The 131440-nt window shown below is 42.1% G+C and overlaps 2 protein-coding genes across 4 annotated transcripts; both read left to right on the forward strand.

Moving 5' to 3' along the window:
• Nucleotides 1-722: 722 nt before the first annotated feature.
• On the forward strand, nucleotides 723-3350 carry LOC143346290 (uncharacterized). The gene is made up of 6 exons (XM_076774256.1): nucleotides 723-946; nucleotides 1084-1393; nucleotides 1461-2140; nucleotides 2437-2657; nucleotides 2782-2936; nucleotides 3007-3350. The coding sequence occupies exons 1-6, from the start codon at nucleotides 906-908 to the stop codon at nucleotides 3193-3195; spliced, it is 1596 nt and encodes a 531-aa protein (XP_076630371.1). The 5' UTR covers nucleotides 723-905; the 3' UTR covers nucleotides 3196-3350.
• Nucleotides 3351-3648: 298 nt separating this feature from the next.
• LOC143346289 (uncharacterized) lies at nucleotides 3649-77642 on the forward strand. 3 transcript variants are annotated; one of them, XM_076774252.1, is made up of 17 exons: nucleotides 3649-3814; nucleotides 4885-5041; nucleotides 6454-6909; nucleotides 22926-23017; nucleotides 40335-40378; nucleotides 60473-60681; nucleotides 64447-64950; nucleotides 65018-65924; nucleotides 66471-67409; nucleotides 68011-68241; nucleotides 70854-71038; nucleotides 71863-72111; nucleotides 72703-72864; nucleotides 73572-73857; nucleotides 74253-74490; nucleotides 74562-74712; nucleotides 76191-77642. In XM_076774252.1, exons 6-17 carry the CDS (start codon nucleotides 60520-60522, stop codon nucleotides 76449-76451), a joined length of 4275 nt encoding a protein of 1424 aa, XP_076630367.1. In that variant the 5' UTR covers nucleotides 3649-3814; nucleotides 4885-5041; nucleotides 6454-6909; nucleotides 22926-23017; nucleotides 40335-40378; nucleotides 60473-60519; the 3' UTR covers nucleotides 76452-77642. The 3 variants fall into 3 exon arrangements, with proteins under 3 accessions (XP_076630367.1, XP_076630370.1, XP_076630369.1); XM_076774255.1 differs by having other exon boundaries at nucleotides 70872-71038; XM_076774254.1 differs by having other exon boundaries at nucleotides 4888-5041.
• The last annotated feature ends 53798 nt before the right edge of the window (nucleotides 77643-131440 follow it).

A 131440-nucleotide genomic window follows, 5' to 3' on the forward strand; every position in this document is an offset into this window, starting at 1 on the left:
ATTCCATCTATCTCCCTTTGGGTCTCCACTCGCAGCAACCTCCACGTGGTGAGACCTGGGTAATATTATTTAGCATTTAATTAATAATCCTTATTACTCTTAGCCGGGTAATGCAATTATTAATTAAAAACTAAATAATATTAGCAAATTGGCTGCGATCCGCCTTGCATAAGTCATCATAAATATAGAGTTTCTTTACTAGATTAGTTTTGATTCTCATTGATTCATCAAAGATTCTAGAGTATTGTCACAGACGAGGTATACCAGTAGATCTTTCACCCAATGTATTTTTTCGACCCATTTTTATGGAGTCTCGAACCTCCATTATCATTTTCGTGCTATTTGTAATATTACCAACAGATTTAGAAATGAATTTCAATCCCTGCATAGTCAACTCACATGTATTTATGCACACACTACAGCTGTCAGCCTATCAATACTAATTCAGTGAATAGTTTGTCAACTGACCACCATCCATGAGAAGAGGACGCTAAAATCACCTCCGAATTTTGCAAGTCGGTATGACAATCAGATTGGACCACGAAAGTCCATAATGTATAAAGTATACCTGGTGTGTGATGCAGGGAAATTACTGCAATGTTTAATAATCTATTTCATACCTCATTCATGAAAGTTTGATTGAATTTTCGATTTGTTCAGCACCTCGAAATGGTTGATATTCTCTTGTGTAGATGGCAGATCATAACGTTTCCTACAGTTGCAAATACAGTTTTGTTTACGTGATCTAGAATGCGACGTAGATTTTGCGTACTTGACGATAGTGAAGGGCATGCATAGCAATTAAGAATAGTATTCCTGTACAAATGGCAATGCTATGACGACATAACGATCGATAATCACCAACGAAGGAAATCAAGACAATTGAACTCTTTAAGTGTAATACAATGCAAAAATCACAGACTGCTAACCAGACGTGGTCATTTCAGTAAGTAATTTGTGTAATCTATGATATACGTCTCCTAAATCCTTGGCAGAAATATTATCCCCAAAGTATGAAATTGACAACTAACAAGAACATACTTTCTAATATGTTCTTATTTTCATTTTAAAATGCTTTTCCAGCACAAGTGACAGTGGTAATTCTAATAATTTATGGCCAGAGCTTTGTCAAATGAATCAGGTCAAATGTTCTGTACGCAAAAAAGAACCAACAGATACAGAAGAAAAAATAATGAACTTGGATGATTCTGAATATCCTGAACTAAGCAGTTCAATCATCGGTAATAAGAATTGTCTAACACTGAAAAAACAATATTTGTCAAAGTCTACTATTGAAATTTTTACACCAATACAATTAAACATGGAACCAAAGAGGCCAAAAAGGTTTAAGAGAACAGATAAAATCTGCATTAACCTTCAAGAAGCTTTGCAGGTAAATTTTAACGTACAAAATTATTTAAGAACTTATTGAATTGCTATACAATAAAATTTCTGTACAGGACACCAGATGCACAAATAAAATTAATAACAGAGCATTACCAAAATTCAGAATCAATATTTATAAGGGGATTCCTGGTATAACATCATCAAACATTGTCGACAAAAACAAAATTTGCAATTTGAAGAAAGTTAGGATATGTATTTCCAAGGATAAGAAACCCTCAAAGTTGAAAAGAATTATTTTATTAAATCGTGATATCAGAGCACATATAAATATGCAAAAAAGAGAGGCTTTTGAACGTGAGAAAATGCAGGCTATTTGCCAAGATGTTGATAGTATTAATTTCAACGCTTTAAAAATTACTGCTGATCCTGAAATAGACCTAAATTATGTTAAACGTATGTGTACAATGACACTGTATGGTAAAGATTATGGATCTAGAAACGTGGAACATATTCCTGAAAGTTCTGTGTATCACAGGCCAGATGTTATCAAGAAGCTAAATAATCTTTGCATTCAAGGAAAATGTATGTCAAATAAAGTTGTTGAAAATAGTAATGCTCAAACTACTTATCAAATATGTGACGATATAGTTGAAAATGTCATAAAACGTACATTTTCCCTTGATATAAAAGAAGATATTAAACAAGATATTAAACAAGAAATTAAAGATGAACCTATGAGTAACACTGAATCAGACATTACAAATTTTGTAATACATTCTCGAAATTTTAGAGAGTAAGTATTTTAGTTTGTATGCACACGAATAGCAGGATATTCTGTATCATGTGCATACAGTACTTAAATATCTTTACATACTGACGTACGATATTATAACATTAATTTGTATGCTTGACTCCTTAATTTTTATTTATGCAATAAATATTATATTTTGTGTTATTAAAACGTTTATCAAAGTTGTATTTTGTAATCTTTCCTATTCCCTTTCCGCAATTATAACCTCGTAAAATTAAGACTCACATATCTGATAACGACGCTGCGGTATTTATTTTGCGAGTTGGTACATCTTGCAGATACTGTACGAACATGTTAACACCAAGCTTGACCAATAGCCTAGAGATACTTCTCCGAGAAATTAAAAGACTTCAAAAAAGGCTACACGAGAAAAATCCGAACAAATCCAGATATAAACGGCGTTACTATGCCGGTTTGAAGGAAGTCCGGAAACACGTTGAATTAAAAAAAGTTAAATTTGTGATTATCGCACCTGACCTTGAGAAAGTTGAACTCGAAGGTAAATGCAAACTGTGTATTTTGAAGTTAAATATTCGACTGCAGGACTTTCGCATGTTATACTGAACGTCCAAATTTGCGTATGATATTTAAACAATTTATAACATTACATTACCTGATTGCAGGTGGATTGGACGACCAAGTTGACAAATTGCTCGAAGCGTGCAGGATGCAGAACGTGATTTACTGTTTCGCTCTGGGTAGACGGAAATTAGGATATTATTCTCACGGAAAAGGACTCGTGGGCTGCATCGGTGTCGCAAATTACAGTGGTGCTGAAGTAGGGATCCTCACTTTTGAAATAACACGCACAAAATGAATATTGAGTACACTCACGCCTATTTTTGCAGGAACTTTTCAAAAACGTTTTAAGAGAACTGTTGCACGCCCGGAACGCATTCAAACAACTAAGTGGCGCTAGGAACGCCATCATCGACCTATCGAAATTAATTTCGGACGATTACCTGCTCTCGGAAAATATTACTACTCTTATAAACGTTTTATCGCCTAATTATATACACTGCAACGTACATTCCTAAAGAAAATGTATTTAGAAGTGTATTTAAAAATGTATTTATTAATATTCATTTCGCGCCATTTGTCGGAGTGGTGAACGACCAATCATGAGTCGATATATAATCGAATCGACAATAGGTTCCCTGTAAGTGTGACTGCGAATACGATATCCAGTTGTGATACAAATTTTGTACGTTTTATACGTTTTGGTTAGGTTTAAATAAAACATGAAACGTTCTCCTCGTATTCTTTTGACTGTATTATCCCGATTGGGACCGCAAAGGTAATAAATTACTAACTTTTAGTTGAGATAATGACGAAATAACTGCCGATCATTGTTGAAGCACAATGGAACACAACCTCCGATAATCGTATCGACCTCACCAGCGAACCAGAACTCACCAGGTAAAGCAGATTGATCGGATACACGTATTTAACCGTGGGCAGTGAACATGTGGGCCGCGTTCCAATTCTACTGAAGTATGGAGAAGAGGATGTTCGATTTGCCGAGTCTGTGCGTCGACGCCGAACGAGAAATTTCAAGCTACTCGTTCGTTAACGATCCACACGTGCATGCTGCCATTTATCCTAATCAAATGTAAACACGAGATAGGTCCATGATGTTGCCAGTGAACGAAACTGGTGAGTGGTTAGTGTCATGGCTATGCACCAGGTGTACCCAGTCTTTTACTCGTCGATAAAATATTGAACCGAAAACATCGGATCGCGAGTAAGGCTGGGGCTTCCTCTCTATTTTATTCGAATTAATATAACATCTTTAATATACGAGTATTTTGTGAACCGATAAACTTTACAGATACCTGTAGTACAATTAAAAATTTAAATAGGGTAAAAGTGGGTTATAAATCAAATCCTCCGAGTTTATAGGATTTGTTTAAGATTTAGCTTCATTCGTGATATATTATTAACGATATTGCATATAATATTTATATTTGGTAGATAAAAAGTAGTATTACCTACAGGACAATGATGTCACTCGTAATTAACCTCAAATGATCACATGTGACTTACCATACACTAATGTAAGTTGTAAAGTAGGTCTGTTTGTATATGTTTATATGCAGACTGTACATCTCTTCAGATTACTTTCTTAGAATTTGTGATTCGAAACAATCCGCGATAAGATATAATATTTAAATATACTACCAGAATTTGATAATGATATCCGAATACTCGAATAATTAAAGTTTATTCGTTGTATTGGAGTTTTTGTAAAATATTTGAGCAATAAATTATTCGAATAGTCTCGGCATTAGTCACGAGCGGCGCGCATTGCTTGGCTGCCCCCAAAATCAAAACCAACGCACCGATGTATCTCGGTCAGACGCAGATACTTGGCTTAATTAGCGCATCGGTGCGCGTGGAGCATACACGCGCGATCGTAGGAGGATTAGTATCGATTATCCATTAATTTTAATGAAAGATGTTAATCGATTTGAAGTGTAAACGCTTTATCGCCCGGTTGCAGCGACCTCAGGACTCGTTAGCATTTAGATTCTTGCACTTCTTTTCCTTCTATCGGGTGACATGTTTGACGTACTTAATCTTTTAGCTAACAATAAACTGTAAATTCCTAAATCTAGGTGCAGAGATAAGTAAAAAATGCGGAGTAGAATTTTTCTTCTCGCGTTTTCGACTTATTTTTTGCAGGTTAAATCGCCTTTTACTCAGTCGTGCCATTCTTTTGTTAGCAGGACATCCTGTACCGTACGGACTCCAATTTAAACCAAACACGGAGACCTATATTACCGAAACTGCTTCAAGAATGCGTTGCTCAGGGTTCCCCGTCGAATTCCACCGGGCAAGATACCGAAGGCTGATGCAAGATGGACACATTCGATTGATTTTGTAAGTGAAATAATATTGAAAACTTGTATAGTAACTTTAATCAGCCACTTTGGCGTTATAATACTCATCCTCCGTAGCAGTAGAAGATTCATTCCTTAATATCTTCCTATTGTTTAGTTACTATAGTCTTTTTTGTAATATTTTTCATTGGAATCTTCACAATGGAAGTACGTTTCTCGTCGATATATCGAACATCGACGTAATTGGGACCAATAATTATGCCTATATTGTTCCGATTTATGTCCCATTAAATAAAATCTTAGGAGCAATCTTCCCAATAATACCGCGATAATTATCGTTATTATTTTGGCAATATCCGTTTAAGCAGTACTTCAAATAATAATTCTTACTTAAATCTGGGGATAATAAATCAATGATTGAGCAATGACTATGTGTATCGCTTCGAACGTTATAACTTTGGAATTTTTGGAAACACAATCATAATAATACACATGCTCGTGGAATTAAACAAATGTATTTTATTATCCGAGCACTTGTGTTCGCAGAGTTTCATCCAGTAATACTAGGATAAGTATGGTTAGTTAATTCACTTATAACTCCTGAAGAGGACCAACATATGGCTGAAACGTAGTGTTAATAAATACTTTCCTGGAAATGAGTACTCCATTACGCCAATAAAACTCGCAGATATTCCAGAATTCTCTTTATAATATCCAATTAGAGAAGCTACTTCCTATTGCGATGAAAATCTTCTTTTCCTGTCAACTGCAGCATGTGTCCCGCGGCATGTTAATATTAACCATACGCGCTTAGAATTATGGAGAAATATTATCTGTTTAAATGCGAACATCGGCGCAGGACCAACCGAGCTCGTTAGTTTTATAAACTATTTTTGAAATTATATCTATTACATGATACGTTTAAAAAATCAATTATGTATATAGCATCAAAGAATCCTAGGTATTATTTAAATAAAACATTTGAAAGATGTCGATTAAAAGAAATCGATAAGTCCTTCACCGATTTACAACCCGAGATCCCGTTTTCGAGATACAAGCAATTCAATTTCACTAATACAATTCACCGCGCATGCGTTAATATCCCAATCAGCTGACTGCGTGGCGCCACATGCGCGATCTCATGTATAAAAACTTCAAATGCTCGTATCTCGAAAACTAGGCCTCGCATTGGAAAACTCTAAAGGATATTTCAATTTCTCTTTAATGTTTTGTACGCAATTCTGTATTTATTCTTTTATATAAATGCAAAATATTTCGTACCAAACGTAAGTCATATTCTGCAGCTTTTTGGTTCGTAGTAACGATAACGCGATGTCTCAGAAATGCATTCGCGTAAGAAAGTTCGGTAATCCGAGGGTTAATAATATTGTTGAGAATTTTTAAAGATGGTGGTGGTGGTGTTTTTACTAAAATTTTGTCCATTGGGTGTAGGCTGGGGAAGAGTCGAGCAGCCCATGGAGGGCCCCGGTGGAGAAAGATGCACGGAGAGGCCGCGGCTGGGAACGGAGCCGGGCAGCGAGAGGCTGCGGGGGAAGTGGATGCCAGGCCGCGTGTGTTGATGCAAGTGCGGTGACTGTACGGTGCTGACTGGCGGAGTCAGTCAGTCAGTCAGTCAGTCGGCTCGGCACCGGCCGCGACGTACGATCGCGTGGATTTTTCTTGGCTCCGTGGCACGTTACACGCCTCGACGTTCGTCGGTTCCGTCGTTCGTTCGCGCGCGACCCTCGTCTACCTGTTGTTCGTCGGCCCAGTTTTTCCAGCGTGCCCGATTTTTTCTCGCCACGAACGCCGACTTGCGCGACCCGCGTCTCTCGGTGTGCCTCGTCCGGATTACCGGGTTCCCCGAAATTTCCTGTGCTGGATTCAACATCTCCGACCGTTCGCCAGGTAAGAAATACCTTCGTTCCGGTTTCGACCAGAGATGGGGACCATTCTTGTCCAAATAAACTGCCCAATAACGAACTAAGGACACAACGTTCGTTCGTTACTCGAATCAAAATTGGAGTCTGAACTATAGAAATCATATAGATATGTTTATTCGTGTCCTTACAGATTACAATCTTTGGTATATTATATTAATTTGACTTACTTCTTAGCTCACTTATTATAAAATGTATGCTGCTAAAATGAATGTCTTCGGATGTTTAATGTTTGAGTAAAGCTTTGCCCATCTCTGGCCTTGAAACACTCGTTTGGAGCAGGGACGTTCGATTTTGAATCGACCTTCTTTGCTCCGATTTTTGCACGTTCGATTCTGGTACTAATTCTCACGAAATTCTATTATTATTCCACATGGATATCTTTATTTCTATTTGATATTTCCAACGAATTATTGAAAGGATACATGTGATTATTATGCCTTAAGCTTTGTTGTCAAACAGTACCTGTCAATATTGTGGGAATATTTTTTCTAGCAGAACGGTTATTATACGAAACAAGCAGTATTATGATTGATAATTACTTCCGATTATTATCCACTTAGATTATTTCCATCGTGGAATGCCTGATAAAGTGATTTGTTTATTACTTAGTTTTCAGTTAGGATCGTAAGTTATCTTGTTTTAACTCACCAATTAGATAAAATTCTCATGAAGATACGTATAATCATTTTATATTATATTAGTGACGAAAGATTGCTACGAATAGAAAAATGATCCCTCGAATCGACTCTAATCACTTCGATTCATACCAATTAACGATTCCAGAGCAGATTTCTTACACAACGTTATGTGTTCGATATTGGTAGCCTTCGCTAGAAGAATCGATCATCCAGTCTTCCGTGAAGTATGAATCAGACTATTCTTTCAGACATCCTTTATTATGATTATACCGCAATTAGACAGTGGCAGATGTAATCTAATTAGAATTTTGCCCAACCCTACTCTCTTCGTATACCACAAAAATCATCGGAAGATGTAAATTTCGATCCAAAAAGAAAAAAGAGTTTGGGAGTCACTGGACCAAAGATTTCGAGATTTGCATATGCGAGATGGAGTCCATTTTTTTACCAGACAGGAGCGCCCTCTAGTACGAGGGATTCTCTGGCATTCCGCGCGAGAAACTGAGCGCCAGAGGTCACGTGACAACGGGACGCGAGAACGAAAGGAGAAGAACCGTTCCTGCGAAAGAGAATCGACGCAGCGTTGCTTTGGAGCTCGTGGCCGACGGGCTGAATTATTTCGATGTCCCGTTAGGCGTCAACGATCGACGGAGATCGATGCTCGTAAAATTCGCGGAGGTCGAGCAGGACAAATCCTCTCTGCAAATCCGTCGACAGCCTCCCGATGACATCACAGCGAAACGGGAAAGTTTACTTTTTTCTCCCCCCTCGTTGGACGAGATTCACGATAATTCGCGTAACCGCAAGCTGGTCGGATAAAAACCAACGAATTTCCACCGGCAACGATTGCGTCGTTTCGTTCGAATTGACTGATTTGTTTATTTTGTTCGCGTAATCGCCTCAGGAATTCACTTCGACGGTTCCGGCCTTCATTTCGGGTCCCTTCGACTTTCAGGCGTCGTTGGTTCAAGAGTACTGATACAATTCTCGATAACGCGTTCGATTTGTCAATCTTAGTGACTCAAAGTACATAGGGGATATATTGGTGCTTCGCAGAGTTTGTACAATGGTTTCCAAATATTTGGGAAGCGCTTCTCCTAGATATGACGAAGGTTCACGATGGAAGCAGTGAACTATGATTGCTACGGATGATCGTTGTATTGCGTCACCAAGTAATTCTTGTTTGGAGCGAAGGTGACCGTAATGTGGAAATAGGGTGTGTCACTTTCAGATCTTCAGTAATGCGTACGATCTTCTTAATGATTCAAAGTACGCGTGAGATAATATATTAATGTGTACTTCCCACGTCTGGAGCAACGATTTCCAAATATTAGGAAAGTACTAGCTGCAGATGATGACTTCACAGTTCAAGTCTACTTCTTGTTGCTTTGTATGCAGATAACTGAGATATGGAAATGGGACACCGGTCTTTCGAATTGCAACAATATTAATGATGCGTTCAGGAAAATGTTGAAAACAAAGTTACCAAGGTCTTTGTATATATTACACGCAGACGGATCTAAAACTGTAGATGGTGTCTCGACCGTCCGTGCCCAGCAATTGAAGCAAGAAACATGAGCATAAATAATCGTGCATCAGTATTTACAGCTGAAAGCGTTGCCATTGGCAAGGCCCTTGATACAGCTATTAGTTCCCCGATTAACACTCTCCTGACCTGCACAGACTCGCCATTGCTATTCAGGCTCTCCACATGCGAACAGAAGTGAAAGAGAATCTTGTAATCTTAACAAGTACAAATTCAAACCAATCAAAAGAAAATTCATCGACAGGAAGAAAATATTTCTGTACATTCCATGAGGACAGATCTAAAGCAACATTTCAGAATCTTATTTGGAACATGATACTCCATGTTTTTATGTATACTTCGCATTGGAATCGACAGGCTCGAACGAGAGAAACCTATTAAGTTCGGTAAGACTACTTGGGACAGTCTCTCGAATGGCGTGTGCCCTGTAGCAGGGATTCTCGAATAATGCGCAATGCAAGAATCCTCAGGAGCCGTAAAAGTTAGGGAGTTTGGGAATTCCAACAGTTTCCAGTTGAGCCCTACACAAACAGAGTGTAAAAGTTCACTACAAACATCCCATTGAAATTGCCAACAAACTGATTACAAAATTAGATGTAGCAGGTGGCTTTAACTCTCCAGAGGCATCACAGTTTGCCCCAACTTCTTCTTAACCCCACAGTGATAAATTCGCTATACCGGAGACCTGGAGAGAATGTCCCTGGATGAAGCTTAAATTTATCTGCTATTTTTTTGGGAAACTTCATTGCTATCATCTTCATACCCGATCTTAGTCCCTCGATGTGGACTTGGTAACCTGGACGGATTCAGATACAATCTAAGAATCCAGAGCTAAGACGACGAAGAAACATTTTCTAAATTCAAATTTGACATAGTTGGGCTCCGAAGAGGAACAGGTTTCAGAGATTACCGGTAAAAGCGCGGGTGTGGCCGAAACGCAAAAGTTACCACGCTAACGCCTCCGCGATGAAAGCGTTAATTGGAGATGCAACCGAGGGTCTAGCGTTCCAAAGGCAATTTTTATCGATCGATGACCCTATTCACAAATGACGAAATTCTCGAGGATTCGCGACGCTGATCGCGGCACTTTGTCCTAAAGTGGGCGTCCGCGAACACTCCTTTGTGTACGTTCAGATACGATCGGTTTCTCCGGTCGTTTCAACGGAATCGATGCAATTAACGGTACAAACGGAACACCGTACGGGACAGGATCCGTCGCGTTATCGGTCGGGAAGCCCGACGACGTTTCGACCATTCGTTTTTCTGATCGTGCCGCTGGCATCTGTCTGGCCTAGAGATGCATAATCAGCGCGATAAATACCGAATACGGAGGCGTGTCGCTAGAACGCGCGGCGACAACCGTGATCATCGATGACTCGATGGAATAAAGTTATTTTTATCCGAACGTCCGACGTCGTGTCGCCATCGTCGAGATGATTGAGCTCGAATCGCTCGCGGGGCCCTAAAATCCACAGCAAAATGATAGCTGAGACTTTTGTGCTCTCTGGGCTGCTCAGGGAACTCCCTTCATTCTTCGAACCACGACGTCCTGCCCTTAACAACCGTTTCTTATTATAGGAATTAGTAGCATTGTTAGAGAATAGAGTTGTGGGACGAACTCGTCAAACGATTCGGAGAAAAGCGATAGGAGTCGTTGGATTTCTAGCATAATGTCGTTGCAGTCGAAGGTTGACGAGGATGAAGAGTAGTTGGTCCTTGGCTGGTAATTTTACAATCAATCGTTCATATTTCTCAGTGCAACGAATGTTGTTACCGCCTGTCATCCTGGAATCTGCTAGTTGGACTCATCCACAATTAATAATGAATCAATAATGACGACGCTGTTCTCTGTTTCTTGTGTCGGGGTTGCAAACGTAGGCTTTAGCAACACTGATGACCCAGAAAATAACTTATCGTGACTCGAGTTCGGCTCTGTTAGAGATATTATTACGTATTAATAAGCCGTTAAGCAATCCAGGATTGTTTAATGAACGATTAATGGCGTTATATCTGAGACTCTATTAGGTAAGCGGTTTAACGTGTAAATCTAGGATGAGACTCGGTAATATTGCTATTTGTACCGTTGAAATCCGGGTAGGAGGAAAGTAGACCGAATTATAACGTAACAAGATAGCGTATTTCGGTAACTGTTTCTTTGCAAGACGTGGAATTACAACAAAGATAAATGCTGACAGTAATAGACGCTAAATACTGAGTAGTGACTTGTGGCAACTCAACGGCTAGGAAGTTCGAGACTGGAAGGCTCTGTTCGCATAGTTTTCCCAGAGTTATTATATAATCATCTGATATGCATATTAGAGTATTTAGTGGAGGGATAACTACGTTAGTCTTTGCTTCTGTGGAAAAGTAAAACAGACTTTGTGCGAATGTATATTTTGGAATAGAAAGTAGGAACAGTAATGCGTAATGATTCTGGGACACAACTGCTCGAACTAACTTATCGGTTGAGCAAATATAGTGATTAAGGCTGGAGCAAGGCTTTGGACGTCCAACGGTATGGAAAGTATTAATTATTATGCAAAACAGAATTTTTATAGAGTAACAAGAGACTATCATAGTATTTAATAGTAATTTTCTATGTTAGTTTTGGGCCTAACTAACCATATATCGGTTTTTCATGAAAAAACAACTTTCTGTTTAGGTAGATAAATATTTACTACCCTCTTCTTCAAGAAGAATTTAGTATTCCTGTAATCCAGGGCAACTGGAACTGTTATCGTACCGAAACAAGCTTTTCTTAAGGGTGTTAAAATGCTAAAGTTGGAAGTATATACAAAATAAAAGCGATTTAAGTAAAGTGTGAAAAAGCGAGTACTCGAGATACGCCATTTTGGCTTGACAAGTATCCTGCTCGATAGGAATAATTTCTGGGAAATGTTTCCCACGTGTCGGGCACCTAAACTTTCGTCTCGGTTGGCCGATTTCACCAGCGTGACGCTTTTGACACGAGGACGAGGGATTTGAACGATTGGTGGGTTTTAAACTAGTTTCGCTGGAATTTCGTGGACGGTGGTTATCAAATTTACGGTACAAAAATTTGGAAAGAAAAATAGAATTCGGCAGAGCGCGTACAGGGATTTATAAATAGAATTTTAATCCTTTGAGGCCTTTGAAACGCTTATAAAGTGATCAGTCGGCGTGGCCCGTGCAACGAACGCCCACAGGCGTTCGAAAGATACGTCGAACGAATGTAACTATTGGATTTCCGCGCGTATTCGATATTCATAACCTTTTTAAGTCTCATTTAATCCTATTATCACCGCGTATCAATTATACTTGTAGCTAATATTTTATGTATATGGTTCTTATCCCGTCGTAAAATACAGTATTTTCGATCGCTGCAACCTCCATTTTGGCACACTCGGAACAGATTGTTTAAACAGATAATATGTTAACGGTAGGTTCGATAGCAGTCGATGATGGCGAAGATTAAAGAAACGCAAAAACATTTGCTAATGAAAAATGCAGTAGTAGTTTAATCTAATCTCGATGATCGCACGCAAACTTCGTTCCACTGTGTTGACAAGTGGAAGGGATGGTTACTAAACCTCGAGTGAAGTTGAAGATGAAAGGAATAAATAATTAATGGCCATTCATAGCAACAAGATTACACACTGCGTGCGTGAGACTTCGTATTGAATAGGTTTCCTCGATAATTGCACGTTCTGTTCCGTTTTTCTGGCGAAAATCGAGGTTCTACTGTCATTGGTTTCAATTTTACAAGACCAGTTAACTCGACAATTACATAAATCGTGGCACTTGCACTAAAAGTCCCACTTTTCTTTCAATCATCGACGTTTTCGAAGAGAATAGATTTTCTAATTCTCGGACAACAAGGTGCATCGTCGCAGAATTTCAACGGTTATTTCTGATGTCACCGCTAAGTATGTGTTCCACGCGCACAAAGCAACTTAGTCACTTTCCTCTTATTCATCAAAACAGCGATTTCAACCAGTCTTTATCGTAGTGCACGTAACGTGCTGGCAACGTTTCACCAGAAGGCGTTTAACGCGGGCGAACACGCGAGCCGCGATTTAAAGGAGAAAAAGCTGACACGTGAAAGTACGCTTGCGAAATCGAGGGAGAGGATATAATCTAATTCTAACGGTAACGGAATACCGTTTCGTTCGTTCAGTGGCAGGCTGCCAAAACAAACCGAACGCGCGTTAATTGCTACTAATTATTTGACGATTTCATTAACATCGATCTGGCCACGCGACGCAGAATGCATGTCGTGACGTCGTCCATCAAACCCTATCCGTTCGTTGAGTTATGATGAATAATATCGGGTCTACGCCTGTTAAACATTCGACGGTCTTCTATTTTTACACCGAATTATCGATAAACCGCGCACGATCGTTCATTATCTTCTAAAATTAAGTTATAAACTTTATTCGACACGCAACAGCGAATATGAGAACGTCCTTTTTTCAAACATTCTTGATCTCCGAAAGATACTCGTAGGAGTTTGCATATCTCGGTGTAATATGAGTCTGAAGAGGTCTCGTTATATGTATATACAGTCGTATCTTACATCTCGACGTTAAGAAGAAAGTCTCTGAGAAACTTTATGGTTCTAGAAGCTTACCATTTCTACTTAAAGTGGTCTGAGATATCTCGAATGATAGAATAGGATTCTGTATATAAAAATGAATCAAAAACGTGGAATAGAGTTTTCGTGTAGGTAGATTCGTTTTTGAGAAAATCCCCGTCGAAGATTCTTGGGGCACGCGTACGAGCGCGACGCTCAGCGTCTTTGGAATCGAATTTCTCAAAGACAACGCCTCGTACTAATAAATCCGACTTCACATTTCCTCTTTATTTTTTCACAGAAAATAGCCCTGTGCTATGTAACTGAGGGACTCTTATAAACTAAACATTTTCTTATTTCCTCAATAACTTCTTTAGTACCCTTCTTTACCCACATGTATTTTTTTAAATAATCCTAAATGTATCTCTCCTCGAGTAGTTTCTTCCAAATAAATTCTTGACGCTGGCAAACGTGTCTACCCTTTCAGGCTGCAAGAGATTGGATAGGAACGATATTGAAATAATTTTCACGTGGCTCGTGGACCATGGTTTACCGTTTTTATCCCGGACGAAAGGACCGTGAAAAGAGCCTAACGTCGAAGCCAATTGCCGGGGCTCAATTGGAACGTAACAGGCACACACGGTTTAATCTCTGTTTTACACGCCTACTAACATACGCATGTTGGTTCTCTCGCGGCAGTCATGAGGCCGTGAAAAAACCGGTGCTTCGGTTTATTCTTTCGCGATGCGATCCGTGGAGTCGGTTTCGTTCCAGTTTCCGGCTCGATATCCTCTGTTACGCTACCAATTAGGCCCTCCCCCTCCCTCCACCCCGTTAGTAATGAGGATTTCGATTCAACGCGCAAGCGCGCAGGATCGATCGCGTGTGAAATTCTTTCTCGTAGAGCGAATCGTTCACGCTGTTCTTATTTTTCGGCCCGGTTCATTAGCCCCGTAGAGTTTTTCCAGCGTCGTTAATCGGACGTTAACGAGGAATGGGAGAGATAATCGCGATCGCGTCGACGTGGTTACGCACGAAACAATTAGGGGACTTCGAGGAGTCCGTGTCCTTTTTTACTGTTCCTCGAGAAGCATTATTTCCGGCTATCGTCGAAAAGAAACAGTTTTCTTTGTTCGATTTTTCGTGCTGCGCAAAGTAAAAGTAAAAATGGGAGACGCGTCATCTTAGAGTAACTCACATATAGGGTCGTGAGAGAACAGAAAGGACACGTGTGCTTGGGCGCCATGTTACGAGGTCGTTGACCGGCGCCCCTGAAAGTAAACAAAGTTAAATCAACTCCTGTTACACGATTTATCCATTATTTGTGAAATGAAAATTTTTACGAATAATAGTCTCTTCTTGAGAATTGATATTAAATCACTTTCCATATTTAAATACTTCAATTTTAAATTCTATAATTATCTACATCTATTTAATTATTAAGTTCTAAATGTGTGTTTGTGATTTCTCTATAACTCTTATTATTTCAGTCCGATTCACCTGAAATTTTGTGTAATTGTTCTTCGTGTTCTTCTAGAAAGTATAAATTACTTAATCTTCAGAAAAATTAGTCATTCTTATTACTGTATTAAATACAAAACCAAAGAAATCAAAAATAGGTATCGCGAGTGGTTTCTAAGGAACGAGTTCGTATGTGTACAGTTTATATGTAGATTGTCCTGCGTGTAAATATTTTTCTTCGAAGGAATTTCATGAGCAAGTATTTTTGCTTTTATTTTTCGATCACGAACCGGGGTATATTGTGTCGCAGAACGCGAACGCGAACAAGCCGACGAAAGCAGGATGCGGAATCTCCTGTTACGCGGCTTCAAAGAAAATCTTGAATTTCTGTGCACGAAATCCGATACCACGACCGACGTCGAGCCTCACCTTTGTATCACGGTGATTCTCGATGCTGTGATTAATAAGATTCACCTTGAACGACAACGCCTGAAACGTCACATGCGAAACTCGCGATGAAACGGCACCGTTTCGTAAACGTCGAACGTGAATACGTGCTTTCTACGCGCAAATTCTATCAAAATTAAATAGTTTCTTATTATTTTAATTTATTTCATTTTTATTTGACGTCATTATTACGTGTACATAACAATATTCGATTCAGTATACGAATACTATACAAATTGATTTGCTTCGATATAGTATCTAGTTTAATACCTACTCGAGGTTACTCGTTCAGTGAAATTTGCTTCTCACAGGTTTAAGCACTGATTCATCTAACAGTATTATATATAAGACTTGGAATTTTATAGCCACAATATAAAATTCATTCGTATAAAATTTTAACCACCAAAATCGTAAAACATACTTCCATGAAAGGACTTATAAGCTCTTCTTAAAAGATGATGCACCGGTTCTAAAAGTCGCCATTAACATTTTCCATTAACTTCTTGTTTCGTGAGGCAGTATTTTTCGCATTGACATAAATCAGACTATAAAGATAATCAGATTACCGCGAGTATAGTAGTTTACATCAGAAAAGTGAATTTTGATGCTCGGTTGCTCCTTTTTGTATCTCCGTACGGGTCTAAATCACGGTACTCGATAATCTGACACTTTTTACATTCAAATACTTCTTATTAGCATTTCCATAAAACACTATACAATATTTTAATTTTCTTCATTGGGGGAATAAAATTAGGAAGTGTATGTTCCAATTATTAGAAAGACTATATCGATATTCGTCCAGAAATTATTACGTTTTCTAAACTGTGTTATTATAACATGCTACTATGCACCTAGCTTATTACACAGGTTATGTCATATGAGTCTAGCTTATCATACTATTTATGTAACGCTTCAACTCTCATTCGAACATGACATACATTAATAAAATAATTCCTCTTGTTGACCATAATTGTTTTCATCACATTCATTCACAAAATTGCAGCTCCTAAAGAACGAGAAAGAATTTAAAATTATCAAAAAGTATCAAACAGAAAACATAAGATAAAATATCTGAAACGATACGCTTTTTGCGACTCATTTCTATTTACATGATAGTTCGTTTGGAACACCTAATTTTTGTACCGTGTAAACATACTTTTCGCAGCAAGCATTTTACGCAGAATCATAAAGATTACCTCTCTGAGCCAGAGATGAGCAAACTCATACTCCATTAATAAGTTGCGGATAAAAACATCGTGTAAAGATTTTTTATTTGTTCAGTCGAATAATTATGAGTGTTTTGCCTTTGGAGTTTGGTTAACAACTTTCAGTTTGCCCTGCAGTAATTATAAAATCGTAAACGAAAAAGGTGCGTGTACTCTCCGGAGAAGTAACTCTAATCCAGGACCAATTTCTCCAGCTTTCAACTATACATGGCGCGTAGAACGATACATATTAACGCCCGATTTTCACCTAAAAAAAATAAATGGCACCGTCATCGGTGGTTGGGGACAATATTTGCGCAGCCAGTGAACTCGACTGCAACGTTGTCAACGTTATTGACAACACCATTGACGAGTAACGTTGTAGAATCACCGACGCGCGATGTTATTGAACAATCAACGAGCAATATTTGCATAGCTGTGAATTGGGCGTAAACGATAACTAAACAAACTTGGATCGACGATAGTTAGCATGTCAACGATGATCTCGACATGACATTAACATCGCGAACGACAACAACGGGGATATGTCCAAGGATGGGCAAACGTATTTCAAAATGTACACCGACGACGAATATCTAACTATTGTAGAATTATACGAACCTCCGTTATTCGAATGTTGACCCAATTATTTTATTATCCAAACAGAATATGATAGAGTATCTCTTACCGTAATACTTTTCCATAATAATTAATTCAAAATTCGAAATCGAGAAGCGCTAACGCATGATAATAATTATTGAAAATTTTGCATGGTCGTGCTACACGGACCACCCTGTATCTTATAATTACCGCCTGATGTTTGCACAGCCGTGAACGTGGCATAATAGCACCGTCAACGGAACGACTTCGGTGGACAATGCTCGCGAGCCGAGAACATAGCTAATAGTCGGTCTTAACCCTTTCATTCTCATAAAGAATAAGCATTTACAGCAACAATACCTATTCATAAAAACTGATTTCGTTTATTTGCTCGTGAATAGGTATCAACCCAAACAAAGCGAAGTTGCAATAGTTTTTAATATTTATCTGTTATTTAATACGAATAAATACACGGACACTTTCTCCTGTGATTTTTTTAATAAGTTGAAAATGCGAGGGTTAACGAATAATAGCATAACGTGAAAGCAGCATCGGTCGTTTGATGTGTTTGTTCGCGAGGAACAGTCATGCTAGAAGAGAGGTCTATTGTTCCGAGTCCGTGCAGTTTCCCTGTATCATGGTTAATAAAAATCGGAGGGACACGTTCTTGGAGTCGAACGATAACGCGAAGTCACGATCCTCGGCCATAGGCGGCTGCCCCGTAAAAGGAAACGCTCGTAACGCGGTCGTGGACTAAAGCATATTATTTACGTACTTATACACTGTTCGGAGAGCAACGATCCAGCAAACGTTCTATGCATAGTTAATGCAACGGTCGGGGGACGGTAACTTTCCCCAGCGTTCGATTATCAAAGGTTAGAAGTCTTCTCCGATATCGTCATGGGAAGACGAGACGTGATTAAACGAGTCTTCTGATTTAATTTACCATCCCGATTTTTGAATCGTCTTCAGTGAAGCTGATATACCAAAGAATAGAAATTGTTGGATATATTTTCTGGTTCAATATCTATAATTTATTGGAATAAAGTTAGGGCTGTATTTGAAACGGAATATTTATAATTGTAAAGGCAACTACTTTCGAAGTATTGAAAGAATTTTTCTCATATGCTTAAATATCGTTAAAGATTAGAATATATGATAAAGAGTGTCATTAATTTTGCTCGATTCGATCGTCTGCAATGCTTTTCCTCCGTGGCTTCCGTCTGTTGTCTTATAAGGGAGCTTGTCAGGTTGCAGTTCCGCATTTGCTTCGCGGAAAACGTACTGCGCGCCATTTCGAATTCCTTCGTGAGCGCATGCGCCCCACAAGTCACCTTGCATCGCGACTTCTGAGCGCGTGGCTCGAGTGACGAGTTGTAAATTCAATACTTTAACGAAATTGTCAAACTGAAACGTAGCCTGTAATATTTGAATTATTTTCTAAAATAAGGAAATGGTAGAATTTCCGAAGAAAACATTTCTTCTCGCTGAAAAATCTCAACTATGTAAGGTCGAGATTATCTGAAATTTGTATCCTATTGGCGCGTTTCTATCCGGACGGCGAGGCGTTCGCGAAAGTTGCTGGAAAGTAATAAATTGAATGGCGACGAAGTTCGGTGAATCCGTTGTTAATGGAGGGAACATCACTCGCGATGAAAGCCATCACAATGACGTCTTTATCTAGACGCGTACGTATTTACGTTATGTTCTCGGAGGATATCTTTCCGATTTATCTGGTTACCAACAGGAAGAGGAATTTCTAAACCGACTGCACGAGATCCTGCGACCGCTGCTTTTCCGCGCGCGCGCGTTTCTTTATACTACGATGCATAATCGCCGGAAGTGACCTATATCTGTAACCGCGGAAAGGGACGACAGGAATCTTATGTCGGTACCAGCTTATACAGGGCGAGGCTCTTAAGAGATTTTCCACGAAATCTTGGTTTCATCAGGAAATGTCATCAAATTATAAACGCTTCGATTTTATCAGTTATTTCTCGATTTAATCAGTTATTGATTTCAAATTTTCTACAAACTATTTAAAACGTTTAAATATGAGCGTATTCAGAGCGTGTTCAAATTCCTTAGAAAGCTCATCGGGATTAAATAAATAAATTTCGAAAACACAAATCACCATTTTCGAGGTTGAAACAGTGACTTAGTAGTATTTCATCAATTTCACTTGTCAGTTTTTCGTCTTGTCATCTTTTGTGAAAGTGTCAACTGTTTTGATACGCTTTTATATACTGCAGATAATATGAATAGAAATTGTAGCAAATGATAGTGCTGGGACGGTCTTCATACGATTTGAGACCAGAACTATTCATCAATAGTGTATTTTGTGACGTTGAAATGCCTCAAATTAAGGGTTAAAAATATCATGTAGTTCAATTTTAGATCACGATGCGTCTTCGTGACCAACATGATTGTTCTACAGTACAACGAATCGTTACACAGAACAATTCCCTTTCTATCTAAAATTAAGGATTCCATTATTCGAAAGTTTCCTTAACCAAACGTCCATGTTTTCCTACCAGTTCGAAGAAGGTTCCACCGTAATCGAACGATCGAATGTTCGAAATAATTCAACCGTCCGTATCTCGATAGGACAGGAACGCTCGATACGATACTCTTCGTTCGACGCGTAACGAGTGACTCGTTCCTTCATTTTATCGGTAGATAGAGAACGCATTTGGAGAAAGTATCGACGTCCAGCAGCCATCGAATGTCGATTTCAACCGATGCTGGATCGTGTTACGAGGACGTTACCTACTCTTAAAACCGCGAGGTTACACGTCAGCCTAGTCGTTTCACGACGTTACCTACTTAACCAGATAATGGCGGGAACGGTAATGCCAGTTTACGATCGCGCATTAGTATATCACGAACTCGATCGTTCCTTGGTAGCGTTTCGAATGTCTGATAAAAGCTTCTCAGTGTCTTATTCTCGTCGCTTATCCTTGATCCGCGTATTGACGGAGTCGTTCGTCATAATTGCATGCTGGCGTCATTAACAGTGAGAAACCAAACTCGTTAAAATGACGGATACAGAGAAGTCCGAGAAAGTGGATTAATTTTCTTGGAATTTATGCTGACTTTTCTGAGAATAAAAACATGGTTATACAGAGTAGTATATTCTACTGTGTGACGTTCTTGCGACCACATGGTGCCCTAGCTTCTGTTTTGTTGGAAGAATGACCTAATTTTTAAGAACTTCACATTTCCCTGTTTTCTTTTGAGGTATCAACTTTTGGATAATTTGAAATAATACCGTTTGGTCACGAATATTTTTCAACTAGTATTTATTATTTACGAGTTTATCGACCTTAACATACGCATTTCTTCGCTCCTCGAACGCGTTGGCAACGTCCGTGGACCACAGCCCAACGGACGTTGCTCGCCACGTGCAGACGGCCTCTTTTTTGTACTTAAATTGAACGCGAAACGGTCGTGTATCGTCGAAGGAATCGAGGCCGTTGGGTTGGTGCTCTCCTCGGCGATAAATACATCGCGTCCGAGAAGATTTACGCTCGCAGATAAGAACAATCGGTCGAAGAAATTCGCGCCACGAGAGCGGAAGATCCCGTGTCACTCGGCAGGAACGTTCCAACGATCTCTCGTTCGCTTTTTCCTGGCCGACGTGAATGAATCGCCGGCTCTCTAATTCTTGCGCGCGGCCAGCCTGACGGAATATTATTTAATCCGCGAGATCTGGCAATTAAGAAGTGAAAAGCTCGTGAACGGGAAGAGAGGCGTGATTCAGCGTTGGAGTCTCCGCCGGAAGTCCCGTTTTCCGTCTCAACGTGAGTTTCTTGCGATCCAACGACGCGCAAGTTCGCTCTAAAAATTTAATTGTTGGATCGTACGACCGATAAGAATAAATTGAAAGCGGGATTGGGACAGATAATTGCGAGTGTAAATGCGTAAGGTTTCGTATCCGTGACCAACGAATGAAGATTTTAGATCCGTTCGTAAATGAAGATCCATCGTATATTATAAATAAAATTTGCTCGATCGTTCCTTCGTTTTCATTATAAAAAAGAATTAAATTAAAATTGTCTGGTAGCTTTGACCGTTCTTGCAAAGTTTACCATGCGACTCGTGGTGTCGCGCGGAGTACAGAGAATTAAAATGGCGACTGTTTTTATTCCAAGACCAGTTACGCGAGCAATTTGCTGCCGCTTAATTATTTTGATTAGATCCGCAGACGACTCGGGGTGACGAGACAAAACGAGATTTAGAAAGTAATTTTCTCTGCTGGTCACCCGTTAACTCGTGGATGGAAACAGTAAAAAAAGGTCGGTGAGCGGTTTTCAGCCCTTTGTTTCCCCGACGTGGGTCGCGAAAAATAAAAATTTCGCCAACGATAAAACTCGATCAAAAGGTGCGTAAAACTTGGTCGGCGGCGAGTGGCCGCGGCTTTCCCATGGATAAATTTCACATTCCGCAACGAACGGGGATACTTTTATTTTGTCAACGTATTATTAAGCCGTTACCGCCCTACGCGAACCGTAAAACTCCCTCGTTCTGCGAGAACACTCGAAACGCCACGTGTACCAACTCCACAGCGGAAGTGGAACGGTACCGGTCTTCAAATTTTTCCGGGCGTTTTATTTCTTTCACTCCATTTTGTAGCTCCACGACTCGAGAAGCTCCGGCGTGATCCAAAAAATATGTATGGCCAAGAGAATTTCAAACCCTTTGCGTTTAAAATTTCTTTTTAACAAAGTATTCTTTGTCCTTCTTGGAAATGTTTACTATTTAAATTATCGTTTGTTTTCTTAATTTGTATCGTGGTACCTTGAATGAAACTTGAACAGCATATTAAATATAGTGTTTAGCTACAGGTGGGTAATCTTTTAGGGCAGCGTTTCTCACACTGGGGCCCGTGGACCCAGAACCGTGACAAGGCTGAGGCAATATTTTTAATAGAATACAAATTTTGCAAACATTTTTAAACCATACGTTGTTTTCAAGAATCTGATTCAAAATAATATTTAAAAAGTCTACCAAAAATTTTCCTTCAACGAAGAAGTCCGAACGTACGGCTGTCGAGCAGTGAGAATTAGATATCAAAAGTACAACGAAGATTGCACGGAAATGAGTCAGATTGTCAGTGTTATAACATGCGAGAATCAGAATGAAAACGATTGTGTAACGTGAAATTAGAGTCAGCATGTTAAGTAAGTGCTACAGTAATTTAGCATGAGTCGCGTGCTGAAGTTTCAAGGGCAATGTATCGCTTGTAACTCATTGCTTCTTTATCATACACAAAACGATATTGCTCGAAACGTATTGTCCCATTTAGAAGCGTCATCGGTAACATTGTGGGAGACAATTTTCCGGCTATGAGAGCTTGTAACGCGAGACTCGTTAGGTGTCACTCTGTCTCGGTGCATCCACCCCGCTTTCAAGTGAATCTGGTGGTTTTCTTTATTTGTACTCTAACGATAGAGTTACTAAAGTAGAGACATTATAACAACGATATAATATATTTCTAGGTTCTCGCTAAAAAATATGTTTAAATTTCAGGTCTGAAAGGATTAACGCGACGTAAGCCAGGCGTTCTAAACTCTAATAACAGTGGCAGAGCGGGGAACGGCCCATAAGCTCCGGGATTTTAGGTAAGTCTCTACCCATAACTATATTTTGTTTCAAATTATAAATTAAAAAATTGACTTTAGCCTGAAAACGATCATTTTCTTTTAAAAGTTTGCGGTTCCTCGTCAACTCTGTACACTATAAAATCTTGTGCATCCCCAAACGCGTCGAGTTTCGTACGTATGCGCGACGCGTCACGGCGTCGTTGGCGCGTGCATGCACGCCCGCGGGGCATCGAGAGGAGGAGGGGGAGGGGGAATGGTTCCCCCGTACAATACGAATGAATGGGCACGGCACGACATCCGGTCGGAAGAATGGATCGCGGGGAAGGAAGCGACCGTCTGGCGTGCGCGTGCTCGTTCGCCGGGCGCGTTGGCGCGCAGGCGCGAGCGCGGGCTATTTAAAGAGCGCTCCGCGTGCACACGGTATGCGAAAAGTGCAGCGGCGCAACGATCACGGGGCCTCGTAAAACATTACGAGCCTCTTAAGGCGGAATCGTTTGACCGCGAGGAACGCCGTCGGGACGCTCTGTTGCGTCCCGTTCGTGGCGCGAGCCTCGGACGCCAGCAATGCGCGCGATAACGGCACGCAGAACGGTGTTTCGCGCGGCGCCATTAGCGTGGTCGTATCGACGCACTTCGTTTACGACATTTAACCCACCACGCGTTGGGCCAACCAAAAAGTAATTGCATTCCTTATCGCTGGGCGGCAATAAAATAATGCACGGTTAACTTTCACACAACGTTGGGACTCGACCAGGGTTGACTATTTTTCGAAATTGGATACAATATCGTTGAGATATCAATATATGACAAATTTAAGCTTACATTGCAACGAAATTTCAGTTTGTTTGACTATCGTAACGATTACAAAAGTAAAATGGAGAAAAAGAAAATGAGACGGGGGAGAATGGAAAATCGCTGGAGTGTCCTTGGCGCGCGGCAAAATCGTTTCTATTTTTTCTTTCCCTTTCTCACCCGGTCGTTCTTACGTTCCACTGACGGGATAACGGCATTCCGGTTTTGCGGGCGCAATTAGGCGGAACGGAGCATAAACACTCGGAACGTCGATCGGTATCCTGGTGCACCGAACAGATTTATCGGAATGATATTATGAAAGCTCCGCAGGCGAGGTGCGAGTTACCTCGAAGCTGGGCCGATTCTCGACTCAATTAACTTTTTAAATGAATCTATCGTTAAGTGGAAAGCGCTGGTCGGCTTTCACGGTTTCTTGGATTAATTGTGAAAGCCGCGTTTAATTGGCACCACTTTGACGCACAGCCTTCGATTCGGAGTCGACGATTATATCCTAACGATGCACCTTTCCAGCGACTGGGAATCCCGCGAAGCCGACAGGAAATGTTAATATCGTCGTTTAGAATCTATTAACGCGCTTATGGCGGTTTTACAGCGCGAAGGAAGCGAACGTGTCAAAGTGGATAAATATCATTCTCATTTTCTCAGTTATTATTAAACGTAACAGGGAGGAAGCATTGCTAAATTTTAAAATTCTTGCATTGTTCAATATTTTCGAGTATCCTGAAATAAACAATACAAAATTACTCTAAAAAAAGTTTATCAGAAGGTGTCTAGATACTTCCACTTTAGAATGGACCAACATATATTAACGTACTTAAGCCTAATATTAGGTACTTACTTCCTTTCCAAGCCTAAGATGTTATAACACAGAGTTAGACTTCGTTTTCCCAGAAGAGTTCCCCTTCTTAAGCAGAATCGGTTACATTCAAAATAAATCCAACATCCCACTGATCCATCACGTAAAGGGGGAAAAAATTCTGAAACCCTCTTACATATTCCAGCTGGCGTGCTAACATCAATAGAAAATGTACTCGGTACAGATCTTCTACTTATAGACAGAAATGCTAAGAAAAATATAGAACCATCTTCCGGAGATTACTAATTATAAGCTTTGTTAATTCCCGAAGGAGATCCAACATTTACAATCTGTGACGTAATTAATGTAAATTGGAGTCTATTCTTCGAACGACTGTAAAATAGAGGAATTAAAAATTTTTTTTCAGTAAAATTGGGTTATTTCGAAAAGTATCGAATTTCGCGTGCAGTGAGCCAATCAGTGGCGCGTTCGCGATCGCCGCGCCCGTGGATTGGCTCATCCGTAACAGCGATCCCGTAGATCGCGTCGGTTTCTCGAGTGACGAAATCGCGGGGCGTTTGAGCGTCGTTCGCGATGCATCGAAGCGTAGAGCATATCCGATCTTTCGCAACGGAGCAACGCATCTGTTCTCGCGGCGAACGGGAATATGATTTATGGACGGCGCGCGAGATAGCGTGCAGCTTTAATTCGTTCCCGTGTCTCGTCGCGCTTCGGGAAGGCAGGAAGTCGCTGCTTTATCGAGTCGTCCCGTGAGTAATAGTCGTCTCTTTTTGCGTCTTAGGTGCATGCGTGAACGACTTCCCGCTTACTGTTTCGAGAAATTATACGAAACGATTCCAGAAACTGGGACGAACGCTCAGCAAATGAATCTGACCGAGGAAAAAGTTGCGTTGATCCATTCAATGTTAATTAACAGGATTCTTTAAAATTGATATCTATCGAACACGGAAATCGCTCGTACGATATTTGAGAAAGGAAGAGAAAATTTTGTTGTGTAATTTCCAATTGCCCAAAAAAATAAAAGTTTGGCCTCGCGGAAAATTTCACAAGCCCCGTCTGTCAGCAACGCGTGATTATGTAAGTTTTGCAACATTGAAGATTTCGGAACGCTTTCCAGTTACGAACCATTGCATTTGATTCATGTTCGAACCTGGCTGGGGTGTTCGACCCGCATTCGTCAAAGCTTTGTATCGCAACGAAGACTCGGTAAGCATTCCAAGCCAAAACTTTTTACAAATTCTGCCAGTTTTGTTGCAAAGCAGTTCGTTATAGGATTCGATATCTCGATGACTTGGAACAGGAGTATCGCCAGCGTCGCGTTCATTATCCTCAGAATTTAATAGTTGAGGAAACATCGAGGACGTAACATGTCGGTGCACCCGAGAAAATTGTTTTCGTTGCAATTAAGACTGGGGTATTGTTAAATGTCGAAATTAGAATCAACTTCAACCTTCAACGAACATTGCTCTAAAATTCTCGGTCCGTTGAAATAAATAATTGGTAAAACCAATATGTCGAACTTTGCTACATTTTTAATATTGATTCTACACTCAAGAAATACCATATTGTTCTCGTATAGATCAAATTACAGTGAATCATCGATAACTGTTGCACATTCGACACTTATAGATTATTAACCCCTATCGAGTAACTCTAAAAGCTGTATTCGCTTCTATACTTCGCTAAATTATTTCCAAGTACTCGAGTTAACATCGTGTACGTTTAATTTGGGCTTCACGGCGATGACGGGCGCCAGAAAATTTCCACGTAAACGAAAATTCGCGTCAGGTTTAAATTTATCGGGTGCGTGCCGATGGCGTCCTTCGACGGTTGGACTGGCGATGCGTCTCCATTAACATCCCCCTGTACGTTCGCGGGGCTCTGGGTTGTTTTGTTTATGCCCGGCGCGGGGCACTTTAAACGGGACCATTCCCGAGACGCGGAGCGCCGTGCACCAGACGTCGAGGTTAAATTTAGAGGCGGCGCGTCTACTTTCGGACCACTCGAACGCCCTTCTAGAGAGGCTTAGCGCGCGCAGACTAAGCCTCGATGCACTTCCGCTCGAAATAACCCCCGGACGTGAATCCACAACGAACGAGATTAACGACCAATGGTGGCTGGCTGCAATAGCTTTGCATCGGTTCTGCCCCGGAACGCGAGATCGAGGGGCGCGTGCCTACTTCGGAGAACTTGGCGTACAGGAGACGGGATTGGATTAATCGTGGGACACAGGGTTCTGCTTTCTACGGAAAAGGGACCACCCAAGATGTCTCTCTTGGAATTTTATCGTTCTGAACGTCGTTGACCTTGAAATTTCGAAAAATATGAGCTTGAGGAAATTCTTTTGTTTGCTAGAGTATTTGTCCCTTAAAAACAAGCAGTCTTTTCTTTTAACGTTTTTTCCTAGCGTTGAAAATAAACGAGATTTTGGGGTGCTTAAGTTGGGTGGGGCATCCTGTTCAAGTCTCACGCTTTGGCAATTAATTGCTCGAACACGAAGCCTCGAACGCAATTTTGTTACTCTTGAGTTTCGTCTTATTTTGATGTGTAGAATCAACTCTTAAAATTTTTGAAGCCTGTATGAATCGATCAATAAATTGAAAGGATTGAAATGGTTGATTGAGTTTTCCTGTATGAGTGGTAACCCGTAGTTGGGTTGAGTCAACTGTGATCTACACGTGCCCTAACCACGCGTAGAATGTACCGCCAAGTAGTTCAGAGAACTAGAGGTGAAAAAACAGTGGAATATAAAGAGGCGAACAATGGAGAACAGAGCACCATCGCGTTCTCGCGGGTTGTTCTAAGACTTTTCTCAGGGTCACAGTTTGACGTGGCTGATTCACAGTGTACCCACTGTTCCGACACTGAAAAGCTGCTTCGAATCAATTATCCAGACCGTGTAGTTAGTCTTGAAGCGTTAATTAGTGCTGATTAGCGTGGATAAAGTAACGAATTACAGGCATGAACGCGGGTCGATGGAACTCGTTGAGAGAGATTGAAAAATCTGACTGAAATTCTCAAATATTAATGTCGGAAATTTCTTCGACGACTTTATTTCACACTGTGTCGCAAGTTGTCGCATTTCTTGGATGGCTCCCTCTCTTATGCGACGTAATTTATCATTGGCCCCGCGAGAGAAACAAATGCGCTGCTCTTATGACCGAAATCAAAGTCCACGTTGATCCCACAGCTTCTAAAAAGATTGGAAACCATACTGTTTCCTTTCGGGTAACCTCGACTTCAATGAAACGTTTCTCCGTGGCAGAAGCTCTCGGTAGAAAGGTCAATCAATCCGCAAGCTCGTCGACATACGCTCCGATTCGATTTCACCGATCGTACGTCACGAGCCGTCGGTTGCAGTTGCTCGACGATTCCCTCTTCTTCTTAGGGTTAAAATGTCAGCGGCTCAAAGGTCACGTCGATCGACCGACATTCACCGGCGGCCATTGTCTCGCGCTGCTAATCAGAATCTCAACGCGACGGAAGCGTGGCTGTGGCCATTGCGATGCAAATTTTCTCCCATCGTTTGTAAAATACACGCTCCTATTGTTCGATAAATTCTAAATAATCACTTATTAGAACCCGTTAATTAAGTCGTATAAATGAATAAATTACTGATCCTAGCCACCTGTATTCTAAATATAATATATACGTAATAGTGAAGAAAGTAGTATTCTAAATTCTTCTTTAAATATTGATCTAATCATTATTTATTCTTATTTGATACTTAAATGTCCAAAGAAAAGATCTTCATTTTCGAAAATGAATTCTTTCATTGGGTATGATAGTGAATGCAATATTACTTTTTATTATTACACGTCTATGTGAAGAGAGATGAGAAAATTTATTTAGACCCATTTTCTTCCCTTTCACTACATTAATGACTTCACTCATATGATATTCAACCCGCAGTTTTTTGCATTCTTCGTTGGAGGTGAAATTATGCTCCGAGGCATATCTACATACGTCTAACTGACAAAGAAACTGTTTCAAATCACGAAAAGAATTAATGATTGCCTCCTTATATAGATTTCTATACTATCGTTTCATATTATTTAACATAATTATAGCTAATATTTACACAAACTAAATAGTGTATATTGTCTGTCAGAGCACAAAGAACAATCAAATAAAATTTCATCTAAATAAGACAAAAATAATAGAAGCTACAGAGAAATCACAAACACACAGATTTTGAATTTCATATTAACGATGACACCTAGGGAAGTAAAACCCTCCACCTTTTCGAGTTCAATCAGCTCCGGAAATAAAATCTTGTTTAGACCTCTCTACAAGAAATCCAACGATCCCCGTTTTATTGCAAGAAGAGTGCCAATGCCACTATCCAATACCGGGAAAGTTCAGCAATAACGATTGCCAGCTTTTCCTTATCGTCCATTAATCGGGTATGGAATCGTTCCACGTTTCGAACAGTCGTCGACGTTGATCGACCACTCTGTATGCACGCGATACAATTTTTCCAGCACGATGCAAATCGCCGTGGATCGTCGTGCCTCGGAGCTCGCCCGCGATTTGGAACACCGGTCGCTGGAATTTCTAGTCTTGGCTCGGGTTGCCGGACGGTCTGCAAGCCGGGGAACGAGTACTGACGTAGACTTTAACCTTGAGCAAATCGACGCGGTTAGAAAGTGTCCACGGAGGAGGCGGTCGGTACGCACGATGACGAACGGGACGCGTGAAAGGACCACTGGAATCCGCAAAATTCTCCGCGTCGTAGAGGTTCTCGTCGCACTTTCCATGCACGATGATGCCACGAAAGTGGGTGTGCATCGCCGCGAATTAGCATGAGCGTGGGGTGCGAAGTGCCAGCGACGTTCTCGTCGAGGAAAGCGGGGAAAAGCTATGTGGAGCAGAGGGCGGAAACTCCAACGGGTGGGGACGGACGCAAAAGGAAATACAGTATCGCGCGAAAGTCGTCGATCATGAAGACACCGACGAGACGTTGCCCTGAATCGGACAACTTATTTTCAAAACGTCTTCGATCCGACCAATAATCGTCGTTTGGACAAGCGTTATTCACCCCATCGATCAGTATGAATTAATTACACCATTCTCTTCGAGCATTTCTTTATCAAACAAATTTTTTCATAAACAATTCCTGAGATACGATCTGACATTTTAAACATCTTACAATTTTTCAATAGGTATAGGATAAGAAAGTATTAAATGATTGAAAATTTTCTATGTACTGTGCACAGATGGAAAGATGATTTTCTCGAAAGTACGTAGGATTTCGGGGGTATGTGTATTCACCAAAAATGATTGTAATTGACCCCCACAACCGAAAATAATTTTTCCAGAATGATTTGAAATTTTTTAATTAACAAATTGATATTCCTAATTTTCGTCTTATTTTGGCCTGTAGAATCTCCTATTAAAATTTTTCCCAGGCGTGGCCGATCACTTTGTATAAAAAAATAAAATAATTGGAGATAGTTTCCAAGAAAATGGACTCGTCCCATTGTCAGTGGTTTATGACTTTTGTATGGAACACGATGGGAGAGCCGGTGAAAGCAGTTTTTTTCCCAGCAGCCTCCGATAAGCCTTTTCATAAGCGATTTCAGGATAGATAAGGGACGGCACGCGAGCAAATAATCCGTTTCGCGGGACCGTGGTCTGATTGGCCGACCGCCACTGCCAATGCCAGCGCTCACGTTAAAGCGGGACCTTGCCTCTATCACAAAAGAAGCCACGGGACTTTCACTTGTTACGAGCGAATTCACGCGACCGTGCATTTTTCCCAGTAATTAAGCCGTACGCGCCTCGGCTCGAATTACTGCCGGTGATTAGCATCGGTTCTCTATCGCGGAGCAGCTCTTTGAAAGGAAGATGACGACGGTATCGACGCTGGGACCTAGATTCGGTTCGCGTGGATGGAAAATAGGCGAGCAGACACGACACTTTTAGTCCGCTCGGTGAACCAAGATTGATCCGTTTCAAACCGTTTTCCCACCTTAATGATACGATCGAAGTAATTATCGCTTGTCGGTTTTTTAACGTCCATTGAGACGTTACACCTAAATGATAGGATTGAAAAAGTCATCTGACGGTTGTGGGTCGGGCTTTAAGCCATTATTCCACTTTAAAAATGGATCCTTAAGACCTTATTCCACTTGAAAGACGAGATTGTGAAAGTTGTAACAGATTCTTCGCGTCGAACCTTTAAGACAATCTTCCGCCTATAATATTGAACCTTTAAGCACCTACTCTACTCGAACGATGCAATCGTAAAAATTGTTGATCGACTGAAAGTATCGTCACCTGTGCGTCACTGGGGGGAATCGAAGTCCCATGCAACGTCCAATTTAGATTCGTAAAGATTTATTTGGACTCGACTTTCCTAGGGTCGGTAATTGAACGCAACTGGCATCGAGAACGAGGGCTCTAATCGACCTCCGATCGAGGGGTTTCACCGGGTAAGGAAGAGAGAAAGAGAAAGAAGGATACGGAGGAACAATCAGGAACGTCGGTTTCCGAGGAAAGTTCGTAACGACGAAACGGAAGTTAGGAGAGCGTGGAGTCTTCGACACAGATTCCTGAACGGCGGACAACGAACGGTACTCCCCTTCGTATTCGTTAACTTCTATTGGCGAATCTAGCGGCGAACAGTCGCGGCATTAATATTTATTTCGATGCCCGTGCGAGTCCGACAGATCGATTTAATTTCCAGCATTGTGTTCCTTTCGATGGAACGATTCCAGCATAGCCTAAACAAGCATCGTACAATTTATTTAACTTTTTTTGCTCTATTCGATACCATTTTTTCTATAAGATCGACACGTTAGTTTCCCATTATAGAAACTAAAGATTTATCAAAAATTTTGTGCAGGATGTAGAGTCAATTTTCTGATTAAAAATTATTGTAGTGCAAAAGTGGGCTGTAACGTAAAATATGGGGCATGTTTATACTTTTTTCATCGTTTTTGCGAGCCAGACCCACCGCCAAAGTGGATCCCACACGTTAAGATACACTTTGTGGAATCGCAAAGCGAACCGGATTTATTAATGAGTAGCAACCTGTTACGTTTCCCCTTTTCTGGCTCATTTACTCTCCTCTGCCGGTGCGCGAACCGATGTCGGTCTCTTTCTTTTTGTTATTACACTGTTTCACACCTCGTTTCGCTCGTGCCGGAATAATGAAACGATATTTTAAAGCGAGGCGAGAAAAAAAATTGCGACGTTCTATAAGTGGCGTTCTATAAATCGCGTGCATACCTTCGCAGGCGAATTTAGTATGCAAATGAAACAAAAATAGATTACACAAGTATTCTACCCTATCTCATTTGGATTCCAATTTACAACTGTTTTTCGTGTTTAGTATGACTCAGCATTAGTTTAAAAAAATCGCGTTAAAAGAATTTTACCATTAAATAGCGCTAATTGAATCTCAAAGAGACTTATGCAGGTCCGCCAATTTTTCACGCGAATATTTTTTATAATCTCTATTCGTCGGATTTGCCTTTAGAATTATGCTTGTATTTTATGGAATGCCTCGTACGAGTGTTGTGGTATCTTGTTCAGTGGACCGTGAGGCGATGAAACTTACGAAAGGCTACAAATAGACCCATTATATAAATTACACAATCCTCGCTTACGTGTACTGCTTTTAAAAATATTACGTACTATTTTTTTTGTTCCGCATGCATTATAGTTTTTTCTTCCTTTGTTCGTTCAAACACAATAATCTCTACAATTTTGTACAATTCATAACCTAGTCTATAAGGTTGTCTGGTTAGTTTTCGAATTGCTATTAAACCCCCTAGCGTTTCCAATAAGAGATAAATAACTGTTTATCGTCGCGAATGAATTGCAATGTGTTAATTATATTGGTTATTTATTATCGAAATAAAATTTTACTCGTCGGATCGTAAGTCCCAAGTAAGCAGGGTGGCGTAACGAATATCTGGGCTTGTGCTCGCTGTAAAGTCCCTGCTATAGCGATCTGAAAAGTGTTCGTTTGCTCCTAGAATGGGCACTAGCGAGCTCTCAGCCGGGAGGAACGTTTTATCGAAACGAATGGAGCGTTTCGCATGGTTTATGTACGTTCCTTTCAGAGTTATGCGTTTCTTCGGCAACCGATGGCAAACGTGCTGGCACGTAGCGGAACTTTGCCCCGTACGTGGTCCCCGACAATCGGAATCCCTGCCCCGAGTCTTTAGACACTGACCCGCGCGCCATCTGACGTGCACGCGCAAGTGTCGCGCTCTACCTGGCGCTCGTTTCGAAATGGCGGCGAAATTAAACGTTTTATAAAAAACAGAAACTAAAAGAATTCTATTAAAACTGTCAGATATCAATATAAAACGCTATCGGTATGTATCAATCATTGTATGTAGTCACACATAAATGTTTTCAATTTCTCTGATAAGAATATCATAGAACGTTTCCAAAATATTAATACGAATAGCAGGTACCTTGCACCTTTACTAAATACAGTAAATGCGTACGTCACAATGAAATAGAGCAGAACCTCGATGCTTGTACGCGAGCCTCGTCCACTGCATTGAATCGCCAAGTGGAGGAAGTCATTAAGCAACAAGTGAAATTGAAAATGGAAGTCTTCCTTCGAAACGAAAGGATACATTGTCCGCACATGATTTCTATGTACTGGGTTAGATGCCTCGATAATTGCTCGAGTTTCGATGATTGCAATAATGCTTAGAACCCTTTCTCTTGATAACTTTTAACAGACGCTTTGAGTCACTTCCAACTCGATGGAATAGAAAAAATTTAAAATAAATTGAAAATTGATCTGTCTGGTAATAAAATTTGTGCAATCACGGAGTTACGATTTTCGTTGTATGAATGAATGCAATTCGAAACGATCACCCAGTAGACCGCGACCGTATGCATGCATACAAAAGATCGCGCAAAATGGCGCGCGTGTGAGGGGTACCGTGGATCTGTGTAGGTGACTTTACGGTATATTGGTTCGCTCGAACGTCACACGTAGGAATGAGAATGGGTGAATGTGCCTCGACTACGATCGGAATATAAATCCGACAAGTTGTTGCGCGCGATTCTTGCCAGTCGTGGAATTTGTCTTGTTCAATCCAGCGGGTGAATCGACAGTGGGAAACAATGGCGCGCGACAGAGTGCGGAAACGTCACGATACATAGAGGAAACGTTGGATTCGCGATCCGACGGCGCGTGTACACGAACGAACGAGAAACGACAGAGGCATTGACCTCTTTGGCGACTCGCGCGAGTGACACTGCACGCGTGCGAATACGCAGCTCGCGCGAGCGCATTCCTCGAATCCTCCGCAACTCTAGGTCAGTGATTTCCAAACTCCATCGAAACGGCTTAAAGTTTCATCGTTCCGACGCTGCAACGACTAGGAACTATACTTCCGCTATAAATAAATTATTCGTAGAAACATTATTTCGTCGTTCTCAATTTTCGTCTTATTTCTATCGGTAAAATAATCCCTCAAAATTTTCCTGTACACCCTATATAAAACTTATCCCCGCGTCGTCATTTTATTATTCACATAGATCTACGCGGATTTGTTCAACCGTTACAAGAAGTAGTAACTGATATAAGTGTAGAAGGTTCGGTTACATAATTATTCATGTTATGTTCACAGATCCTCTAATTATTATTCGATATTCATTAAACATGACTTCCTTGCTTTTTGCTTCAATTTTCCAAGGAGCGCGCATTCAATGCGTTTAGCGTTCTTTTTTTTTGTTTGGTAACTACACGAAATTGAATTCAATAAATAATAGCGTAACTGGTCCTTTTTACCAGTGATGCAGAACCTATGTTTAATTAATATTGGCGAGTAGCCACTTTTAAATTTGAAGAGTATTTACTGAAAGTCAAAATCTACAGTTCACGCAGCGATGGCGGAATTACCGCCATTGAGGACGAGTGCAGTCTTTGCTCGGTAAATTTCACGCGTGGAACTTGGAGCTGGTACCTCAGCCGCAAATATACTTTGCGTAATCATCGATAATTGCAAAGATAACGTGTTCTCGAAGCGAGGGAAGCCGAAGTTGTGAATTCTAGGGCACACGCTAATGATAGATGTAACGTTCTCGCGATCCGTTCGAAAATCGTGAAAGGAACTCCTCGATGATAAAAAACAATCGTCAGTGGCCATTATAGTGGTGGACAAAATGTAAACAAAAGATTGGATTTAAGAAGGAGGATTTGAAAGTTCCAAATACGGAAGAAATTATGTCGTTGGAGACGCGATGGTTCCCTTTAGAGTGAAAATTCTGGAGGCACAATCCGTTAGACGGAGTAAAATGTTTGGTAAAAGGCATTTCTTTTGATTGTTGAGTAATTTATTTTACATAGATTGCTTTAGCAAACGCTCTCTGGCAGTTTCAGCATCACGAGTGATCGGGCCTTTGTGCAATGCACGGCTGAGTCGCCTTGAAAGTTCGAGCGGGAAAGGTTACGCGGACGTTTCATGCGCGGAAAGAATCGGGACGCCGTTAGTGTTGGTCAGGGATAACCTTTCGAATTCGCTGCTCGTTTCTTTCACCGTCGCTCTGAGACCGTTCACTATAAATTACGATTTATAATAACCATCGTCCAATTTTTCCTGAGTCGAAGTTTGGGATCTCGTGATTCGAAACAGTCTCTAGAAGTCATTGAGTACCAGGGTTAGGACCAATCGTATATTTTATAGGCATTTGTTTCCTATTAATTAACTTTAGATATTTCGATATTGGAGTATTCGAGTATTCGAATATTTGAATATTTAAATCTACGAATATAACACGTTCATTAAGAAGCGATGTGTCTGCGTAAAAATAGAGTAAACCAGTGGAATAACGTGAAAATTTAGCGAGACCGTGTCCAGCCACAGCGGCTTGGCCCGTTCGAGTCGGCCATTTTTTTAAATCCCGGCGATGTATCACTTCCAGTCACGTCGGTCCGCGGACAAAATTTGCTCCAATCGTAAATCAAACGTAATACTCGTAAACTAACGACATTAATATTCGCAAATAGATGTAAATTGTCGGCATTAATATTCCTGGATATCCGTGAATTGACGGTCGGTACAACTTGTCACAAAACTCGAAACGTAAACGTGTGTCGAACGAAAATTCGAACGAAAAAATTCTGATTGTGAATCCAACGCTGCACTCTCAAACTACAAATTTATTCCAAATAATTAACATTAACATCTCTTAAATAATGTACGAAAACGTCCTCAAATGAACGACAGAACAAAAGTCAAACGTTAAGTCATGAATCGTCCCATAAATATCCAAAAAAATTTGATTCTATCGACTCGATTAGGTTAGCTTATGACCACTGTCCTAGACTTTCTCCCGTTCAGAGTCACCTTCCCACGTTCCTCGGTCGGCGATATCTTGATAAATCTGACTAATGTTCGCGCGGATGTAACCGGAAGAGATTCTTCGCGTCAGGTTTTTACTCTCTCCCCGTCGTCTAGCGTTCTCGAACGAAAGTTTCTATAAACCGAGTATCGATCGACCCGGACGATCCTCCGTCGACCATCCGGAAAGACAAAAGAGCCGGGTGTCCGAAGTTCCGGCGCTAATTACCGCCGTGGCGCGATCCCTAGGAGCTGGGCGCAAAATCAAGAGCGTGGAGGGGGTGGATGCGCTATTTCGCGGATATTGGAATTAGTTGGCCGCTCGCGCAACGTAGAATCGAGAACGACCTCATTAGGGGGCCGTTTCTTCTAGCAGGTAATTAAACGCGCGAAGGAAAGGAAAAACCTCTGGTCTGGGTGCATCGGTCGCGAAGTAGGGCTTCGCATTAATTGTATCGCGCCTCGTTAGGTCGTCCCAGAACGGGTCGAGGTGTTTCAGGGCAGGTAACAACGACTATAATCCGCCGGAGGGAGCGGTGGGGACAGAAAAAAAAGGAGGAAACCGGGTCCGGAGACCTTGTGCTCATTGCCGCGGACGCGATGGATCGACTCCGGAACACAAGCATCACGTGCCGCCGCGGACCCGCCAAGAGAGAGTTTCGATGATCCTAGAAACGCAGACGCGCGTCGCTCGGGCCTAGTTTTTCGAACGAAACCGGGCTTTCGTTGCTCCCGTCTCGCCTGAAGAGGAATCTGGTAAAGTGGATCGAGCCTCGAACTAGGAATCGCTTTATATAGACGGACGAGAGTGTCCAGCGCGAAGGAGCGCGTCGACGATTATTGTTTCGCGGAAGTTTTCGATTCTTCCGTGAAAAATGAATCGAAAATGTGGGACAAGGTTTTCTCGTAGGAAGCTTCGTTTGAGAGAAAAAGTAGTATGAAGATTGCGGAGCGCGTGACGTTTTGGGGCACGCGCCCCGCCAAGATTCGAAGCTGATATTCTCGAAGAAGAAGTCTCGTAGAAGATAATCTTATTCTACGGTTTCGATTTGATTTTACACGGAGAATACGGAACGCTGTGTAAAAACGACAACCTTCGAGGTGTCGGATTTGGTTGCGCGACTTTGGTCGACTGACATAGTTTCCTCTCGATCGCTGATTCATCGTTAACCTTCTAATAAACTTGTGCTGTGAACATGGTATCGGTGTTTTATATTGTAAATTTTAACGAATTTGAATAATCTTTAATGCATCTCGGATGCATCTGCTGAGCGTTTGAGTTTTCGTAGTCCCGAATGTTTTCTTCCGACAACAATAGTAGATCAGCGAGAAGAGTTTGCCAGAAGGTAGATACGTACGAGCTACAGAAAGCGGTCCGGAGATGCTTCCAGAAACGGGTGACATAGTAACAGGATCCAGTTTTTTCGCAACTCTCGTGAAACCTGGTCGTTCATCGCAGGTCGCGGAACCGGCACTGCGAATCGCAAGCTTCTTTCAGAATCGCAACCGTTTCCGGGATGGCCGTATACGCGGACAGACGAGTTCCGGCTACGCGACTAGAGTCCACGAGACGTTCTCTACGAAAGGCTTCTCAAACTTTTCCCTATTCAAATATTCAAACGCTTCGCCATTCGAATACTCGGGTACTTGAATCTACAATTACTCGTATAGTCGAGTGTTTCTATACGTTATCATTCGAATATCCACTTGCGGATTAAAATACTCGTACATACATATTGTAAATAAACAGTTCTATATGTCTCTATACTAATGAAATTATAATCTTAACAGAATCTTTGTCTGTCTGTCTGTTTGTACATACGGATTAATTCAAAATCTATCGAACCGATTCCGACGAAACCACTACTATTCTTTTTCGTATGTATCATTGAACAATATAGGCTATTTGGATAAATCATTATCGATCTATCGTATCGTCTTCCACCAATTAGAAATCTCCCGTGTTAGCGCGAAGATGGATTTCAAGATGGCTGTTGCGACTCCTGCGCACTGCCAGCATTTCTGATCAACGATAAACTTCACGGTGAAATTTCGAGTCGCTCGAACAACAGAGAAATTGCTTTGCCAACCTTCCCAACGATATTCAGCTATTTTTACCAACGATTAAACGAGCTCCAGGCCAACCCGCTGGTTCCAATTACTCCGGTTGCCGCGGCAAAATTATAAACGGGGTTTTAAAACATTCAAGCGCACTCTTAATCATCGTTTAATCGCGTACTCGCGCCACTCATGAATTATTGAACGCGGAATTTAGAAATTTATGTACCACCAGCCGTACAGCGGTTCCGAGTTTCGGATTTGTTTTTTATTTAATCGAGTACGCGGATTCGCGAGACGCTTTCTTTGACGGCGTCGTTTCCCAAAATCTCTTTAACCACGGTTGGACGACTCACCTGGCCCGTTCCATAATTTCTTTTTCCAGCAAGATCGAAAATAGAGTGCACTCCAAACATGCAAACTTTCACAAACATAAAACTTCATCGTTAAAATATTTATTGAGAATTAATTTTAGACAAAAATATATCCCAGAAAACTTACGTTAATTACAGAAATGGCTGAGAATTCTTGGCCACAATCGTTAATGACAGATAGTCCGTTTACCTGTCAGGTTCGAAAGAAAGTCTGAGAGGAGACGAGCCGATGGAAAGTATAAAAATTCCTGTCATTATTTATGGACACTTCCGCGAGCGGGGTGCTCAATCGCCCCGATCCACGGAGCGATCGATAACTCGGAAACGCAACGGAGATGCATGGATCGCGGGGCAATAATACGTGGAAAGTGCACTCGTTTCGTTCGAGTTCACTCAAAACCCAGCTCTTATGACGTTTCGTCGCACAATGCTAGCGTGATCTATCGCGGTTATCGTCCGTTTCCTGTCCAACTATTCGCGGAAAACTTCGACGCCGTTCCGTATCGCGTCACGTCGAAATTTTCGTAACCTGGAAGGCCTGGACTCGTAATCGTTCGCGAACACATTGTTGAGCAAGTAGTCGCGAAACTTCGTTATAATTACGGAACGATATCACTTTAGTATTCTCGAGTTCCAATTTCAAGGGTCTCAGAATAATTCGATTCAGAAAAATTGCGTTTATTAAATTTCTCCTACTTTTCTGAAAGTATGTCGCAGCAGGAATAAGATCCAGGATCCTGGAGAAACAAATAACGACGGAAATAGTTTCTTCGTCATCGGTGGTAGGCGAGCAAGAGCCCACTTGCGAGATACAAGAAGAAGAATAGCCGTAGCAGCTAGATAAATGACGACGTATCTTGTGCTTCGGTTCTGAGCACCGTTGCTGGTATCGAATAGCTGGCGGTCGTTGTTTACGCGAGATAAACGAAAATAGAAGAAGCATTGTGCGATTATCGAGCGCAGCAATAATTAATTCCGCGCAATCGGTCGCGATTTTCGCCCCTGGACTCTGCGTCGGTCGACGACAGCGCCACCGCGCTCGAAACTTATAATGGCGGCTGTCGAACTTTCAGCTGATTCGATCGAGTACGATATTAAACAGTTTATTAAAATTTCGTTGTTGAAACACAATGCATTCTTTATCGAGGTTACCTTGTATGCTTTCTAGAGAAAAAGGATGTAGAAATTTTCCAATTACGATAAAAGAGTTATCGAGATAGTCATCGTGTGTAATGCATATATGTATGCTGCGCGTTGAAGACTAAATTTATTAATATTACGAAGGTCTCGATGTTTCTTTTGGTAATACGTGTCTAACAAACTCGTGAAACTTTTGGAAAGAGAAAAATTTTCATCGCGTGAAGGAATATTAGCATTGAAGAACAAAGTTGAACGAATGCTTTTATTTTGGAGGACACACCCCGGACTACGGAGCTCCGATATTTTTATTACAGTTAGGGAACTGGACGGAGGAGCACGGAGAGATAGCTAGAGTTCCACTTAAGAGTTCCAGGTTTAAAGAACACTCGAGGCATCCGGGATGCACACGGTCTGAGAAACGTTTCTTTTTGCGATTGGACCCAGACACGCGGCTGTTTCGAAGCCATGGGAAAGGGGATAAAAATCTATTGTGCGCATCGAGCGTCTCATTGTACCGTCGTGTCTGCGCTTTGTTTCGCGGCTGTGCTCTTCTCATCTTTATTTTTCACCAATGGGACGTGCTTGGGGGCCAGAACAGCTTTTTCTGCGGTTAGGCACGGTTGCCAGCGTGTTGCAAACACTTTTTATTGCTTCGATTCTCCATCGAATGAATCATTAATTTATAATACAACGAATAATAAAATAACAGTAAATTTGTATCGCATTGTTTTACACTAAAGCGTTCAATATGCTTATTATTATTCAAGGCAATTTTTTTCTTTCGCTAAATATTTTTTTTTTCTGTTTAGAGCTTGCTGACCTCCAGGAGGGCAACACTAATCTATTACAACTTGTGAGTAAATTTAATTAATACAATAATTTGACGAAACAATGTTTTTGGAGACATGTCTTCAAATATCCATAGTCTGTGAAGGCCATCAGCGACCAAGTTTCCAAGATCCACGGGTGGAAATAAATATGTCGATGTGGCACGCGTTTCACAATTTTTACGACTCTCTACACGAAAGTTTCTTTATTCACAACGGTTCGTATTCCTCGAGGTGATGCTTCAAAAGCTCGTCAGTGAAAGAATCGCTTTCCAAATTTCCGAATAGGCGAACGAGCTCTCGTGCGTTTAGGAGGATCCAGCGAGCAGGGATGGGCGAAATCTAGATCATAGATTTCCAAATTATGGGTCGTTTTAAATATTAATGTCGACTTTCCTAAATAAGAATTTCATTTAAAAGTAGTAAATCTCCCCTCTATCTTCTAAAATATGTATTAGGAGGAAGTGTGTCGCGAAAAATTACCATTTTCGAAAGCGGGTCTCGAAAGTTCGTGTTTTGAGAGTCAAAATTTGTAATATCTGTGAAATTTCTGAAATTCTACTTTATTCGGTTAACTATTATTCCAATAAAATTTTGTTCGACACTGTCAGTGAAATCTATAGACGTTGTTGTCACTGACGATGAGTAATTCAATCTTTCTTGAGAACGAACATCGACGAGGACTTTGTACGTGTCGATAAGACGACGCTCGATTTAGAAATAGAGACATCCGAATGAAATCGAATCGAAGCACACAGTCGTTAGAGCGAGATATTGTTTACTACGTTTACTTTATAATTTTTCAGTAGGGAAACGAGAATTTATTAAATTAAATAAGTGGAATGTTTAAGATGACAAAAGAAAATATTTTTCCACGGTTGTGAAACTTCGATAAATGTATTACTATGAAAAGAAATGTTTGAGTTATCTCATTTTACTCCATTAAAGACTTTCGTTTGCACCCCTCGTAAATTCTAAGATACCCCCTTCCTTTTAGGGGTCGTGCTCCCCATTTTGGATAATACTGGTTCAGACTTTATGAGGTCGTCAGAATTCCCCAATGACTAAACTTTCCCCTACCTAATGTGCCTCCAACAATAAGACACATTGAAAAGATTTCAAGCCCTCCCGACTCTTTCTTAACTGAACGAACTGATAAGCAGTTATGTCTCTAGGGTCAGGAGAGGTTGAAGGTCTCTACCAATGTTTCATCTTCATAAAACTTAAGATGCATCTCAAATATACACACTCCCAAAAAATATAAAGAGAAGAAAAAAGTCAATATTCTTGTCCTCGTAAAGTAGAGACTCCCATTAAAAATTATTAACGAGTGACCGTTTCATCATAAAATTAGCCACCAAAAATATAGATAATAGGCATAGAACGTCAAGATAACGCAGGTTTGTAGAGAGTTAAGAAAAGTCAGCAGATATCTGACGCAGAACTACTGAAAAAAATCAAATTCCTCGCGTTCCTTGTCCAGGGTTAATTGCCCCCGATCAATAATTCATTACTCGTTGCTCGTTGGGAAGATGAGTATCGTTTCCCTTTTTATCTTCGCCGGAGATCTGCTTTCGTTTCTCGTTCCGATGTTTCTTCCTCTCAAGTTTTTGTCCAGGGCGGAAAAGCGTTAATTCCTTCGGTTTCTGGCGTTGATTGCCTCGTAACTGTGGCCAAGGCGTGGAACGGGACTAGACACGTAAGATCGTAGGGTTACGAGGGAAAGTTGCTAGCATCACCTACGTGTGCCGGCTTCGCGCATTCTAGCTCTCAAAGTGAAAGACGCCTGGCGTTAAAAATGCCACGCCAACGAACAAACGGCGCGTGAATTGGGCGTTCGTTGCCTCTTCGCGTTCTTTCTCCCCTTAGTGATGGGCTCGAGTTACGTGAAACGACTTAAATTATACAGAATGTTTCAAACGCTAAGAAAACCAAACGAAACAAACTCTTCGTACTAGGACGAATCGAAAAGTCCTTTATCACTTTGCGATCGGAGGCTTAGTTCTCGAGATACAAGCAGTTAAAGTTTACACATGCGATTCTAGGAACACGTCGTTTGTATTCCAGTTAGTTGGTCCCGCGGCGCATGCGCACGAACATGCAAAAGCGATGCGTAAGAACTTGTAGCTGCTTATATCTCGGAAACGGAGCCTTGGATCGAAAAATGGTACAAGACTTTTCGACTTAATTTTGTGCAAGAAATATACAGGGTGGTCGGCCACCCCTGGGAAAAATTTTAATAGAGGACTCTAGAGGCCAACATAAGACGAAAATCAAGAATACCAATTTGTTGATGGAGGCTTCGTTAAAAAGTTATTAACAATTAAATTCAAAAATTTCAAATCGTTCTGGAAAAATTATTTTCGATTGTGGGGGTCAATTATAATCATTTTTGGTGAATAGACATACCCCCGAAATCCTACCTACTTTCGAGAAAAAAATTCAATACGGTCGGAACTTTAAACGTTAATAACTGTTTAACAAAGCCTTCATCAACAAATTGGTATTCTTGATTTTCGTCTTATTTTGGCCTCTAAAATCTCCCATTAAAATTTTTCCCAGGTGTGGCCGAACACCCTGTATATGTTCCTGTTTGTTTCATCGTTTTGAAATATTGTGTATAATCTCGTAGTTTTATCAGTCAGTCGAAATATAGAAATAACATACTAAAAAAGACATAAAAACTGTTTTTATGCATAGTTACTTGTTCGTTAACATTTTGTCGTATCGATTCGCTCATAAAATAGCGAAATAGCTTGAAAATTTTCTCGTCGAGGATCCGAACGTCCCATCGCCGCGCCGAAATCTAAAACGGAATTCGCAAAGTCGTCGGGGTTCGAGAGGACAATATTTATGGTCGTCGTCCACGGATTATCTTTCGCCGTTGTTTCCGTGTTTCAAGTTTCGTTCGAGCAACAGGAAAATCTGCCATGCAAACGGCACCGGAGAAATGTACTCTCGGCTTTAAGTTTATTTGAACGGGGGAGAACGAGTTCCACGGCGGGGCGCAGTTTCCATTCTTAAAGAAGTTCCCAAGTTATCGCATTAATTCCCGAGGGAAGTTGAAGAAACGCCCGGCGTACCCTGCGCCGGGATGGGTAACAAGAAAAATTCGTAATAAGAACCGGGGAATTTCAGGACCATCGCGCGTTCCACGAGAATACGACTTTATCTGTAGTTTTAATGCATAGCTCCGCGTATTTCACTCGATATCGCTTCGCCTTAGGTGTCTTTGATTGATTTAAAAACTCTATCTGTCGGTCTCGAAGTCCTACGGGCTACGGATGCGAGTCTGTTATTTCCTTTTCAGCTGAAGCTGGAAGAAAGTCGGTCAACTTATCGTAAAAGAAATTCAAGCGACGCTGGCTACATTTTCCACCCCCTCATACACACAATTTAATTTCTTTTGTCAGTGTTGATTTAATGTTTAACCAAGGGTGGGGGTTGTTCGTTTTCAAATTAGCTAAATCAAAATTGACAGCTGCCATTAAATGTGCTCTGCAGTTATTTTTGATTTTATATAGCTAGTTTAAAAATGGGAAATTGTTATCTTGACCGAATATTAAATCTGGAATTTCCATAGCAGCAGAAACTGTATGCGGAGCATACGCCGGGAACGCCAAAGGAATCGAGAGAGAAATTCTTGCGTTTCCTGCTATGCAAATGAATTCATCGAATCGCGCGAAATGTCAGTCAATTACACGTCGAAGGTCGCAGCGTTCGACGAGACCGTGCCACGAATGGAGGTTATGTTTTCCGATCTGTTTCTTCACTGGATATAAACAGGAAAAATTTTACGCAAAAGATAGACGACGGATAAAACCATTCTATATCAATTTATGCTCAATGTTTATTTCTACAAAACAGTTGTCGACACAAACTAGAGAAATTTTTCGTTAACGGTTCTAATTTGCAAACAAAATATAACCAACCCTTAACTCACAAATGAATCTGAAATTTTTTTTAATATTTGCCTGACTTTGACAGGCAGCGCCTCTATGTCGATGGCGCAAGTTCCACGAAACGACGCGGATAGGTTATAATTAATAGCAACCCGGGGAGGGAAATTTTTTGCAACCCAAGAGGCAAAACTTGTAGCTACTCGAGGAACGTTTCTGCACCATGGAGATGGATGGACCAGCATTTCGAAGATATTTCTCACGATGGGCGTTCCTCCCGGTATTACAAACGAGAGAAACGGTATATGAAACGCATTCTGTAAGGCTGGAACCAGCCGGAACAGCTACGGTCGATTTGTACTGGTTCCTGCGTCAGTACGCCGGCCGATCGGGCGAGAGTGTGTTCGTGTTATGCCTTTACCGGTCCTAAACGAGGTCGACCAGCTCCGACCATAACCACACCTCCTTTTACTAGAGCCAAGAGACTCCCGCGGACGTGTATTTTATCCCGCCGATGCCGGCGAGATTCGACCGTGGATACGAGCCCTACAAAAGCGTCTCGAGCGCCAGAATTTCACAGCTGCGCGTCGAACGGAAAGCAAACGACGCACCGATGGCGCGGAATCCTAAAAAGCATGATTTTTAAAGAGAATCGTTAAACCAAACGCTCCGTACTTTTCCATTTTATCGGCTCCCTCGGCAAGTTCGCTTGGAATTTTTATGAGATGATGTAATATTGATCGTAAATTATCAGTGGCGAACACAGGAGGAATGGGGGCTTAGGCTTCAGACTCCATCATTGATCGAAAGATTTATTATCTAAATGTTAATCCCTTCTGTATCCATCGAACACTTTAATTTATAGGGGGTGAAAATCTCGAATTTTAATATCTCTATTTCTAATTAGAATTTATAGAGTAATTCTTGGATTCTTGAAATCTCAGAATGTTTTCACAAACTTAGTCCCCCTCTAGTTTCAACGTTGATTATCACGTGTCTCTCGTGGAGCGTGCGCGCCATTTTAATTGGACAGCCGACGAAGACGAAAATTGACAGGGAAGCAATGGCTCCGAACGACTTTCAATCTATCGTTACGAGATGAGATTATCGCGTAGAAAGTGTTCAACTTTGACCCGTCGTCGATCGTCTGACGTTCTCTTCCGAGACTAAAACTCTTGCATTAGATCCTTATTCAGAGACGCATTTTCGTCAAGTAAATTCGTTGGAAGTTCGTTGATCCGAATTGACGTAAGCGAATGTTATCACAAACGCATAATCTCACGAGTTCCTTTTTCTGTGCGCCACGGGAGCGTGCACGTTAGAGCTCTTGACATAACCGGTTTTTTTGGATGTGTATAGCTCGACAACTTAGGTAACCGAGGGAGTGGTCTGGGTTAGGGGAATGAATACATTTAGGTGTCTCCGACCGAAAATTAATAGTCGGATCCTCAACTTCCAAAGTTAACCCTCGAATCTCCCATCTGGATAAAAATTTCGAATTTAAAATAAAGGGGAGACAATTTTTCAAACTATAATCATCGAATGTACGACAGAAATAAGTTTATTTTATTCGTCCTCTATTATCTGAATAAAATTTTACACATCCCTGTCCCAAGATGGCTTCTTCTGTATACAAATGATAACAGAATAGACAGTACTTAAAGTGCTTGTTTAAATTTGAAAAGGTGAAAGTATACTTAGAATTTTACCATCAGCACGTGTGATGAATCGTTCTCCGCCGGGATATTTTCTAACTTACCAACCTGTACCTAAAATGCTTACACAGAATTACTATCGCCTTTCATTTTATTATATTTACATCTACGGAAGCTTATCCCAGCTTTCAGCCTCGCCTTAGCATAATAAACTATTTTGCATAGGCTAGCAGCCAGTCGCAGCGTCCAAGACAATCGGCTCTATTATGAAGCTTCATCCGTTACCATTGTACTAGTATCGGCAACCATAACCGCGTCGTCGTCTATAACCAAGTATCGAGAGCTCGGGAACACATCCTGCTAATTGAACGAACATAGCAAACAATCGATAAAGGTTTTCCCGACGTCGACGTGTGCCGCGGTATAAGCAGATCTGAGGATCCATCGGGGACCGTAGATCCTTTTGTGTCGAGCGTTCGATTGTCGTTGGCTTCTTCCGCGAACGGCCATTGTTGTCTGAAGGGATTTGTTGGGTACAATACGCGGTCTCGTGCGAAGGCTGACAAGGCGGCGGGGGCGGGACAAGCGAATCGTCTTGCTCGGTCGTTCGAGCGTCGACAGGAATCGAATCGCGCGATGGTAGATCGAAATCACGAAGAACCGACGAGATTGGGGGGTTTACGCGCTCGTCGCCTCGTGAAAGGACCGCTTTATCGCGAGGGTGGTTCAAATATAAGGGTGGTTCGCCAGAAACGAGCCACCTTTGACGCACCTATTTAAACCCGCCGCTTTCTTTTCGCTATTTCAGGTGTAATTGGTATAAATAAGATATTACTGGCTGATTTTATTTTGTAAATACAGATTTAATATCATTGTATTATTAATTTCTTTCGTAGAAGCAAATAAATATATAAAGTGGTTTCTGCGTCTTTGGTTGATTCAGACTCTACGCTCGATTGCCCCGCGATTCGATCACGGAGAATAGTTACATAATTTCGCGGTGTGGTTGTGACCGTTCCACTGGCTCTGCCTCGTAATCGCACGACAATAAAAATCGCACCAGTTGCTCAAGTTTCTCCGGCGGAACCACCCACCGTTAAGCTTCGAGAACTTGGAGACAATGGTTCCAGCCGCGTTAACCCTTATTCGGATTATGGCAGACGCTATCGTCCCGTTTTACAATAATAATCACTAAATATACGACGGAAATCAATTAAAAATAAATAACCTTCAAATTGATCGAAATAATAATATTGTGCGAATGTAAATTTGTAGATTAACCAAATTAAATTTCTTCAAAACTTCTGCCAATCGCTGCTTAAAGCCATACAAAAATCAATTTATTAAATCTACAAATTTCAAGCTGTTCTCCAACAAGCAATCTCTCAAACGACTTCAAAAAATTCCCAACCTCGAATCTTTCAATACAAATAAATTTCATCCTATCCAATCTCCACTTTCAATCTGTGTAACATTTTGTAAAAAAAGATCAAACGAAGGAAACAAAATGGAGGCACCATCAAAGTGGCCATTCGGTCGATCGGTATTTCGTTGCTGCAGGATACGATAAACGATGCACTAGGCGATACGTGACTGAAATTAGCAGGGAGTAAAAACAGTAAACGCTTTAACAACGGTTTCTAACGCGTGGATTACTGTTAGGCAGTGACCGTCGGAACAGTGGGATTCAATGATACCGGCAATTACGCGGAAACAACTTCCCGTCACGGCGAATCAACAAGGAATATCCCAACTGTCTTCGAGAACGAAACGATCCCAGCTTTTTACGCGAATTTCACGAGAGCCTAGGAATCCAAATTGCACGAATCATCGGTGGCTCGACTCGTTTGTCACGAGCGGACGCAAACCGCTTCGGAAGAGAAATAAATGAAATTATTACGGAGTGCGGATGTTCCCCTTCGATGTAGAAAATGCAATATTCGTGATAAACGCGTGCAATTTTTCGCGCGGTTTTTACAAGCCGTAAAGTAAAGGTACGTCGATACGCGGTGTGTATCCTGTTTCAGATATCGATAAATATTTTACGGTAACCGGGGGCGAATAATTTATGTCGTTGACCGAAAGTCACGCTCGGCGAAAAATACGACGGCCATAGAGCTTTCGGTGCGGCGCGTTCGAACGTAATTTGATTTTAACGAGGAGTTACACTGACCGTTTTAAGCAACATTAGCGTGGCGCGGTAAAAATCCTTTGTTTCTCTTGATTATTTAAAACCCTCCCACCATCGAGTCGCGCTCAGTTTCAACCTAATACCCGCGACGAATAATTATCCTCGAACTCGTAATTCCTTCTTTGTACGAAAAAGCCGACCCAGAAAGTATCGTTTCTCGAATTGCAACAAACATTTTTGCTTTACGACACTCTTACTTTCTCATTACGCTGGTTTTTCCGATGTTTACGAATTTACGGCAGAAGAGACTTCAGTGGGGAACGTTCGTCTTCGGGATTTCATAGTTTGAAATTTCAAAAGCGTACCTAAATTATAAAGTAAGGAACTTTTAAACTGAGGAACGATGGAAGATAGTATATATAGTAATTGTGTTTCATCGTTTCTCCGCTGGTGGCGTTAATGACAGGTAGAGCAACCATTTTCTGACCCAACTTACGATTTAATATTCGTTAATGTTAATCTGGTAAAAATAAAATACTTGTGATAAAAGTAAACGTACGATAAAATAGTAGTCGTAATTGTGGAGATACGATTAAGTCTTTGAACCTCGAAGATAGTCCAATGAGATTTTTTAAATTATATTAAATGGGTAGGAAAAAATGTATTATTTAAAGTGTTTCTTGCAGTCGATTAATTGTTTTAAATGTCTGTTAGGGCATTAATGGAATGCTATATAGGACGAAAGAAATGTGTTATTGAGATGAACTTAAAAAAAAAATTATGTGAATACTATTGATAGCGTTTTATAACTACGAATTACGATTTCTATAATATATTTTCATTCGTATTAAATGTTCTTCAAATAAAACGATCGGTAACCGTGCCAGCATACTAAACGCGTCACCTTGAAGCGTCACGGAGGAATTTAGCTGGTCGTAAACCGCAACACGGTCTTTCTGAGCGTGCTTCCCTCGGTGTCTCGCAGTTGGTTGTCTGAGATGCACATTGTGCATCTGCAGCTGCATTCGACGACAATGCAGTCGTCTTCGTGGTTTTCGACACCTGACAAAAGCTGGTAATATCACGTTTATATCGAGGTTAATTGAACGCTAAAGTATTAACACTGTAAAGATTTTGTTTAATTTATAAATAAGAAACTTTTGCTGGTCTCTAAAAAATGCAACCTCGATTCGTTGACTTTAAATACTGTAACACAGTTGCATCATAATTAACAAAGTTTAACGATATAAAATTGGGTCATCGAGTATTTAAACATTGGAATTACGTTAATTTAATATTTGAATCATCCAATGTGTTCGAGTACCAAAAAATTCAACCAGTAGACCCAGCCCTGGTATAAACGTGTCGCCGGAAAAAGCAATAACGTAATTAAGCTCGTTCGAGTTTCCTACTTGAAAAATGGAGTCGACGTTTCTCACGCTTCGCGTAATTGTTTTCTCGATTACACACCGTTGATATTTTCATTCGTCGTTCTGTCGTCCATTGATCGTGTAATCCAGTCAACGATCTTTTTCATAAATATTTTCGGGATTATTGTTACTTTTGGTCTCCGTATAATCGTTTCGCGGGTTCAACGGAATCGCAATTGCAGTTTCTCGCCTCTGCAGCAACGCCAAACCACCTGGTCGATGGTTAACGACGTTGCTTTCTAATTGCGACACTTTCGAACAAAGGACGTTTTCAGATTAAAGGTGTAGCGGTCGGAGAATTGCATAACAACTTCGAGTGCCAATTCGGTTGAACGTGTTCATTTGCGTTGCTAAATATGGAACGAAACATTAAGTTCGTTGAAATTGACCGAGTTTCTTGCCGTATAAATCGGATTTATAATACAATAACCGATGCTACAAGATTTACCGATTACGACTGGCTGGCCATGACTGACCGAATCTACTCGCGCGGCTACGACTGAATTCACTGTGACTGTACGACCAATTAACGAAGTCTGAAAGTCTATTAAGTTGTCTAAAAATGACATCGAATGTCCAGTTGATCGAATGTATAATCGACTAGAACTGATTATAAAAGTACATGGCTATGTAATTTGACATTAAAAATTAAATAGCTGTGTCAAATTGATTCTAAACGATTGTAAGACTAGCTGATCGAATGTATTTGAGTGACTACGACTAATTGATTATAATTGGGTGTGAAAGTAAATGATTGTATAACTAAATACACAGAACTAATATCAGACAGGGTTAGAAATGATTATTTAACAGAACCAGTTGACTGAAGGTACTTGAATAAATATCATTCGTTGATTGCAATTCAAGTAATATTTCATGATATTCGATTTGAAATATTTGAATAATGGTATTCGAATGGTGGTATTTGACTAGTGATATTAGAATGGTAATATTTGACTAATGATATTCGATTTGCGATATTTGAATAGTAACGTTCCAACTATGCATTTACAGTATTCAAGTGCCCATAAAACGTTCAAGCAGTTTCATTGCTCCGAAGCAGAATCAATTTCTCACTCGAGGAACTCTAACCTTGTTTCTCGTTTGAAATGCGCGGAGTGTTCCTTTATTCGTGCTGCGGATCGTTTTGTCGAACGCTCCTGGTGGTACCTAACGAAAGTCAAACGCGTCGGGTGGAATGGAGCACGATGGCTCGGAGCTTCGAATTCCAACGCGGCGAATCCTCTTACGCGTTTGCCGCGGCTACTTATCTGCTTTCGGAATCGTGTATCGCAATGGTTCTTCGGCGCAGCGTTTTCCTTGGAACGAGCCAGCTGCAGAACGATCGCGGCACGCTCGTTTACGCCGCTCGGTTCGCTGAAAGTCTAAAAGCCAACGAATGCTACTCGCGTACTCCGAAACGGTTGTCGCCCTGCTTCCCTTTGCAAACCCGAATTCCGACGACCAGAATGTCGAATCGCAACGCTAAGAACAGATTTGATTGCAAACTTATCCTCGAATTACATTTCGAAATTTTCTTCTCGCTTCGAGGTTTATTTTTCTATTTCGAATCGCATTTTAGAATGTTATTCTCGCTTCGAATTTTAAGTCGGAGTATCGAAGACCTGAAAACAAACAGAAAAGATTCGTTTCGCGACTGTAATTTTGGAGTAGCCCCATTCCCTAAATTCTGGACCCTTATCTTTGTACGCCCTCCACGCGATGAATACAAATTAAACCACTCACGAGCCTCTTTGTTCCCACGACGCGGCGGCCGCGTTTGACAGCTCGGAAAGGGAACCGCTCGTTAATTGGCCACGATGAAAGATAATTCTCGTTTTTTCTACCGGGTGCGTCGATCTGCTTTTCCATTCCCGTCGCGTGTGCCCTTTAACGAAAAAACTCCACTGGCGCGCGCGTATTGGCAATTAATCGGGAACAATCCAGTCGGCTCGCGGCGAAAATTTCGTTCGTTTGTGTTTTTAATTTTCATCGGGAAAACGAATTCCAATGGAGAGCGATTGATTGGCTATAAGCTTTGCCCAATTGCGTGATATCGTGGTTTCTAAACGTCTGAAAAGTTTAATTCGCGATATAAATATTTTCTTTTTAACTTCAGGGCTTTGGACGATCTCTGTTTTTGTCTCTGGTGCGATTCATTCATTTTTTAAAGTTGTATTAAATTAAAGTAAATGTGTACATTGAAAAATAATTTTTAGGGGTTGTAATAATTGTTTCGACCTCCCCTCTTGATCTTTCTCTTTCTCCCTCTGTCGAGAATTCCTATTGCACATGGCTGATGAATTTGAAGCTATCGCGTTGTTCGAATCGGCGTGCCTGGAGCCCAGCATCGTGTCCTGCGAGGAAACAAACCCCTCTTTCTCTGCGTTTCCTGTTCCCTCTGCTCTGCTCCGAATTCCCAGACGCTGTGCCGTTAGGCTCCAGCAGCCATAATGCCCACAATTGACTGGCAGACTAATATCAATTGCCAGCGACGAAACGCGATGATTCGCGCGGCAGTCTCCAGCTGAATTTTATCCTCTGGGCCCACGATACAGCGTCTAAATAATTCAGAAAATAACGAAACGTCGGATACCATTTTTCAACGAATGAATCACGAGATTAAAAGGAATCGTTTTGACGAGTCACTCGGTGAACACGACTTTGCCTCCAGAAAGTGTGTTACAGAACTCCGGGAGAATAGTAGTGCCCTCAATAAATTATTTAACACTTATTTCAGGCTTGGGAAGTTCGATATAAAAGAGTTTTGCTAAAGGGAATTTCCTGGTTGTGCTAAATGGACTCCAGAGTGATCTCATATTGAGGTTCCAAAAATTGGATAATTTTGGTATTTTCAGTATTCGATAAATATAATGCAAATACTACGAGCGAATAGAAATATTTATAAAATATAATGCTTTGTCAAATGCATTTGAAACATCAAGCAATATTCTTGACTCTTTTATATTGGAGTTCCAATTCAAGGACGAAACAAAAATTCTAGGGACAGTCACTGATAAGGAATAATATTTTCAATAAAATTATTTATATTAAAATACCTGTAGGATTACTCTTATCGAATAGCGACCCATTAGACCGACCCAATTTTTATTTATTCAGTACGTTTCTTCGTCCACGAGATCGTTAGATCGTTTGAATAAATTTGTTTCGAGCGTTTTGAAATTGAAATTGCCCGATCGCGTGTATCGTTTCGATTGAAGTTTGCGTCCATCTGGCCGGAGGCGGTGCTGCGCGCGAATCGAGTCCGTTTCCTTGGATTCTGGGGGCCAGCGTCACCTTTGTGGAATGCCGTGGCAAGGTCTGCCTTTCTGACTTTGTGCCTCGCGACGCAGAAAAGAGTGTGACGCGGCGAAGTCGAGCGTAAGGGAACCCTCCGAGCCCCGACATCAAAGAGAGACTGCTCCGTAAATCATGTCCCGGTCAAAGTACGGAAGCGTGAAGTTTTACAAACGAGAGATAGCTGTTTATCTGTCGTCGCGTGCATCCGACAATTGACGCGTGTTTATGCCTGTGGCCTCCTCCGGCGCGCTCACAATGTTGCAATTTGTTTTCTGGGAACCAGAAAGATTAAACTAGGAATCGAACTTTTCCTAGCGCGGCTATATTCCCTCGCTATCTGATCGGATTCCCCCCACCCCCGGATAATTAAACTTTGTGTCACCGGTACAGATATTGGTTTATCTTGTTTGCACGGCCAATAGATAGAAAGGGTTTACCCTTGGAAAACATCGGATCTCTTTGTTTGTGATTGGACAGTTGATTTCGTCTTTGTTAGCGTGTTTATAGACTGTTTGTACTAGGAATTGTTGGGTTAACTAATGATTCTATCGGAGCTGGATGGAATTGTTGATTTTCGCGTCTCGAGGATCGTCGAAATTTATTTTTTCATTTGTGCAAAATTATCAATATCAATTTTCATACTCTCACAAGGACAATCGTCTTTGATTGCGAACTTTTATCGTACCACCTAGAATCCTTTTATGGCCGCTATTGCATCGTTCAAAAACTGAATTTGTGCACATATACAGTAAACATAAACCGTTTAAAAATAGACCCAGTGGCGGCGGTACGCAATATCGTTGGAGTCACGGACCGGATAGCTTCGTAGCCATTTTGAAGGAATTCGTTCTCGTTCATGCATAATAAATAAAGTTGCGAATCGAGAATGATGATGAACGTTTTGTATGCAAATTCGAATGCCTTCTCGTCTTGGTTCGTTCTCGGGGGCGTCGGGTTCCTAAATTTTATCGGTAAACTTGTGGCGTACCCAGTTTCAGGCAGCAACGCACCAGAAACTATTTCGGTATCGCGTGGAGTCGTTCGTTCGCGAAAACGCAGACATTTTGTTTAGAAGACTCTATCGCGTACGGTACGTAGAAATTTGCTTCCCTTCATGCATAATAGATAAAGTGCAACGATGACGGGGCGCGTTTTGTTTGCAAATTCGATACGTCACGGCGTCACCGCGTTCTTCGTCGTGCACTTGGCTCCGTGGCAATGAACGAGACCGTCTTTCGTCCGGGCGCAAGTAGCGCGCCAAGAATTTGAAATGATTTTGGCTCGAGAGGGTCGACGACCCGCGCGCCGAGGATAGTCCGCGGCGGAGATCGATTCACGAACCTGTTTACGGGGCCATGTTTGTCGGGGAGACCTCGTTATACGGCTCCGTAAAAACGTTCCTAAGGATTCTTTCATCCCGTTGAACCTAGCCACTTTTCTACTTTCTCTTATTCATCGACGTTTTACCCGTTCGCGCGACAACGCGACTGTCGGATGCGCGGCTTTCATCGAATTCGAGAATTTGAATTTCAATCGTCGCCATCTGTTTTGCTGAAAAAGAGAAACCAGAATCCTTCGTGTTACGGATTCCGAGGGAAAGTCGAGGATTTCTAGAAATCAGCGAACGCCCAACGAGATTCAATCTCGTGTCTCTCGATCCTCAGACACTCCCTTTCCGGAATTTATTAAAATTTCATATTCCGACCGAGACATTCGATCCGTGACGAAAGTACACAAGATTTAACCGAACCGCTTCCCTGAATCCCTTTAAAAGGCATTTTGTTCGAAACATTAATATTTATAAACAGCAGCCCTTCGATCGCCCTTTGGTAGGAAAGAAAAAGAGTTTCGATGAAGCTAAAAGTATTCGAGCTATATTCCTTCGATATATGAATGAACGTTCGATCATTTAAGTAGAAAAAACGTGGATGAGCAGCTGCAGCTGTATCTTCGACCTGACAGCGATAATTTATCCGCGAAAGGATCGATCGTAATGGATCCATCCCGGATAGCCGTAACAGCCCCGTTTAATAAGTTTCGATAAAATTTTTCCTCCATTTATTTCCGCCCTTCGAGGCTTCCAAGAGGCTCTCGAGGGAAAATTGTCGCGACACGTCGGCCAGGACGATGACAAGCTGCGCATTCCTTTTCGCGAGAATGATAATCTGTCCGTCTGAGACGGCTCGGTTCGGATCGGTGCCGCGGCCTTGCCGCTACCTGTCAATTGCACGCGAATTAATGACGCGTGCACAGGCGTCCGTTCGACCAACCGCTTATCCGCTCGCGTGCGCCTCTTAAGATCACGTTCACGATCGAACGCCGTTCACGGATGTTGCGCCAGGCATCTAGCTACCGATCGTCCACCGGAAATGTTATGGAAAAACATACATACACCTTCTCGAAATAACAACAGATGCGATCATCCGCTCAGATTATGGAAAGAGACCTCGTTTCGATTACCAGGCTTTATCGGTACAAGATTCCTGAAATTTTAAACAGATTTTTAAAACTTTAAAAAATGTTTTTTTATGACACGTGATCGATTACTTCAATTTAACAACTGCATACGATTGTACGCGTAAAATTGAGCAAAAACTGAAGAATAAACTTTTTCCTTACACCTCTTCGTTTTCGAGATTATCATCGAGATTATCACCTACAAAAGTGCACGGTGCGCGATCGGTTGCTTTTGAAGTTGATTTATTCGAAATCAAAGCCTCGTATTAAGAAACTTCGTTCCACTATTTCGATCCACTTTTTTACGTAGAATCGTCTCCGACTCGCGAAAGTCACTTTGACCTCCGTGACCTCGAGTACCACACAGCGGTCCGTGAACTTCGAAGTCATTTTTCTCGAATTCAAAGCCCCCTATCAAAAAACTTTGTTCCACATTTTCTATTCCCCTTTTAACGAGGAATAGGCTCCGTCTGAAAGAAAATCGCCCCCGACCTCTGCGATCTCGATTAACACGCGGCCCAGCTTCGCAATCAGGAGTCGGTCCGCGAGCATTCGTGAGACCCAGTTTCCTTCGAGGCTAATTTAATTCCCGGAACAGAGCATCGTAGTCCACGCTCTCAATTTACTCTCTGACCGAGCAGTTCGAAGTTAATGAAGACATTCGAGCCACGGTGGTCCGCGGAACCATCGTAGACGAGTTTCCATCGCCGCGGACGGAACGCAGGGGATGTAACGGATCATCCAGATTGAAAACGGTACTTTATTCTTGGTCAGCGCGATGGCTGCTCTCGTGCATGCTAATGAGTCCCCCAACGTTGCTACGGTTCTCTGTTCTTGACGAGCCGCGGACAGCCTTGTCCTTTCGTCCTGCGGGATTAGACGATGTTGATAACCTGTTTGAGGAATTCGCGGAGGATTCCGTTCGACGAGAACTCGTACGGGCTTCCACGGAACCACTGACGTAACGAGCGTGTCATAGAAGCCGACCTTGAAGTCTCTTTTCTCGTTTGAAGTCGTTTCTGGCACGCTGGGTCCATTAGAGTAGCGGCCAGCGCAGGTAACTGCCTTGCTCGCAGAACCGATCGACGCTTGGAATGACTTGGAAAGCGATATGACTGCCTTGGGGGTCAGTGAAACTGGTATTAAGATAGAGCAAGGTTACTCAAATTTGACCACCAAACGAGAAGTTACTTTTTCAACAGCCTTTCTAGAAAAAGTTTTCAAGTACCCATTATTTGATGATATGAAATCTTGACAGTCCCAATTTTCTCGCAGTAAACGAGGTAGTTACAAGAAATTTCTGACGCCAAAATATCGACTGTTTGGCTCGCGTTGAGGATGGGAAATGATTTTGTTTCTTCTTGGAAAGCTCCAGAGTTGGACACCCGTATCTCCTCGTCGCCGTGCAACCGCGTTGACGAGGGCGGAAATGAGGCGATGAATCAGCCCCGTTGGATCCGTTTGTCGCGTTCCAAGAGCCGGGCGGGTAAAAAAGTAGACAAAGACGCGGAAAAAGGAGGAAAATTTAATCAATGTTTACGTTGCTCGTGGCTCTACGCTGAGCGACGTTGTCGTTTGTCTTGGCCGGCGTGTAACCGGGACACGCGGAACCGCGAAATTTTCATTTAACGGACGAATAAATCCATTTGTTCGTTCGGCAGAACTTTCCGCCGCTAATATCCCGTTGGGCTGGCCATTCGTTATGTCCCGCGCGTCGACGTTCATTTTCGTCGCCGTTGATTCCGCGCGGAAAGTTTTCTTCGCTCAACTCGGAAAGAACTGGACACGATCCGACCGCGAGAAGTATCGCTCTCTAATGTCGAGGGTCGAACGATACGTCGACGGATAAAAGCGAGACCGGAAGCGACGGCAATTATTCAGTCGAGCGGTCGGCTCGGGTCAATTGTCCCGATTGCGTCGACAGGAAAGCATTCACAGACGCATTAACTCTTCGGCCGGTATGAAATCGTACATCGCGGCGTTGTAGCTGTTCCAACTGTAAATGCTCGGAGAGGAATTATACGAGATGTTCCATGCGTGGAAATATTCCTTGGAACAAACTGAATCGAAAACGTGGAATACAATTTTTCTCTACGAGGCTTTGTTTCGGAGAAAAGCGATCGCGAATATTGGTAACAGTGTTTGGAGCGTTCGGTGCCCCAAACATTTTTCAAACTTGATTCTCTTCGTAACTAGCGCTCGTACGAAAAAATTTTACTACGCATTTCTGATTCAATTTTCCACGTAGAATCGTCTACAAGAAGTTTGTTCCGCATTTATTTCTACCCATAACAAATACCGTAATAAATTAAATTCTGGATTCGATGGAACGCGTTACAAATGAGACGTCCTTCGCCATTAGTTCGCGGGATTAGCCCCTCCCGTTTTCCGATGGTCCCGGATCGCGAAAGAAGTTTTCCCCGCTCGGGAAAGTTTTCAGCGCGAAGTTCCCCGCGGGAAAATACAACTCGCGCAAAAATTCTGGGTCGACGCGTGAGGATTTCGTGAATTTCAAGCGTCTTCCTTTTTAAAAGTGGCGAAAGAAATTCCGGAACGTGACCATCGTTGCTACGGAGGAGATTTTCAAAAACTAACTGGCCGTGTTCCCTCGCCTGGAAGCGGTCGTATTTTTCCCGCTGGAACGGCAAACTATTTTTCAGAGAAACTTCGCGTTCTACGGACGAGGACGAAAGCGTTCCGCGATACCGATAAAATTCTCGGTATTAACGAAGTTTGTAGATTTATTCGGATTCTATCGATACTTTCTGATTCCTTATACCTCTATTGACATTTTCGTACTTGTTTAGAATTTATTTTAATACGACATAGTCCGGTGTTCTTTCGGAAGTAAATGGATTATCCCTGAGACGCTCGTAAAATGTCGAAGATTAAACACATTTCGAAACTTTCGGCTGGATAATTGATGCTTCCCTCTTCGATCAAACTTCGTCGGGAAGAACAACGTTTAACAACAAAACGTTATTACGTGTTGCAATAATTTATGGCCGTATTCTTCGTGAAAGTTCGTCGGGCTTCGCGAGCTGCTCTTCCCCCGAGAGCACACGATAAAAAGAACGAGGTGTTTAATTATCTTTTTATCTCGCCCTTGAGGTGCATCGCGAGATTGCGTTTCAACTGTGCTCTCTGAGATTTACTATCCACTCGTTCCGGTGGATACAACTTGTTTCCGAATTAAAACGCTAAACTGGGCCAGCGTGCATCGCGAAGAAACGCAGAAACAGATTTCGTTTAATTCCATCAACGCATCGAAAAGTTTTAACGAGATATCTCTCTCGCTGTCATTTTTTTTATAAAATTGCAAGATCGTTGTTCTCGAAGGACAAAATTGAATTTCGGTGTCGGATCAGCCGTTTCGCTCGACTAAATTCGCGAACGTTGTCGCATTAGCCTTACGAAACCGGAACTTTAGGTCAGATAAATTCGCGAGCACATGCGATCGAGGAGATTCGGTGGCGAACGTTCAGGAAATTTTGCTCTACCGCGTGTACCTGTAATTTCGAGAGGTTATCCCGTTACAAACTACTTTCGCCGTTATAACGCGTCTCGTAATTCGCTAATTAAACCGAATTGCTGCTAGCCTGCTTGGGAATTTCGGCAGAAGGACACCCTATACAGAATGGGTCGGGCACTTAGGCGAATCTACGTGCTAAAGTGAGTCGAAAATGTAGAATACGATTTTTTCGTATCGTGTCTCGTTTCCGAGATAATCGAATTTAAAAACTAGCGGAGCACGCGTCTGACCAATATGTGCTATTTCTACTTGCATCGATATTCAAGTCGTTCCCCACTCGAACCATTTATATTGTCAACATTAATTCTGCATACAGTTTCACATAATGTCCGGTTGTACCACCCATCCATGCCAAATTTCAGATTTCTCGATTACATTTGTAATTGTATCTGATTTAGTTGGCATGTCCGACCATTATTCCCTGTTTCTACTTGCGGTGATATCCAGTCGCACTCCATTGCTAGCGTTCCTCATAAATTTTCAGAATGGAATCTCTTACGAACGAAGCATCGTACAAATAAATTTTGTTCTACATTTTCGCTTTACTTTTGCACCCAGATTCGCCTAATGTTCGGTTAAATTGGACAATTTATCGAGCACACGTGTAATCGCATCCGATTTGGCTGGCCCGTCTGTCCATTATTCACTGTTTCTACTTGCGTTTATGTCCAAGTCGCACTCCATTGCAAGAGTCTCCCATTAATTTTCGAAATCCATTTCCTCGTAAAGCGTAATACAAATAAATTTCATTCTACATTTTCTAGTCATTTTTGCATATAGTTTCACTTGCAACTCGGTTATAGCACCCATCCATGCCAAATGATACATGTCGAGTACGCTTATAATTTGGCTGGCCTGTCTGGCCATTGCTCGCCGTTTCTACTTACAAGATCCCGTTGTACGTGTGCGCCATAAATTTTTCATATCGATTTTGTCCGAAAACGAATCGCTATACGAAAAAATTTTATTCTACACTTTCGATTTAGTTTTGAACGCGGAATCGCTTCGTAGCCGGTTCTACCATCCATCCCGGCTAAATTGGACAATTTATCGAGCACATTGCATCCGATTTGGCTGCCGCGTCTGACCATTACTCACTGTTCCTACTCCTGGTGATGTCCGAGTGAGTGCTCTGTTGCAGGCATTTCCCGTGAATATTCAAAACCGATTTTCTCGAAAATAAAGCATTATACGAACAAATTTTATTCTACGTTTCCGATTTATTTCGAATTGTAGATTCGCCTAATGTTCGGTCGTACCGTCGATTCTGGCCAAATTGGACAATTTGTCCCGTAAAATCGAATACAATGCTGGCCGGTTCGACTATTAATCGCTATTTCCATTTACGCTGAGCGTGTGCTCCATAAATTTTCAAAACCATTTTTCTCGAAAACAAAGCATCGTAGAAAAAAATTCCATCTCACATTTTCGATTCATTTTTAAACACACACTCGCCTAATGCCCTATACAAAAGTTATTTTTTTCAAACACTAAACACCGTAGAAACAATTCTATCTCACATTTTCGACTCGTTCTTGCACGTAGAATCAATCAGTGTCCGGTTGGGCTGCTCGTCGGGGTGCACCCTGTACATTTGGAGTAACGTGTTTCCCCCGGGGACTAATGGTTTCTCGTAGCACACGTGCAGCACGAACTTCTCCGTTCACCGGCGGCTTTGAGAATCGGACGATTACTATTTCACCTCTTTCCTTTCAGGGCGATGATGTAACGGGACTTTCGCTGTCGCTTCAGTGTAAGCAACGATGTCCACGCAATGCAGCCGCTTCGTGCAGAACGCCTGGAAGAAGGAACTCTGTTCGAACTGCTTCAAGCCGAGAGAGGAGCACACGTTGCCGGAAGAGACGCTCAGGCTGAACATCGGCAGGGCTTTGACGCACGTCAAGACTGATAATCTTAAGATACAGGTACGTCGGGACGTTTGCACAGCGTCTTCGTTGCGGGGATTCTGCGAGAGGCTCTTTCTTTATACACATAACTTTTTACATGCATTAGGATGATGGCGAGTTTGCGTTAAGGGGTCCAAGCTAGTTCGAAACTTTGAAAGTTGGACGATGTTTTGGAATATTTTTTCTAATACTATCAGACGTGCCCATTTCAAATTTTGTACGCGAATTTGGGAACTAATGAGAATTTTTTGAATTATAAATAGTCGATTTTGTGGAAGCAATACATAGAGATATGCGACGTGGACAAATTGCAGCATGAGAAAACTTAATTTGTACCTTGGATTTTGAATCGGTTAAAAGCGAAATATTACAATTGTTTCGTAAAAAGAAAAGTTTGCAAGTTATTTGTAACGGTGCTCACCGTCCGCCGTAAAAACAATTTAACCAGTACGTACAAGCCCATAGAATCTAATGAAACCGTGTCGCGCGGTTCATTCGGGCGACAGAGAAATAAGAAAGAAATTGCCAGATGCAACTTGGGAAAGGGAAAGTAACGGGGCAAAAGTTTCGAGAAATTGCAGAATGGTGGAGCGCGGTCGCAATTTTACCGTGGCACGTAAAAAGTCTATTGGACATCGGTGTAACATGCATTACAGTTCGCGCAGTTGCACATAAATTCTCTTCTTACCGCGAGCCAGGGGCATCCCCGACGAGCGGAAGCATGCACCGGGTCTCTAAGCGCCAGTCCCTTTTACTCGGACGACCCAGTTTTACAAACTTGATACGGCGATCAATAATGCTGCGCGATTCGCGGCACAGAAGTTCCTAACAATTTTACTCGGGCCTACCAATGTTGATGAAACACCCGGAACCGGGTGTCGATGTTGATTTGAACAGAAATTATCGATCTCGAAGGATATTCCGATGATGGGATCGATATCAAAGAATGTACCGCCAGAATGTTGAAAATGTCGAGTCACCGAAGACGTACTTTCAACGTGTTGATGATGTCGATGTTGAATGATGTTTTGATGATATCGAGTCACCATAGACATATCTTCAACGTGTTGATGGTGTTGAAGTTATAGGGTATGTCAACAATATGTTGATATTGATCAAAATACCGACAGTATGTTGATGGTATCGATCATAATGACCAGTCGTGAGGATTTCGATGGTATCAATGTTAAAGATAATATGTTAATAATACCCCACGTCAAAGGACCTGTTAACATGTTGATGGTGTTCGTATCAGAGAACTTATCGTCAACATATTGATGGTATCGATCTAAACAGACCCATTCGAAAGGATATTGATGATATAAATATCACAGAACTTACCAATAATAAGTTGATAGTATCAATATCAGAGGATTTCTCAACAGATGTTGATGGTATCAATTTGATACATCCTATCGACAGAATTTGGACAGTATCGATGTTCTAAGGTAAGATTATATTAATCCTGCCCATATCAGTGAACATTTCTGTCATTCTATCAATATGTTGATGCTGTTGACGTCAAATGATGTCACAATATCGAAGGAGACTTTAACCTAGTGCTAGTTTTCTCGTGTTTCCAAACGGTTCGTGGTCAATTTTCTATCACGTACCGTTGATAACGGGTTCGCATAGTCCGGTTACCCTAACTTTGTCGTTTCCGGTTTCCGCGACGACCACTGGCTCCGAAATGCTAATCAATGCGCTCCGTCGCTTGATCTTGCTCGCGAGCGTATCTCTGCTAACCCAGTTTCACGTTTCGCGACTATACTTGTCACAGAGCTGGTTTTTCCACGCGTTCCGGAGATCATTACCAATTACTGGTCCGATATCCTTGGCCGTTTCTGTAATTCGATCGAAGCCACCATCCCGGGAATGTCGCGGGAGTCTCCTCAACGATGAACTTCGATCGTCGTTTCGAAACTCGCCACTCGGACGTCCCGAAGATCTTCGAACTTTTCGTCCTCAAAGTAGTTCCTATTTTACAGCCTTTACAAATTAAATTTTAAATAGCTGACACAAATTTGAATTATGGAACGAAGTATTCCAGATTGCTTCTAACAGATATCTGAGGTCTAAAAGTGTTTTATCTCTTTCTCCAACGCTATTTAATATAATTTAAACTCGGGGAACAGCCGAGGGTGAAATCTTTGTACGAACAAAGTTGTATAAATCACCCCGTAGTGTCTGAAAGAAGAAAAAAAGAGTTCAGTCCCGGCTCGTCAGAGTTAATATTCCATTCAGCGTTCAAGTTGAATCGCGGCGAGACGCACTCATTGTCAAGGAATTCTAAATTTACATGATACATGCGTCCACGTCGCGCGGCGACAAGGGTGCACGCTTAATCGTCTGACGCGCGCCAGCGTCCGTTCTCCGGGAAGGTGGGCGTCATTCAACGAGGGCACGTGGTCGCGTTTTGAACGAAACCAACGTCTACCCACGTGAGAAATATTTTTAAAACGCCGCTACGTCTTCGTCGTCGTGTGAAAAACTACTGGAGAGAACACATCCGAGTACGTTGATGCTTTTCGGGACCTCAGCATACGAATTATAAAAACAACTGTCTCTTTTATCCGATATAATGGCGCGACAGTGAAATAGAGGCGAGAAATTCGAGCAGCAAAACGCTCAGAACGATACCAGAGGACGAAATAACGACGCAGAAACTCGTCGCGAAAGAATTTGCGGAGTCATTTCGACGGGAACATTCCTAGACCCGATTTGCTGACTCGTCATGAAATTCGACAGTCGCAGTCTTGCATCAGCGTTTTATTTCCACGATATTTACGATCCCGAAGATATTATGCTTCTTGAAATTAACCCAAGTGTCCAGAAGCTTTCTTTGATAAATTATAAATCTTGCCTGTAGAAATTCTTCTTTATCTTAGAGGGTGTTTCTAGGAACTCGTAATTACAATTTATTATTATTTCTGAAGACGATTAGAAAAATGAATGAAAATACTCTATTTAAGTCCAAGATCCTACGCCACTGGCCTATCCTAATTCGTGTCCGTTGATCGAGGCTTGCTGAACGTCAAGAAATTTTGAAGCCCGGGACAAAATTAAGACCGACTCGATACTCTGGTGAATAATTCAACGGGGCCTTTCATTAACGCCAGTTGACCGTCCCGAAAGTTTTCACGGGGAAAAACAGTCTTTTCTCGCCAGCTGGCGTCCATTTAACTTCGGTCTGAACTTTCATTTCCTGGCAGCCAGCGATAAGGCGGTCGGCCGTCAACGCAGAGCACAAGGACCCCTTAACCAGAACCCGAATAGAATTTCTTCGGAGCCCGAATGAATTATCAACCCGGATTACCAGGGGATATAGGCGGCTCGGACGATTATAACTTGGCTAAGCCGTCGCTAGGTTCCATTTCTCTGTCCATAGGCGTCGAATAGCGATATTTAATTCCTCCATGTTTCCCAAAATAGGTCGCAAAGCTTTTAATAATTATAATACAGTAGAGTTCCGATTATCTGGCACCCGGTTTACCAAAATGTCCAATTAATCCGCATATTTACCCCGACTATTCTTCGGTAAATTTCAAATCGTTCTAAAAAAATTATTTTCAGTTACGGGGGTCAATTACAATTATTTTTTATATACCCTCATACCCTCGAAATCCTACCCACTTTCGAGAAAAAAATTCGAGTAGGTGCTTAAATTTTTCGACGAAAAAACCGAAGGATAATATTTCGACGATTAATTTCTAATAAATTTTATATAATCAAAATAAAATTGAAAAAAAATTACTAATATCTAACAACTGCCGTCGTTTTCAGGGCATCCTCCGCGCCAGGGCGTCCAGCCATAAAGAGCAGAAGAAGAAGAGCGTCGCGTTCCCGGAATGTCTGACGGTGATAATTGGCTACGGTGGTGATGACCTACCCTCCGACACCGAGGAGGACGACGAGCAGGACTTCGTGGAGTCGTTCAACGACGACGACGCGCTGCCCGACAGCGAGGAGGAACGAGCCCTTGGGAACCTGACGCGGGCCAACACCAGCTTCAACACGATCACCGCGAACCTGACGGAGGTGGTGCCGGCACCAGAGACGAGTAAGTCGTCCGCGGCGACGAGATCCTTCGCTTCCCTGATGCTGGGAAGGATACAGAAGGACTCGGAGGGCAAGAAGACCACGCTGCTGGTCTCAGTGACGCCGTTCGGCGGCGACGAGTCTCTACCCACGGCGAAGAGGCCCAGCGACAAGAAGATCAACGGGTTCGTCAACGGGTTCTCCAGCCCGTCCAAGCACAAGCCCGCCGAGAGCATCGATAAATCCGAGGTCAGTAGATCCTGTTCGCCGCGCTGCTCGTCGCTTCGACCGTGAACTTAAACGGACGTTCTTGCAGATAACGCTGAAGAGCGTGAAGAAGACGGACGTCGAGGCCAAGAGGGACGAGAGGAAGGAGCAGAAGCGTCCCCTGGGCATGGAGAAGATCGCGGACATGCCTCTGATCGCGTCCAGCAATTTCGTTTCTGTCGTCCAGAGGGACTCCGGCGACTTTGACGACGCGAAGGAGAAAACGATCGAGGTTAGCGTGGAACACCCCGAGAGGATCCTGGAGCTGGGCAAATCGGACAAGAGAATCAGCGTGCCCCGCTGTTCGATCAAGAAACCAGATTCCGACAAGTTGAAAGTCTCCGTGCTGGGTTCTCAGAACTATACCAAGGTCGATTACGAGCTAGCTGGACCGACCAAGAGGTCCCCGGAGATCTTCGGGTCGAAGCACGGTGGATCGAACAGGGGCATCGAGTTGACATTGACGCCTCTGTCGAAGCACGACAACGAGGAGCCCGAGAGCGACAGGTCCATGATTCGCGAACAGGATAAGATCACGGTAACCACCAAGAACGAGGATTCTCCAAAAGTGTGCATACCGGAGGGTGCAAGGACGGAGAAGAAATTCAGTTTCGAGGAGAGTCGCGAGCTGGCTGGCGAACCCGACGGAAGAGCGGACGAGGAGGAAGTGACGGAACCACCCGCGCTTCCAAGTAGCCCGCCACCCGTCGAAACTAGGCCTTCTTTTCAGACAGAGACCCATAACAAGCTGTCGGTTATAGCTACGGAGCCACGACCGTCTTTCCTGCATGGGGCAGTCCATCAGGAGCCCAAGGTTAAGCCAGTGGTGCCTCAAAAGCCGGTCAATTTCTCATCTAAAAGTAGTGGGCCGTCGGACGGAAACGTGCAGACGAAGAAGGACTACGTGCTGCCCCCGCCTTCGGTTCAAAATGCTGGCAAATCTGCTCAAACTTCGGGTGAGAAGATCTTTCTTTATGTAGGAAACTTTGGGTTTCGTTAGGTTTGACGTGGATTAGCTAGGATGTCGTAAAAGGATAATCTTTTCAAATTATGGACATAATATTTAAGTCGTATGATGTGTTCGTTTGTTTGTAATTGAGAGTTTTGATTAACTGAAGTATCCTACATGTGAGATGTTATTTCCTTTATAATTGGAACTCATGTGTCGTCAAGCTGTCCGTGGGATTAGTTTAAGTATTCTACAAAAATAATCTCCTGATTGACTCTTGATTTACATCGCAAAATCAAAACCCACAATATTTTCCCCTATAATTAACAAATAACTATCCCGTGCAATTATTCTCTCAACCGAGTTTAAACCTCCCCATTACGTCGAGTACGGTTCTAATTCCGATCGCACGACGCTACGCGTTCAGATTTCCACGCGATACTGCAATTACTTATAAGGAGATCGCTCGACCAAGACCTAAGCTATCCTCAGTAATTAATAGAAACGAGCCACGGAGAGCTTCCAATTATCACCGTTCGCTATTAATTCTCAGGTACGAGTCTCTCTGCGCGAGACACAAGTCCCACCCGACCAACCGCCAAAGACAAGACCGAGGAGCTTCGAACTCCAACTCCCGAGCAGGGTCGCGGTTCGTGCAACGAGATTGCTTCGAAAGAGGACCATCGGACAAACCAGATCCCGCGGAGTGTCGGCAAGTTCGCGTGCCAGGAATTCGAATCGTTAACGAAATCGTCGGAGTCGAGGATACCTCAAGTAGTCAAGGGGAAGGGTTCTTTGAATTTGGCCAGAGGTCAGACCGCGGACGGCAGGGACAACGAAACCCTGGCGGTCGAGGAAGATCTCCAGGATGTTCAGTGCGCGGCGACGGAATCGATACGTTCGCCGAGCAAAAGAAGAATGGCCCCGAAACCACCAGCGTCGGATTCCATGGAGGAATTGGCTCCCAGCGCCTCGTTGTTCGCCAGGAATCCTGGGGCTACCTTCAAGTCGGACTCGCCGGTGGTCCGCGAGAAGGAGAAGAGGGAGAGGGCATCGTCTTGCAGTCCAAAGTTCAGGAAGGCCGTCTCGGAGCTGCCTGACCCCACGACCGCTCAAACGGTGGATCCAGCGTCGAGGAGGACGATATCTCTGTCGCAAGACAGCCTGACGACCAGTCAAGAGGTCAGGGAGGAGAAGAAGAGAGGCAGATCGCGTTTCTCTTTGAAGAGATTCCTCAGGATGGGCTCGAGGAAGGACGTGGACATGGTCGGCCACTCGGCCAGTTCGAGGATCGACGAGATCCCGACCACGCCGCAGCCAAAGCCGCGATTGGAGATCATTCATCCGCTGGAACTGGACGGCGCTGCCGTCGAGGTGGTGGGGAACGATCGGATCAGCAGGATAGGCGAAGATCAACCTGATTCCTGCGGTTCTAGAAACGACGCCGTTAGAGGAATTCGATCGCCGTTGTCCACAGGAGCCCACGCGGCCGGTGAGCCTCCTTTTTGATACTCGATCGCCGCACTGAGGTTTATTTTTGGAACAATAGAATATCTGGAGTCTTGGGTTTCATGCAGTCGCGATTTCCCCGAGGACTGATGTCCCCTTTGGAATCTAATTAACGGGATGTCTGGAGGGTATTGACAAAAATGAGCGCTGGTAAAGGACGAGTATTGATTTGTAAATAATTTAAGGATACTTATCGCCTCGAATACTTTTAATTTTATCTAATTTTGTTTATCGAATGGAGACGCTAAGCAAAATATAAAAGAATTCTAGAATGGCCAGAACAGGGTGGCGAAGATTCATGAAACAATTGGGTAGAGGATCGTGTAAAAATAAATTAAAAACGTAGAGACTATTTTTATAAAATCATTTTTGTTCGCCTCGATGGGTGGTACGTGTCCCAGACGTTTTATATACCTACCCATAATTTTTTTCGTGTATTGTCCATGGCCATATTCCCTGCAGAAACGATTAGGCGGACACGGACTACCATCGTGTCCAGCGGCCAGGGTCTTTAATTCTCCCGAACCACGTGATAAAATTACAAGCCTCGTATCGTAGCTTTAATATTCGACGTGACGTTTCAGTGAGACCCGGAAAACCACCCCCACCGCCGAGGAACCAGTCCTTGGAGGATTGGTCGCGACTGGATCCAGCGAGCAAACCGGTCAGACCACCGCCGCCGCGCGTCGAGACCAAGCAACTGCCGCCGAGAAGCGACAAGTCGTCCACCTCGTCGTCCTCCTCGTCGTCGTCATCGTCGTCGTCCTGGCAGCCGACAGCCTCGACGACCTCAGACTCGATTTACGCGAATCTGGGTAAGTTCAGGCCCATACAATGTAACTAATGAAACCACGGCAAGTCTCGATGTTGTAACAGCCATACTCACACGAATCCTCGCGCCAGCTGCTTCCTTGCGAATTATTTCTTGCGTGTATGTACGTCTGGTGACAAAAATCCGCGCCAATTCAGGGGCACAAGGCCCAATCTGCCCCCATCTCTGCCCCTTCTTCATCTCCTCTCGCGTCACGTGGTCAGCGGCTGCGCAGTGTCATTACTTTGTTGACCGCTTGACGAACAACATCAATCTCTCGAAACATACTTCAGTTACAAGACTTCTTTGATAAATTATTTTTATTACCATTGTTAATTTTGGAACTACACTCGTATCGTTTTATTTCAAAGTGACTTATAACATAAAAATTTAAATATATGTTAAGTTTCGGAGGACTCGAAGTGCTCCGTCACGCGGTCAGCGATGTAATGGCACTGCGCATCTGTGTCGTGCAACGTCTACGACCGAGGAGAGGAGGGGGTAGTGTCCAGCGTGTTGCATGCTCCCGAGTTGGCATAAATTTTTGTTACAACGTGTACGTCTGATCGAGAACGATCCTGTAACACTGGATAAACGGTGATTAACTCTCACCTATTCACTCTATAGTACGTTTATTTTTTTTCGTTCCTCGTTTCGCCGAGTCGACGTGCGATCGTCGTGAAGTTTGGCATTTGTTAATAACTTACGTTTTCTTTTTTTTTTTTTTAAGTATTGTCATTAATCTTCTCATGTTCGACGACGAGCGAGATAGCGCTTCGAACAACGAGACAAGATAATTAGAAAACTAATCTCGTTCGAGCCGTGATGCAGTCAACATTATGATACTCTTTATCTATCTCTTAACTATGCTAATATGCCATACGCGTTTTTATACTATGCGACTAATCTTTCGAGAGACTATTACCCTGTTTTTTTCACAACTAACTTTCAGAGTTATTATACGAATATTCACGATTTTTCTGTGATACGTCTTATTTACCATGTTACTGTGCACCGACGGCGACGGAATCGAACGCAACGTCGCGGTCGTTCTGCCAATTCGCATATTTTCGATACAGAAATTTTTTCTTTTACCGTTGGCTTCGAGACACGCCTCACACGAGGCACGAGTGCGATCGAAAGTTTGAGAATGGCTGGCTGGACGATAGAAAGTATAGCAAAGCAACGATAGAAAACGACGTGTCTTTGAAATGCGATACTAGTTGTTACGAGTCGACGCGCACCGTTTTGTAAATAGAACGAAAGCAACGATGATTCTGTAACCACGAATTTCTGTGTCTGAAATAAACGTTTGTTGCCTGAAAAAAAATACCACGAGAGTTTTCTTGGCCACGCGACGCATACGATCTGTTCGTTGCACCCGGTCGCGATCTCCGTGCGCCTCTATTTTCTCACGCGTGTTTTGTCCCCTCATGACGAACGAACGGAAGCCTCGACGATGCGAAACGACGAAGCGAAAAATAAAATTAATAAAGAAAACGCACGATCAATTCCTTTGATGACTGTTATTGGATTGCGGTCGTTTGACGTTCGCTCGGTTCGATATGGGTCTGCTTCATCGTTAACCGCATGCACCGATGAGACTGCGTTCAGAGACATCTTCTTTCTCGATCATCCGCCATTTCTTTCGTTCCCCTATTCCCACGTTTCACCGTCGCGATTTCTTCCTCCATCGGGTCGGTGGTGCGTCGTTGTTTGCAAAGGCAGACTTATTAACGACCATTTGGACACCTTCGTCCTCCCTTCGTTCCTTCCTACCCCCTCAACCCGAAACAAGAGATCGATTCCGCTTTGCTCGACGGTCGACGCGGCCGGGGAGGGCAGAGGAGGTTGCCTCTTCTCGTTTCCGGCTGGCTGTAAATAGTAAACACGTTGTTCTGACGTTCGACCGCGGTACCATTGTGTTACGGAAGGTTTCCTTAAATGTCCCTGGGTGCAACTAACGCCGCATGTATTGATTGCATATTAGCATCGTGTTTCCCCCCTTTGGTCAAGCCTCGATAACGAATGCCTGCCAATTCCAGGATTCCCGATGATTGCGCAGGAACTCCGAGCGGCACTTAATTCGACGTGTTTCGCTCGGAATTTACAGAACTCTATCGAACCCCTCAGCCGTGTGATTACTTGAGTCGAGGATGCTCGGCGTGCCTTCTATCTCGAATAAAGTTCGCGTTTCGATCGTGAATCCAAAATCTGGGAACACGAGTTAAAGGGATTTATCGTGTCATTTTTCCCTCCTACGCACATCCTTCTATCTGGAAACACTCGCTTTGATCTCTCGATGCCTATCCACCCGATCGTCCCGTTGGTAGACGTAGAGAAAAAGACTCGCTTCGATCGTCCATTCTCGATTTCACGGCGACAATTAGTCGATAGTGTCTCCGATTATCGCGACACCGGGGACGCGTATCTCGAGTTGCGAGCGTGTCCTCCCTCTAGCAATGAAAACCTGCTCACCAGCGGGTCTCTAGAGTATACTTGGAACGAATCTCGTCCTCCTAGCACGCTAGTTACGGTAGCTAGCCTGTTTCGTGACATGCCTTGTGTCTTGTGGTACTAACCCGTGGCGCTTGACGATGGCGTACGTGCCTGCAGCAGCGGAGGATGTTACAGGTGAGGTGCGCAGCTCGTTGGCACCCTCGAAACCTCAACGTACCGCCAGCATGAGGGACCAGGCTACCTCGCAGCCGATCGTCAAGAAACACGGCGCCTCCAACTCGGCCCTCAATCAGGATTACGAGGCCGTCGCTGTTACCGTGCCACCCACGTCCGATTCTCTGGTAATGGCCTTTTAACAATTTTTATGGAGGCCTGGGAAAGGTGCAAGTAGCTGCTCGAGAGATAAGGTGTTCAAGAATTAAAATGCTCAATGGTATTCTAACATTTAACACTTGGAGACCTTGGGTTCCTAGGTGGAGTTGCATTGGGCTACAATAGCAAGAATGATTCCTGACCCCCAGAATCTTATCTCGAGAGGAGTTAGATTCTAGCAGTAAGTTCAACTAGAATCTGAGCAGTCAATTTTCTTAAAAGATGGTGATGAGAATAGTTGGGCTAATTACTCCAGGTTCAAAATCCTTTTGGTGACTTTACTCCTTGACTCTAATCCTGGAGGAGTTGTTTTATATTACTTCAGTAGCAAAAAACATACAACGACTAGGGTCTAGCAGGTCACCTAGACTTAACAATGAGGATGCAATCATTCCAAATCCAATCCCCTGGTATTGATCTGTTAGATCAAGATTATCTAGGCTGAATACGTCTAACCAGAGAGCACATTTGCCTGATGCCACAAGGTACATGAGAGTCGTCAGGTCCAGATAGACCAGGCGATAACGTATGCAGATCACGTAACAGGTCTTGAATTCTTGAATACCTTAGCCTCGATCTGTATATCTTGCGAAACGGTTTCGGGATCAAGGTGCCGTTGCAGATGGTAGAGATATCGACCACAGGGTAGAGCAAATCTTAACTACATTCGAATTTAGAATCAATCTCAAAACTAACGGCGATCTTGGTCCCCGAGCTGGTCGCGCGTCAGTCGTCGTTAACGGGTAAATCGCTAATCCGAACTGGTTCTGCCCGATCTTTTTTCTTTTTCCAGACGTCTAACGACAGTCATGTTTACGAGTGCCTTTCCAGCTCGCCGGAATGCGATTCGAATCTCGAGCTCCGACACGGGGGCGTATCTCATCTCACCTGCAAGCGGAAATCGGACAGCAACGCGATGGAGCCGGCTGCGGAATTCAAATTCCATCATCAGACGTTCGTCAGGTCGACGTCGCTGCCGTATTGCGGTAGCGAGACCGAGAGCGAACTTTATGCCCCGTACGGTTTTTACACCGGCGACGAGGTACGATTCCTCCCCGCGTATTTCTCACTGTCGTCGCGTCGTGTGAAATACCGAGGCGCCACGGAGGTCCGGCTGATCGAAAAATTCTTTCGAGTTCGGTGAAAAATACGTGGATAGGTTTCTCTGAGGAAATACACGACCCGTGTTTCACTCGGCAACTTTCAAATAATCGCTTGAAAAAATTCCTACGGTTTACTGGAACATCAATAAACGTGTATACAAAATTTGAAGTCGATAGGTTTGGTAGTTTTCTCAAGAAAAAATTCCGAAACATTATCTCGTTTCTAGAGAGAGCCCTCGAGCCTATCGTCCCCACCACAGCTCTCACCGAGCACGTTTACTCGAGAACGGAGTGGGGAGAGTCCGCTCGACGGCCTTCAGCGGCCAATTCCTTTCACTTCGTCGTTCGCTCACAACAGAACTTGTTGCGTCTCGGTGGTCTTGAAAATTTAATTTTATTATTTCCGACGGTATCCAGCGAAACTTCTCGGACGGTACTTTTCTTATTTAATAAAGTGGCCGGGAAACAATTTCGCGTCGAGATAGCTTTATCGGCCGCGAGGAATTTCTAATGGAATTTTTAAAACGCAGGGCCCCGAGGAGGATCAGGACTGGAAGAGCAAGGACGACGAGCTGAGGATAAGCCGATTGAGGCAACGCAGGGGTCGCAGCATAGTTCATCGAAGCCTCGAGGATAATTACGGCGCCGTGGTGGTTGCGAATCACGAAGCGCTGGCGCAGTTCCTCGACCAGGTATGTATTCCTCGACTTTTTCGCGATTTGTTGCCACAGGAAGTTCCGTTCGAGAGCCAATAGTTTGCTAGTTTCGCGTGACTGGATATAACGATGTTCGTTAATGTATCGCGTGCCAAACCAATTTCTCAAACGTTCCCTTGGAGCCCAACTCGATACTCATCATGATTTTTCGCTTCTATTCAGCGTGTGCTGTACAAGGTGAATTGCAAAAACGAACCAACATTAAAGTAGTAGAAGATCACAAAGTGGTACTATTAGAAATGGAAATTTATTTTTTTATTTTGTAACAGGGTCGCTGGTTACAGGGGGCTAATAAATTATTTTCCAGTTAATTTTACTCTGTTCCAACTTTTCTTTATATCAAGCTACTTTCATAAATGGATTATACGTAAGTGGAGACGTTTCGAAGATTACAAAGTGATACTATTAGAAATGGAAATTTATTTTTTAATTCTGTAACAGGCTCTCCATTTACAGGGGGTTAACAAATTATTTTCCAGTTAATTTTACTCTGTTCCAACTTTTCTTTATATCAAGCATCGTAAATGGATTGCACGGTGAAGTTAATATTTTCCGACGGGTTAATTTAGTTTTTGATCGAAAGTTCCGCGCAGGGATGATTCGATTTAACGTGTTAAATCGCGAGACGTCGAAAACTTTATGCATGAGAAATGCATACATTTCCGGGGTACGATCTGTTGCAGCTGAACCAAACTCCTCAAGTGCCGGCGGGTCTGCGAGCCCTGAAAAATACGAATCCCCGTCTGAGCCACTTCAGCATCGATACCAATACGTCGATCGCCGCGGGTAGACGAATATTTTACTCGGCGACGTGGAACGAGCTGAACGTCACCCTCTGCGTCGCCTTCGATCTGGCCACACATGTGTCGCGGAAGGAATTTTATTTGGCACCTATAATCGAGTTTATAGACAGCGTACCGAAGGAAATTACCGACAAGACGTGTCTGCCCGGGAACAAGCAACTGGAAGGTACTTTTCGTCGACTTCCATTTTCCTCTTCCCTCGCGCCACCCACACCCTTTCATCCAACGTACCGAAAGCGTAAATAGTTCTTCGATATTGCCTGTGGACGGCATATGCTTGTTTTACAAATTTCTCTCGCGATCGTCGATCGTGAAAAATCACGTCAAACATTTTTGTTTACGTTTCGGCGCTCAACAGATTTTCATTCGCCATAGCTGGCTCCCGCATTGCCATAAACTCTAACGTTGAGGGCGTAACTCGCCGCAAGTCGGGAACAAAGTCTTCGAGCTTAGAATCTATAGTGACCCGAGAGTTAATTTGTCGAGATACAAACTATTTAGTGGGAATCAGTCTCTGGGTTAGGATCGAACATTGAAGGAAGTTGCGTTCCCCGTTTCCAGCGACCATTTCCGTTCTGCCCCGGCTGCAAGTGAGCACGATACAATCGTTCGGGGCCGCGACGAGGGGTATGCACGACGAAGGAACAGTCAGAGAAGCCTCTTTCGTGCTTCTTCAATTCGTCACCGCGTTGAAGAGCCTCCAAGCGCGCGGAATCGAGGAGTCGGCGAGGAGTTTGAACAACTTGGTTCTGTGCAGGGAAGACAAGGACGCTTATTACAGGCTCTATCTTCTTCAGGGGTCGGTAAACAAGTCGAAGAGCCGCGTCGGCTTGGGAATTGGTTTAATCATTGTTCGGTTACGTTTCGCAGATTGAACGTAGACATGAACGAGGAACGGGAGGAGGAGAGGTTGTCGTTGTGCCAATGCGCGTTAGTGGCGCTTCAGCAGCTGAATCTGACGAGCAGGCTGCCATTGATTCAGGAATTACTTATGAGGGAGAAGGCCGTCACTCTGTCTCAGGTACGAATAGGTATTAAGCAGACAATCAACGCGCGTGCGACTCGCTCTGAGCAATCGGATAATGGGTAGTCGAAGTTAAATGGCACCCGCGTGTCCTTTAAAACGTAACTAGCAAACTATTTCAACCCTTCACAATATTGTGTAGAAAAATAAAAAGCACTGAGTTTCTTATACAGGGTGTTCGGCCACCCCTGGAAAAAAGTTTAATGGGGGATTCTAGAGGCCAAAATAAGGCGAAAATCAAGAATACCAATTTGTTGATCGAGGCTTCGTTAAAAAGTTATTAACGTGTAAAGTTCTACCAGTATTGAATTTTTTTCTCGAAAGTGGGTAGGATTTCGGAAGTATGTGTATGCACCAAAAATGATTGTAATTGACCCCCGCAACCGAAAATAATTTTTTTAGAATTAATTAAAAATTTTTTTTTTCGTCGAAAAATTTAGGCACCCTGTCGATTTTTCTTAAAAATTCCTTTTTCAGTTTTAGTAATTTTGTTTGACGCCCTACAGAAAAGTTGTCTAATACTTTTTTGTAGGTACCCATGAGCTCTACTTCAGAAAAAAGTTTCATTGAAATGTATTCACAATTGTAGGAGTTATGACTGTTTGAAAATTGGACCATTTTTATGGGGTTTTTCTCATTTTGCGAGGTCAAGGACCAACATTTCGAATATTTTTGCTATTTGTACATATTCTCCATCAAAATACGCGTAGTTTGCTTTTTTAAACATTAAAATCGTCCAATCCGTTCAAAAGTTATGACGTTTTAAAGATTCGCATGAAAATTCGGGCAGACATTTCTGGCCAGAAATTATATTTTCGGTAAGGAATTTTTTTCTCGGAACTGAGTAGGATTTCGGGGATATGTCTGTTGACCAAAAATGCTTGCAATTGACCCCTGCAACTAAAAATAATTTTTCCAAGACGATTCGAAAGTCTTTTTTTTCACCCAAAACTTTCAGCACTTACTCGAATTTTTTTCTCGAAAGTGGGTAGGATTTCGGAAGTATGTGTATTCACCAAAAATGATTGTAATTGACCCCCGCAACCGATAATAATTTTTTCAGAACGATTTGAAATTTTTGAATTTAATTGTTAATAACTTTTTAACGAAGCCTCCATCAACAAATTCGTATTCTTGATTTTCGTCTTATTTTGGCCTCTAGAATCCTCTATTAAAATTTTTCCCAGGAGTGACCGAACACTCTGTATAATATTAAATCTAAATAAAATGGCATGTCTGCATATTCCACGTTGAGTATTCTTTCATTCTTTTAGTCCTCTGCAAAGCTTCCATTTCATTAATAGTTGAGGTGAACGAGGTGTAGAAAAAGAGAACGAAGACAAAGATGGGGTTGAAGAATTAATATTGCAGAAATTTCAATGAATTTTCTGTTTATGGACTAGTTGGTAGTCCGTTGATAATGGAGAAGTGGTTAGGGGGTGAAATTTAACCGGAAACACGTATTTTTGGCGTAGGTGAAGTCGGTCCTGGAATTTTCTCTGTGGGGTCCCGCGGACGTGACGTTTGGTGGTCCACGGGAGAGGGAGGTCACCCTTCAAAGATGGCTCGATTTGGAGAGGGCAAACGTTCTCCATGCCCTGGTCAGGACACGGGCTCCCCTCACCGTCATCGATGAATACCAATTGCTATTCTTGGTCCGAACCAGCGCGAAAATTATGGGCGAAGCGTCGCTGCTCCTGGACGAGCAACGAGCACGCTTGGCCCATGCTCGCTAATCGTTCCTACGCCTTGGAACAACCGATGCCAAACCTACGAACAATCTACAGGGTGTACTATAAGCGCAGTTAGAGCCTCGAGTAGCTAACGGTTCTCGCAGAAGCGGAAGGTGAAGAAATTATTTTGGTTCTCGTCCGGAAGTAATATATGAGATTAATTTAAAGAACAACGTAGGGTAAGTAAAGAAAAAATTATAAATGTTAGCGTACGTTAAAGGCGAGGTACGGTTGGTGTTATTAATCTAAATCTGCGTGGGAAGTTACGGACGTTGCGTATGGTCGGAGAAAATGTTTAGATAATGGGGGTTGTGGACGACGGTGTTCTGCTGTGTAAATTAAAACAAGTGTCAAAGATGATGGACGAGTATGACTGAATATTTGCTATTGAGCGCAGTTTGGTTCCCCATAATTATATAAATTGATAATTAATCCAAGCACATAGTCCATGGTTATAAATCATTTTTCTCAGGCTGGATTAAGTGGAATTAATTTAGCAGTCTAAGATGGAAGAAATTGATTTGTGAAAAACCTAAAAAAAAAGTTATGAGCCACCCTAGAAATTGGTTCATTTTCGTTAGAATTTTATACAAATTTTATTAACATCTTTGTTTTATAGTACTGAAATTTACTTGAACTATTGCTCAAAATGTTTACATTGATCTAAAAAGTTCAAGACCAAATCGTGTAATATTTATTTTACGGTATGAAAGTCTGAATATCTAAAAAACTATTCCACACGCTCATAAATTATTCACTGGGATATGTTTCTTAATTTTTGTGGGTCCAATTGGCCAGTTAAGTTTTCGCCTATATTTCCCCTATAATCTGTGTCTATTTATTCGATGTGAGAGACGCTCGAACGTGGTCGCGAAAGATATGTTTCGAACGATAAAGCAACGCTTTGTAGACGTATGTAGTTGTTAAAATTGAACGATAATGGGAACTCATTGGTCGCTGCGAATGATGCTCGCGGACACTGTTATTGCGAGTCGTAGAAATTTAAGTACGTGCCAATGTTCGATTAAAGTGCGTGATCGCGTGGGAGGGCACAAAAATGGGAGAGATTGATCGTTCGTCGTTCGAAGATTCTCCGGTGTGTATGTTTTTGTACGTAATTATTTCCGATTGTCGTTAACAACGATAGCGTGTAATCGTATTAAATATTTGTATAAAATAAATGCCCGATAACGATGCTCCGTGTTTGTTATTCCTCTGGCGAATAAGTTGTTCCCGATAAAGCTTTGCATGTGATAACGAGCGCATGAAATTATATTAGTACCCTTTACGACCAGTGGTATCGTCAATATTGAAAATATTATTGCAGACAAAGGATATGTTATTACGGTTAAACGCGTGAAAAAATTTTATAAAAACTATATTCCGTGTGGGAGCTGTGCATTAAAGATTTATTTGTTCGCTTCTCTGCCACTGACAATACTCTTTTTCGTATTAAATATAGAAAACTAATTTTGGACGTGGTTTTTTATGCATTTTATTTTGATTATTTCAAGGTTTCTTTTTCCCAAAAACAGTTTTAATCGCGCCCGATGAGACGACGGCGGCCATTTGTCAATTTCACGGGTTTGAATCAGCGCCAAGTACCCGATACAACAAATTCCATAATAGCCACGCACAAAATCGAACAAGTATTATCGCTAATGCAACGACGACGCAGCGCCAGGCCTCTGTAAATCAATATCGGGGCGACGTGTAGTTTTTGGCGAAGGACGAGCATCGTTGAAATATGCGGCGCATGGCATGCTCGATCCCCCGTAACACGGGAAAATTAAAAATCTGGCTCCGTTCCCGACCAGAGTCGGGCAAATTTTATTCGCGAACAACAAAGATTTCAGGTTCGTTCGTAAATTACTTCTCGCGAATCAGCTCTTGGACGTTGGCTCGAAGATATCGAAGAACAGATTCTAATTCGCGAACAAACTTCTAAATAAAACGAACAGCAATGTTACCCCGTAACATTGACATAGAATTTTGTCTGAAATTTTTGAATTTACCGTCTGATGAATATTGAAACGTTAGAACTACACGCTCTTATAATTGAATATTAAATTATAAGGCGAATTCAATTTACATGGAAATTAAATTTATATCAATTTCAGTCGTTCGCCTAGGTCGTCTGAGAGAAATTCGTCAGACGTACTCGTTATCCGCAGGAATTTTCGTCGCAAATTGTTTCTGTCCAAGCCACCGTTTTTCTTGTTTCCCGCGAGGATTATTTCAATTTCAATTTTTTATTATACTTTCGCAAATTTTCATCAGATACGAATTATCGCGTTAAGTTTTTCTAAGGGCAATACTATTTTTGTGGACGATTGCATTAGACATTAATAATTTTAATAAAGCACTTCTTTCATTTCTGAATACAAGTGTGTTTTAATACGTGGTATCAGTAAGTAAAATATGGACAGCGTCGAGTCAGACCCCGACGACGATCTTCAACTTTTGTTGAGAAACTATATTAGTTATTCTATTAGTAATACTTGGGAAGGTAGAACCGAAAGAAAAGACTCGAAACAAAGTTCGCTATACCGAAACTTGGAATCCGTTCGAGGTAAGTTTCTCGACAGTGGTACGCACCAATTATTGACCGGACATGGCCTTGTTCTGTTCGAATGGCACAGATGTCGCACAGTGAAGCTCCACCGCTTCGATTCTCTGTAACTACTGACCCAGAGACCATGTTCCTCTGCCAAACTGCCTAAACGATGTTAAAAATTAAGTCCACTTTGTACTCGGTCTAAGTCTTAGTTTACTCAGTCTCCTTCGTTGGAGAAAATGAAAAGACTGATCGCACAGGATGGAATTTTCAAAGTCAATGTTCTCCAAAACGAAGCTCCTCACGGAAAAATTGAATCGTTTATTTTCAATTTGTTCTTTCTTCCGCGTAGAGTCATCACCTTTCTCGATCGAAGTCCGCGAAATTCGATAATCGACGGATAATTTTTGGCGTGAGGAATTTAAAGGCAGAGAAATTCGACGTGGCTCGAGCACTTAGCCGGGAGTAAAGTCAGGAATTGAAAATGGAAGCATTCGCGCGATCTGGTCTGAAATATTCAGCGTAACAACAACGCGAAATCATGGCTTTCAAATCTCGCTGGGGATATTGCGCGTCTCTTCCAATCACGCGCGAATCGCGTCAGTCCGAAAGAAGCGGAGTACAATATGATTATAGAACGATTCCTGATCTCGAATTTTAAATATAGTTCGAAATTTATGGGGGATAATACCCCTTGAAACTTTCTACATCAGTCGAATTCTATGAATAGAATATATGTATAGCACGGAGAATAAAAGATTGGTCTCAGGTCTAATCTTTCATTCTGCCTACATTACATCTAACATACAATTTTATTTTCAATAGTTAATTTAAGTTGAACAGATTCGAAGGAACGAGGAATGTTATATTAATGTGACTTAATGGAGTTGGCAGTTTCTTCCAGGTCTAATCTTTCCTTCTACCTACAATACATCTAATATATAATTTTATTTTCAATATTTAATTCAAGTTTAACAAATCCATAGGAAGAAGGTGAGCTGTATTGGTTTGACTCAATATGACTGTTATAATTTTCCAGGTCTAATCTTTCTTTCTACTTACAATACATTTAGTCTACTTGTCCGTTCGAGTTACAAATTATCGATTACGTTCAAAGGCCAGAGTTTAATTGAATTTTTCACGTTCAAGAATTTAGCATCAGATCGCCAAAACTGAACGTGGTCCTAGCATTAACAAAATGGCGATGGAAAAAGTTGCTCCCATTTGTCTTTAATTGCGACCTGCAGCAATTCCATACATTTTTATGGTACACTGTTTTGTAGGTAGGAAAACGCCGAATAAAGGATTTTTTTCTGTCGTTTCGGAGATTGCATTGCCGTGGACCGGTCGCCCGTTCGTTTACAGGAACATTGTAAAAATCCCCTTTTCGACTCTAGCAATTAAACGATTTCGAAATAGCCAGAAAGGGCGAAAGCCGATCAACGAAGCACCTTTTCGGTTAGTTTATGTAGAATGACCGTTCGCTGCGAGCACCAATTACGCCGACTACGTCCTCGGTTACGTCCTTGGGAATATCGTTGCAGACGGTAATGGATACATTAATAAAAGAAAATGTGTAGCACCTTCGTCTTTTGTCAGCTTTCGGAGCCGTCGCGATGAAACGTTCACGCGACGAAGCTTTCAGACGCAACAGAAACTCCAAGACGTTTAGCAGACAGTATTAACAGACGAAATAGCGAAAACAATGGCGTATACTTTAGCGTGCTTTTAGCAGCGAGACGGACACGAAGGAAGCCAGGACGAAGCAAAGTGCTCGTCGCCGAAATTACATTCGAGACGAGTTCCATCCATCACCATTAACGGAAAGTTCGAGTGTGTGGAGGCCTTCGTTTCATTGTCTATTTTCATCCATTAATCTGCTCCCAGACTTTCGTGAATTAAATATTAAGCTAATCGTACCAAACAAATTTTTATTAAATCTTCGGGAAAATAATTAAAATTTTTATTACGAGAAACTATCGTTTGATCTTTTGTGATTTAGATAAAAAGTTAGAATAATGTTTTTATGTTGAGCAAAATGATCCCTGCAATAGGAGATATGTGGCTCGATATTTATGTTCGATCATCCCACCTTTTGGAATCTACGATATTAGGTAAAGTCTGAGAATAGATGGGACTTGGAATATTCCAGTAAGAGTTCTACGGTAGACGAAACTTTGAAAATTCTCAGTTCCATCTATTCTGGCACCTCCCTGAGATATTCCAAGTTCCATCTATTGTCGCGTCTCTTGGATATTCCAAGTTCCATTTATTTTCGCATCAACTCGTGAGAATAGTTGGAACTCGGAGTATTTTCTGAGTCTGATATGATGGAACACTGGTAGAATATATAATACCATTCGAGGCTGTTAGGATAGACGAGTGTTTGAATATTTTATTCGGATAGATAGGATTTGCATAATTTTCTCAGATTTATGGGACGGATCGCAGGGAACTCTGCGCAGTTTATTAAAATTTCTTAGACTGATTTGTCAGAGCTTGCGTATCCAGACTATAGAGCAGGCGGGATTTAGATTTAGATATATCAAATACATTATAAAACACAGAATAGAAATATAATTATTACAATATTACAATACAGACGAAATAAATAACTTAAATTACGTCAGTAGTTGTATCCATTGCGCACCATCCTTGCGCATCTTCAGAACACACGTGTGCTGTACTCTAGCGTCTAATATTTGAACAATAAGCTTCGTAAGCTGAACCAATCAATTTTACCGCGTACATTTAAAAAATGAAGCTTCGTGTTGCAAAATGGCGGACTTTTAAATTCTTTAAAAATAAATTCACGGTGTATTTACTTGTCCTATAGTTTTGAATAGACCTGCACAGCCCTATAAACACGAGTTTAATGCTTTCTAACGTGCACTCGCGGAAACACTTTTCACTTTTCACTTTTGTGCCCGTTTTTTTTTGGTGGGCCGCCAGCCAGCATGCGGTTCTGCGGAGACGTGGCTGGTGTCAGTTTTCGGTGACCAATTAACGATGGACCAGCGAAATTGACCTCTCGCTCGAATCTGTTCTATCAGGATAATTTAAATTCCCTCAGGGGACGGCGAATTAATGGGTCACATGGGAAACTAAAAATTAAGGTAGCATTTGGAAATATATTTTGAAAATAGATACCTAATTCCCATCGTAGACGTCGGTATTGATATTTGGAAATAATATTTGTTAATTAGGTATTATTCTAGATTTCATCAGCTTTTCCTTAGCTTTTTTATAATTGCCTAAATTTAATAATAATCGGCAATGTAGTATCATGTTTAATGATTAACGAATCGAACATGTCTGTTGATTACATTCGCAGTGATTATTTACGTTATCCATTAATCATTATTATTGATTACTGAGTAATCATAATAATTAATCATTGCCTTGATCACACGATGATCATGCTCATCAATCACTGATGCGATTACACTTTGCTCAATAGTGAGTGAAATACGCGGGGTTACGTTTTATAATAGCATTTTCAGCTGCAAATGGCCTCTGAAGCACATACGGATTTATATTTTATTTTTACGTAGATGAAAAAAGAACTAAAATCGTCAGAAGCATAGAGATACAACTAACCCCTGAAAGGATTAATAAATTAATTTTGTCATAATACATAAGTATGCTACTATTATTATTACATTAGACAAAGCTAATTTATTCAATGAACCTTTCGACCTTTCAGTTTTTATTTAAATTAATTCTTCTATTCGTCTTCTGTCTTTGACTTGTTGATTGGTCAAAGGGGCAAAGTGTGTCAATTTTTGTAAATTGGTCAAAGGGATAAAGCGAAACAAAATGACAATTTGTCCCAAAAGGAAGTCTAGTCATAAGAATATTACTAGCCTTTTTTTAAATGTACGTTTCAATACTATGTTAAATATATATTATTGCAGCCTAAGGTAGCCCATCAGGTTTCATATAATTATTTTTTTCAACATTTAATTGTTTGCATCATAGTTTTGCGCAATTCTTGTCTATGCGATTGAAAGAAAGCTGGGGAAAGAAGGCAACTTAATGGTCCGAAGACCGAGGGTAATTACGCGTTTCCATCTTCTAACGTTGTCCTTCTTCTCGCGTAATATCAGCTTCTCGTACGTATCCCTGGCCGTCGGGAAGGCCAGCTCGTCGACGACGTACTAAAAATTTGCTTCAACCGTCTCTCACCCCTAAAGCACGCGCCCCAAAGTGGGTCGACTAATTAGACGGATACTCGAGCCATTCTAGTGTCGCGTTTTACGTCCAGGAACCAGTTCTTGATTCTCACCTTCGGCCATGTCATCTTCGGAAGCCAGGTAAAATTACAAGCGAATATACTGCAGACATAATATACAAAGCGACCAAATTCGGTATTGCAAGCGTGCATATTCGGTCATACATGACTCATTATATACACAATGAGCGAATATAGGAAATCGAAACTAAAGTAGAACTATTCCTCGTATTAAAATGAGCTGAAAATGTGCAATAAAAATTTTTCATACGAGCCTTCGTTACGGAGAAAATTAATATTGAAAATTCGTGATGTACATGTCTGACCATTCCCTGTTGTTTCTACTTGCGAAGTCGAGTACGGCTGGTGGCGCCACTGTGGGATCGAAATCAAACTTACGAGCGGCAAGTTTCAAATAAAGTCGAGCAAAAATGAGCATGGAAAAATAAAATATAATATAACAAAGAATAACAAAAAATAAAAAGGTAGTCTTGCAGGAATTACCATTAAAAAATAAGGAAAGAATAGAGGCTAGTAAGAGTCAACGTTGAAAAATAAAAAATCGTAATTGATCAACAATTAATTTTGACTTTTTCTATAGGGGGATCGAACGAGCAGCGATAAGGAAAAAGGGTACCGTGAGATGTAAAAAACGCCAAATTAGTTACGATGGTAGCAACTCGAGGGCCAGCTTTCGTTTCTCCCAGGGCGTTCGCGTAAACGATTGCTCTCGGTCTCGACTCCAGGTAGCCCCCGTAAAATTTGTAAATCGCTCTCGTTTTCCTTCGAGCCGTTTCGCCGACTCCCGGTGCACTCCCAGAAAACGCGCGAAATTGTTTGCCGCAGCCCTGGCTAGCAAACACGCGAAGAGAGTGCAAACGCTGTTAAACAGTTTAAACGTCGTAAGCTTGATTATTTCCCCTGCGCGATGTGCCGGCTGCATCTCCTTCTCGTTAATTTGACTCGTCGTTAACAGAGATGGTTTCACCGACGAACGAGGCCAAACGTCTCAAAGATGTAAACGAGTAAATTACGTAATTGGCCGGGTCGATTCGAATGGAAAATAAATTGCCTGCCTGCCGTGGGAATTGATTAGCTTGTGCTGCGTCGCTGCGGCGTGGGAACTCGTGACAATCGTAGGAGGGCAGAAAAGGAAAGAAGGAGGCGCGTTTCGTCCGGGCCTGCTAGTGGACTTATCAGTAAGGCTTTCTAGCAGGCCCTGCCTTAGACGACTGGGATATTAGGAAGTCGGTCGAGCGCTTGTGAGAGCGCGATCCCTCTGGTGGCGAGCATGGGAAGCGACGCCACAAGCTATTATTCCCCCTCGTTTTACGCGACCGGTTTGTTTTCCCTCGATGTTACACTTCTCTTCTATTTTCGTGCAAAACACGCGCCCCGGAGATCGTCGCTTGTCAAACACAACGAACACTGTATTATTCGCGCACCGGGTATATACGGCACACTGTAAAATTTATTAATTATTACGAATTTATTAATTAGGTTCTCTCTTAAATAAGAAAGACAAGGATTAAACGTATTAAACGATAATAGAATTCATTATTCAGAACGTGGAAAAATTTTAATACAGATAAATATTTCCTATCGGGTTAAACAATAAAAATTATATTTGTATTGTCAGTAATTCCACTTTACGATTCCATGATCGCAATGCGTTTCCTGGGATAAATTGCGTTCGAAGGTGTTCGCCGCTAGAGGGTGAATTTTTCAATGAAACACGTACACGTGCATAAAAATGGTTTCCACGAAGATCGAAGGGTGCTCGAAACTTTCCAACGACAGGGTGCAGAGGCGTGTGCGCGGGGATCGACAGAGTGCGAACAGCTCTTTGTAAAACAATAACAAACGCTCGCGTGGAAACCGGGAACCCGTCGGAGGAGCAGGTGTGTAAGTTTTCAATTCGTGTCCGTAACTACGGAACGTCATTCAACTTTACGGCACAACCCCTCCCGCACACACACACACACACACACACATACACATCCCTCACGCGGAAACTGTTCAGGGTAGTTTGTATCATTGTTGTGTATCGCGGTGTGGCTCGATATCATTGACAAATAAGAGGCAGTAACGTACACTCGCGGTGCATGCGCCTGGCATATGACCTGGAAATTCGCAACCGCAACAACGTTCTTGATGGTCGTCGTGTTATTTATATAAGCTCCGCGTTGAAAGCTGTCGAAAGCTCTCGCGGCACGTTTATCTCGACGGTATTGGCACGCCGCGAATGGTGTCGCGCTATTAGGGCGTTTCCGTTTGTTATCGTCCGAAAGCACACGTTCGCCCTCTTTCCCTATCTCTCGAATATCTACGGGAATTATCTCCCCCCTCCCACTGGTGACACCATAAATAAAAATGAAACGGTTCGGGAAGGAGCACAAAACAACGCAGAAGTTGCTTTTCGATTTATTAGTTTTAGTTAGCCCTTGTAAGGCCCACGACTAAGTCATCACAGCTCGACATTATCTATATTTTAATTACTCATGATGTAGAGAAGGGATAGAGACATCAGATTTGTTAAAAATTTCTATCGAAGGGGTCAGTGATCGTGAGGCCCAAAATTAAGCGGAATCTGCCTGACGATATTTATATTCTGCTCACATGACATGATGTATGACAGATGGTTGGAAAAAGAATAGTGTTGGTAGGAAAATAGAGCTACGTTGGGTCAGTTATTTTAGTCAGGTCTTCTAAGGCCCAAAATTAATTAAACACTGTTCGATACAGTTTCCATTCTACTTGCGACGGATGGATGGAAAGTTCATCGATTCGTGAATAAAAACGCGTCTGGTGTAAATCCCACGTAAAAGTGACTATTAAAAGTTAAACAATTTCGTCGAATAAAAATATTCCACCGAATTTATACTTGGACGATTGTCTGGCGCAAACTGCCAGCGTGAACGTTAAAAAAAGACGTGGAAAAGGAAATGCTTCGCGAAAGGGGAAGCCCCCGAATGCATTATCACCCAATTTCTATTCTTTCCTCCGCCATTATACGAAACTGCATTCCCGGGCCAACAATTAAACGAGCAAACGACGCGACGCTCTGCAAAGCGCCGCCGTGGCGAAGATCGGCTGGCATCGATTGGACTAAGCAGGCACAATGTTTCCTTTTCTCTTTGGTGATGTGTACAATTGACGTCGCCCGGGAGAAGTGCCGATATCCGTCGATGCAACGATATTACTTCCAAGTAACTGGCGACGACACGTACGACCTACATTTCACGTGGTAATCCTTCGAATTACATTGATTACATGTTGCGGGTATGCTGTCGGCGATGCTGTTCCACGAGCTCATGTATTCCGGGGAAAAAGAAAGATCAGTCACGGTCTGAGGGAACGGAGTACGATCGTTAAGTGGAATGAAGCTTCTATCGAATAGTTTTTGCTTCTTTTTCGGGTCTCACAAGGGCTGAAAATCGAAATTTCTACCTATATTGTTCTTATTTCTATCCAACTGTCGTAAGTAAGTAAAGTGGAGACTGTATCGAACAGTGTTTGATTAATTTTGGGCCCTACAAGAGCTGATTAAAGTGTCTGACCATGTGCAAATCGAAATTCCTACCAGTATTATTCTATTTTCCAACCATCTGTCATGAGTAAGTAGAAGGTAGACAGTGATGAGCTTGATTTTGGGCCTCATAAGGGCTAATTAAAACATCTGACACGATATGACTCGAAATTTCTACTAGGATCGATCTTTCCGTTTCCCATCTATCGTAAACGTGAACAGTATCGAGTAGCGATTGCTAAATTTTGGGCCTCACGATCTAAAATATCCGATCCAGTATGTCCCAAAAATCTTATCAGCGCCAGTTTTCTCCCATCTATACCATAAACTGTTGCAAAGTATCCAGTGATAGAGTAATATATTCTTGGGCCTTACAAAAACTGGGCCCAATATTCTTCGAAGTTCCCCTATCAGAGCTGTTCTTTCTTCCTCCAAGTATCATCGATGGAATATGGAATCCGTCAACCACTTTTTTATTTCCTGGGCTTCACGTGGGCTGAGAAAAATGTTTGACCCAATGCAATTCGAAATTTCCATCAGAACTAATCTTTCTTTCTCCGTACACTACCATGCACGTTTGCTCGCGCTGGCTAAAAGCCTCTTCGAGGCGGGAAGTGGCGGATTCTCAATCCCAACGCACGCCTACAATTCTCGAGGAACTAGAATTTGTTATGTGCAGTGGCGAGCGCGTGCATAATGCATGCGTTCACGGTGGAACCAGAATATTGTTCAATTTTCGACGCTCGAGCGGTACGCTGGAAGTCATACGAGTTGCTAGCGTCGGTTCTCTGCGAGCGGTTTTCAACGTTCTGTAGGCACTGCGGCGTGCTAAGTATATTAGGCGAGTTTGGGAAATGGGTGAGAAGACGACGAATGTCTGGTCCTGCCAGGTGAGATATTTTCATTCCCGAGATGCATGCGTGATTCTATTTTAATGTACAGAGTAAATCCGGAATTATTAGCGCCGACGACCGCGTGCGATATACATAGTCAAGAATTTTAATTCGAGTATGAGTGCAAGGGACTAAAATATCAGCTTCTGGGGTTATATTATTTACAATGGTTCTTTCAAATATCCAAAACTATATGCAAATAGATTTATATGTACTTTTCTCATTTCACCAGGAAATAAAGTACTAAATTTATTAAATAGAAAAGGTATATGGTAAAGGCAAATTTTCAACTCTCTGTTATTTTTCTGAAACTATGGAAAGATATTATCTCTTAGATACTAATTAACGTGGGCCAAAGATGGCTGGAGAACGCTTATTCAACTTTTATAGCCCGCCTTAATGGCGGTTCTATTCGTCCTCGGCACAAAGACAAATTTTATCGTGATAGTAGTATAATATGCAGGTACGTATCGCGACAATAATATGCCATAAAATAGCGGAGATAAATTTCCCATAAAGACGTCACGTGAGTTACGACGAGTGTCTCGAAGCCAAAATGACGGACTCGCGGTATCTTCTTCTCTCCCGAACAAAGTGTCGTCGCGAAAATTATAGTCTACATTCCACAGTGCATAATTATTTTCGTCTTCGATTCCTTCCCAGCTAATGGAGTTGATTTTCTTTTAGCTCGTCATTTTTTTAAGCTGATTAGAGGATTCCTTTGGCTCATCAAGGGGCAACGTGATCTCTGAGGCTATACTTTTTCTTAATTGAAAGTACAAACATAAATATAATAAGAACGTGAATTTTCTGTTAAGAAGACTTGTCGAAAACTATTAATTAAATCAAAGTTCTCTGCTCTTTGGACGATGTTAGAAAATTGATTCAACCAAATACTATTTTGGATTGAATAAAGTATACGCCTAGTCCCAATTGCGACATTGTGAAGTTTCGCGAGCTAGACGAGCAGAGTTCAAACTCGAACGTATAATATTCACGGGCGCTTACGTTGTTATTACTCACAAGGGAACACCGACGAAATGTCAAACGACGATTTTGATGAAACTTTCCGCAAACGTTCAGCGGTTCAGCCTTAACCGTGCCACGTTTAATCGCCGTTGCTTTTTTATTTCGAGGAAGAATCCGTCAAACAAAATATTCACGCTACTCCGTAAATCCAAAATCCATAATAACAGGTTATTAAATGCAACAGATCAGTAAAGAATTTTATTTTCACTCTTTTTCATTTCTTATTTCGTACATTTTGTAAATTCTTTTTCTTACTATTCTCACGGACGAATAAATTGCTATTGTTATTTGCAAACTGGCACAGTGGATTTTGGCGAATAATTTCGCGGCGGTGAATCAAAATCCAGAGCGAAATTACGCATAAACGTTCCATCTCGATTTTATTGCGCCAAGTCGATCGCGTTACAGAGAAATTCACCGCTTCCTCGATGCTGCAGCCAATCGGTTTCTCGTTTTCTCACGAAACCAACGCCAGCCCGAAGACAAACGACATTAATGCTGCCCTCGAATGCACCGGCGCAGGTGCGTCCAACTGCGCGCAGTATTTACCTGAAATCGTTATTTCATATTTGGCGCGTTATTTCGTGAATTGGGTGCGAAAAGGCGTGATAAATAATCAACACATGGGACCTAACGATCGCTGACTTCGACGAAACGCGCAACCCCCGCGCTGGTTCGAACCCTCTCCGATTCCCACTCGAGAGAGAGAGAGAGAATCCGGTTCGCGGCAGGAAGTTTCGTCTACGTTCGAATTTGCGCGACTTTGGAAACGAGTAACCCATCGACGTCGAATAAATTTGGCGAACGATCCTAATCGCGGTCTCCAATTAGCTGCGCGCGTCACGCCGGATGGCGGTAAACTCCGCGAAAGATATCGTGATGCTAGATTGAGGGGTTAATTACGAGCGTAGCTCGCGGTTCGCCGCTCTGTATTGCCGATGACCGCGTTTATGCAAGTAACGAGCGCAAAGGGGGTAATTACGATGTGTCAACGAACGTGCTCGATACGTCGTGGAAAAATTCGGGTTTCGATATTGATGGAAAATTGATAATCTTACTGTGTATGGTAGTTAACGAGTTAAAAGAGCAGTGATTTTATGGATACTGTGCAGAGCTAGAAAGGTAGCAACTGGAAGCTTCTATGCACGCACTTTCGTTGTTTATTAATGATTGTGGAGATCACAGGAGCTCTATGGGTGGGTGGTTAGAGAAATTTCAAACTGTGGGGATTGGCTGGAGAGTACTAGCCTTCTTTCCAGATGAGCACAATACATACTAAATTAGAGTTAAATTATATAATAGTATAAGTCTAGCAAAGTCTTACTATCCTCTAATTGTAAACGCGTTAAAAGACTATTGATATAATAGGTACTGTGTAGAGGCCAAAAGATGGCAACTGAAAGGAACGTACAGTTCTATGCACAAACTTTCGACGTTTATTACTGACTTCAGAGATCACAGGGCCATATAGTGGTGGTTAGAGTAATGTCAAATTGTTGGAAATTGGCTCGAGTGTACTAGCCTTCTTTCCAGCTTTGCATAGTACATGGTTGAAATTTTACCAATACACTAAACCAAAATTAAATTACATAATATTTCCATCTATATTCTATCATTCCAGAGGCAAAACTGCCCTCTTTCAACACTATCTTTTACCCAAACTCTATCGAAGTCCACCCCTATAAATCGTTTATAACTCCCAGATTTCTGCAGTGACCATATCACGGAGAGTTTTAGAATTCCCAAAAACGTTACAGACAATGTACCCCGTACCTGTGCGCGAAAACATACCAGCTTCGTCCTTGTAAGCCAACGTTATAACTTTCGAATTTGCTACATGGGCAAGTCCGTGTTTCCACGAATCGAGCCAGTTCGTTGACCATCCGCAGCTGGACCAGCTTTTATTCATGAAAGCATTTTAAATTCCGATCGTGAGATTGGTCCGTTCCTCCCCTCCCCCGCGCCTGGTGCCACCGCGTGGTTCACGAGCCGCGTTACTCACGCCTGCCACCTTCGATTCTTTCCATCCACCCTCTTCCCTTCGACTCCTAACCCTTTGTCCCGAAAGTGTTCCGCGATCGTTTCTCCATCTTCGCGAGAAGATTGGATATCGACTGGCCTCCCACTGCGAGGCCGTACGTGTTCAACCAGCACGTAACCGGCGAGCAATCCCGCGGGGATCGCGGGGGCGAGACGCTCGACTGCCACGTAAGTCGTTTGTCTTGCGAAATGACGGAATTTCATCGAGAACCGAGAAACCGTGGTAGAGCAGCGCGATCGTTCCGCGCTGGTGAATTTACTGGAACGACCAACGCCGACCCAGGGCACCGTTTAGGGCAGTTCTCAGCTGAAATCCTCTTGGTAAAACTCATACAGGCTACGCTTGGATCGTTGCTGTATTTGTTGACATCGATAGAAACCCCATAGATGCAACACAAATCCTTTAAAACGAAATTTGAAAAATTTTGATACTAAATTTTGTAATTTTAGGAACAGGATGGTTAATAATTACAAATACACCAATTAACGTAACGAAACTTCCACTGATACCTTTATTAATATTACTTATCGAACTCTATTCTCTTCACACGCGTGCACGCTTTCCTAGATCCTTTCATCTTCTCCCAGTTCGACTTTTGTTTCTCCCTACACACCTGCAAATACTATTTCTTACAGTTTGATAGTCGATTGATATTACGACGATCGAAGAAGAGTAAAATCTGAAAAATTATCCGTGGGATATAAAATTGTCATCGATAATGAAAAAAATACTAACTCGTTCCGAGAGTTTCGGGCGTAGTGTGCACTGGACCAGTCGTTCGCGTCGAAAAGTCGCAGGACAAAGAGTAAAAGGATCCTCGATAAGCGATAACAGCGTCGCGAGTGGATCGTTTTATCGGTGTACGGTTCGTTTGTCCGATAAAACATGCTGAAGAATAACGATCCGCGCGACGGAACTCATTAAAATTAATTGACCACGGGGAACGGCTTCTTGTCGGATAATTTCGCTATACCGGCGATTCGAACAGCTTCATCATTCGTCGGATAAAAAATTCCTACGGTCGATCGGTCACTGGGAAACTTAACGCCGCGGCGACAAACCGACCAGAGAATTACGCGAATTTACGGTTAACCGTTTCGATGGTCGACGAACAAAACACATAATTATTACCAAATAATTATTGGCTTCTTTGAATACGGGCATTCTGCAATTATCTTGTCGATTACCGTTGTTTAGTTGCAGTGATGCTTATTCTCCCTTTTGGAATATTTGTTCATAGATAAATATAAATCGATAATTACCGAAAATTTTACTATGGTTTTTTAAATAATAGAAACATTCAATAAATAAATAAATAATCCATCTATCTATCTATTCATCTATTTATATATTCCATTAACCGTCTTTGTAAATATCTCTCACCAACAAAGTTCCAGCCATACCTCGTTAAAGCGTCCAAATTCGGGCCCACTCGATGCGTTTTAACGAGGTCCCACGCTTCCAGTGCCCCCCACTCGTGCTCCAAATGTCCCCAAAAACTAAAAAAACTGCCGATCAGGTGACGTTCTCGCAAAGACTCCAAATTTCCTGCAAGTATTCCTTCGAAGAGTTCACCTCAAACGTCCAAACTCGAGGTTGAGAACGTTTAACTGGTCGAAAATTGCTCGTAAACGACTGCAACGGTTTCATCGTTAGCCGTATGAAAAATTCGATCGGGGCTGGTTCGGTAAATTTGAACGCCGTTGCGCGAACCCGTTGGGAGAAATCCGCGAATTTACGGGCGCGTTTCGACGGTCGCGGGACGAAAGGTTAATTAAGCGCCGGCCGCAAAACACATCACGCAATTAAACGTTTCCCCCACGTCCCGCTGCAGCCCCCATCCGCCGCCATTAATATAACAAGTGCCCAGCAACGTATAATGAAAGCTGGCCGAAATTTTCAGGCTCGGTTTTCACAGAAGGAGGCGGTATAGAAGGGAAGGGGGATAGGGGGAGGCTGCGTCACGTTGCCGCGAGCAACGTCGAATTTCGCTCGCGAGATTTCAATTATGCGAACAGGAGCGAACTTTTAATGCCGCGGCAGAGAAAGGTTAATTAAGCGGTCGGCTTGACCGTATCATGATACGGAACATTTCCATCGGGACACCCCTTACGGTGGCGGAGGGGGCGGAAAAACAACCGCTGATACACGCGAAATACGTGACATTGTAATATACTCTAAACGTATATCGATGATCCCGTGTTTCGCTTCCTTGTTCGGTCGACGTGATTTCGACGAACGCGTTTTATGGTATTTGGCCCATTCGTGTACAACAGGGCGCGAGTTCGGACTAATGTAGGGCACGGACCACGAAAGAAAATCCCTGGACTATTCTCTCGCGAACCAAGCATTGAAACTATGCGATTTTTACGTACGAGGGTATTTATTCTTTATAGAATTATGCGAAGAATGGAAATTTGAAAATAAAACATTATTCGGCGATTGCTCGTATGATTGGGTTTATATAGGAGGCGGGTTTGAGCTAATGTAGTGCAGGGACGAGGAAAGAAATGTCCTGAACTATTCTCTTCAAAAATAAATATAAGGAAATTGTCTATAAAAATGGCGTGACATGCTTTTTAAATATGGTTAATATTTTTCAACGTAGCGTGAAGCGAAAATTTTGAAGTTTAGCATGTAAGTATATTAACCCTTATCCTTGGGGGATGTAATTTTGGGTCACATAGCAAGTTTGAGTAACTGGAGGGTCCGTAATTAAATTCATATACTAATGACATTTTATGTGTTATTAAGTTATAAACTGCACTAAATATGGTTACTATATAAATTCACTTGAACATCCTAGAGTTACTTAAACTTGTCGTATGACCCAAAGTCGCATCTCTGGTACGATTAGGGCGAGTCCACTTCTCTCCACGCAACAATATACTAACAATAATAGACTCCGTCCTTTGAATACACCATATGCGATAAATAATCAACTATGCAATCATTGAAGTAATTAATGAAACACAAAAATTTATATTCTGACATGTTTAAAAGACTCTTCATGGTTAGAAATTAGATTCTGTGATTAGAATCGAAGGTAAAATTATTTCACTATTTCTCTAATGCTGTGAACATCATGGAGGTGCCACCTTTATGGCTACGAGCAGCACGTAGGGGCACTATAGCAAGGTCAATGAGCACGTCGTTGGATCGTTACCGTCGTTACGAGCAATACACGAATTTTTAATAATAGTTAACGACCCACTCGTAATGACGAGAGAGATACAACGAGTGCACCGCAACGAGACGTGCGAGCTAAATGACGCAGGAATTGCGAAACCGCAATTGCGGCCGGGCTTCGCGTGTTTACACATAATTGTCGCGAATTTAATTAGCCACGTCCGCCGAGGAGGATTCGAGTTTCCGCGGCGAAGTTTCGGGATTCGGGACTGTTTCAACGGTGGCAAAGTCCTTTCGCAAGGGGAACAAACGTACTTGTGCAACGTTTACTCTTAAACGCGCGCACACATTATGCCACCCACAGCAAATTAATATGCTTCCTCCCATACTTCCGTTCGTCAACTTCAATATTTAAACGTTGGGGGTCAAATGCACCCAACAGTGAAATTGTATTTACGCATATTTGAACAATTAGCAGACGAAGAAGTTGAATCCTACATTTTTGTATTTACACTAGTTTTGTATGATGTATTTAATTATTAAATACGTAATTTTGTTTACATATATCGATTGGTTAGTCGTATAACAGTAGCACGCGTTCTCAGCCATATTTAAGGACTTCGTTAGTACGTATTGCTATTAATCGTTCACATGACAGTACTGAATGGTCAGCTTACGGTCATCGATAGCTAACAGTAAGGTTGACATCAAAGTGACAGTGGTCTAGCGAAGATCCAGAAATGGTCAAGAGATACGACCAACCGAAATAGATCTTTTGTAGACGAAAGAGTCCTTGTTGTTATCTCTGACATTGTCTCCCCACCCTTCCACCATCTTTCACAGAGGTATAAGCAAAGTCACTGCTGACAAATGCTTCAGTACCCCTGGGGCACCCAGGGGAGTCGGGTCTCGCGAACTCGGGGGCCTACCACTTGTGACCAAGGCTGACCAGAACTGACCAGGAGTGACCAGGAGTGACCAGGAGTGACCAGGAGTGACCACTACTGACCAATGCTGACCAGTGCTGACCAAAGCTGACCACTACTGACCAGTGCCGGACCGTGATGACCAACGGTAAGAACTGTTTAAAAATTCTCTCCCCTTTGCTATTCTATCGTTTGATACCAATTTCGGTGCAATGAACTGCTTTTGCCTTGTTTGTCTAACTGATGTTGTTATAATATGAATATTTTCTTACTTTACAGCTGGCCCAGTGGTAACTATTCTATGTACTAACAACAAGTAGTAAGTCCATTCCACTTATTTGTATTTTATTATTTTTATGTGTTTGTTTGATGTGAATTCAATTTTATTTATCTATTTGATTTTATTTGGTTATTATGAATGTTCCTTTTCTCTGTTTCTACTTTTACATTGTTTGTCGCATTTATGTTATTGCTTTGATATGTATAATATTGCAGGATATAATAATGTAATATTGTTTTCAATCATATCCTGTATTTGTTTCTATACAATTTCAGGTATTTTTATTCCACTGATTAGAATAAGATTTTTGTGGTTACGTTCTTGCTCGAATTCTCGTAATATTCTGCGGAGGTACTTTGATTGATTCTTCCATTTCGTTTGATTGTTTGGTGTTGACTCAATGTGGAATCTCGATCCAAGTTTCTTCCATTATTACGAATCTATTGCTATAATGTGGAAATTTTTGTGTGTTACAACTGACCCATTGGTAACTACCCTATGTATTGACAGCAAATAGAAAGTTCATTCTACTTATTTATATTATTAGTACAAATGTACTTATTTATTTTATTGCTTGGTGTTGATTCGGTTTTGTCTCTCCGGTTTTATTTAATTTTTATGGATGTTTCGTTTCTCCATTTTTCCTTTTGTATTGTTTTTTGAATTGGTTTGGTTGTTCCATTGAAAATAATGATCTATTGTGTTGATTTATGTATCATATTGGTTTCTATACCATCTCACGAATTTTGTCGATGTTAATCAGAATAAGATTTTTATTTTATTTTGTTCGTTTCTTTCAAATTTGTGGGGTCTTTTAGCTAGGTTACAGATAATTCTTGTAATTGTTTGCTAGTATCATTTAATGTCACATTATTATGCGAATTTTTATCTTTTTGTCTTGTGCCATTTTCAATATGTGCAATATTAAGAAATTTTCATTATGATGTATTGTCTTATGTTATTTTCAACATGTGCAATGCTAGACTAGTAATGTGATATTTTGTTTAATAGTATTTCAGATAATTTAATTTAATTTTTCTATGTTTTTAGATTAGATTACAGTTTAGGTACAGGTGTGCAGAGGACATCGCAGAAGTCGTCGCATCCGCCGAGGGGCTTTTAATTTTAAGTCAATTAGACATAAGCTTCGTCGCGAATGTTAAAATTAACGTCGAAGCTTAAGAAGTCTTAAGTACGTAAATCCCTATTGTATCTCCGCGTCCTACCAAGCAATTATTGAATAAGTAGCTTCTCTCTCGCCCGTTTCCTCGTTCCTAGCTTCGATCACCACTGTCTCACCGATTGAAACATGTGATCGGCCGTGTGGCTGGTCCGAAAGATCTAACCGCCTTCTCTTGGTAGCTCGATTGAAGGAAAATGTTTCTTCGCTGGAAGGTGTGGAGTTTCCGTATTCTGCGGAAACGCATACCTTCCAGCGGGAGTCGACCTTGTCTCAGGTACTCTCTCTTTGCCAGACAGCCTAAGTCGGGTCCTTCGGGCTCCCGGCGGGTTGCGTTGGAGAAATGGAGACCTCGATTCAGGGTTGCAGCATCCATCTTCCTATAGAGATCGAGTTAGCAAGGGCAGTAGGTTCGATCCTCGGATCCGCTGCACGGTTCAGCGTCGCGTCGCGTCGCGTATCCCACGATTTAGCTTCGACCCTCTTTTTAACCAGATAATTGCTTGGTACAACTAAATCAGAAGATCCATGGAACTTTGTTTCCTTCTATCGTCCAAATTTTAGTTTTAACTCGACTAGACTTGAGCTTCGACGTTAATTTTAAGTATCTATCGTAAGCGTCTCCCAATATTGCCAAGTAATTATAAAACAAGTAGCTTCTCGTTCTCTCGTTCTTTCGTTTCTCGCTTCGATCACCGCTGTTTCATCGATTGAAACATGTGATCGGCCGTCCAGTTTGTCCGAAAGATCTAGTCGCCTGCCAATGATAGATCGATTTCTAGAAATAGAAATCAATCTACCAAGGGCAGCGTCGATTCGATCCGAAGATCTGCTGCACGGTTCAGCACGCGCCGTGTCGCGTCTCCCTAAATTTAGCTTCATCCCTCTTTTCAAACAAAATAATTGCTTGGCAAGACTAAACTAGAAGATCGAAGGAACCCTGCTTCCTTCTATCTCTCTAGTTTAGTAATCTAGTTTCTAGGAATGTAAAAGGGAGATCGATGGAATTTGGATTCCATCCATGTCCCTTCGGGTCTCCAGTCGCAGCAACCTCCACGCGGTGAGACCTGGTAATCGGTGTTACCCACGATAGAAAAGTTATTCTTCGTGGGTAACACCGAGCTAATGGCTGCGAATTTACATACCAAAGTGTCGATCGTCGATTTAGTGAAATTTGGCGATCGACACTTCGGTATATTCCCCTCTCGGTAACATGAACGCGTTTCTTGATCCAGTAGCTATCATCAAAGTGCATCATTCGAATTTATTATCAACCATAAATTCTAAGGCTAGCATCTTCGAAACGAAAGGGTTAATAGTCACACTGACAAAGCCACGGTTAGGTCCGCAGTAAGCCATTTTATGCATCGTCTCTCTCAGGTATTATCGTTTCGAAAATTCCAAGATCATCTGTGGTATCTTCAAACGGGAAAGGAAACAATCATACATGGCTCTTTGTATATTATTATCTCAGTATATTTCCAAGTCTTCGCGTCTTTCGTGTCGAACGAATTCAACCACAATTGAATAGTATACGTGGGAGAAACGACATGTAATTAAATGGCGCGTGAAGGGAGAAGTTGATTATATTGTGCCGTGATGTTTCGCGCGGGTGTGGAGGACCATTGAATATTTTGGTCACGCGACAAGTTCTGTTTACAGCCAACTTCATCTTCTCCTGGCGGTGGGATCGATGAAAGGCAGCTGTCGGAAATCGGAGAGTAAGGGGACGCGCGATACAACCGGGAACGAGAATCGAGCGTGTTGCACGATGTTATACGGAACCCGATTACCGCGATGTTCGTTTCCGGAATCGTCGCGTGGCGTGACTCCCTTTCGCTGGATCCAGGGGATATCGCGTGTCCATCGGACGGAACTCGCCGACGAACTTAAATTCGTTTTGTTTCGGAGCCGGTTCTCTCGCCCTCGGACCTTTTCTTTCGTCGACGGCTAATCGGATTCCAACGAAAAAGTCCTTCCCGTCCCGTCCTTACAGCGAATTATTTTCGACCATCTGCGAGCAGAATTTACAGTTTCGGAACATCTGCTTACGGGGCTGGTCTCAAAATTAGTTTCCGACCGAAAACTGAGCCCGTTCTTTACGATTAATTGGCAGGGTAGATTATAATAAGGGAGATAAATTTGGCAAACGAGGGGGCCCGTTTAACTATCGATCCTACGGTTCGAAACCATCTTGGGCAATTGAAAATTTAGTACAGCGTAATAATTAGTAAATTATGAGTAAAGATTAAAATGTAATATTTTGCGTTTATATATGTGACTGTGAAAACTAGCAAATGTTCAGTTTTAATGTCTTTCACTTAGTCAATATTGAATGTTTTTAATCAGTGATTCTAAAATACCTTTTGGACAATTTCTTATTCCATTATCATACGATAAAAGAGTTGAAACTGTGTTTGACTCCTCGAGTCATTATAAGAGCCTCGAATTATAATATTCGAAAACTAATGTTCAATGTGTTTGTCCAATGTTCGAGGTATATTCGTATTGTTCCGACGCTCGTACAAAATTTGACAATTAGATTATTCAAAAGGTTACAGTTCCAGATCGAAGTTACCACGGATAAGGAATTTTCCAGGAATCGAGCACGGCTCTATAAAAATATGTTCCCTTACCGAGTAAAATGAAAATATGTTAGAGGGGCAGGAGGATTCCCGTATTATTGTGTTATTCTTTCATAAGCTCCGCGATAGCTGGATCGCAGAATGCAATAACCGAACGGAGTTCAATAAGAAACACCCTCGAACATATTCTTGTTCCTATAGTCGTTCAAAGATTTATCTCCCCGTATCTGGTTAATGTTTCTTCTTTCCTCGATATCGCTGGTTACATTTGGAACGCTGTATCGCGCGAGCTCAAAATAAATTAGCGTTTTAAACGTTGCAGGTGTAGCGATATTAATAGACGTTAATCTCTTTACACTCAGTCGATGTAATCAAATCACCTAATACACGCGGAGCACCTGTAACACAGGCTGGAATCGCGTGTATGTATTGACATGTAGCAAGTAATCCGATTACGTAGCAAGGGTGTACCAATATTAACGACTATTAATATTGCCACCCCTACAACGTATACAGCATTAATTATTTTTGAGCTTACGGTGGCCTGTAATAAATTAAGAAGCTTCAAAAAAGAGGAAAATTTCAATAATAATTGTTTCCTCGTGCAAATTCCTTATTAAAAATTAGTTTGTTCCGTCTTTGGCAGTCCAAAGAATATAAAATAGGGATCGTTACTGGGAATATTATTATGTTATTTTTAAAATAAATGGATAAAATGTACTGGATGTAAATTTTGCATCTTTTAATTTAGACGTAGATTTTTATTTATTTGTAAAAAGATGCTCGAACATCGATTTTCGATTCGCGTTGAGGCAGACGCAGCATAAATACGATCTCCAACGTATAATGACATGTTCTCTATCAAAATTAACGGGTTCGTCCATGCGAAGGTTAGCATCGCGCGTTGTTCAACAGTGCCCGCGGCGGTTTGGCCAATTAACACGCGGCAAGCTCCTAGTAATCATCAGTCACTGGTTGAACGTCATGACACCGAGCTTGCAATCGCGTTAATATATCTACCCGAAGAAGCAAAATATTCAGGATTTTTCACGAATTTATTCCAGCGAAATCAAGCTTGGAACTCGTTGTAGCGAAACAATCACTCATTTCAAATTTCTCGTTATTTATAAAAGTAACTTTATACGAGGTAACAATGTTTGTAACATTTGAGTAAATACTCCAACCTATTTTCGACTGCGATAAAACTGGCAATATGGCGTCGCGCGATACATTTCGCGATCCATTGTCGCGGAGCCTAACAAAATTCTGGGAAGCTTCGTAAAGCGCTGTAAATCAGTATCCTCCCTCAAGACGCGCGTAATCCACGTTGGGGTGAGGGAGGATAACGTTTTCCGCGCGGAATGCCTAACGTTACGCGTTATCGATATTGACACTTTGATCGACGCCGTTGTTTCTCCGTGTAATTTATGTTCGCGGATGAACACGTGATCTATGGAGATACCGTAGCCTCGCAGGTTCACAACTTCTGTGATATACGTCGACTGTCCGCGAAGCTTTATTATTATGTAAAATCGATTATTCGATCGGTACGCTCCCCGTTATAAATAATGGATAGTGTTTATCTCCTTCGCGAGATTACGCCGCGTAATCCTTGTATCTCGATCATCGTTGAATCCGCGCCTTGACGTTTTTCGTAATAAATTATTGAACCGGAGGTCAGTGGAGGCGCGCGAACGGACCGATAAATTCGACAGCGTCGGGAAACAAAATGTCCGTGGCCTTCGAGACTCCAATGACCTTCAGAAACCCAAAATTCCAGCAACTCTAGACCTACTATCGTTATTAAATCAATTTAGTAGACGAACGTAGATCAGTGGCTCTAATTACATCCGTTATTTATACTTGTTTTGATCCTTTGCAAGCCCCTGGTAGAAGATTTGGTAGATCTCTTTCTTCTACTAATATTTCCAGAAGATGTTTGTAATTAAATATATGTAGAAATAGAAAGATTGATAGTGAACTGGACCAAGAAGTAGTTGTGCACTCTACTAGTAGCGCCTCCGGCGGAGGAACAACGAACTGCGTTAGTGGCTCTAGTAGTATTAAAAAGAAAACAACTATTATTTAAACTCATTATACAGATATGAACAAATGAATAATAGTTTCGTATTAATTCTCCTTTTAGTTTATTTGTTACTCTAACAATAGTGTAATTAGCCAAGATTGGACGATGATCGAACAAAATGTACGATCTCATCGATGTGTTCCAGCGTGTGTAGCGGTTTGCTAACCGACGACTGGAGAGGTCCGCTTTATGGAAAAACTTTGTCGTGTAAGCATCCGGTCTTAAGAAAGTTCCACGGCCCGCAGATGCGCCGTGACGCTTACGTACAACTTAAGAAGATTTAAGAATCGAAGTCTCGAGCGTCCCGTTCGCTTTGCTTGTCCCGGTTTTCGGTCAACTGCCTCCGTCGAACCCGAGTCCGCGGTTCGCAACAGCTTTCAGTGTCGGGCACACGCTGGCGGTTTGCTGTTATGGCTTCTGGATTCATGAGCCGCGACCGGTGGAAGCCATTCCCTGATCGTCCGAACGTTTCGAGACGCGAGGAAACGCCGAGGGAGGCAATAAAATTAAGAATAAAGCGCAATAAATGTAACTCCGTAATGCGTTTCCATTCGGGATACGGGCGATCGCACTTCATGGATCACTTTGCTCGAGTACGAGGGTGCGGTGTTCGTACTCGGTTGACCTCTTCTTTGTTCATTTGAACAACTGTGTATGGAGACACAAAGACACTTATTGTTAGACCTAGTCACTTGGACAATTACACTTCTATATTTATTATTAACCTAGAGAATGATATAGATAGATATTTCAGTATGTGGAGACCTAGGCACCTGGGTTCCTAGCTCACTAGATATTTGGACACTTAGACACTTGGTCACTTGGATTCTTAGTCACCTGGATACTTAACAGTTTTGATAATTGGATACTTAGCTATGTAGATATCTGGGTATATAGAGGCATCAACACTTGGATACCTAGGTTCTGAAGAATTCAGACATCTGAGAAGACATCTGGACACTTAAATACATAGACACTTAACTATTTGAGCATTTAGACACCTGGGCCCGTACTAGTTTTGATAATTAGACACTTAGCTGTGTAGACATCTGGGTATACAGAGACTCAAATACTTGGATACCTAGGCTCTGAAGTATCCAGACATCTGAACACTTGAACGTGCATATACTTATCTAGTCCGTCGCTTGGACGCTTGATCACTTAGACATTTAAGACTCCAGAGCACCTAAACATGTTGAAAAGTTTAATTCGCCACATGTTACAAACAAAAGATGTTTTCGATTCTATAGGAAACGAAAGATTGTCGATATTAACGAGAGGCTCCATCGACCTCTGTCGGACATTGTACCGTCCACTTTATATTCGAAGTCAGTCAGAATTCGTAATCAACTGGTAATTAGTTCGGGCGTCGCGAACGATAAATCCTGAATCTATCGCGATGTTCGCGCGAGACTGTCGCGGCTATCAAAGGATGAGCCCGGAATGAGGGACAGGTTTAATCGTGACACGAAGATAATCCTAAGCTCCGGTTGTCACTGTACGTATCACCGATATTGTACATTATCGGAGATGACTAGTAACGTCGATACTGCTAATGACGACGCGGAAACATCGCGTGTATACTAGCTCTAGCCGAATCGATAATGCGATACAGGATGCACAGAACTTCGACTATGAGTCCTACTTGTCAACGTCAGCGAAAAACCTGACTTAAGGTGAGCATCAATCGACCCTCGATGCTCTGTGTTTACGTTAAGTCTTGAGTTAATTTATCGCGCGGGGGGATTATTATTTACAGTTTCAGGGGTACGCGTGCTTTGTCACGCCCAAGGATTCTGGCCATTACTTTTTGATTAACGATCCGGCAATTAATGTCGATTGCAAGGCGAAGAAATATAGGGCTACACGTTGATAATGTCGTACATTTTGTCATTGTAAATTATCGTGTCTCGTGTTTATAATCTGGAGTACATTATCTTAGACTCGACTATTCGTATAATTTTAGTTTGATTTATTTAACAGGGTTTGGACTTTCGTACTCTTGATATATTCCGTTGGTCATTTTGTGTTTCATTGTGCCCGTTTTCAAATGACATACAGAGGAAATAAATAATAGACGATCTAACGAATGATTTTCTCATTTAGCTCACTATTGAATTCTCACGCGACAAAGTTTTCCATCGATCGAACGAGCACTCCGTGGACGAGAAAAAATTTAGGACCGTTTTACGAACAATTTTCGCGGAATCGTATCGACGATCGAACGAATCCATTCCGTATTCCGCGACGGTACATACGAAATTGCTTTTCTGCTCTTTCGTGTCCATACAAATCCGGGCGTACGACAATTAAACGAAATATCAGAAATTTGCACAGGATACGAATAATTTTCCGTAATTTTTGGACCGACGTCTCGCCAGGACGAATGATTTAAAAGCGATCGGAGATTTTCCATCGACAGCAGTGATAAACGATCGTCGAACGAATCGTTTAAACAATAAACCGTGGCCAAATTGATACGATCGCTGATGAAGCTTTGCCGGATCTTAATTGACCCTTGCACCAACAAATATACAATTTTGATGATTTTGATATTATTCATGAAATTGTAAATTCCAGAACAAAATTCAAATTTAAGGGATGACCTGATGCATAGTGCGTATTTTCAACGCCCGTCGTCAAAGGGTTAAATTTCTGTTTAATCTCGACGTATTACACGTGACACCTGTCAGTTGTGTTTAAAGATATCGCGATAAGACGAACTTCGTTAATTAAACTGTTCGTGTCGTATCAAAGTAGAAAGGCCTCGATAATATTCTTTTAAATTAATAAAAGGTCAGCACAACTAAGACTTAAATTAAGGGTGCTAAATAATATATGTGTTCCATAAAATTTGAATTTTAAATGTGAATAACGAAGGTCCTATAAAATTTAATGGAGAAAAATGAAGTAAAAGGATAGAGTATCGTTCACGGGTATTTTTGCGGAATGGAGTTGGCGAAGAAGACAATGCTTTGTTGGGCTTGTCACGGTATTAGGAAAATTTATGCAGAACGAGCGGGTCTGAGATACGAGGAAATGTTTATAAGTGGGCTTAAGAGAACGCGGGAGCGTCACCAATTCCTTGCACCCATGCAGAGCAGTCTGATGTATGCGTGGTTTATTCGAGTTCGCGGGCGAATGCATAAATTGTTATTAGGCTGTAGACGAAGGCACCGAGACGCGGGCGAATCAGAAAGCGCTGGGAAAATTCAGCGGAAGCTCAATCAACTGTTGCAACTACTACGCATCCCCCACGACTTCGAACAGATTAATTTATCTTCAGGGAGAAAGCTGAGAGCCACGGAAACGTACGAAAAATATATAGATACAGTAGCTTAAAATATTTAAAATAAATGCTAGACAGCTTCTCTGGAAGTTTATTCATCAACAGACCATTTAGTCTTACGAAATTACAAAATCCTATTGTCGAATTATTTTTTCAATAAAAGGTACAATATTTATTAAAATTTCAATCCCGTGATTCGAGGAACATATGCATCATTTCGCAAAACGTGATTTTGAATATGAAAAATATTTAATCGCAGTCGTGCCGTATTTTATCATCGAAAATAAAATCGAAATTATCGTTCGTGTACAGGAATTGTAAAATCCGGTATTTCGCTATGCATTTTATTACCGGCCAATATTAAATATTGTACAAAAGTAATAATACAAAAAAAAAAATGATTAAAGTGTAACTAGCGAATTTAAATTATTTCTTCGTGAAATTATGATTCTCTTATTAATAGGTTGGCGTGTTAGAGAGAAAATTATACTTCGGGACGAGCACGCCAAGGAGCGAAATGAATTTTATTATTCGAACCGTATGCAAATTCGATGATAAATTTATCTCGCGTACTCGCGTTTCCGGAAGAAAAAAAAACAAAACAACCGCGCTTAATATACGTCGTTCACGGTGACGTGTTTAATAAATTTCAGTTCTGAATCGGACACGGCGTTACGACAGGGCGATCGTGTAATCGGAAAACAATCGCGCCGCGCGATAGCTGCTTTACGATCGGAAGTCCTGTTTATATTAATGCCAGATACGTGGTTTTCATTAACAAGGCGAAACGCATGGCCGCGATACTTCTCGTCGCGAATTTCGGCCCGAGGTTTCGGACACCGTGTATCATTGGAACGAATGTGGCTGACAAAGTGTGCTTTTATTTTTCTCTTTTTTATACGGCCTCCATTGTCCTGGAATGCCCATAAAAATATGCATAACGGAGCATAAATTTCTTCGACTTTCACGGAACGAAAAGTAGAACAAAAGCAGAAAGAACGCAACGTACGATAAAAGATTTAAATATACCGACCGGACAATATTTCTTTGCAATTAGCGACGAAGTAATTCCCCGGGTGGGGGAAAAAAATTATCGTACCGCGAAGTAATTCTTTTAAACTTAAACTGCGCGTTTAACAAAGTGAAGCAATAACGGAGACTCTGTGATAAAGTATGTAAAAAATGTAGAATAATAGTTTATTGTCCGCGACTTTGTTTCTGGGTAAATCAACGTTGAATATTCTTCATGGTCTGACCATTATTCGATATTTCTACTTGCTTATGCTTTTGTATTAACTATGTAACAATATTGTTAACAAATATAATCTACAAGAGGCTTATTCTTGACATAATAATGAAGCTACACCAGATTACCAGAGAAATAACTAAGCGTAACCACCATCAGTCCGTGTAAATACCGAAACAAGTAGAAATAACGAGGAATGGTCAGACGCGCGAACTTCGCAAATATTCGAAATTCATTTTCTCGAAAACGAAGGTCCGCAGGGGAAAAGTTTATTCTACACTTTTCGTTCGTTTTTCCTCGTAGAATCAACCGACGGTGCTCGTTAGTTGTATATTTTACAAGACAACTCGCGGCTCGCGGAAAGAAAACGCCTCTCGACGAGTTTTATCGCAACTTCGTCCTCGTCCGGCGCAACAACGAAGTATATCGAGCAGATAAAAATAAAGGTGGCAGTTTACAACACGCAACCGCGTTATTCGCCGGGTAACTCGCTAAAAAACGCTGCTTTTCTCTCGCAGTTTTAGCCCGGCCAAGTTTCCCACGGTCGTGCTTAGTCAAGACGCGGGACAAGTTTCCGCAAACACTTTTTCCACGTAATAATAAAGTTTCTTGGATCCTCGTCGCGAACACGGCACGCGCCAGACAAAACGCCGTTTGCAGATTAAAGGGAAACCGCGGAATTCAATTCGCGGTCGATGTTTGTCACTGCTCGCGGAAAGAAAGATGGCCGTGAGTCCTTCCTTCCGTCCCGCTAGAAATCCTTCGAAGCAGCTTGGGAGCGAAACGGGACGAACTTAAACCATTAAAAGGCCTAATGAAATCGTGGGGATTCCCTGGTGATATAATTACGCTGCCCTTGTCATTTAATTCAGCCACGCTGGCCGAAGATTCGTTCGTTTCTCGCGACCTAATCTATTTTCTTCCCTGTTCCGTGCAAACCTGAAAATCTCTAATATGGTTAAACGAGTGTTGGGAGTTGGAATTATTGTTTGATGAGTTTTCAGACGGAGATGGAACGAATTCTAAACCACTGTTATTTGTTTTGTTATCGGAATATAATTTTGTCTGACATCGACTGTCGTATTCTACTTCAGCTCTTATAGTGTCATTTTTGTTTTCTAAATTCTCTTGCGGGATAATATAAAATTCCTTACAAGGTTGTGATTCCTATATCTGAATTCATTCTGTTGTAATTTGGTTGCAAAATAGCTTCACATAAATAAAAAGTGTAAGGGGTCTCAGGTGATAAATTGTGGAGAACACTTTTTCCAATATTCTTACGAATTTCTCTGTATTTCCTATTACTTTAAAATGAACTAGTATTTTTTTCAAGGTGAAAGTAGAATAGTTATTTCCTGGAAATTAGTAGAGATTTATTTTCAGAGACATTCTCGAAGATTGTATCGTCTCGTTTGGGCAGAAAAATTGATGCGCGAAGATCGTGGCGCGCTACTGCGAGGAACTCGACGTCGAAGTGTGTCGGGTTTAAGGGTGAATAATGCACTTCGAAAAATGCATTTTTCTTGCAGCATTTCCATTCGCCGCTAAACTTTCGCGCGAATTCGCCGAGGAAACTGCGCTCGGCCCTTATCCGCGTTATCTTTAAAACAAGGACGATCCTACAGTCAGAATTTCGAAGAGTCTCGACTAGAACTTTGATCACTCTTTTTCCTATATTTCTACGCTCGAATATTTCGCAAACGCTGGTCGAAAACATTTCAATACCTGAGAACTGCACACAATAATAATTGCAAAAATATTTTTTAATTTAAAATGGTTGGTAACTGCTGGAATCATACAATTTTTATGCAACTTTTGTACATTCTAAAGAATAATTTGTACAAATTAACTACAATATGGGTTCGAAAAATTGTTGAAAATACTTAGTTTGGATGAAACAATTCCAAGATTCTGAACAGTAAAACAGTGAACAGTCTGAAAGGTAAAATTTGTGACGACGACGATATTAAATTATTCGAGTAATCCCCAGCCCTAGTTTGGGCTAGTTTGACGACGAACGTGGCTGAAAAATGCATTTACCGCCGTAAACTCGCAATAACCGACGGGAAATATAGATTTAATCGCGCTCGGTGGTTATTGCTTTCGAGCCCACAACATGGATACGCGTAACATTTTTTTTTCTGTGATCACGCAAACACGGCTACGCTTTTCGGTAACCGAAGCGCTCGCCTGTAATTTCCAACGTTCGTTTTCATCGCGGATATCCCCACCCGGGGACGCTCGAGTGAGAAATTAAAAATACAGTGCGACGAAACGCGCGAAAAATCGGTCGATACGAAAACAAAAGGATCCTGAATATTTTCCGAAAGTTTTGGCGTTAATTACTTTTACTCTTTCGGACAAGTTGTTCTGAAGTATTCGAGGCAAGGCTTGCACCTTTTTTTTTATCAGTTAATGGAATTTCGACGTAGAATTGGGAGAAAATGGACCTCCAATCGGGGGTGTTAGATCGTGTGACATGATTTTTTTCTTAAAAATGTAAGATTCCCGTTTTGTTAACCTTCTTTGCCATGAAATGTGACCCCCGTCGAGAATCTGTGGTGTAAATTACCGCGAAATTCAGCTACACTCGAGCTGGCGCGGCTAGAACACCGGGGCAGAGCCGTAGAATGAATAATGCAGCTGGAAAAATCCATTGTTCGCGCAGTCGGCCGCGTCCCTAACCTTTTGCCTAAGTACACAAGAGAAAGCTCGCCGAGGAGTTTATCCGCGAGCATTCCGGAAGATAGAGAGGAATCCTCGCTGGCAATCTCGCAAATGGCCGTGCATGGGAACTTCGTGCCGCTGCAATTGAAGCGGCGCGGATGGGCGGCTCCCTGGAATTTCAATCCTTCGAAGGTTCGGTCGATACCCCTGTCGAACCATGAATCGATCATCCATAGCGATCGCCGATTTTTGGACAGCGTACCTTCAACATTCGTTCATAACAGAACACGTGAAATCGTCCGCGAATCGTTTCACATAAGCTACATAGACTCTAGATCCATCCTAAAGTTTCACACTCAAAGTAACAGAGCTTATAAATATTAGAAATTTATGCTGAATTTGATCCATGCGACTATTTAAATATATGTACGCTGCTAGATATTACTTAGCTAAAATCTTGTTGATCTTTCAATCGTTGTAAGTTTGTGAAAAGTAGTTGTAGCGCAATATTTCTGGAGCCACTTTAAGGGTTGAACCATCTACTCGAGTTGAATTTCATCAATGCAACGATATAAATATATCTGTACTGTTGATTTTTGATTATTGTCGATTTTTGAACCGCTTTAACTTTATGGAAAGACGTACCATAATATTCCTAATGCTACTTTAAGGGTTGAACCATCTACTCGAGGTGAATTCGATCAATGCAACGATATAAATATATTTACACTGCTAAATATTGCTTGAACGAAATATTGTCGATCTTTGAACCGTTGTAACTTCGTGAAAGCCTCAAACTTTGTGTACCACAATGTTTCTGAAGCCACCTGAACCATCTACTCGTCGAATTCGATCGAATCGCTATCACATTTGCAATAGATATGAATCGTCGTAGGGTTTATGAATTTTATTTGCCGGATATGCGTCGATCTCGCGAGACATTTTCGAAACTCTTATCTCGAGTTTGCAAACAGGAAGTTTTCGCCCGTATCGTCGATCAATCCCCCCGTATAGCGATTGTACGCGAGTGCAGTAGGCCGCGAGGAGCGAATTAATTTAGTCACACGGCTCGATCGGCCGCGATGTAATTGTCACATCGATTCCCATCCATCCCGACGAATATTAAATTCCCCGGAGTTACACGGCTACGTAACTTCCCGCCGCGAGCTCGACTCGTTTTTCTCCGAGTTCTCGCGGCCGTTCGACGCGGAAACGCGGCACGTTTTCCAATAATTCAATTTTTCCGGAGACACTACGCGCCCGGCGTACGTTGCACGCCAGTCGACGAGTGAAAAACGAAGGACCCCGACGACCCTAACTTTTCTTTCGAGCGTTATTTTGCGCGAAACACCCTCGACGCCCTATTCAACACTTTTATTCACATATAATATAATATTTCTCATTTTATCGTTGTAATTATCTTAAAAATATGGAGCAACTGGATGGTAGAGAATCTTATTGGAAAAAAGCAAAATTGTTTGGTTCCTCGTATCCACTTTAATTTAACAATTTTTATTCTGAAGTTTAACTTTGGTCTCGAGAATTATAACGTTAAACCAAAATATACGTATGTTTTATATATTCCTGAAGATTGAAAATGTTTCGAATTTCCTGGTTAGAGACCATCCCTCAAAATTCCTGTCGACTTCATTCAGAAACAGGGAAGTTATAAACACGTGGGTTACCCTAAAAATATACGTCGTGTTGTAGTGTTAACGAGGCTATGTACACGTATAGTATCGCAGGGTTAAGTAAATGCGTGGTTCAAGGGTTGTTTTCCCCGCCAGTGTTTCACCCCTGAGACGGTGCAGCACTCCCCACGGGCGATTCCTACGAGTTTGATGGACGATAAAGGCGGGAATTGCTGGCAGCGATCACCGATAAAAGCTTGCCACTGCATACGCCAAGTAGTCGAACTCCTCGGTAGTCTTTTTCCACCCCTTATCCCGAGTTTCTTGGCTTCCTCTTGATTCACTTTCATTTTCTTCCCTTCCGGCCTTTTCGTCGCTCCCTATCTTCTCGCGCTTCCTTTTTCCACCGGTTCGAGTTCTCTATTTTTGCTCCATCGGTCTAACCAGTCCTTAGCTCGCCTCATCCGTCACTAGTCTCATGCTTTATACACTTTTTAATCTTTTCTTCCGGGTCCTCTGAAACTGCCTCGCTTCTTCCCACGCTCGCAATTTATTTCATCACGATACATTACTCTGTGGATGTTGCTGCGGGTCCTGTACGTTTTTAACGAGGGAAATATCCGAAAGTCAAAAATATCACGCATTTCTCTCATCGACTCGTTTCGAAGCTATGGAAAACATTCGATGCAGGATAAAATTACAAACTGGGTTGATTATCCGCGTTTTAACAAAGAATTTGGAAATAATAACGAATGGAATTATTTGCTTCGATATGTAGAAGGATAAAATTCCAAAATACTTTTCGTTTCGGTATTCAGCGCTATTGGAATGCTGGAGAAATAGAAAATTTCAATCGTTTTCAAGAAATAAGAAACGGATATTTGCATACCACTTTAGCGTCCATCAATTTTCACACTTTTCAATTATCCGGAAGCCCAACGTAGCGTTTTAATATCAGAAGAGTTTCCCGAACTCGGCCATCCCGCGCGATTCATCTTTCTCAAGCGTTTCAGGTGTAATCGCGCGGATCAGTCGCGACCTACATTCCCCCCGCGGAAGGTTCGCGGGACGTTTAACTCAAAGTCGGATAAATAAGACGTCGACCTATAATTTTGACTCGTTAATGCACGGTGGCGTCCGCAGGATCGTTTCGTTCCGCTCTTAATTCCGTTTTCTTGTTCTCGAGTATCGCGTACCGTAATGAAGAAAAATGGACGCCGGGGGCGAGTGTTGTCGGCAGGAACGATTAATCATCGTGAAGTATTTCCCCCGGGTGCCGAGGCTATGCCTACGGATAAAATTCTACGTTGTACCTTGTAAATAGTACCGGCAATTGCGGTTCATCCCGAACGAACGATCGTATATAATGTTCCCGGGCGATAAGCTGATGGAGGCTACCCCGTACGAGCCAGCAGAAACGCTTCGAGCACGGCGTCGCATCGGCAAACAAGCTCGTTCGATCGTAACTTGGCGATTCACTGGGGTTAACGATACCGAACGCTCCGCGCCGTGACGTTTCTATTCTCGTTCATCCCCGTTCACGGGCGAACGATCCGGGAAATTCGAGGATAATCGAACTTATCGGATCTTAATCCGTGCTGACGCGATTCGACGAGGCTGCCGCGAGTTTCGAAGCGTCGATGAGTTTCGGGGCTCAGTCGTCTTTCGAGACTCGAACTCATCTCGATAGACTACGAAATCGTACGAACTTGAAATCACAAGCAAATTAATATATAAAATTTAAGACGTCTTCTCTGAGTTTGGTTTATCCAAAATTGTTCGAGTTCGAGGATGAAACGCTCGTATTCGGTTCCTAAGCGTTCCGGCCGCGACGATTAAATTACCGTCGAGGAAACAGGCTGGCCAAACTTGCTGGCCAGCTCCTAAAAGGTTAAGTCGAAACAGCTTCGCTGGGGAATTACTGTCTGCGGCGGGTTCGCGCCGAAACTTCTAACGAAGGAGTATCTCATGCCAGTGTCTCGTCGTTATTTCCAATCGACGCCTTAATGTCGTTTCGCCGAGTCACGGGAGGTCCTTGGGACTCGCAATTAGTTCCCACGGGACGCCATTACTCGGTCCCCAAGTTCGCAGAATTAATTACTGGACGCACAGTGGGACGTAATCTTAGAAAGTTATCAACGCTCGAAGTGAAAAGAAAAATTCTTGGATTTTCTTCGTCGCAAATTGAGACTGCTAGAGCATTTATAATATACTCTCTGTGTGTTTGTGATTCGCTTGTAATTTCTATCAATTTTTTCCGATCTGGATTAAATTTGGTTGAGTTACTCTTTTTAGGATTTTATTCGAAACTTAATAATTTTTCAGAATAATATTAGCTAGGTTTCTTTGAAAAGTCTCTATCAACTCTCAATTGTTAAGGAGTTGAACCAGCGTCGATGCAATTTTCCCCCGAGTTCTGCTATGGGTTTTACAGTCTCGTCGATGTTACGAATTGACCTATTAATTTTCCAAGGCGAAATAAATTAATATTTCGCCTGTTGTTAGTTTCCATGGGCTTGTAACTCCTTAACGAAGCTGCGTAGGAAACGCACCGAGCAGAGATTGCAGCTGCCGGAAGGAAGACGACAGATCGATTCGTGAATGCAAATGAGGGGAGATTGGCTGACGCCGCTGTGTTCGCCTTCGACATTACCTATTTGCACGTACCACCAGGCGAACTCTGTCGACACGAGCCTGGAATTTAGACGATAATACGCTGGATTCTCGGCTCGGTGTCGTTATAATGAACAATTTCTGGCTGCATGTAATAGTCTCGTCAAGTATTTGCGAATTAATTTCTATCGGGACGACGCGTCGCGACGGAACACCGTCGATAATTAGCCTGCCATCGGCGAAATTAATTTTAAATTCCCTCCGCGAAAAATCCGCCCGAGTAGAACAAATTTTCCTATTGTTTCATTATCGAAGACGATTCTACAGGGAAAAAGGAACGGATAACGTGGGATGGAATTTTTCTGTAGGGCGCACCATTTCCGAGGAAATCGACTTCGAAAACACGCTGCGCCGAGCGCCGCGCGATCGATCTGATTCAAAGTCGATTTCCTCGGGCGCGGAGCCTCGTGCGAAAAAACTTCATTCCACGTTTTCGATTCAGTTTTTCACGCAGAGTAAAATTCTCTCCGTTTTATTCGCCAATTACAATATTTAACTTCGTTTCCATGCAAAGTACCGACCTAATTTCCGTATTTATTTCTCGTATCGCTTGAACGAAGAATAACAAACGACGTTGCATTGATAAAATGATCGAAACCGATGGGGACGCCTAGTTTTCGGAGCTCTGTAAAGCTCATAGCTCCAACTTTTCCTCGCCGATGGACGCCTGGAATAGATATGATCAGTCCCAACAGACTCCGCAGGCTCGTTCGTTGAAGCGTACGGTTCGCGAAATCTCGCAGATGACTCGTATTTCCCGACAATAAATCCGGACACTGACGAGGAAACGAAGCAACGCGCCGCTCGTCTCCCCAGAGGGAATACAATTCGAGAAGGTCAGCGTGATTTCTGCTTTTCTCCTAACTCCGGGACGGCGTTTCTCGAGGGCTGGCTTTATCGCGCCTTGGTGGCGTGCGGCTGGCTCGATTCAACGGTTAGCCGATGCAATTTCCGCGAACGTCGGTGGAAAGAGTAACGCCTGCGAGGACCAAGAAAAATGGAACTGGGGTCGAAACCAGGAACGTGGAGACCAACGACCACTACGGGCAGCGATCGCGTAAAATTATCGTATCTCATCGTTGACTGTACAACAAATTTGGGCCCGAAGATTCGTCAATTATCACAATTTTCGCCGTTTACAGTAAAAGAGATCGTAGATGGTCATTTGTCGTGGCTGAGAATAAATTTCAAAAGGAGAAACGACGATGTCTGATCAGGGAATAAATTTTCTTCATATTGGTGCTTGGTTTCCGAGATAATCGAATTTGAAGATTAAGTAGAAACAGTGATGGTCAGACACGTTCGTACTAACGAAGATCGTTTTAAGGAAAACTCCGTTGGAGGGTTTGTAACAATACTTCCAGCGCTTGTCGACAGAGGGCTACGCCCGACACGTACCTCTCTCGCAAGTGCTTGCTCGACCATCGAATATCCCGGCGTCAGAGCAATTTCGCCTATTTCTTCCTCTACAAAACGAAAGTATCGATTCTACTTATCCACAAGATCGACTCGCCGCGCCTAAACCAAGCCCCGGGAATTCCCGCGATGTCGTTTTCCAGGGCAGGATCGCTAAACGGCAACTTCCAAGGCAAAACCCGACGGTCTTAGAATTAGTCCACGCCATAAACAATCGCAATAATCGACGCTATCCCGGCGCATACGTTCCTAGGAATGCTGCCCGCGCCCATTCGATAACACGTTTCCCCGATATACTCCGGCGAGGTTAATCGAATCCACTAAATATTCGGGGCAATTACGCCGCGGCGGTTGCACAGAAGGAAGGGAAAGGTCGAGGGCGAGCCGGGTGTTAGAAATCAGCGAGGCGAAATCCGAACCCGGGAACTCCGAAAGAAGGTTTACATCGCGCTGCGGGGGCGGAGGGGAACAGATCCTTGGAAGCACTCGTAATCCCGGCTTGTAGCGGCAATCAGACTTGGCTCTGACGAATGGCGCGACGAGACATTAGCACCGTGCCGTGCAATTGATGTCGCCGTTCCGTCGTGGCCGCGGTCCGTCCAACGTGGACGATAGTTTCCCGGTGACGAGGCGACGTTCGGGGGTTCGTTGGACGTCGTCGTCGACCTCCCGTCCCGTTATTCGTACGACTGTCCGATTCTCGTCGTTGTGTTTCGCACACCTGTTCCCCAGTTGGGTGTATAGGCACGGATCGAGGCTTGAAATTGCATGCAGTCGCTACCTACATAAACCGAATGCACGTTGGATTAGGGATTCATAACCGTCGGCCCTCCGCCTGCTCCGTTCGACCTCCGGGTCCTGGACGAATCGAGACCGAGCCTAATCTGCAGCAGAGACTCCTCGTTTATCTGCGCTTTATGGATACAGAGCCCCGTTCGGGGTTATCACGTTCGCGGGTGCAAAACCACTGCTTCCCCCCCCACCGTGTACTCCCCGTGGCACCGAGAGTTTTGCCGTACGGAACTGCCCTTAATTCGACCGTCTGTTGTGGGAATAAATTTAATCGACACCGACGTCCGTCGGCTTAATTGGCGAAATTAAGCAGGGTCACCGGCGGCCCGCGCGGTTAGAAAAGCAATTCATGCTATGATATCGATTACAATGCTTCGTGTAATTTCTCATTGTGGTGCACTCATACCACCAGTCACCCTCAACCCCTTCCCAATAGAGTACACCGGTATTCAGGGTGAATTAATACGACCGGCCCGCTAATTACGAAACGTCGATTCACAGATGCCCGGCGAATTTATATAGAGCTAATAGGGGAGAGATCTATCCGTTACACGTACCGAATACGCGCGATTAATCGCCGACTTCCGGAATTATGCGATGCAAAATCGATTAAGGAGCGCCATTCGCGTTTAGCTAGAGACTTCCTGTTTCCGAATGTTCATTTTGCTTATCTGAGTATTCTTTTATAATTGTAGAATGTGGACTCGTACGATATTTCTTGCCTTATAGAAATAATCTTTAATAATCGCAAGAATCTTATATGATTTAGATGAAAAATTTTTTTCTTGAAAGTGCGTAGGATTTCGGGGGTATGTGTATTCATTAAAAATGATTATAATTGACTCCCGCAACTGAAAATAATTTTCGTAGAACGATTTGAAATGATTTTTTTCGCCGAAAAATTCAGGGGAAGCAGACAGACATTGTCAGACATTGTAGTTTCGGTAAAGAATTTTTTACTCGAAAGTGTTTAGGAATTCGAGGGTATGTCTATTCACCAAGAATGATTGTAATTGACCCCTGCAACTGAAAATAATCTTTTTAGAACGATTTGAAATTTTTCAATTTCACCAAAAAATTTCTCCCCCTGTCGATTTTTCTCAAAAATTTGGTTTTGATTTTTAATGAACACAATCATGAGTAATGTCACACGATCCCAAGTTACAGTCATGAAACGAGACAGTATTGTACGATATTCAGCCTTCATGCAACAGAGAAGTACCGTTTTCCAAAATGTCTGATCGACAAATCTGAGTAAAAAATAGTGAGGCTCCAAAAATCGTGATCAATAAATCCGAATCCCACCCCAGAGTCTTTCTGACTGCCTCTTCGTTATAGATCAGAGGAGCGGACCTTGAGTTTCTCGATGGTTTGACACCTGTCCACGAGGAATATATCGGGCGTCCGAGGAGACCTCGTCGTATCATCGTGACACTGGGGAGAAAAGGGTCGGCCTCGTCGTATCATCGAAAGGGCATCCCAGCTATCTTTTACTCGGCTAATTCAACGCCTCCATCCTTGGGCTTTCCTTATTTATCCGTGCTCCGCTTCTACATCGCTGCTTCGGGCGAAAGGGATTTTTATTTATGCACCGTCTGCTCGTTTCCGCCTCGGTACCCTTCCCTTCGACTTGGAACTAAACCGACGCTATGCATTTCCTCCTCCGCACCTTATCCGTCGTTAAATGACGCGAGGGGAACAGGCCGAGGGAGCTAAGAGAGTGGGTGTGGACGTTCGGTCTCGGAACGCGTTCTCTATTTAGATACGGAGATCTATACTTCGACAGGTTCATGGCGAATAAAATGAAACCTTTCCCACCAATGGTTGTACTCTTTTACAACAGAGTATATTTATCAGTCTGTTCTGGTATTTCAGAAAATTAATTATCCTGTATATTCCGTCTAAGTGTAAAGAACAACTACACAAGATTTCATTCGAATCGGACAAAAATAGCGTGAGTCATAGGGGAATCACAAACACACAGATTTGAATTTTATATTAATAATTCTTGATGCTATTTTGGAGGTACCAAGAATACTATCTTAAACCAATGTTATTAGTGGATTAAAGGATTTCTCTCTTAATTTACAGAGGGAAATACTTTTGGTAGTGAAAATATGTACTCCGAGCAGTGGATAGTATACGAGCAACAGAATATCACATTATAAAGAAAAATGAAAAATTATAAAAAGGTCATGCGACCCACGGACCGCGTGTTTGACATACTTGCTGTATGGGATCCACTTTGGCGTCCTGCGTCCTCTAACGAGCAGGATGCCTCTACGCTTTTTTTCGCGCGATCCACCGCTGCTTTTCCTCGTTCACATTTTTTTTTCTCTGTTCGAGTTCCTCTGCAACTCGTCTGCGTCTGGGCAGGAAAAAGGGCTTTGTGAACTCGCGAGGGCTATTTGCGTCTTCCCGGGATCGTTGACGCTCGACGTCGCGTTATATTTGTATCGAAATTGAACACGATTAGCAGTAATTATCACCACATCGACATAGAACTAATAATTTGAAACTCGTGATCAACGTTGTCGATTTCAAATTACCGTTATCACCAAATTCCTATTGTAAATATTAATATTGAGAATCTGCGTATTGCTTATGTTCCTATCATTGCCATGTTTTTAAGTTAAATAAAAGAATTTAGATTTAATATTAAAGAGTCAATATATAAATAATAAATTCACTTGCTACAACTTTGTTTCAGCTTTAACAAAGTACCCGCGTAAAATTGAATTATTTATGTATAAGAATGTTCCTTGTCGCGTTTGACAAGGGAATATTGTTTTCAAATATTCAACCAGCTACCATTTCGCCCCGATCTCCGAAAATAGTCTCGTCGACGAGAAATTGAACGCAGCTCACCGAACGAGACGTTGGAATTAATCAAGTCGATTAACAGCTTTTATTAATTACTCGCGAAAAGCGGGAGGGGCGCCTGTCAAGAACGATTTAGTTAATAACGACGTCCATTAAAAGAAACAGAGAGACGAGCTCGCGCGTAAAATGTGCAGCCGACCATAAATTTTGGACACTAGCGCGGACCATTTTTCGGATGGTAGTTTCTCGTCCCCTCCCCTATCAGCCCAGCAACACACAACAGGATCTTTTCCATCCAGGTTTTTTTTCGGTAGGATTACGAGCGTCACAGATTAAAAAAAAAAAGGAAGAAAAAGAACAACAAAAAAAAAAATACCAGGGGGAAAAAAGAGGGACAACGCGAGCCGTAATTGAAACATTCAAACTAACGAGTATTTCCACGCGAAACATTTCTGCTTCCTTCTTAACCCCGTGAATTATTCCGCGGTCCGTGAAAATGCTGTGAAGTTCAGAATGGACAGATTACAAGAGCATACCTATTTCTTCATGGAACTTTGATCCAGACCATTAATCCTACGAGTGTACCGAGCGTGCACGCGACTATTAAAATAAAATTTAAAGTCTGTGTGTTTGTGATTCGCCTATAATCCCTGCTATTTTTCTCTGATTTCGATGAAACTTTTTTTGGAAACTCTTTATGCTCCGTTGGAATGTATGGGCTAGTTAGTTTGAGGAAATATTTCTATACTCTATAAATATTTGGGACCTGTTTCTTTTGAACCGTCCTGTACGTGGTGTAATATTTGCGTCGTGAATATAAATGTATCGTACGAAGTATACGGCCGGAAGTCGCGCGACGGAAGCATTTTTTCGTCAGACCTTTTGTGCAGTATCATGGACGCTGAACTTTTACCTAATTTCGTTGCTTGGACCACATAATGCAGCCCTGGACTGTCAGTGGCTGCCTTGGAGATATAGCGCGTGCATAGAGAGCGTTGAAATTTTCTACGTTTTACCTGCGACGAAGAATACAATTTTTCCGTCGTAAAAAGCAACGCGCTGTATAAGTTCTCTTCTTTATCTGATTCAATATAGCAGCGTTTCTGAAGCCCTAAGTTTCCGTGGACTTCCTCTAGAGAGAAAAATTTTTTGACGACCCTCCTCTAGAGCAGAATTGAATTATTATCCTTTTAATTAAAAATGTTTAATTGAAGTCGAGACGTAACTCTCTCGCGCGCAAAATAGTGGGAAAGAATGGATTTATGTTATGTTTCGTTTAAAAAAAATTTCCATTCGTAAAAGATGCGAGATCGCGGTTAGATAAACCTTTATGGAACATTTTTCCTCCGTCGTTTCTGCTGTTTCGCGTGCACGGTAGTTTTTAAAAGCATTTCACGCACGGTGAACAAAGTTCTTGTGTATTCCGGGGTCTCCTGACGCGACAAAGATTTTTCTAATATAATTCCATTATACGGAACGATACTTTCCACTTGTCCGTAATCCGCGATGCAATATGCAGCCTCTCGCGAGAATAAAAATGAACGTTATTTACCGCGCAACACGAAGATTTAATTAATGTAATCCCGTTGTAATTTTATTATCTAATTCCGAAAACTTGAAAGCCACGTTACGTACGAATGCAATTATGCCCCCGACATTCATACTAGTTCCACGGGAAGGAAAAGGAGAATGAAACAGAGGGAAAAACGTTGATAAAATATCAAATTATGGTCGCGAAACTCGGGGGAAAAAATCCACGAACATAAAACCTACAATTTTCCATATGTCGTGTAAGCAACTTCCAATCGATAAATGCAAATGAAATACTAAAATACGTTTTCAACCCCCAAAAATTTCCGAGAATCATAAATCAGGTTAAATGTTTAGGGTCTCGCGTACAGTCGAAAACTCGCGAGTAGCAATTTTCTCGGACTATCGAGATCGCTGAAAAGACCCATAAGTTTTCAAGCTACAAATTAGGGGTGGAACGATTTGGTGATGTAGAGGACACCACCCAAGTTAGGCACACGGTCGTCGAGACCCACGCTGTTAATCTGGCCGCGCCGCCCTAACGTTAATCGAGCTCCGACCAATTAATTTCACCACTCGCCGGACTGGTTACTATACTTTTACCCTCGCCATCGATTAGGAACTAAATCCACGGACGAGTAGGCACCCATTGGTAACGATCGTCCAAAGAAGTGCTCCGCAAACTTTTCCACTTACCAAAAGTACTGTTCAGTCGGTGATGGTATCTCAGATCTTTTTATACAAAAATAGTACGCGCATAATAGACTCACGAAAATATACAGGGTGTTCAACAAATAACCATTCAATATTTATAAGGTATATAGGATACATTATACTGAGTAAAAAAACTTTACTAAACATAGGTCGAAAGGTCAACCGTTTATGAGATATAAACATTTCTGTTTGTTATTGTCATAATTGACTTACTACTGAATTTTCGATGTTTACAGAAGATTTTCCATGTGTCTACCTTTCATCTTCTTTTTACAGAGTCGCGAACTCTCTCGAAAATTCCACATTTCTCTCGAATTGTTTGACAAGCATGGTGGATTCGGTTACGTAATTCTTGTAATTCGTTCTAATTATTTTGTTGGCCTCCTCAATAACAATTTTAAAATTGTATGCATTTTAACAATAAATAGACAGTTTTAATTAATTTCTGGTGGACAGAATATTCTATTTTTTCTTAAGCGTTCAATGGCGTTCTAATTAATTTTTAACCTACTTAATGACAATTTTTAAATTATAAGAATTTTAAAAATTCATCGTTGGGTGTTAACCTGTTAATAAATTTTTGTTTCTGCAATCGAACTACCAAAGGGAGTTAAAATGAAAAGAAAATATTGGTTCTTTGAACCCATAAAGGCGGTCTTCCGCCTTAAATCGGAACCGGAAGGTATGCGATCGGTAATTGTTTGAAAATGTTCGCGAGAACGGGCACGATCGATCGAAATCGAACGTTAATTAATGCAAGTACTCCGTGTTTGTCGCGACTCGAATTACTTCCGCGCGAGGTAAACGTTCGTAATTGAATACGCGCTAAATACCACGCGAACGTCGCTGGCCTCGCCTAACTAAAAGTTTCAGTACGCGCTAGCATGGGAACGTTGCATCGTTTCGACGTCTTCGACGCGAGCCACTATTAATTACTTTCGATCGATTCGCGTATCGCATTACTGCGTGCGTCATTGCTTCGTACAAATATTCAACGTGGACTAATCATTCTTTCACGTGATTCTCCACAAGGGATCCTGAACGTTGATAAAAAATTTACTTCGATAAAGCCGTCTACCATAATCGTTATTCGTTATGAAACGTAGTGCAATTTATTTATGTAGACTTTCTTCTGTTTCCTCTTTAAATTTATCTAGATTTCTCGACTAGGTTTTTCAGAGTGAAATTGCAATTACAAGTTGTTAATAATACCTGAAAGTAGGTTAAAGGTCGTAGAATACTATCTTAAATGGACACGGGTTCGCCGTGATATTTTCTAGGGATTTTGCCACAGATATAATTTAAAGGCAGACGGTCTGAACGACTGGTTCCTGGATTAAAATGAAATTATTCAGTGCCATGTATTCAAATGTCCAGCCGTACGACAACGAATGTTTTTCTAGCCGAGCCGGGGGTTGTTATTTAACCCTCGGTCTGCCACGAGCACTTCCTATTAAGGATTTGCATACTTTACACGTCGCTTATTTGCTGCCAGATTTACGGCCGGCACTTTGCAACGAACTCTAGAGACTTCGTCTATTATAACCAAACGTTTTCCTCTCCGCCGCCCGACGGCATACGGGGTGACTTTTAATTGTATGCCAACTCCTTCGGGGCTGAATCAACGGAAGAAAATAGTGGGGTCGTCCTGGGGGCTTTTCTTTCATACGACAGCGACAAGAAGATGACCCCAACCGTATTATATCGATTTTAACTATCTTTTCTGCTCTAAAGACACGAGGCGACTAAAAATTCATTTTACATTACACCAGGTTGTTATATTCGTTTGAGAAACAGTATTCCTCGATTCAACCTTTCGACGCGTTTTTCTCACAGGCTGATCGATCGGTTGGGGGAGGATAAGCTTTACCCAGACCTTGACCATTGCTCCTTGTTCAACCAATATTATGATTAATACTGTGGATTCGCTACACTCTTTAAACGAAAATTTATTTCAGTCAATATCTCCAGGTTCTATGTATCAATTTATATCTCTCCTCTTCGTTTATATCTATTCTCTGTTCATTTTCGCAAATTCGAAAGACAGATTTACTCTTGGATTCGCTTCAACACGATTTTAATGACCTCGCAGGAAGGTAATCTTTTCCATTCCCATCGAGTTATAAATTTTATCCCCGTCGATCCGAGGCTGTCGAGCGTCACGTACTCGTGGAACGACGTAATATAAAAAACCATCGGTCCAAATAGAAAAATTTATGGCTCGAGGGGTCGATTCCTTTCCAGAGACTCCATGAGCGTCGATGGACCCCAGGTTCCCCCGATTCGACGAGTCTCTCGAAGTGTTTCCACAATGAGATGCGGGCGAAATTGGCGGGACGCGATACAAGGCGAAAGTGGGTCACGCGATGGATCGTCGCTTTTAACCGGCGCCGAATAAATCAAAATCTCGTCCACGAGCACTGTAAATATGTATACGACTCTACGCTCTTTCCGTTCCGAAATTTGTTTATATTTGGACGCACGTCACTGGACGATGTTTAATGTCTCGTTCCCGGCTTCGATATTACATTCCGAACCCACGTTGCGCGTTTCCTCGGAATATTAACGTCCCGACTTCTTTCTGGGGTCACGGTACCACGGGGTCGTACGATCCTCCGTGTCGAAACTCGTCAGCTGCAGCCTGAAAGACAGGTGGGCGAAATTTGATCGCTCTTAGACGAGAGTTACGAGTCACAGGGTAAAATTTGCCCCTTGAGATTGAGAAAGGGTTAATATTTTTATTTCTACAAGTTAGCCTGGAGGTTCAGAACGTTTTGGAAACACGGTTTTATGGGGACGGAATTTTATAGATCGCGTAATAATAAAACTAGGATGGCAAAAATTTATCCCCGCGAAGCGTCTGCAGGTTCTACTCTGCAGAGATTACTCTGTGCGAGTCTATTGTTTCGAACTTTCATTGTATAGTCGCTGCTGGGAGGCAGGCGTCTTGTAGACACCAGGGAACATAGTCCTCGAGAGGTCTATGGATGCACGAGCTCCAGGTGCTTCGTAGAATCCATTAAATTACTTACTGAAATATTATAGAGAAACGATAGAAACGCTAGATCGTGGTCGGTATGAATTTAAAAAAATAACAATTTTTCTGGTACATTTGTTGCAAAGTTCTGAACCCATCGATTATGGAATCGAAGGTGCTACGATGTTACGTTTCGTTGTAAGCTAATTATCGTAACCTCGTGACTCGACGACGATGAAGACGCGCTCGTTTCCGGGTTCTCCCGCGATCGATCGTCGTCCTATCGTCTTGCGTCGCTTCCGTCCGGTTTCGTTCGTAGTCGTCGTTGTTTACGGCCGATCCATTTCGACGAATAGATCGACGTTCGAGGCGGTCGGCGAACAGCCACCGTATCGTTCACGCGGAACGACGGAACGTTACGATTCATGATGGCGAACTTGTCGCGTCGTTTCGTCGCTGCCATCGACGCCGCGCTCGCCCAGGCCATCGTCGCTTAATGCGAGTTCGACGAGTCAGGATGGCCCATTGCGGGGAAACCATCAACTCGATGTACGTGGAAAGTAGGTGGGGAGGAGCGCGAATAAAACGCAGCCGCGATGGAACCGACCCAGTCAACATGGAATTTTCGAACAATTTTAACTTTTCGCGCGTCAAAACGTTTTATCACTTCTTCCGTTTCAGTTGTCTCGGGAATGTTAACCCCTTGCCGTACAATGGCGAGTCTGACTCGTGAGAAGTTCTTGGTGTCAAGTTTTACTTATTCTCCATCAAAATACGCGTAGTTTGCTTTTTTAAACATTAAAATCGTCCAATCCGTTCAGAAGTTATGACGTTTTAAAGAATCGCATGAAAATTCGGGCAGACATTTCTGGCCAGAAATTATATTTTCGGTAAGGAATTTTTTTCTCGAAACTGAGTAGGATTTCAGGTGTATATCTGTTGACCAAAAATGCTTGCAATTGACCCCTGCAACTAAAAATAATTTTTCCAAGACGATTCGAAAGTCTTTTTTTTCACCCAAAACTTTCAGCACTTACTCGAATTTTTTTCTCGAAAGTGGGTAGGATTTCGGAAGTATGTGTATTCACCAAAAATGATTGCAATTGACCCCCGCAACCGAAAATAATTTTTCCAGAACTATTTGAAATTTTTGAATTTAATTGTTAATAACTTTTTAACGAAGCCTCCATCAACAAATTGGTATTCTTGATTTTCGTCTTATTTTGGCCTCTAGAATCCTCTATTAAAATTTTTCCCAGTGGTGGCCGAAAGGGCTTAGTCAGGGGTTAGTATTTCTAGGTTGACCTTTCGAACGACCCCGGAATGGGAATTACAACAGTATCGTAGCACCTCCGCGATTAGTGGGACTTTGTGGTCCCGAGGATTTCGCGTTTATCGAGGTGTTCGAAATTCGGCGCATTTCGCGGATAGTTTGCAAACGTTCGCGAGCAAGGAAATTAGGGATGGCGCGAAACAGGCCAGGAGAAAAGTGGGGCGCTGTATGGGGGCGACATTAGCATACGTCGAACTGGGCTGCGGTGTCGGTTAATTAGAAGGACAGAGCTGCTACGCGCTCGAAGGGCCGGTGGATCGTTTCGACGCGGCCAATGGCAGCCGCGACTCGTTCGTAGAACTGCGTAATCGAATTTAATGGTGACTGTAAACCGATGCTAATCGATAGACCGCCACCGTGACATCGGCTTTGGGCCATTACGCGCAACCGATTTGCAATTGGATTTAGAGGTGAGGCAGCCCGCTGCTTGTCCAAGACTCGATCCGTTCGAACTTGTTCGCGAAACAGTTTATTGCTCGTGAAGTTTGCCGAAACGGTTACCCATCTCGATAGACGATCACGCGTCCACGATTATCGATCTGCTTCGTCGATGGTTTCCAACTCTCGCCATTTTGAATTCGCGACTGGACTCGATGGTTCCGACTTTCCAACCGGGATCTTCGATAAAACTTTCTTGAAACGCCCTTTTAGCAAGATTCTCGGTAAATCGAGAAACAAAGGTAATGGTTTCCGGTCGTTTAACGAACGTTTTAGAACCTTGTTCTTCGCGAGACAGTAGAATATTTTTTAGTAAATCTCTCGATGCCACAATCCTTCTACTCCGGTAGTATATTTATAGTATAACGCTAGATGTGTAACTTTAATTAATATAACACTTGTTCCATCACCCAACGGAGGATCGTTAAAATTGAGGAACCCTAGTTTCCCTCGAATAGAAAATTCATACCGTTACATCCGTTTTACTGTCGCGTGCAAATTTGTGAAATGTCCCGCGGTGAACACGCTCTTTGGGAACTTCCATTATTTAATGGCGTAGCGGAGCGATCTTCGCTGCGCGAAATCCTCAAAGAAGCTCGAGTCAAGAAGTAGATAATGCAACGTAAACACCGACTCTTCCAACCTTTCAAGTAAAAATCTGTCGGTAAACTGTGTCAAGTATTAAACGAGGGGTATTATCTAAGACAGAAGTGCACAAAGTCCTGCTCTCGAGACGATTCGAGCCATCTATTTTTTCGTCTCGTTTGCTTTGTATCCGCGAGGGGACAATAACATTGCTTCCTTCCTCTTTTCGAGCATTTAAATTTCCTTCTCCGTATCATTAGTAGAAAACTGTTTGTATAAAATGTTCGATAACTTGATTGTCTTAAGACAAAAATTTAACGAGTCGATCTTGAGTAATTGATCGCGCGAGTTATTGGAAAAGATCCATTAGATATTGTACGTCGCGGGTGATTTATGCATAACGATACATCGTTCCGTTCCATTCAAGTAGCCAGACAGTTCTTGAACGAGCGATTTCCTAACGGATGGATAGGTCCTGCAGGACCTATTGCCTGGTCCGCTCGTTTCCTAGATTTAAATTCGCTCGATTTTTATTTCCACGCTTGGAAACGTTCCTTTATCCAACATCGATCTCTACTATTAAAATACACCGTTCGTCGAAATAAATCGAACAGCGAACATTTTTAATTCATTCCTAAACTTTTGTCGAATAAAATTCACTCGACGTATCGCGTTTCGATCGAACGTGTTTGTCCTTGGCTCGTGCAGCAATTTATTTCGATATATATTGGAAAAATAAATTTTCTTTCCCTGAGAAGTGTTAAAACACGACATTCCCTCTTTTACCGTGAATTCTTCGATCGTTTGCGTACCTTTTCAATACGTCACTTTGAAATTTGATATATGAAGTACGGACCGAGTGGAGGGCGATTTCACACGCAAACGTGAATCGAAAAATTGCTCGGTGCCCCCGATCATTAATCACTCTTCTTAGACCGATATCGAAGCTCCACAAATGAATTCTCGAAAACAAGGCCTCCAAAGTAGAAATTTTAATTTATCTTCGCTACTTATTTTTGCAATAGTATTTTTTCAGGGCCAATGAACCGCAATTTGATACTATTTTGTGGTGGTTTTCGGTAAAAAAGTGTTTCGAGGACTGCGTTTCGGGTGAACGTAGCCAGTCTTAATTTAGCTCGTTAAGGGTTATGGTTGCTCGCAGTATGGTAAATGCTGGTCTGGCATGCGCGATGCATCAATATGCTGCGCCAGTCGCGGGTGTACAAATGAACTGAAATATGCCTCCGCCTCAGGAGCAACGGCGATGATGAACGTTATTACTTCCGTACTTGAAAACATAATTTATACCTTGAGAATGGAAGTGTACGCAGTTAAGTTAAATGCATGCATTTCCTGAATGGCCCCCAAACAAAGCGTGCATAAATCTACCAAGCTTGGCACAATTTTCTCGTCGCGTTGGAAGTCGGCGGGGATGTATGCACTGGCAATGTTCCTTCATTGAACCCGGCTAGCAACGTATTGCGGCGGTAACAGTCTCGCCACAATGCACAATTATTCTCTTCCTATCGACGAGGAAACGTCCCGTGAATATTTCATTTCGCGTTTCTTCGGCTACCTTGCTAAAAGAACTTGCTTCGAACTGGCTACACTTTCCCCGGGTCTCCTTTACCGTTTGATCGCCTTAATACGATCTTTTTCCCGCGGAATTCCTTGCCGAAAAGAGCACGCGATCTTCCCGGGGTTTTCTTAAGAAATTTAAAACTTTTGTCGTCGAGTGACTACCGTCAAAGGGAAGTTCGAGTACAATTTATTAACGCTGACGAGGCTTTCGATTCGCAAATATTACTGAAAACTACCCTTAAAGTCGCGGATGAAATTCAGTTCGTAGACAACTGACAGAAAAATGCAAAGTTTTCAAGAAATTACCAGTGAATATGCAAGCGGCATTAAAGATTCTGCGAATAATTTTTACTGGGATCGATCCTCGTAAATAATAATTATATTGCCAGCTTAAATTATATTTTAATACATTGCTAAGAGATTTCCTCATGAATATGCGTGCGGTATTAATGCTCGGAATGCATATTAATACGAATAATTGCTGCTCGAAAGAGTTTTTATAATGATGCACGTACGAAAAATTACCGAACGATGTATCCGGCGCGCTCGTTCCTCGTAAATAATTATTACGTGGTCGACTTAAATTACGCTTTAATAGGTTTCGAAGAAATTTCCCGCGGATGGTATCGAGGTTCGATAGAAATAATTTTTCCTCGTAGCAGTTTCTAAAATAATGCACGTACGAACGGTGTAGCTCCCAATCACGTTGGTTTTAAAAGCATTTGATTACATGCTGCTCGGTTTCCACGCTACCCTCTCGTTTCTGTTGGTTGTCTCCACGCATTTCATTTCTATTCGAACGCATATCGCACGAATCGATTCACCTATTGCAACGTTTTATTGAAATATCAGACTCGTTTATTAGTAATAAAATTTTATCGGGATTATTAAACTCTGCGCAAGAATTTTCAATCGCGACTAAAGCGCGCCTAATTACAACAGTCGATCGTGAAAAACCGTTGCAGTTTGATGGAATAAAATTTTACGAAAAATATAATCAAACCTCTGATCGAAGATTAAAGTTTGAAATTCACTGTAAATTGAACATCCAGTGGTAACAAATATGGCGTCGTCAGTTGAAGATTAACCTTTAACGCACGGCGGTGTTTACAATATAAGCACACGCCAAACTACCAAATTGTTTCCGTTCCTTAATTACGAATAAATATCATTCTTAGCAAAGTTCCATCGAAATTGCAGGAGCCACTTAACGGATGTTCCCCTGTTAGTCGAAGAAGCTAGGCAAAATTAATCTCGTGAAAGGGATGCCTGCGCGAGAGAATATTACAGCAAGGTTCCGGTTTAGAGATTACAATTATGAGTCAAGAATTACAGTCGCGCGCCTGGCAACGGGTGAACAGTCATGAAATATTCCGTTTCTCCCGCGGGAACTTTCGGCCATGTCTGGCAAAGAAATATTTAATGCCGGAGCATGGACGTCCCCGCGACTGAGCAACAGAAAACTTTAGCATCTGGCCCGGTGTGGCGACCTTAGCAGCTAACTGGGCTCCATTCGACGCCATTTTAAAACTCTGTTAACACGTTGGTCGTCGCCGAAATACGAATAGCGAGACTTCTCATCGTGAAAATTAATTTCGAAATTTGCTGAGGAAATTTTGTAAGACTATATTACAGCGAATTAGGTTTCCCTTGCTGGAACGAGGAAGGGAAATAGACGAATCGAGTATGAACCAGCTGGAATGAAATATCAAGAATGTTTCGGACCGCAAAGGGTTAATTTATGGACGAGTTCCTTCGAAACCTGAGGTATTCTCGCGCAACTTCTGCAGGCAGACGTTAGACGAATTAGGAAAACGCCCTAAGGTCCCTCATTGGCAATTTCTGTTCTCATCTACCACAGCTAGATTTTACAGAGCGTCTCGGAAGGAGAATCCGAACTCAGCTGGAAGACAAATTAGTTTCGAGGAGAGGGAACAAATTTAGCTCAGGCGGAGGAAGCATTAGAACATTTTTCGTTGGAAACTAGTAAACATCTCGTGTTAACCATAGTCTATGACATTTGTGAAATATATCGCACAAACGATCGAGTCATCGAACTCGAACAATGTCCAGCTAGTGTTTAAATTTTATTCGAGAATATTTGAATCATCGAAACGTATCCACGAATCCAAATTGCCTCGAATCGAGCCGTTCGAGTATACCAATGAAAGGAAGACGTCCATGTTTGAAAATTCTGTAGGTTCGCGCCAATTTCCGATTAAGCTCCGCAGAGAGGATCGTGCCCACTTGCAAATTATATTTACAATCTTCTGCAGTCTTTTGTACCGCGGTGTCGTTCGTTTCACGTGACTGGAATTCCTCGAATTCGTTTCCTCGTCGGCAAGAGATTGCGAACGAAGTGGACGCGGATTGAGCGCAATTGCCTCGAAACAAAAGTATCAATTCACGTGGATTACGTATATCGATCGTCCCTTTGACCTTTGTCCCAGTACCAATAAATCAATCCATCCATCCTCTCTGCAAAATATATTACATTAAGCCGAGCAACGGAGCTTTTCATTTCGTCGAGTGAGGAATGAGTATTGCTCTACCTCCACGCCACTTGTTCTTATCAAATTGCACCGGGTAATTGAACGAGCCAGTCTGCGTCCGACGGACGAAAACGGGTAAACGCGATTCGTTAGAGCGGAGAGGGAATAAATTGATACGCTAAAAAGTTCTGCGCCCCGAAAAACAGGGCAAACTCTTCCGGGATTACAGTAGCGCCTTCGTTCATGCAATCAAATTGATATCGTCGGGTTTCATGTAGAGAGGTTCGTGAGAGATTTACTAGACTTTGAGACTTGCCAAGTTTAAACAACTGCTGGCCAGTCGAGATGAAGTTAATTCAAACTGAAGAAACGTAAACAGTAGTAGGAGTGATTTGCAAGTATCCCTAACGCAGAAAGTACTGCACTGAAAGTCACATAGTCTCGAATGGTACAGAAAATTGACCTGACATTATCCTTGGCACTGGTATTGCAAAACAGGAAAGCTAATGAGAAACACGAGTAGAAAAGTTATTGGAAGTGTCATTAGAGGGAAATAACGTTCTTACATTCTGAATGTTATACTTTAAAATGAAGTATATAGAAATATTATCTTCTACTTCTAAGATTATTTCAAGTAACACCTATTGAAATGACAACACGATTCGACGATAATATATATTATTGCTCAAAAATTCTCCTGAAAATGGATATTTTAGTGGATACCAGTAGAGACGTTTCGATAAGAAAGATATACTCTGTTGGAATAAGTGGTGCATTAAAATGATTGATCATTCCACCGTAGAATGCTTTTTTATAATACATTCGACGCCTCATTATACTTTGAAAGCACCGCCTAGGCAAGCAAAACATATACGGTTGATAGATAACCGGTGGAATATTATAATACTGCATTTTCAGAGCTCCGCGGCATAATCGAAAATTTGATTTTTGCTGCTCGTTTCGGATCGGTCGGCGGTGCACGCTGGTTCCGGCCATAATTCTTCACGGTTTCGTCGATCGACAGCTTTCACAAAAAAGATATCGAGAGCCTATCCATCAGTTCTGTCGGGAAATTGATGATTATGTACAACAGATACGATGAAAGGAACACTGCGGGCCGCGATATGCAAAAATTCGCGAGGCACAAAAAGAATTGAGAATTTACATTTCATGTAAAACCGCGATGGTACACGCTCGTGGCCTTTTGTTAGCCCTTTTCGTGTATTCGTTATGGATTACAAGCGATATCCCGGCAGAGTAATGTATTCCCGGAATTTATTGTAATTTCGACATGTTTTTTTGTTACCGGACCGCGTGCGTTTAATATTTAACGATACTTCGGGTTTTCCACCGTATTTTCTCGTGTAAAATTCTATGAAAATTGAACCGAAAGCAAAAGTCGAGCTTGATGCTGTCGTAATTTCGAATAACCTGTATTTGTAATATAATAATATTTACGCAACTCCTGCACTGTTCGTGTTTAACCAGCGTTCGTTTCACCGAGGCACCGCGTATTAGATAGAAATTAATTAAACGTTAATTCAATTTGCTTATTTTTCCGCCGTCGTATCGTTCTCCGCAGCAAACGAGAAAATAACGCTTAGCCGGCACTAAATAAAGCGATTTCAGAACCGTTGCGAATAACAAAGGAGTTTCGAGAAGTTATCCTGCCTACAATCAAGACGCCTCGTACAGAAATGAGCCTCGACAATGGCGCGACCCGATATTCTTTCACGCAGCCGCGGTTTCCTTAATGAAACTTTCACAAATCCGAGCTGGCTCTATCGTTCCACAAGAGACCAGACAGCCAGGAACTCCGTAATCGCGAACCACCTTCGGGATACCGCTTCGTTCTCAGGGTTTTAGACCTTCCGTCTTGTACAACAGTTTCCTAAACACCCAACAACAGTGGCCAGACGACCGCCATTAAGGCCAGAAGCATATTGACCACAAGACGATATATAGTATTGTCAAAACGATTGCTTAATTTTCTTCTAGAAGCTTTCATATTGAAAGTAGACCCTCTCTCGAGTGATCTTGAGACATCGAAAGATTTACCCCATTTTATTTACAAATAGAAAATGGAGTGTTCGTTAGTTTCTCAGAGAATATAACGCTTGGTACATTTAAATTTAATATAAAATTAGATACTAGCGGATCACGGTGGGGTTTGTCCTATCGCTGTCTAGCCAAAATGGTGGAGCGTTAAGAAGCTTCCTTACGACCGGAATAAGCGTCGAAACGACTGGCTAGTACACCGTTCTGTAAACTCGCCGGAACAGTGGCGACCGTAGTATAAAACAACGTAATCCAGATGTACCGGGGCCGCGTAGTTG

Source organism: Colletes latitarsis, chromosome 10 (assembly GCF_051014445.1).
Source record: "Colletes latitarsis isolate SP2378_abdomen chromosome 10, iyColLati1, whole genome shotgun sequence".
Taxonomy (NCBI): domain Eukaryota; kingdom Metazoa; phylum Arthropoda; class Insecta; order Hymenoptera; family Colletidae; genus Colletes; species Colletes latitarsis.

What these genes read in the sequence shown, in the direction of transcription:
- LOC143346290 (XM_076774256.1), top strand. Translation starts at nt 906, where the DNA reads ATGCAAAAATCACAGACTGCTAACCAGACGTGGTCATTTCA. An exon ending in AACCAGACGTGGTCATTTCA is followed by an intron (nt 947 to 1,083) that starts GTAAGTAATTTG and finishes ATGCTTTTCCAG; the next exon opens with CACAAGTGACAGTGGTAATT. An exon ending in CAAATTACAGTGGTGCTGAA is followed by an intron (nt 2,937 to 3,006) that starts GTAGGGATCCTC and finishes CTATTTTTGCAG; the next exon opens with GAACTTTTCAAAAACGTTTT.
- LOC143346289 (XM_076774252.1), top strand. Translation starts at nt 60,520, where the DNA reads ATGTCCACGCAATGCAGCCGCTTCGTGCAGAACGCCTGGAAGAAGGAA. An exon ending in CTCGATTTACGCGAATCTGG is followed by an intron (nt 68,242 to 70,853) that starts GTAAGTTCAGGC and finishes ACGTGCCTGCAG; the next exon opens with CAGCGGAGGATGTTACAGGT. An exon ending in AGGCTCTATCTTCTTCAGGG is followed by an intron (nt 74,491 to 74,561) that starts GTCGGTAAACAA and finishes TACGTTTCGCAG; the next exon opens with ATTGAACGTAGACATGAACG.